Source organism: Salvia splendens, chromosome 17, assembly GCF_004379255.2.
Source record: "Salvia splendens isolate huo1 chromosome 17, SspV2, whole genome shotgun sequence".
NCBI classification, from domain to species: domain Eukaryota; kingdom Viridiplantae; phylum Streptophyta; class Magnoliopsida; order Lamiales; family Lamiaceae; genus Salvia; species Salvia splendens.
Genome location: NC_056048.1, coordinates 343,196 through 481,202, shown reverse-complemented (window position 1 = coordinate 481,202; position 138,007 = coordinate 343,196). Strand labels below are relative to the sequence as shown.

At 39.6% G+C, this 138,007-nt stretch overlaps 16 protein-coding genes, 1 long non-coding RNA gene, 2 other non-coding genes and 5 pseudogenes across 30 annotated transcripts; 8 read left to right on the top strand and 16 right to left on the bottom strand.

The window, feature by feature from the left end:
- The first annotated feature begins 5,395 nt into the window (after positions 1–5,395).
- On the top strand, positions 5,396–7,763 carry LOC121773244 (magnesium-chelatase subunit ChlI, chloroplastic-like). The gene is made up of 3 exons (XM_042170057.1): positions 5,396–5,617; positions 5,702–5,814; positions 6,554–7,763. Exons 1-3 carry the CDS (start codon positions 5,527–5,529, stop codon positions 7,607–7,609), a joined length of 1,260 nt encoding a protein of 419 aa, XP_042025991.1. The 5' UTR covers positions 5,396–5,526; the 3' UTR covers positions 7,610–7,763.
- Positions 7,764–8,185: 422 nt separating this feature from the next.
- TRNAI-UAU lies at positions 8,186–8,259 on the top strand. The gene has a single exon. It is a non-coding gene; the product is annotated as a tRNA-Ile (tRNA).
- A 9,827-nt stretch (positions 8,260–18,086) lies between these two features.
- LOC121773250 lies at positions 18,087–20,920 on the top strand. 3 transcript variants are annotated; one of them, XR_006044736.1, is made up of 5 exons: positions 18,087–18,486; positions 19,349–19,453; positions 19,577–19,708; positions 19,891–20,177; positions 20,538–20,920. It is a non-coding gene; the product is annotated as an uncharacterized LOC121773250 (long non-coding RNA). The 3 variants fall into 3 exon arrangements; XR_006044737.1 differs by having other exon boundaries at positions 20,475–20,920; XR_006044735.1 differs by having other exon boundaries at positions 19,891–20,920.
- Positions 20,921–21,387: 467 nt separating this feature from the next.
- Positions 21,388–21,894, bottom strand: LOC121775359 (transcription factor PCF5-like). The gene has a single exon (XM_042172435.1). It carries the CDS (start codon positions 21,892–21,894, stop codon positions 21,388–21,390), a length of 507 nt encoding a protein of 168 aa, XP_042028369.1.
- A 4,319-nt stretch (positions 21,895–26,213) lies between these two features.
- LOC121773248 (nudix hydrolase 15, mitochondrial-like) lies at positions 26,214–28,665 on the top strand. Its single transcript, XM_042170060.1, has 5 exons — positions 26,214–26,678; positions 26,939–27,081; positions 27,557–27,676; positions 27,772–28,236; positions 28,366–28,665. The coding sequence occupies exons 1-4, from the start codon at positions 26,249–26,251 to the stop codon at positions 27,994–27,996; spliced, it is 918 nt and encodes a 305-aa protein (XP_042025994.1). The 5' UTR covers positions 26,214–26,248; the 3' UTR covers positions 27,997–28,236; positions 28,366–28,665.
- A 394-nt stretch (positions 28,666–29,059) lies between these two features.
- LOC121775358 lies at positions 29,060–31,885 on the bottom strand (annotated as a pseudogene).
- Positions 31,886–32,028: 143 nt separating this feature from the next.
- LOC121773240 (sodium/calcium exchanger NCL-like) lies at positions 32,029–35,226 on the bottom strand. The gene is made up of 9 exons (XM_042170053.1): positions 34,823–35,226; positions 34,444–34,641; positions 34,184–34,365; positions 33,974–34,113; positions 33,614–33,875; positions 33,359–33,510; positions 33,017–33,278; positions 32,604–32,858; positions 32,029–32,410 (listed from the first exon to the last, which is right to left on the bottom strand). Exons 1-9 carry the CDS (start codon positions 35,187–35,189, stop codon positions 32,162–32,164), a joined length of 2,067 nt encoding a protein of 688 aa, XP_042025987.1. The 5' UTR covers positions 35,190–35,226; the 3' UTR covers positions 32,029–32,161.
- Positions 35,227–46,398: 11,172 nt separating this feature from the next.
- On the bottom strand, positions 46,399–50,338 carry LOC121773242 (sodium/calcium exchanger NCL2-like). Its single transcript, XM_042170056.1, has 5 exons — positions 49,859–50,338; positions 48,435–48,620; positions 48,068–48,368; positions 47,070–47,628; positions 46,399–46,860 (listed from the first exon to the last, which is right to left on the bottom strand). Exons 1-5 carry the CDS (start codon positions 50,169–50,171, stop codon positions 46,612–46,614), a joined length of 1,608 nt encoding a protein of 535 aa, XP_042025990.1. The 5' UTR covers positions 50,172–50,338; the 3' UTR covers positions 46,399–46,611.
- Positions 50,339–50,702: 364 nt separating this feature from the next.
- Positions 50,703–55,628, bottom strand: LOC121773241 (apoptosis inhibitor 5-like protein API5). Of its 2 annotated transcripts, XM_042170054.1 has the most exons (16): positions 55,410–55,628; positions 55,130–55,294; positions 54,870–54,969; positions 54,700–54,765; positions 54,246–54,343; positions 54,089–54,163; positions 53,739–53,888; positions 53,334–53,399; positions 53,186–53,251; positions 52,721–52,831; positions 52,173–52,262; positions 51,977–52,083; positions 51,680–51,794; positions 51,522–51,587; positions 51,343–51,446; positions 50,703–51,200 (listed from the first exon to the last, which is right to left on the bottom strand). In XM_042170054.1, exons 1-16 carry the CDS (start codon positions 55,494–55,496, stop codon positions 51,008–51,010), a joined length of 1,659 nt encoding a protein of 552 aa, XP_042025988.1. In that variant the 5' UTR covers positions 55,497–55,628; the 3' UTR covers positions 50,703–51,007. The 2 variants fall into 2 exon arrangements, with proteins under 2 accessions (XP_042025988.1, XP_042025989.1); XM_042170055.1 differs by lacking the exon at positions 53,739–53,888.
- A 2,590-nt stretch (positions 55,629–58,218) lies between these two features.
- LOC121773247 (peroxidase 19-like) lies at positions 58,219–60,114 on the top strand. The gene is made up of 3 exons (XM_042170059.1): positions 58,219–58,551; positions 58,717–58,917; positions 59,487–60,114. Exons 1-3 carry the CDS (start codon positions 58,339–58,341, stop codon positions 60,066–60,068), a joined length of 996 nt encoding a protein of 331 aa, XP_042025993.1. The 5' UTR covers positions 58,219–58,338; the 3' UTR covers positions 60,069–60,114.
- An 89-nt stretch (positions 60,115–60,203) lies between these two features.
- Positions 60,204–69,683, bottom strand: LOC121773243 (annotated as a pseudogene).
- TRNAE-CUC lies at positions 69,414–69,486 on the bottom strand. Its single transcript has one exon. It is a non-coding gene; the product is annotated as a tRNA-Glu (tRNA).
- Positions 69,684–69,823: 140 nt separating the features above from the next.
- LOC121773249 lies at positions 69,824–71,258 on the bottom strand (annotated as a pseudogene).
- Positions 71,259–71,687: 429 nt separating this feature from the next.
- LOC121773657 (GDSL esterase/lipase At5g45960-like) lies at positions 71,688–75,552 on the bottom strand. Its single transcript, XM_042170555.1, has 5 exons — positions 75,238–75,552; positions 74,484–74,614; positions 74,169–74,405; positions 72,333–72,600; positions 71,688–72,267 (listed from the first exon to the last, which is right to left on the bottom strand). The coding sequence occupies exons 1-5, from the start codon at positions 75,524–75,526 to the stop codon at positions 72,074–72,076; spliced, it is 1,119 nt and encodes a 372-aa protein (XP_042026489.1). The 5' UTR covers positions 75,527–75,552; the 3' UTR covers positions 71,688–72,073.
- Positions 75,553–79,264: 3,712 nt separating this feature from the next.
- Positions 79,265–80,812, top strand: LOC121775473 (rac-like GTP-binding protein RAC9). Its single transcript, XM_042172552.1, has 7 exons — positions 79,265–79,451; positions 79,568–79,655; positions 79,848–79,957; positions 80,035–80,098; positions 80,188–80,252; positions 80,377–80,442; positions 80,548–80,812. Exons 1-7 carry the CDS (start codon positions 79,353–79,355, stop codon positions 80,644–80,646), a joined length of 591 nt encoding a protein of 196 aa, XP_042028486.1. The 5' UTR covers positions 79,265–79,352; the 3' UTR covers positions 80,647–80,812.
- Positions 80,813–84,799: 3,987 nt separating this feature from the next.
- On the top strand, positions 84,800–86,573 carry LOC121773994 (WUSCHEL-related homeobox 9-like). Of its 4 annotated transcripts, XM_042170910.1 has the most exons (4): positions 84,800–84,951; positions 85,045–85,575; positions 86,061–86,286; positions 86,399–86,573. In XM_042170910.1, coding segments are annotated over exons 1-4 (849 nt in total). In that variant the 5' UTR covers positions 84,800–84,860; the 3' UTR covers positions 86,400–86,573. The 4 variants fall into 4 exon arrangements, with proteins under 4 accessions (XP_042026844.1, XP_042026846.1, XP_042026845.1 ...); XM_042170912.1 differs by lacking the exon at positions 86,399–86,573 and having other exon boundaries at positions 85,045–85,554; positions 86,061–86,379; XM_042170911.1 differs by lacking the exon at positions 86,399–86,573 and having other exon boundaries at positions 86,067–86,379.
- Positions 86,574–97,220: 10,647 nt separating this feature from the next.
- Positions 97,221–102,350, bottom strand: LOC121775357. The gene has a single exon (XM_042172434.1). The coding sequence runs from the start codon at positions 102,348–102,350 to the stop codon at positions 97,221–97,223; it is 5,130 nt and encodes a 1,709-aa protein (XP_042028368.1).
- Positions 102,351–106,008: 3,658 nt separating this feature from the next.
- On the bottom strand, positions 106,009–108,478 carry LOC121775228 (28 kDa heat- and acid-stable phosphoprotein-like). Its single transcript, XM_042172266.1, has 8 exons — positions 108,276–108,478; positions 108,010–108,047; positions 107,459–107,530; positions 107,254–107,337; positions 107,089–107,123; positions 106,650–106,735; positions 106,326–106,391; positions 106,009–106,251 (listed from the first exon to the last, which is right to left on the bottom strand). Exons 1-8 carry the CDS (start codon positions 108,340–108,342, stop codon positions 106,217–106,219), a joined length of 483 nt encoding a protein of 160 aa, XP_042028200.1. The 5' UTR covers positions 108,343–108,478; the 3' UTR covers positions 106,009–106,216.
- Positions 108,479–108,969: 491 nt separating this feature from the next.
- Positions 108,970–111,686, bottom strand: LOC121775227. Of its 2 annotated transcripts, XM_042172265.1 has the most exons (7): positions 111,392–111,686; positions 110,987–111,016; positions 110,033–110,134; positions 109,840–109,930; positions 109,381–109,633; positions 109,249–109,303; positions 108,970–109,153 (listed from the first exon to the last, which is right to left on the bottom strand). In XM_042172265.1, the coding sequence occupies exons 1-7, from the start codon at positions 111,497–111,499 to the stop codon at positions 109,079–109,081; spliced, it is 714 nt and encodes a 237-aa protein (XP_042028199.1). In that variant the 5' UTR covers positions 111,500–111,686; the 3' UTR covers positions 108,970–109,078. The 2 variants fall into 2 exon arrangements, with proteins under 2 accessions (XP_042028199.1, XP_042028198.1); XM_042172264.1 differs by having other exon boundaries at positions 108,970–109,303.
- A 697-nt stretch (positions 111,687–112,383) lies between these two features.
- Positions 112,384–114,142, bottom strand: LOC121775171 (annotated as a pseudogene).
- A 130-nt stretch (positions 114,143–114,272) lies between these two features.
- LOC121775170 (transcription factor VOZ1-like) lies at positions 114,273–117,463 on the bottom strand. Of its 5 annotated transcripts, none has more exons than XM_042172178.1 (5): positions 117,363–117,463; positions 116,594–116,846; positions 115,960–116,100; positions 115,222–115,750; positions 114,273–115,138 (listed from the first exon to the last, which is right to left on the bottom strand). In XM_042172178.1, exons 2-5 carry the CDS (start codon positions 116,810–116,812, stop codon positions 114,582–114,584), a joined length of 1,446 nt encoding a protein of 481 aa, XP_042028112.1. In that variant the 5' UTR covers positions 116,813–116,846; positions 117,363–117,463; the 3' UTR covers positions 114,273–114,581. The 5 variants fall into 5 exon arrangements, with proteins under 5 accessions (XP_042028112.1, XP_042028111.1, XP_042028110.1 ...); XM_042172177.1 differs by lacking the exon at positions 117,363–117,463 and adding an exon at positions 117,262–117,362; XM_042172176.1 differs by lacking the exon at positions 117,363–117,463 and adding an exon at positions 117,009–117,356.
- A 718-nt stretch (positions 117,464–118,181) lies between these two features.
- On the bottom strand, positions 118,182–121,129 carry LOC121773419 (OPA3-like protein). The gene is made up of 4 exons (XM_042170281.1): positions 120,795–121,129; positions 119,738–119,872; positions 118,829–118,915; positions 118,182–118,694 (listed from the first exon to the last, which is right to left on the bottom strand). The coding sequence occupies exons 1-4, from the start codon at positions 120,918–120,920 to the stop codon at positions 118,536–118,538; spliced, it is 507 nt and encodes a 168-aa protein (XP_042026215.1). The 5' UTR covers positions 120,921–121,129; the 3' UTR covers positions 118,182–118,535.
- Positions 121,130–121,569: 440 nt separating this feature from the next.
- LOC121774132 lies at positions 121,570–123,371 on the top strand. The gene is made up of 2 exons (XM_042171049.1): positions 121,570–121,962; positions 122,360–123,371. The coding sequence occupies exons 1-2, from the start codon at positions 121,694–121,696 to the stop codon at positions 123,201–123,203; spliced, it is 1,113 nt and encodes a 370-aa protein (XP_042026983.1). The 5' UTR covers positions 121,570–121,693; the 3' UTR covers positions 123,204–123,371.
- A 9,712-nt stretch (positions 123,372–133,083) lies between these two features.
- Positions 133,084–133,175, bottom strand: LOC121775619 (annotated as a pseudogene).
- Between the last annotated feature and the right edge of the window lie 4,832 nt (positions 133,176–138,007).

Sequence of the window (138,007 nt, the reverse complement as noted above, 5' to 3'; positions counted from 1 at the left end):
TTTTAGTTAAGAATATTTTCTCAGTAAAAAATAAAAGTTTATTATAATATCTTTGTTTCCTAATAAGTGTTTTATTTAGATATGATATAGGTTTTGAATAATGTAAAAGAAAGTGTGTTATAAAAATTAGCAGTGTATGAATTCTAATTTTTTTATATTAGTTTTATACTATAATGTGAACGAAATGAATTAGTTGAATATATGTCCATCACTAAAAGTAGTAAAAACGAAGTGAAAGAATTAATAAAATAAAACTTAATATTAACAAAAAATAAAACTTAATATTAATAAAATAGAAGTAAATTACAAATGATTAGATTGATTATATTTAAATTATAGAAACATATCAAATATAGGAAATAATTAATAAATTTACAAAGCAATTATATTAGATAAAATTACAACACCAAAGAATTTGATGTTTCAGATATAACAATAATGGGCTGCAAATAAAATGAAAATGTGGCCCATTCTATACACATTAATACAGGCCTGCCAAATTTCTTTGCTCCATTAAAACGACCCAAAACAAATAAAAGTACTAATAAAAATTGATAGTACAACAATTTAATGAAATCTCAATAACTTATAACCTAGACTGTTTATCTAAAATAAATCTGATAATTAAATTACATTAGAAATAATTAAACATAATAGACCTTATAAATACCAAATTCTTTCACTTGGTGCGCCGCCCATCGACAAAAGTCACAAAACCCTAATCTCTCTGCATTCACCAAATGTTCGAAACGAAGATGCGACGACTCCTCCCCACTCTCAGTCGCCGACGATGCGATCTGGAAAACTGTGGGTAAGGTGGAGACACGGTGGATGAGTCGCCGAGGCAAACCGTTTCGATTTGGTCAAACCCTAGCTCTCGATCTGCTCCATCCCACCCCGAAACAATAACTGCTGGCCGACGACTCCATCCCACTCCAAAACGGCGACAACACTACCACCTAGATAACATAACCTCGATTCCAAACCACGGCTACAACAGACGCACCTATTCAATTTCTACAAACCATACCCAAAATCGGTAAAAATTACATCGCCCCCCGGAACCGTGACTCCGTCGTCTCATGCTGCAAAGGCTGATTCGCCCCTTCGGCATTTAAAATTCCGAATCGGCTAATTAAAAACCCCCATCGAACCCACCGCCTAGCTCATCCTTACACCGTCTGCCTCCTTCACCATCTCCAACAGCAAGAAGATACAGTTAGAAACTCTTTGCCGCCACTGGCCAGCAAGAATCGGATAATGGATGCTCCATCTATGTGTAAATCCATATCTTGGCCCTTCAATCCCACACTGATTTTTTGCGTTCAGATTTCGTTGATGGGTAGTGATTTCTGCAGATTGGTGAATGAATTTATTTGATGGTATTTTTTTCATTTAAGTTCAGCCCTAGAGATGCAAGCTATATTTTTGAACTCTTCGATTCAGTTGTTTTCTTTTGCTTTGATTAGTTTGCGTTTATAAATTTGTTCCAAATATTTTTGCATGTTGCCTTATCATTTCAAGGTGAAGGCTTTTGCAGTAAAATTAACTCAGAAAGATTGATAACTTATTCAAGATAAATTTGGGGTGAAAAAGCTTGTAAAATTTCTCATAGGCTTATCCGGTTCTCTACTTTTATTATTCTAAATGCATATACATCATACTAATTTGCTTATATTCAGCTGGCTTATGAGATGCTAAAAATTGGTCAACAAAGAAAAATCTTTTGGTTGTGCTGAAAAACAAAGCGGAGGGCAATTGTTCAAAGAATTGGAGAGGGCATTAAAATTGAAAAAGAGGAACAAAGCATTCATGTCAAGGTTATAATAAAATAAGTCAAATACCTTGTCAAGCTTAATCTGTAAAAATCATTGCATAGTGTATATATATTTAAGGTTTTAGTCTGATGGTGATTATCAAATGCCAGGAAAAAACAGGTACAACTAAAGTTTTGAAAAAAACAGCTACAGATCATGAGGACAATATTAAGACCGTTGCAAGGTACATTCTTTACCTGAATTTCAAACTGTTTACAGTTGAGATGCATAACTCTTAACTATTAATGATTTCTAACTTCTTCATTGGTTCAGGAAGAATAAGTGAATCCAGAAAGTGAAAGAAGATCATGTATAAAGAATAGTAGTAGTAAATTTAAGAAACCACTGAGGACTACTTCATTATGGGAAAACTTCAAATTTTACACTTTTGAAAATTACATTAACCAAGATGACCTTTCAGTTTATACTGAGATGACTTTTCAATAAAAGTTCATAAGAGGACTTATACTGAGGTTAGGTAAGTTAGTTGGGCTTTTAACTATGATAAAACATGTTCTCCCAAGGGTCTCGAAGATGCTAAGTAACTGCACATCAATAAAAAAAGGTTAGAAATTAGGTGATATATTAATTGTCAACAATGGAATCCATATTCAATATTTGCTTCTTCAAAGGTGTGAGTTTGTGTATTACATGATTGTATTTAATTCTGTATGTGTGATTTAGCTTTGGTTGGTTGCTAAATGTACTTTAATAATGATTTACAGTGACTATTGTTGACAATGGAGAAGAACTCTGCAGTATATGGTCAAAGATGGGGAGTAAAGCTCTCTTGGATTACAGGTAAGCATTTTCTCTATGGTTCTTCCTTTGATGTGTTTAATCTTTATGAAGTTTATGCATTTTAAAATAGGAGTTCTTGAAGAAAATCTGAGACAGAAACTTAATCTAATTACTTTGTGCAAGGACTAATCTCAAAAATAGTGGTGGCAGATAATGAAAGCAAAGTTAAGACAAATATTCATGAGGTAATCAATAATCTAATTAAACTGAACTCAATACTATTTAAAAATCAATGGAACTACAGCAATAACCAACAGCACATGACGAACTTTCTCTATCAAGATATAACATAATATCCATGGTTTTTCAGGAAATGATCTCCAACAATAACAAAAAGCATCAAAGACACAAACCAATATTAAATCTTGATACTTGATGAGGTAAATAATATTACAGATTAACGGTACAAACTTTTTTTCTGAAATGCACAAAGAGTAGTAAATGAAAAAATGTACGGAGTAATTCACAGTCTATTTGCAGGAGATGAACTAAAAGAACAGACATCATGAAGGGGCCATGACAGGAAGAAAAATAAGAGATAGCAGTGGATGCGCTATGGCAGGTTAAAGGTATGAACTTTTTCAGAAATAGGAACATTAAATGAATTCTATATAAACACGTTAGTATAAACATATGAGATACAGATGATCCTCCTGCAAATATCATTTAAAGAAGGTAAATGACTTTATATTAGAGCTAATGAACATATAAATATAGTAAAAGACAGAAAAACAACGAAATGCAAGAACAATAAATGAAGAAGAATGGATGGAAGAATGTACAAAGAAACCGAAGTAATCTTTTTGGCTGATAATGTTAGAGTGATTTAGGTTGAGAGAGCTTGATAAGAGATACCGATCATCTTCCTACAAATATCATTCAAAGGCTAATGAACATTTAAAATTAGATCATCCTCCTGCAAATATCATTTAATGGTGGTAAATGACTTTATATAGGAGCTAATGAACATTAAAAAATAGTAAAAGACAGAAAACCAAAGAAATGCATTAAGAACTGTAAATGAAGAAGAATGGAGGGAAGAATGTTCAAAGGAACCGAAGTAATCTCTTTGGCTGATAATGTTTGAGTGATTTAGGTGGAGAGAGCTTGTTCAGTGATATAGGTAGAGAGAGCTTGATAAGTGATTATCAAGTGTTATAACTGGGTATTTATAGAACACACTGGAGTGCATGCTGGTTAAAAAAGTGTAGGTTCCCAAGAAAAGCACAATCATCAAAGAACTTGCCATATAAGAAATATAAATATTGGACCAGTTAATAATATTCACCAAAAGACCTCTTAGATAATATGCAAAAAAGTTAAAATTATAATTTTATAAACACACATTGTTATAGGACATTTAAATTACTGGAAAAAATTGGTAAAGCTCGGCCCATTTAATTTCATAAATTTCAAAATCATATAACTTCATATAAAGCTCATTTCTTCTATTATATTACTAACTTACACTTGTGTATACAGGTGACTCATTCACTTGTGACACAAAACAAACCCTAATATAAAGGAGTTGTCTCTCACTCTACAAAATGAGATAGAGAAAGTCCTAGAGAACTGGAACGCCACAATCACAGAGAGCACGAATGACATGGCAGGCGTGGGTGCCTAAACTCTACTCTACTTCATCAACACAAAACAGAAAAGGTATCAAATCCTTTCTTTATATATGAGTCCAAATCAGCTCAGAGATGTAGTTGTTATATATCAGTAATCACCTTAACATACGCATATTGATTATTATACATGATAAAATTAAATCACCCAATTCTGTTTTTTTCAGACCATGCATAAATGTATATTCACCTAGAGTTAAATTATTAGTATTTCAGAATTAAATTAAAGATCTTAAATATTATTATACTATTTTTCAGATTAGATACATTTCTATTTTGTGTTTTAACTGTCAGATACTAATAACTAAATTGTTTGCAGGGAAAATTATTGAATTTAATTGGGTTTCCCTTTTTGTTCAAAGAAAAAAAGTGGGGGAATATTCATATAGTTGTATTCAATAAGTCTTGCACTTTTTGCATACAGAAATTTACTATTTCACATATTATTTTGAAATTATATACTCCAAACGATATATTTTAATGATTCCTAACAGTCCTTTTGTATTTATTATCAGGGACAACATCTCATTGGAAAGAGACAAATGGATCACTGACAACTTTCTCTCCCATTTCAAAAATAGATTTTGTAATAGAATAAATAGATTTTGTAATAGAAAGTAATAAAATACTACAACATATTAATACCTGCAAGGCTGCAACGCATAGTCACATGTGCACACACCAATCAGATTCCAATAGTAGACTGGATATATTGTGTGCAAAGAGCAAATAGGCCTGCAACTTAAAAAATGAATTTTTAAAGCCTACAAAAATTAATTAAAAAAAAGAAAGAAAAGAGATAACATTTTCCCGCCAAAACTGTGCCAGGTGGCAGTCCAAAAAACTGCCACTTTAGATATTGATAGATAAGGGTATTTTTAGATTAAATTGTTTTAGAAATTGTAATTTTTGGCTAAATTCTAATTTATCTCGCAATTTTAAAAATCAGTAAAATAATCTCTTCACTAAGATAATAAATACAAACAACTCTAAAATTTATAATTTTTTAATAGAATTTATACTACCATTATTTAACATTATGAATGAAAAACATTTGACAAGTAGTTACTGCTATTGGATAATTGAGAGCTGAAGGTAATAAAAAGGGCAAAAACTTAAATCCCTATAAACGTGGATACCCTTGAATCTCGATACACTTGTAGAAAGAATCCAGATTCTTGATCAGTCGTGAGAGAATCTGATCCTCTTATCTTCACCACACGCAAGAGCCATTCCTAAATCCAACCCCAAGTAACACACTACACACTAGGTTGAACATGGCTGCGATAATGGGAGCTTCCTCCACTTTAGCAATCTTTGCTTCTCACTCATCAATAACTCCCTCTCTCTCTCTCCACCCATCTCCACGTACATTTGCTAAAACCCCTTCTGTTTCCCCTACTTGTTCTTCAAATTTATGCTAATTTTTTTTATTATTATTAATTGATGTAGGGCTGAGCTCAGGGAGAAAATTCTATGGAGGAGTTACAGTCCCCTTGAACAAAGGGAGCTCTCATTTCCATTTCTCAATTTCCAATGTTGCCACTTCTCCTGCTCAGCAAGAGGTACTGATTTTGGGTGTGCATTTGTGAGTCTGTGACCTAATTTGGCATGTGTTGATGCTGTAGATATGAGTTTCATTGAGTTTAAAGGTAATGGTTTTGGTTAAGAAGTTAATCCTATCTCATTTTTGGTAGTTGTGGATAAGTAAATAAGTAATGCAAACACATTAAAATCACTTTTTCTGTTGTTCTTCATCTCATTTGATTCTTGATTAGAATATAGAGTAGCATCTAATAGTCAAGTAAACATCTCCGGGTTTACATTATGGAGCTGCTCCCTTCGTCTCTCCGTAGTTGAGGTGTTTCTTTTGGGCACGGATATTATAAAGTGAGTGGAGCGGAAAAAGAATAAGAATGATTGAATGCGTTGATTTTTGTCATAAAAGGAAATTACTCAACTAAAAAGGAACGTCTAGAAAAGGAATACGACTCAAGTTGAGTACTATTTTTCCATGGTTCAATATGCGTTTGTTTCCATTTTGATTTCGTGTCTTGCTTCGAAGAGTGTGTATTGTGACCCAAGTTCGCGTGTGTTGATGTTGTAGATATGAGTTTTATTGAGTTTAATGGTAATGTTTGGTTAAGAAGGTAATCTTATCTTATTTTTGGTGATTGTGGATAATTCATGTCACAATACAGTAAATTCACTTGTTCTTCGTCTCATTTGTTTCTTGGTTGTATTAGAGAGTAGCATCTAATAGTTAAGTGAAGAACTCCGGGTTTACATTATGGCTATGATCAGGTTCAGAAGCTTGCTTCTTCGAGGGAGAATCAGAGGCCTGTTTATCCATTTGCAGCTATAGTTGGGCAGGATGAGATGAAACTGTGCCTTTTGCTGAATGTGATTGATCCGAAGATCGGAGGGGTGATGATCATGGGTGACAGGGGGACCGGGAAGTCTACAACCGTTAGATCTTTAGTCGATCTACTCCCTGAAATCAAAGTAGTCTACGGGGATCCATTTAACTCGGATCCAGAGGATGCTGAAGTGCAGGGGCCGGAAGTACGTGACAAAGTCATGAAAGGCGAACAGCTCCCTGTCATAGCTACAAAGATCAATATGGTTGATCTGCCTTTGGGTGCCACGGAAGATAGAGTTTGTGGCACAATCGACATTGAGAAAGCCCTTACCGAAGGTGTGAAGGCGTTCGAGCCTGGTCTCCTAGCAAAGGCCAACAGAGGGATTCTTTATGTGGACGAGGTTAATCTTTTGGATGATCATTTAGTGGACGTTCTGCTCGATTCTGCTGCCTCGGGATGGAACACTGTGGAGAGGGAGGGAATCTCGATTTCACACCCGGCCAGGTTCATACTCATCGGATCAGGTAATCCGGAAGAGGGAGAATTGAGGCCGCAGCTTCTTGATCGTTTTGGGATGCACGCCCAAGTTGGAACAGTGAAGGACGCGGAGCTCAGGGTGAAGATAGTCGAGGAGAGAGCACGATTCGACAAGAATCCTCAAGAGTTCAGGAAGTCCTACATCGCGGAGCAAGAGAAACTCCAGCAGCAAATTGACTCAGCCAGGAGTGGCCTTTCTTCCGTTACAATAGATCACGATCTTCGAGTGAAAATCTCCAAGGTATGCGCAGAGCTCAACGTGGATGGATTGAGAGGCGATATAGTTACGAATAGGGCAGCAAGAGCATTGGCTGCTCTCAAGGGAAGAGATAGAGTAACAACGGAGGATATTGCCACTGTCATCCCCAACTGCTTGAGACACCGGCTTAGAAAGGACCCTCTGGAGTCGATCGACTCGGGCTTGCTTGTGATCGAGAAATTCTATGAAGTTTTTGCCTGAGGGAGGTAAAAATTTCATATTTTTTTTCTAGTGCAAGGTTTTGGTATGACGGTTTTTTATACTTGGCTGTTCAATTTTGGAGCTGCAAAACAAACTATTAGCATTTTGTGGTTGATTTGGTGGAATGAAGTTGATTGGTTAGAATTTGTCAAAATCTTCATCTTAATTTGGAATTTTTGTAGTGTTATAAGTAGTAGCAACATTGGTCATATGATTTTCCCTTTTTTGAGTGCTACATGTTCTTAAGAAAATTTTGCTTATGGGAAAATCTTACACAAGAATTGATGAATTGCACTGTAGAAGTGGAGAATTGTACGCTAACTTTGGGAAGAATTTCAACAACTTCAAGCACAATTCGTCATATCATACCTTAACTATTCATGTATCACGTTAATATCTTATATCTTAGCACAAGCACAAGTAAGTACCAAACGATGAACAAACGTCTGACACCCCCAGTGCCCCACCCGCACTCCCGGTGCGGACCAATTCGGCACCCGTTGTGGGGTGCTCTTATAAATAGCCAGTAGACGCGAAGATAATATAAATAAACTTTCAGTAGGTTAAATAAATATCGGTCCTGTAGCTCAGTTGGTTAGAGCGTTGGTCTTATGAGCCGAAGGTCGCGGGTTCGAGCCCCGCCAGGACCACTTTTCTAAATTATTTTGTTTAGGGTTTAGGTTTGAGTTGCTGCTACCCGGATCTTTTCATCGGGTCCGAGCCCCGCTAGAACCACGTTTTTTTTTATTTTGGTGTTCTTTACTCGGTTAAAGGTTTGAGTTGCTGCTACCATGACCTTTTCATCGGGTCCGAGCCCCGCTAGAACCACGTTTTTCTAACTTTGGTTGCTTATTGGTTAGAGGTTCGAGTTGCTTGACCACAACCTTTTCACTGCGCCCGAGTTTAGCTGGAATCACGTTTTCTAAATTGTGTATTTTATTGGTCAGAGGTTTGAGCGATTAGACCGTGACCTTCTCGTCGTTATTTTATTTGCTAAAGTCTCTACTGCAAATTAAAATCATATCCTATAATAAATTATTATGCATCCACCTCTATTATATTCGTTTTGATAGGAAGGAAAGTCTTTAATAATTGATAGGAAGAATCAACAATAAAATATATAATTAAATAAAAGATAGAACAGTGTGAAGATATATCTGGACTAATGGAATAGTTTTTTGTTGGTGATGGACCAATGATATTTGTGATACTGAATCACAAGAACGGTTCACCTATATATTCCACATCAAAACCTACAACCCTTTTTTTCATAATTTATAGTAATATGTACTGAATCACCAATCTTTCTTTGTTGGTTTGACAATGTTTCTTAGTATCTTCATCTTTAAGTTGTGATTTTTGGCTCATTTCCCCATAACATAGGTGTTTTAGGTTTATACGAAACAAAATTCGTAGGATCGGATATTGTGAAAATGTTGTCACTGGCATTAGAAGGCATAAGTGGTGCGGTAGTCGTTACTTGCAATGGAAGAACGAAGGAAATTCAATCCCGAATGTTCATGAGGCTGAAGAGTCACCAGCCGCACTTTGGAATCAACAGCAGCTCAAAATATCGAATTTATCCTGACCCTCATGGATGGATCATGACACTCATATTCAGTGGCGGACGCAGAAAATCATATTAATAGGGGCTATGTTTACTACATTTTTCTTAAAAGTATATTTTTAGATTATTAATTGGGGCTTTACATAGAAATTTATATTTAATTTGGACAAATATAAAATTTTTATAAAAGAAAAGCTCCAAAAAAAATCCAAAAAAATGGTTTTAGGGAGGGCTTAAGCCCCTTGTTAGCTACACTTGTGTCCGCCAATGCTCATATTATTAAAGAAATTGGAAATAATGGAATGCCTACTTATACAATAATTTGTTTATTTTGCCACGTTTTCATATTGTGAATAAAGAAATGTACGTGACTGCATGGAACACATAATTGTTAACTATTTAATCTTATTACTAACCATTAATCGAAATAAATAAGCATTAGGATTTTGGTGATCCAGTTGTTCCAAAACTGCTAGTTGTTATAGAAAACTACGAGGCATATGCAATTCGGATTAACCTAATTAATTCAAACTCCTACATAATTAACCTAATGAGTGTCTTTATTATTATTATTATAAGAAAATCAGTCTACTTATGAGTTAATTATTCAAAATTAAGTGTGGCATTTAATACGATGATAATTGCCACTTTACAGCTTAAACACGTAACATAAGTAAAGTCTCATCTATAAATCATTGTTCACACCAAATAGACATGCCGATTTTATCTGATTTTTGAGTGTATATTTATCAGCTCAGAAAACCAATTAAATGCATGCTTGTATTTTGGGCCATTTTAATTTTTAACATTGATGTAATTCGAATTTTTAATCTTTTCAGTTATAAAATTTACAGAAGATATTGAGTTACTGAAGATTAAATTATCCCGATATGTCAAGATTTACTATACTAACATTGGCATGATTACGAAACAAACTGTAGAATTCACTCAACTGAACAACATGTCAACCCGAACAACACTAATTGCATATATAAAAACTTCCACACAATCATACATTCTGTTGCTAAAAATTAAACTTGATCTGAAATAGCCTGAGATTGAATTATCACAAGATTAGTCGAGATTAATTTTGTAAAGGCCAAGCCACCTGACCAATTCTACATAACATTGTCCTGAAATTATGTATTGAATCCTATTTATTTAATCGAAAAATATTGATTTAGTATTATGATGAATCCGCGAATTTCTGATGTTAGTGAATGCAGGAAAATACAGATCACGACACAAAGAATTTACGTGGTTCGATTTACTGAAGTAAATCTACGTCCACGGGAAGAAAAGAGGGCAGAGTTGTATTGCTTGATCTGTTTTCTACAGCTTACAAATACAAACTTGCTATATGGTGTTTTATCTCTAGAGAGCTTAACCCTTTTCTATCTGATCTAAGTTCTATTTATACATTGAACTAAGATCGTGGCTTGCATCACCACTAATGATGGTTGTGGATGTCGTGGAGGTCCTGCATGTAGCGTAGGTCATGGCCTACGATCGTGGCCTGAGCAGACACCACGTGGTAGTGGGTGTGTTGGAAGTTGTGGAAATCCTGTATGGGTCCACTAACTCCTTGTTCGGTCGAATACTGAGACCGAACTGCTTTGGTTGCCGATCTGAGAGTAGAGCTTGATGCCGACCTGAGAGCAGAGCTTGATTGGTTGGCTTTTGCCGAGCTGTAGGCTGAGGCCGAACTCTTACTGAGACCGAACTGCTTTGGTTGCCGATCTGGGAGCTTGATGCCGACTTGAGAGCAGAGCTTGATTGGTTGGCTTTTACCGAGCTGTAGGCTGAGGCCGAACTCTTTGGTAATGCCGAACTCATACTCTTCCTTGGGCTTTGGGCTGATGGGCCGTTGGTGCTGTTGGGCTTGTTTAGTCCGTACCCCATCACTACCCCCCCCGAAAGACGAAGTGAATCACTTCGGCGAAGCGAGTCACTTCGGCATTCTGGATAAAGGTACGGGGGAGGCTGACGTCAGGGGACGTGCCTTGCACGTGACTGCATTAAATGCGACAGTAAAATCCGGCCGTTGAATCCCGAAAAGGTGGGATTCGAAACGGTGCGACGATTTTGAAATCTTCGCCGAATCTGATAAATACCTCCTTTCTTCATCATTGAAGCACTTTTGCGACTGCTTCTTCTGCACTCTATCTCCTTTGCGTAAAAATTTCCTTCCGCTTTCAAGAATTTCTTCAGAATTTCTTCAGATTTTGCAAAGAGTAAGAACCATGTCTTCTTCTTCTTCTTCTTCCGAGTTAGGTAGCGGTAGGAAAGGGGGCAAGGGGTCTTCTAGCCGGAAAGAGTCCGGAGAGAAGACTGTAGAATACTTTCACAGCGTCTTGAGTAAGGACACCGTGATATCTCTACACGAAAAATATCTTCTTCCCGGGGGGAAGGCGGTGGTTCCCGACGATGATCATAGGGCTAACGACCCGCCGGAGGGTTATGCCACCGTTTACGAAGCCTGCTTAGAATGCGGGCTTCGTTTCCCTCTTCCCCCACCTTTTGTAGAGCTTCTTGATTTTTTTCAACTCCCTTTAGGTCAGGTGACTCCGAATTCTTGGAGGCACTTGTCGGCTTTTGCTGCCGAACTCCGTAGGCTAGATAAGGATCTGTCTCTGCGGGCAATCCTTAATTTTTTCCAATTTAAAAGGAAGGGATCTTGGTTTTACTTGATCCCCTTACAGCCTTTTAGGGCATTCTGCAAAACCAAGTGGCCGAAATGGCAAAACCGCTTCTTTTTTTATAATAGGACAGCGGCTCCGGGCTTCCCCTGGAGAGGGCCGAAGTCCGTGATTCCTCATCCTCGGTTAGAACCGTTGGCCGAGCTCGAGGGCGAGCTCAATAAGATTCCTATGATTAGGAAACAATACTCGGAAACTGAGCTCGTCAAGGGCGACCTCGTGTTCAATATCTCGTCTTCGGACGAAGAAACTGAGGGTGAGGATTTCTTTTTTATGCTTTACTGCTTTAGCAGCGAAAACTAACCTTGTTTCCTTGCTTTTTGGCAGTGTACATGCTGAATAAGGCTAGCCGCAAATCTTCGGAGTCCAAGGAGCCGGAGAGGCCGAAAACCACCAGCTCGGCGTCTGATGCCGAGAGGACTCCGAAAAGGCAAAAAACCTCTTCGGATCCGAAGAAGCCGGAGTCGACTTCGGCAAAGGGGAAGGGGAAGGCCCAGAAGCCCCCGAGAGCGCCAGAGAAAGACGTGGTCTTGGCGCCTCCTTCGGAACATATCTGTGAGCCGTTTTTATGGCCCACGGACTTCGCCGAGGTGAATTCTCTTCTTGATTTTCTGACCTTGCTTTTTTCCTGTATTTTTTGTGGCCCCTTTGTTGACTTTTTTCTTTATCCATTTTCAGAGGAACGATATGCTCTCCAAGCTCGTCGCCGTCGAACTCTCCAAAGCGTCCAATGACTATGCTGAGATGCAGAGGAAGTTGGCGGCTGCTTGTCATCGGGCCGAACAGGCTGAGGCTAACTTTGAGAAGGCCAGAGCTGCTAGGATTTCGGCCCAGGATGAAGCTCAGTTTGCCAAAAACCAGCTCGTCATCCAGCGAGAGCAGACGAAACGGAGGGATGCTGCCGCCGTGGCTGCCCAGGGGGAGGCTCTCCGTGTTTACACGGAGAAACTCTTTTTGAGCAGCCAGTTCTCGGCTTTTGTCGGTAGTCTGGTAAGGCTAATTACCGATAAGGGCGAGCAGGGGGCCGACGTCGTGCTGCCTCTGTACAGCCGAGAGATAGCAGCTCGGCTTCAGAATCTGCCGCTCCTTGAGGAGCTCGCTTCATCCTCGGTCCTGCTTTCTGCAGACCGAGTCCGGAGTTGTCGAGCTGATCGGGACGAGAACCTGGAGGCTATCTTTGCCTCCGTGGGACCCGTTTCACCCGCTTCGACTTACAACGGAGAGGGTGAGGCCGAGCCGCTGGAGCCGGAGGCCGAAGTCGAGCGGGCCGGGCATCCGGAGAAGGAAGCCGATCAGGAGGCGGAGGCGAGGCCGGCAGGATGCGAGGCCGAGGCTGAGGTAGCTCAGGAAAAAGGAGCTGAACCAGACCGAGGAGCCGGAGACGAAGCTGGCGGAGTATGATTTCGTCTCCCTTCTCTTAGTCTAGTTTTCTTCCTTGTAAAATGGCCTTGAAGCCCTCCTAGTGTAAAAAAATTTTCCTTGTGGATGAAAAATTCTCTACACTTGTCTTCGTATAGCTTTTCGTACTCGCCTTTATTCCTGTTGTATTTTACCATCTGCTCGGTATAGCTGCCGAACTAACATAGCTGCTTTGCACTCAAGGAGATGGAGATACTTCACTGGAAACGGCTGTACTCTTCGGCTTTAGACGAAGCTGAGAAAAGAGCTATAGCCGATCAGACGAAGAATGACGAGCTTCTGGCTCGTTTAGTGGAGCTGGAGGCCGATAATAAGGACTTAGAGTCCGATAAGAATGATCTGGAGGCCGAGCTGAATACGACCATTGCTGAGAGGACTGCGTACGAGGATTACATCCGTGTGCGCGGGGGAATGACCATATCAGATGTTCAGAGTCGAGTTGACGAACTGTGGGAGGAATATCATGTACTCCGGAGGAACAATGCGCTGGAGAGCTCGGCTTGCCAACAAGTCGTGAAATCATTGCGGCGCTGGGCTTCTCGGTACGACATAGTTCTTTCCCGGCGTCCCTCAATTGAGAGATTCCTCAGGCATTTCCCGCCAACAGATGCTAGTACTCCAGCTCAAACCTCTGATTCACTTGCTCAAAACCCTACTCCAAGTCAGCAACGAACTCAGGGACAACCGGAGACGTCAAGTCGAGGACGGACTGAAGTTCGCAGAGGAGTTGTGGTTATGAGTGAGCAAGATCGGCAAATGCTTCGTGAAGAGACTCTTCGCCGCCGAGGTGCTAGGACTTCCCGGGCTCAGAGAAGAGGTGGCAGGTCGATTAGAGCATCTCGTCGACCTGCTTATTCTGCGGCTGCCTGGAGCGCCCGAACTCAGCTTCACGAGGATTTTGTGAATAGATGGCTCAACTTTAGCAACCCTGGACAGTAGAATAGTCCTTTGTAATAGCGTAACGCCATCTCGTAGGGTAGCGGAGTTGTGTGCCGAACAAGATTTGAAAAATGAAATTTTGTTTTCGCTTCTAACACTCTGTATTTACAGCTTAGCGAAAAAATTTCATCGTACTTGTCCTCGGTCTTATGAAGTAAACTTCTTTGACCGGACTTGGTCCTTGGTCTTATGAAGTAAACTTCTTTGACCGGACTTGGTCCTTGGTCTGATGAAATAAACATCTTTGACCGGACTCGTCTTTGGTCTGATGAAATAAACATCTTTGACCGGACTCGTCTTTGGTCTGATGAAATAAACATCTTTGACCGGACTCGTCTTTGGTCTGATGAAATAAACATCTTTGACCGGACTCGTCTTTGGTCTGATGAAATAAACATCTTTGACCGGACTCGTCTTTGGTCTGATGAAATAAACATCTCTGACCGGACTTGGTTTGGGTTCTAATTTGGCGATTTTTGTCGCCGGGATCGAACTTTCCCTTGTCCTAATTCGGCGAGTTTTATCGCGTGGATCGGACTTTCCCAGTTAACCGAAGTGGTCTTATGCAGTAAACCTCTTTGACTAGACATGGTCGTCCTCGGTCTTATGAGGTAAACTTCTTTGACCGAACTTGGTCGTCCTAATTCGGCGAGGTTTATCGCGTGGATCGGACTTTCCCTTATTGCAGTTCGTTTCAGACGAAGTGCTTATTTCTTAAGCCGAATTGTGGTCTTGTATCTTCCTGAGAAGCTTGGACTCACAATCGTTGGCTTATTGCAGTTCGTTTCAGACGAAGTGCTTGTTAAGCTGAATTGTGGTCTTGTATCCTCCTTGGAAGCTTGGACTCACAGTCGTTGGCTTGTTGCAGTTCGTTTCAGACGGACTGCTTGTTAAGCTGAATTGTGGTCTTGTATCCTCTTTAGAAGCTTTGACTCACAATCGTTGGCTTATTGCAGTTCGTTTCAGACGAACTGCTTGTTTAAGCTGAATTGTGGTCGTGTATCCTCTTTAGAAGCTTTGACTCACAATCGTTGGCTCGTTGCAGTTCGTTTCAGACGAACTGCTTGTTTAAGCTGAATTGTGGTCTTGTATCCTCTTTAGAAGCTTTGACTCACAATCGTTGGCTTGTATATGTTCTAAGAAGGGGATCAGCCTTCGAAGAACAAGATACCTCAGTAACATTTGTAAGAGACGACACGCACATAGACAAAAAGACCAAGCAAACCAAAGAAAGCACATTGACCGAACAGGACTCAAGACTGACTGACTGACCGGACTGTCTCTTACAAATGGAACTTTTTGAGGTTGGAAACGTACCATGTTCGGGGTACTTGTGCTCCTGACACGCGAGTCAATTTGTAAGACCCTTTGCCGAGGACTTCTGACACCCGATATGGACCTTCCCATGTGGGTTCGAGTTCGCCCAGCTTTTCTGCTCGGCTTACTTCGTTGTTTCTCAAGACGAGATCTCCCACTTGAAATTGCAGCTTCTTCACCCTTTGGTTGTAATACCGGGCTACTTGCTCCTTGTACTTGGCTGCTTTTATGCATGCCAATTCTCTTCTTTCTTCGGCAAGATCTAGCTCGGCTCTCAGTCCGTCCTCATTCAGTTCTGCTGAGAAATTGAGTTCGGGGACTGGGTACGCCGATCTCAACCGGAATCACGGCTTCAGTGTCGTACACCATCGAGTTCGGCTCCGGTGTGACTTCGGTCATTTCGCCTGCCTCTGACTCCGGCTGCTGTGATTGCTATGCTTGATGGTGCCGAACTGATTGCTCGGCACTTTTAAGCGCAATCTGCGAACACACTTGCTCTTTTTCGATCACCTCGGATGACCGCTATCCCTCCTTTGGTGGGGAAGGTGTTCGGCGAGGAAGCCTCTGATCGCTATGATCGGGCTTCTTTTTGTCTTCTCTAGATGAGCTGTCTAAAGACCGTTTTCGACGGTCTGCCTCATCGGCACGAGAAAACTTGTCCGCAATGTCCCACATCTCTTGAGCTGTTTGCGGACTGCATTCCACGAGCTTTCTGTAGAGAGCTCCGGGCAGGATTCCATTTTGGAATGCCGAAATGACAAGTAGATCATTGAGATTATCTACTTGTAGGCATTCCTTATGGAATCTCGTCAGGAAGTCGCTGATCTTTTCGTCGCGACCTTGACGTATAGAAAGCAGCTGAGCCGAGGTAATCCGGGCTTCCGCTTTCTGAAAGAACCTCCTGCTGGCGTTCCCGATGAGCAGCTCGGGGAACAGCTTGCACATATGGACCTCATTGAGACCCTGGTTCGCCATATTATACTGATAGCGTCCCAGGAAGTCATGAGGATCCACCAACCCGTCATAAGTCATTGACGGAGTTCGGTAGTTCTGTGGCAAGGAAGTTCGGGTGATATCGGCCGAGAACGGAGTCTTCAATGCTCCGTACATGGCGAACCCGACACCTCTTCGGTATGGAGGAGATGGAGTTCTCCTGTGATTCCGGTACCGAGGAGGAACAGGAACATGTCGGGGTTGAGGATTCTTCTTCCTGGAAGACACGGCACTACTGCGGTAGCGACTTTCATGTCTGGATGAGGAAGGAGAATCCACCGTTTTCGTCTTCGGCTCTTGGCTCTTTTGCAGGAAGGCTAAGAACTCATCCTGCTTCTCAGCCAAGAACAGCTTGACAGCCTCATTCAAATCAGGCTGCTGGGAAGACTCGGTGTGTGGACCTTTTGAGCGGCTTGTTCCTTCATCGTGAAAACTGGAAGTAGCTGTATCCCGAGGCTGTTTTCCGGACCTGCGGGCTGGACTAGCTTCCTCATGGTTTTCACGAACGGTATTACGGGTAGTGTGTGATCTGGTATGCATTTTTTTGGGGTGGAAAAAGGGTCAAAAATTCGCTTATCACAAATTTGGTTCTCTGCTTCCCACAGACGGCGCCAGTGATGAATCCGCGAATTTCTGATGTTAGTGAATGCAGGAAAATACAGATCACGACACAAAGAATTTACGTGGTTCGATTTACTGAAGTAAATCTACGTCCACGGGAAGAAAAGAGGGCAGAGTTGTATTGCTTGATCTGTTTTCTACAGCTTACAAATACAAACTTGCTATATGGTGTTTTATCTCTAGAGAGCTTAACCCTTTTCTATCTGATCTAAGTTCTATTTATACATTGAACTAAGATCGTGGCTTGCATCACCACTAATGATGGTTGTGGATGTCGTGGAGGTCCTGCATGTAGCGTAGGTCATGGCCTACGATCGTGGCCTGAGCAGACACCACGTGGTAGTGGGTGTGTTGGAAGTTGTGGAAATCCTGTATGGGTCCACTAACTCCTTGTTCGGTCGAATACTGAGACCGAACTGCTTTGGTTGCCGATCTGAGAGTAGAGCTTGATGCCGACCTGAGAGCAGAGCTTGATTGGTTGGCTTTTGCCGAGCTGTAGGCTGAGGCCGAACTCTTACTGAGACCGAACTGCTTTGGTTGCCGATCTGGGAGCTTGATGCCGACTTGAGAGCAGAGCTTGATTGGTTGGCTTTTACCGAGCTGTAGGCTGAGGCCGAACTCTTTGGTAATGCCGAACTCATACTCTTCCTTGGGCTTTGGGCTGATGGGCCGTTGGTGCTGTTGGGCTTGTTTAGTCCGTACCCCATCATATTACATTTTAATCGAACAATATTTATACGTCTGAATCTTATCTATTCTATTTAATCTAGTAGTAATATTTATAAGATTGAAGATTATATATTCTATTAAATCAAATACCATTGATACACAACTCAATTAGCAAGGCAAATTAAATGAAGAATTTAGGAGGTTAGTTTGAAGTATTTTTTCCTACAAAAATGATAACGTGGCAATGCGAATAATGATTGAAGGTTGTATCAGCTTTACTTCGAGTGTCTCTATTACAATAAATTTACTTGGATTAAATTGCGAAATTCTCCCAAATTCAACCCCTTGATGGAGGAAATACATCAATTTTCTCTTCAAATAATTGTAATCTAAAGCGACAGGATAGAATTTCTTATTTGGTGATACATTTGAGTTTGATTGTCTTCAACCTCTGTTTTTGAGGTCAGCAGTCGCTGGGCCATGGCAAAAATCGGCAAAACCAACACTACCCAATTTTGTCTTCAAGCCTATGCATATAAGCCTTTGTTTTTCTTCTGTTTCACTCATACTTCCAATCTCCATCACTGCTTTTTTAGCTTTCTTGGTTTTCTTTGTCAGCTTTGAGAGAAACCCTTTTGCCTAAAAGGAGTTTGGTATGTGAGCTTCTTGACTTGCCCATGTTCTTTTATTCTTTCATTGATCTTTTCAAGAATGTTTTTTTTCATGTGTCTGTAAGCAAAATGTGGCCTTTTTTGTATTTTTCTTTTCAACTAGCACTGAAAGACACATGTGGGTTTTTGTGATTCTTGAGCAGTTTTAGTTTTACAGCATTTACTATCTATGGACTGTTGAATTGAAAAAAAAAAGAGTCTTTAATACTTGATTGAATCTGATGCTTGTTTCATTGTGAATGGATCTTTGAAATCCCAGTTCCATGCCTCATAATTCCTATGATGTATATTGTTTAGGTTTAATGATCCCTTTTGATGTCAGATTTTTGTGTTCTAAATTTCAATTCTTGTACTGTTTTATCCACAACACATTGTAAATTCTGTCTTTGAGATGGAAAAGCTTTCTTCTTTATTGAAGTTTCTTAATCCATCCTTTGCGTTTGCTTGTTTTTGAGTTCAGTAGTGGAAAACATTGAGAAATCATACTAATGGAGCAATCTATTTCATTATTCATATGATACCAACATCTTGTTGTTGCCTTATATCGATTAGCATTTCATCGGTATATAGTTGGGCGAGTGAGCAGGTGCAATGTGACACAAGCTTTCTTCTTTATAGAAGTTTCTTGCTGTCCTTTCTGGTTGCTGGTTTTTGAGCTCACTAGAGGAAAATATTGAGAATTCCTTACTAATTTGACCAATCTCTTTCATTATTCATATGATACTAACATCTTGTTTTATGCTGATGTATACATTTTGCCATTTATCCATTAGCATTTCATCGATATATCTAATTAGATGTTTCATATACTGAATGTAATTGATGGAATCTGTGATTTCTATAGGGTCATTCAGTTACCACATCCAGGCTTTAAGCCCTGATTATGGGTTCAGGAATTTGGTATAAGAATATAATCAGCAAAAGGAAAGTTAAATCACGTAAAGCGAAGGTTTTAAAGCTCAGCTCCAATCTGAATCTTTGGTTTTCTATGTTGTGTTTTGAAGATGATTCGCTCCCATCTTCTTGATTTCTGATATTACTATCTTTTTTCGATATTCATTTCAACGCATAGATGATGGCTGCAGAGAGGATCTCTGCTCTCTCAGAGGGTGTCTAGCACTAGCGAATGGCTGCAGTGTCGTTCTCTCCAGAGAATATGTTGCTGCTAGAAAGATTCAGACTGCATATATACCGTGCACATGTTGTATGTCATATTCCCTGCTAGCAATCGCTATCGTCTTAGTTTACACGGTTCATTTATTTTGCCTTTCCCCGTAACTGTGTTGGGCTTTCAAGTATGAAGATCGTTATGAACTTATGATAAGTCTTATGGATTTTTTCTCCTCGAACTCTTGAACTGACTATGCTTTTCCTCTCCTGTTTTAGGCAAGGAGAAGTGTTTGTCGAATGAGAGGAAACGCAAGGTTACAGAAGCTGGTGCAGTGTGATTCTGTTAAGAATCAAGCACATACTACCTTGGGTTGACTGCATCATTCGATTTGATGGTGTTCGATCCTGTATAGTATTTGTCAATATAATTATTGGCGGTGTTCGATTTGATGGATCAGATAAGATCAAGCCGCATCATTCGATTAGGGCTTGATACTTAATCTCGGGACATTGACACATGCAATTCATGGTCATATCATTGTTCCAAGTAACAAGTAGTACTAGTAAGTTTCCTTAATCAGTTTCAAATCAATTTATCACCATCAATTATATAGTTTCCCAGCTCTTAACTAATTGTAGACAACAAATTGACAGCTGAGTAATTATGGGATCCTTTGAACTTATATAGTGGAAAATAGCACAGCTGTTAAAGATAAATAAGTGGATAATTGATTGATTAAAATGCCTAAGGAGAATAAGAGGGATTGGTTGTGTATAATAGTAGCTTTTGAGTACTAACTACTAAATGAAGCAAAATTATTGCATCAGTACTCAGCTGCACTTGTTAATAATTATGCCAGCTTACAATATCACATGGGAGTCATTGCCTGATTGCACTTTTTGCTATTTTCACACCCCTTTAGACCTCCAAAGTAAGGGCACTCGCAACGACATCGAAAAACGGGCTAGACCTGAGGCGCTCCCGAGAAACACCTATAGCAGTGGAGCAATGTCGGCCGAGGCCATGGGTTGGACCTGAGCGGCAGACATTGCGGTCTAAGCTGCACGCGCGCCTACCTTTCACCGCCCAATCAAGCAGCACATTTGTGAGCGAGGAGAGGGAAGAAAGAGTTTTTTTTTAATTTCTTTTATTTTTTTCATTTATCCAATTTTGTTCATTTCTTTTCTTTAATTATTTATTTGTGCTAGTTTAATTAAAAACGAATTTTCTCATTTCTAATTAGGATTTTTATGTGATTTGTAATTTTTTTATATTTTCATTATGAAACTTTCATATTTCTAATTATGTAATTTTTTAATTTCAATTACATAAATTTTTTATTTTAATTTCACAAATATCACCATTTAAAAGAAAATGTAAAATTAAAGATTAATAAAATAAATAAAACCATAAAGTATAAGTCTGGTCTAATTTGTGGGCAAGGATCCCGTGCTGTGCACAGCAGGGGCAGTGCTATTATGCCATAGTAGGGGATCCAAACCCCTAATTCGTGACTATTTGACATGAAAAACTGGCGTAACACCCACTATACTTGAACAGTTCTTTCCGTATAATTGGTGTATGAGGTTTAATCATCTCCTTTCTATGTGTGTGTGAAGAGATCTATGATTTCATCATTGTTCCAGAATTTTTTTCTCAAACATGAATGTATGTATTTTAAACAGTGACTAAAAACCATCAATCAATCTTGAAATTCTCCAAACTCAGAATGATGTACATTAGCTAAGAAAAAGAAATTGAACAAATAATGCTTAATAATGCTGCAAGAACGAAGAAGACATGCTCAAAGCCGCCATCTCATCGGCGGCGTGGAAATTCGTCAGCTCCTGGTCGGAAAATCCGAAGCCTTGAAACTGAGTATAATAACTGGACTGAAGGGGTTCCCTCTCGGCATAGCCGCCGCAATCTGCACCGAACAATTCAAGAAAGAGCTGATCTTCGTTGGAGTGCTCCTCTTGGACGGCGGAGGAGGTGGGAGGGGCGGCGGCGAGAGCATCGATGGCGGATTTGGCCTGCGCCATGAGCCAATCGATGGCCTTGCTGGGGCGGTCGCAGCCGAGCCGGTCCTGCAAGTCGTAGAAGAGAATGGCGGTTTTGGGGGAGAGGCGCACGCGGCGGTCGCGGGTGCCTCCCGTCACTGTCGAGACTTTGCTGTGGCGGTCCTTTCGGCCGGTGGCTCGGACGAGGCGGCCTCGCTTTGTTGGCGAGGGATGGCTCTTGTTGATATGATGAAATGTTGCTTCTCCCGTTTTGTCCATGTTTTTTTTTGTGTAGGGGTGTGAGTGTGATTAAGTAAAGGAGAAAGCTATACTTATGCTAAAATATGGTGTGAGAGGGGGGGATGGTTTATGTACGGATCTAGAAAATAAAGCTCGCAGTGTCAGGACTTGTCGACTAAAAGGTTTTCGCCCCAAATTCACCGATAACGAGCTTAGACATTATTGTATGAGGTGCCGAGTTCGAGTCTTCTTGACTTCAGTTGTAATTTCCTCTTTTCTATAGGACTTCATTTGTAATTTCCTCCTTCATATAGGAGGTTTTTTTTTTTAAAAAAAAGAATTCACCGACAGAAGAAAGTCGTTGCTAGAAAACAGACAAACAACTATATATGAGTTGTTAAGTTTCTAGAATTATGCTTTGTAGGCAGGTATAAGTATGACTTTAAAGTGTATGTTACTGTGACTAGTGGCGGATCCAGCATACAAATTTGAAAACGACATAATCAATAGAATTAAACGAACAAGGGATAATTCAAAAAAATTTCAAAACAAATTTGTTTTACTTTGTCTACGTCTTCTTCCAAAAACAATTTGGCTGATCGAGGTAGCGATGGCAACGTTTTCGGCCAACCCTAAGATAACATTAAGCCCTCGTATCGATCTAGTGCGACTATTTCTAATAATTATACATTTCATAAATATTATAGATTTTGATAGGCTTCAAATTGAGGTTATGTTACTTTGACATTCAGTGTGATCATAGTATTTCCAGCTCGTCTCTAACCAAAATAGAAGGATTGAGATGAGGTGGATGGATCGAATTAACCTCCCACCCCCCTTTTCACTTTTTTTTTACACATACATCGGAGTTCGAGATACATTGGCAAGCGAACCAGCCTCTTCCAGCCTCTCGTGGTCACGTCCGAAGTAGCCTCCTCCTGCCCCTCGTGGCCCACGAACTAGCCGCTTAACCACCCTCAGACGGGTCCAGGCCAAGCACCGGCCTCTCCCTTTCCCTCGTGGCCCACGAACTAGCTGCTTAACCATCCTCAGACGGGTCTCGGCTCGTAAGTTGACCACCCTCAGACTGGTCCACGCCCGTATGCTTGCAAAGTCCCAAGGCAACAAGCCTTGAGCCCACAGGGAAATTAATCCCAAATTGCGCCATCCAGGATTCGAACTCAAGACCTCCTGGATGGCGCCATATCGTTGCCATCCACCCCTTTTCACTTGTAGATGAGCAGTTGATGTAACTACTGTTTGAAATTCTTTGGCAGACATCTTTTTCTTCACGTTACACGGCTGAGCTTCATTTGTGGAGATGCTACAGTGCCTTGTTTTGTTGGAATTGCGACAACTCATCACTTTCCCATATTGTTTTTGGTGGAGTTGAGTTCAAAGGGAAATGCAATAATAATTACTATTGATTTGTGGTGTGTTATAATAAGTTGTGAGATGTGTTGGTACTGTTTTGGGTACTATGTACATATTGTTTGTCTACAGAAACATGGCATGCGTCCATGTGACTTTTTCTGCCTTTCTTCTAATTTAATGCTCATAGATTCAAAAAAAAAAAATTGTGGGTTCGGATTTTGAATAAGGTCATTGTTGGCGTCGGAATGCAAATGTAGTGTGGCGGTTCTCGTTTCTAATGGATGAAGTATGAAGAAGGAAAGTAAATCCAACCTCAAAGGAATGGTATGAAGCTGTTAGGGCACCCGCAACGCGTGCCGCCGGCGTTCCGCGTGCCGTTCCGCCGGAACGGTTTCGCCGCGGAACGCGTTGCGGCGCACCGTTCCGCTCCCATTCCGTTCCGCGTGCCGACGGCACGGAACGCGGCACGGCTTGTGCCGCCACGCGCTCGGGCGACGTGGCGCTCCCCGCTTCGTGCGTGCTTCCCACTCGCCGGCCCGCGAGTGGGACAGTCAGCGATGACGCAATAATTAATTTTTTTTTTTAAAAATATATTTTTATAATTTTTTTTTAAACGGTCATATTACCGTTTTTTTAACTTTTTTTAATTTTTTTTATTTTTATTTTTATTTTCTTATTCTATAAATACACCTAATTTATTACATTTCACACACAACTACACATCTACTCTTCCTAAACCAACATCAATTCCTCTCCAATTTTCTATTTCAATCTCCTTCACAAAATGTCCGGCGGCGGGAATTACGGCTGTGGCGGCTCCGGTGGGTGGGATCTCAACGCGTTCGGCGATTGGGAGACCATGTACAACACACTAGGTGGTTCCAGGTCGGCGACGCCGGGCACCCAGGGGTCGGCGACGCCGGGTGGGTACCAACCACCCACTTTCGATGTGGATGCCTACGCTCGACCACCCGGCTCGCGGCTTTCTCAGGGTTTGTCCCAGATTCGGGAGGATATCCCCGTAGAACCCACCCAGGGAGGAAGCCGAGGCGGTGGAAGCTCTAGGGCTGCGTCTGAGGCACCCGAGGAGGAGGAGGAGGAGGAACTAGAGGATCTGGGCCGGCATCCGTACAACAACGAAGAAACTAAGGCGGTGTACACCGCCTGGCTCACCGTCTCGTACGATCCCATCGTCGGGAACCAACAAGCCGCCAAGTGCTTCTGGGAAAAGGTCCGTGATGTCTACCACCAGACTAACCCGAAAGGGGCCCGGAAGCGCAAATATACAATGCTCCGTGCTCACTTTGGCCGAGTCGACGCACATGTCAAAAAATTTTGCGGCATCTACGCGGCCGAAGCGGCGAACTACCAAAGCGGAGCTTCGGGCGCCGACATTCTGAGGGCGGCTTTGCGTGTCTTCTACCAGGACACCGGCCTACAGTTCAAATATGTTGATATTTGGCAGCTCGTCAAGGACGAGGAAAGGTGGGCCGGCGGTGTCCGCTCGAGCTCGGGCTCAACCTCAAAGCGCACGAAGCACACGGCGAGCGGCCGCTACTCGTCTGGTGACACCGGTGAGGCCAGCGAGGGTACACCGCAGGTGTTTGGGGGTACGGGGGATCCAATGCCCGACGAATACGGGGGATCCAGCCGTGGGCGCCGTCGGCCGCAAGGGACGAAGGCGGCGAAGACGGCTAGAGCGAGGAAGGGCCGAGGCGAATCAAGCCAGTCGGCCTCGGGATCGGGCTCGCTGGGAGGCTCGGACACACTTATGGTGGCGTACATGACCGCCACAATGGCGGACACTTCCCGCTTCTCGTACGCCCAATTCACGGCCTGGTGGAACGGAATTGTGTATATGGCATCACAACTTGGCCTTCCGACTCCCCCCAACCTCGACCGCCTCCGGAGGATGATTCGCCGGCGGAGTAGTTTTTTTATTTTCCCACGTTTAATTGTGTGTTTTTTATTTTTTTGTTTTTTATGTTTTTAGGATTTTAATTGTGTGTTTTTTTTTATTTTTTTAAGTTTAAGTTGAATTTTTTTTTACTGTTGTGTGTTTTTTAATAAAGTGTGTTTGTTTTTTATTAAAGTGTGTTTATTTAAATTGAATTGGGTTGGAAATAAAAAAAAATGAAATTGAATGAATAGTAATTTAAGGAACGGTTAAGGAACGAAGGGTTGCAGGTTCCGTTCCTTAGTTAAGGAATGGAGTAAAAAAGTACAGTGGGGCCCTCAAATAGTGGTTTAAGGAACGGTATAGGAACGGTATATGAACAGCGTTGTGGATGGCCTTACACAATTGATATCATGGTAGCTCCAAAATTTGAATTTAGCTGAGTTGATCAGATGAATTGATATGAGGTCCACTACCAAAAATGGTAAAAAGTAAAATGAGACAAATTTTGTAAGACGGGCGGAAATAGAAAAATGAGACAATCTTTATGGGACGAAGAGAGTAAAAAAAATAATTGATAATAGGTTGGAGAGTATGTTTGGGTTTTAAAGACAAATCCACCACCCAAAATAGAACGTAAATAACCTCAAACGGGCCCCCACAAAGGGTAGAATTGGTTGATATTTGGAAGGCCCGAAACGTGGGTGAAACTAAAAATTCGTTACACCTTCCATAGTCCATACTTACAAGCTAGGAAATCCTCAATTCTAATTGATAAATTGCCTAAAATAATATTTTTGCCTTGTGATGTACTGCGTGAAAGAGTGTAACAAAATTTATTTCTTATGCTTATACCGATTTGATAATAATTGAGTCAAACACATATAGTAGAGCTACAAAAAGAGATCGAGATCGAGATCGAGACCGATACCGATAGCCAATTCCCCATTTCATATCAACATTTTCAGTCAATTAATTATACTATAAATATTAGTAAAGATTTTATACACATAAGTAAAAATCTCTTTTTATTTGAGTATTTTTTTTGTTTTTTCTCTTTTTTCGATTAAGTAGGATTTACTACATTATTGATGAATGGAAAAATCGTAGGGACGGCCATTAATGCAGCAAGCACACATGCTTCCACTCCTCAGAAGAACCTCCTCACTACTTCCCTCAATCTTCTCATCCCTAACCCCTCATTCCTCCCCTGCACTCCCACTTTCTCTCTCTAAACTTATCATCATGGAAATCCCCAATTCGGGGCTTTCCGGGAGACTCGTGGTTTTGGCCCAACAGCTGCGCCTCTACAAGCCGCCGCCGACGACATCGGATGATGACGAGGAGGAGGAGCAGAGGATGGAGGAGAGCGCAGAGAAAGTCGTTGCGAAGGTGGGATTCCCGGAATCCGCAACTTCGGCGGCCCAAGTGCGGACTGCTGAGCGGTTCAGCCCGAAAAGGGCGGCGGTTCTGATCTGCCTCTTCGAAGGGGATGGTGGCGAGCTTAGGGTTATTCTCACTAAGCGATCGTCGCAGCTCTCTACTCATTCTGGTTTGTTTCATCACGCCTTCACTTAATTCGAGCTTAATTCAAGTGTTTTTTCAGCAATTGAGAGCTTGATCGTGGTGAATTTGGTAGAAAGGTTAGATCTTTTAGGGCATTGTGTGGAAATTAGGGTTTCTGATGGTATTTGCCGCTTTGATTGAGAAATCTGGAATAAATTTGTATGGTTGACCTTAATGAGCTACATGACGATTTTCCATCTCTTGATGCTGCGTTTGCTGGATCTTGAATGAGGTGTTTGGGGACAGGTGAAGTGTCGTTGCCTGGAGGGAAAGCGGAGGAGAAGGACGCCAATGATGCTGAGACAGCAACGAGGGAAGCAAAAGAGGAGATAGGGCTGGATCCTTCACTTGTTAATGTGGTTACTTGCCTCGAACCGTTCTTATCGAAGGTATACGTGCTTGTCCTCTCATGGAAACTCGGAGTGCTGAATCATATACTCGAATATGGTGATTTTGTTTTGATCTGTTGATTTACGTTTGAACTGGTTTTCAAGTAAAGCCCATTTGATTGTTGCTATATATCTGAGTTGGATACTTTTTTTCCTTAATCATCAGACATCGATAACAGTTTATAAGCGAGAATGTGGTCTTATTTCACTGCCTTTAGATATCTATGCTGTTGAGTACACCCTCAAAGAAAATCGTTGTGTAGAACTAATGTGTTTTCTTTCTCGTTATGTTTTGTGTTTATCAATGAATGATGGTCGATTATGGTGTTTTGAGTTGTGTGACCAATGGATGCTTCTGTAAGAGGTTGTACATAAGTGTAGCATTATGTTAATTAGATTGTTTTGTGGATTATTCTACGAAGTAGTAAGCAGACTGAGAACAACTTCAATCGTTAACCCGGTAGTATGAATGCAGCACCTCCTCAGGGTGATTCCTGTTATCGGCATACTTTCCAACAAGAAAGACTTTAATCCTTCCCCAAATGCCGCTGAAGTAGAAGCTGTTTTCGATGCTCCCTTGGAAATGTTCCTCAAGGTATTGTCTCAAGTTCTACTTTTTCCTTTTCTTTTCATCCACAGTTGTTTAGCTATTCCAGCTGCTGTACACTTGATAGCAAATTGCAATTCCAGGATGAGAATAGAAGATGTGAAGAACGAGTGTGGATGGGCGACAAGTATCTGATCCACTATTTTGATTATGAAATAGACGACAAGAAGTATGTCATTTGGGGTTTAACTGCTGGAATTTTGATTAGGGCAGCTTCGATCGTGTATCAGAAGCCACCTGCTTTTACAGAGCAAAACCCCAAATTCAAAGTTCCAAGTGGTGTGCTGAAAGACACTACCTTGCCTTAAGATAGCCAGATATGTTCATATACTACCCCCCGTTGTGAAAAAGCAATCTAGCTTGGATTCACAAACATTTCCTAATCGGTATTCTTAATTGCTCAAATAATCCTGTTTCATCATCCTAATAATAAACCTGAAACAAGCCAGACTTTGGATCATGTATTGGTGAACTGTAAACTGAGGGAATCAATGCTAGCACGGGTTAAATAAGTCTGGGAGCATACTTACCAGAATGCTTCTGATAAGGTACGTGTTTTTTGATCTTATTTTCATCTCCCCCCCCCCCCAATCCTGCCTTAGTCTCTGCGATATTTTCTCATTGGCTCACCCTATGCTGAACCTATGCAATTGTGTGAACATGATGGATCTTTGTAGAGTGACAATGGTTTTAGCTGCTGAGAAGTCGATTGGAACTATGAGGTTTGCTGTTTGCACCACTATACAAATCAGCTGATCACAGTTCTGTTGTTGAATTTGAAGAACACAGTACTTCTTACATTGATGTTAGAAGTTGAGAAATGATTAGTTTTAGGTGTTGGGGTGGGACGGCTAGTTAAAAACATCCATTTGTTAGCAAAGCTCAAATTTGATGACAAAGGTATGCATGCTTTGTTGTATTTGTGAACCCAAAACTGCTTAATTCGCGTAAAGTAATCTGTTATCGAAGTTATGTTACGAAGCACTTTTCTTGATTATTCGCAACTTTATATGGCGTTTGGATATAGACCCTCGTAATCACATTTTGTATCATTGGAAATCCACAACTTGTTGGATTCACTCATATAAGCTGGTGGAGTAGTTGTCAAAGAAATTTCTACCATTACAGTTGCGCTAATTTCAGTTTTAGGACACTTTGCTCTAACTATTACAACCGATTGTAATGAAGGAACAAAACAAATGAAATTAAAATTACAACAAAATAAATAAAACTAAATGTAAGTCCGGGGCAAAGAATCCATCTTTCCTCTAGATGAATTATGATAAAGCAGGAAACAGTGATGAACTTTATGGGGTTCCGAGAATCGAGCAAACCTCATGACACCTCATAATAAACTTGGCGATTAAGGCGAAACGAAAGGCGATAGGCCTCCTCGGATACAAAACTAGTCAATTCAACATTCAACATTCTTGACATTTTATAGCATGCTATAAACTAGCAACCTTCAATTCGCAGCAAAGTGAAAGTAGAAGAAACAGCCAATTCCAGCTAAAGGAAATTTGATCAAAATAAAACAATCCCAAAGAGAAAGGATAAAGGAGGAATGCTAGTATGCACGTCCACAGTTGGTAAGTCGTGCGAAAGAACGCGAGACTGCCTATCGTCCCACACACAACCAAAATAACCAGCACTTCTGCTGTGAAATCCCATCTCAATTCTTTCGCGTATACAATCGCCAACAACGTCGTCAACCCAACCATGTTGTTCATTATCACCCCACCATATATCTGCCACTCAAGAAAACAATCATCTATTAGCATGATGTGTGTGTTTGTGCAGAGACAGAGCCGGAGAGAGAGAGAAGGAAACCTCGGAGAATGTCCAAGAAGCAGTTTCTTCACTCTTCTTGCTGGCTGGGAGGATTGCTGCTACTGCAGATCGAGCATTCATGGCCAGTGGCACGTCGACAAAGGAGATGACGAAGGATGGGAATCCCATCGCGTTCGACAGCTGTAGAATGTTAGTGGTCAGAGGCTTTCCCAGGAAGGGTTAACATACCAATCCCTAACAACACTTGAAATACTGATCTGAAGAAATCGCGTTTCCCGTATTCTGCTCCTTTCCACATAACCTGTAAAGTTCAGCAACACATTCTTTTCAGGTGGAAATATAAAATCAAAATATTTCCTAATCCTCAATATAAACACTACTTGCCCTGTCGAAATCTTGAATAATCTTCGTCCCACCGATTTGGGACGTATGTACAGCTCGAATGGCCTTATCCAGATACTTGGTCATTCCATTTACAAACTCTGGCTCATCAATTGAATCGCTGTGATTCTGATCAAACTCTCGAAAGATCTCGCGTAACACATCGTCCTCGTTCCGTTTGTAGGATTGGAACTTGACTCTTGTTATAAGCTGCTTCAGCTCAAGGGCTGATATAGACTTGTTTCCATCAGTGTCAAATTCCTTGAACAGTCTGCCATAATCGAGACGGTTTAGTAAATCTTAGACCCGAAAAGGGAGAAAAGAAGTTGAAAGAAGTCGAAGTTTACTCCTTAATACGATCGATATTTGGCTTCCCGTTCTCTGTGATGAGTGATTCAGATTTGAGTAGGTGGCCTTCCGCATGCTTCAAAATCTGTCATTATTCTGTCCATCGTCTGCCCTCGGTTTTCTTTCTTCTCTCTGAATAGGTTTAGGACCTACAGCGAAACCCGAAACAATCAAATCCAGACAAGTATTGACCAACAATATTTGGAGGACTAGTTACCTGTTCACCCATATTTTTTGGAAAGAAAACTGTCAGAAGTAGATTTCTCGGCTTCAATAGCCCATTGCTCGAATCCTTTGATGAACTCTGCCTCGGAGATGTGGTCATCATCGTTCTTGTCTAACAAATCCATGACTTTGTCGACTGCATCATTTTTCTCTGTGCTCGTTTTCCCACCCCTAAAGATGTTGCTCACCAGTTTCCTCAGTTCTTTCACTGCAACGACTCTGTCAGCATCGTTGTCTATTGCATCAAATATTCTGTCCAAGGATAACCGCATTAGTTGGAGGTTTGAGTCATCTCAAACACAGGGTATATGAGGAACCATTATTGATCCTCTTCAGCTTTGATGAGATGGACGTTGAGTTTACTGTCTGGATTCACAAGCTGTCCTAACCGTTTCACGTGCTGCAGAAATCCGGTCCGGACAATATCAAACTCGGAGTACTTCAAGCTTCTTTCTTGCATCCAAGGATCCCAAATCTGTAGAAACAAGCAAGGATTTAGTCACAACTGACAAAAACACGAAGCCTTGTATCACGATTAGCTCACCATTAACCACCTGATAGGCGAAATACGACAGGAGAGACAAGGATGAGATAACAAAAGCTATCAACGTTATGAAGCGCTCTCCAGACAAGCTATCGATGACAAAAACCAGCTGCAGCACGACGTATGGGATCAACGACAGCAGCATAATCCCAGCGGTGTAACTAGTCCTTTTATCGATCTTCACACCAGTATCTGCACACATAAATTTTCTCAGCTAACGAGTCGAGAATAATCATTAACTGTGGGTTTGTGAAGGGCCGAACCTTTCAAGATCTTCGACGAAGAAGAATTCGGTGTCATCTTCAAGTCAATCTTGCCATATATCATACACACACCCCATTGGATTGTAAGACTGAAGACAGTGATTCCAGCGTAAATGCTGACACCGACTGCAACCTGCGATTGAGCACCCTCCTTGCTGCTGAAGATCCCGGATACTACACGAAAAACTCAAAATCAACGCGCCACAAAATGAAGAGAAGTCCAAAAAACAAAGTGATGGAATGCTTACAGATCATGAGCATCAGAAGGAAGCACCATTAGGATTCGGAAGATGATGCCACCAAACTTTCCAGCTCCGGTGATATGCAAGAGCATCTCACTCCCGCTGCTTATCAGCCTCCCTCCAACCACCAGAAGCACCTGGTACACCACTATGAGAAAAATGTAACCGGCAGCATTTTCTGCACAGGGCAGGAGGCCATACTGGTGACTGCAACCTCCTACTGATTCTTGCTTCTCGATTCCGTCTGAGATCAGCTCATTCTCAGAGGTGGACAGCTCCAGAATTCGGCCTTCGGCTATGCTGGTCAGTAAGATGAGCAAGATCAAGCGCTTCGGGACTGAATCCATTGTCGATCGACCAAGTTAATTCGAGGACATGTGAGTTCTTGAATGTTTTGCCTTATTTTTGTCTGTATCTCAGAATATACATAACTAAATACCTCTGATTTGAATAACTTTATGCATTATTAACGTTCTACTTTTTGTTTTTAAATCTGCACAAACATGATCCAGCAGATAAGCCAATGGCTGCCTTGAGTTGAATACCTTTTTATTACCCACTTGATATGGGAAGATTTTTTTTATTTAAGCACTTTCAAAAGAAGAAACTTTATTATACAATATAAAGCATGCTTCCAATAAAAATAAAAAACAAGGATACACAAAAACTGATAGAGGTGCTAATTCCAACTAAGGAAAACTTGGCAAAAATAAAACAATCCCAATGAAAGAGGATAGAGGAGTAACATTGGTATGCATGTCCAAAGATGGTAAGTTTTCTTCAAGAATGCATGCATTCCGACAATGGCGCACACCATCATTATTGTCAGCACTTCTGCTGAGAAATCCCATGTCAACTCTTTTGCATACACGATTGCCAGTAGTGTCGTTAGTCCCGATATGTTGTTCATTATCACTCCACCGTATATCTGTTACATAAGCAAACACAATAGTGTTAGACTACACTATTCTTACTAGGATTAAGGCTCGCTATAATGCTCATATTATATCGAACTGGTAAATAAAATTATGTGTTTATCTTGTTAAATTCGTGTTTACTTGTGCGTTTATTCCCTAACATCCACATCACATTTTCAAGAGTAATGAGAGGGAGAGAGAGACCTCGGAAAATGTCAAGGATGACTTTCTCTGTCTTGCGGATGGGAGGAGTGCTGTCAGTGCGACCCGGCCATTCATGGCTAATGGAACGACGACAAAGGAGATGACAAAGGAGGGGAAGTTCATTGAATTTGATAACTCCATAATGGTACCCATCAGAGGTCCTGCCAAGAAAGTAAGCATACCTATCCCGAGTATCACTTGAAGAAGAGATTTCAAGACAGCATCAACGCCATAGTCTTGTTCATTCCACACAATCTGCACGTTTTAAGATTATATATATAAAGATTGTGAAACCCCATTTTCTTGAATGCCACGGGATTTTAGGTAGAACTATTTAATGCATTAAAGTAGAGGACATCTTGATTGAGATAAAATGAGATGGATATCTTGAATGAAACAGAGCGAGTAATAACCTTCTCGAATTCTTCAAGAGCTCTAGTCTTTTGTGATGAACCAACGGCTTTCATGGCCTTGTCTAGATAGTCTTGCACTCCCTTCATGAACTCTTTGTCATCAATTGCTTCGTTCCCATCTTGATCAAAGCATTTAAACATCTCCTTTATCACATCTTCATCTTTCATTTGATACGTCCCGAATTTCACTCTGCCTATCAGTTGCTTTAGTTCTGTTGCTGTTAGGGATCCGCTTTTGTCAGTGTCGAATTCCCTGAACAGACTGCCGGAATAGAAATGTTATTAGTGCTATGCTATACGATGAATCGGTTAAGAGTTGAGACTTAAATAGGAGAAGTTTACCACTTAATGCGCTCAACGTTTGGCTCTCCATTATCTGCTATGAGTGCTTCAGACTTCAACAGTTGCCCTTCGGCTTGCTTCAAAACCTTCGCCATAATTCTGTCAATGTCGGAGGAATTGTTTTCGTTCTTCTCTTTCAGCAGCTGAGTGGCCTGCAAATATCCAAACCAACTGTAAATCATAAATAAACAACTACTAAAAGATAAATGCAGAGAACAAAAATTAAACTCAATCTCTTAACATTTCGATGCTTACCTTTTGCAACATTTCCGTTGCATTGAAATCGTCATTGGAAGATGGATTTTTGGCTTCGTGAATCCATTGTATGAATCCGTTGACGAATTCATCTTCGCTGATTCTCTTATCCTTGTTCCTGTCGAGCTTATTCAGGAGGCCGTTCATGGCTTCGGTTTGATTAACATCCGCCTTACCAGCCTTGAAGACTTTGCGCACCATAGTTTCTAATTCGTCCACCGCTATGCATTGATCATCATCTTTATCTTCTTTATCGAAGAAACTGCACAAATACGAAAGTGAAACAAACGAATGTCAGAGCAGGTCGCCGACTGTGAGCTGAAATTTTAACTGACGTGCCAACATATATAATAGTACTACCTTCTAATTAGAACAGTGTTGGGTGTTCCGTCTTCGTTCACAAGCTTCCCGAGCTGTTCCACGTGCTGTATTAAACCTCTCTCCACACTATCAATTTTCGAATAATCTAAACTTCTTTGCTGCATCCATGGATTCTTTATCTGAATAGCCAAGAAAGATTACAACCCGGAAATGCTTAACATAAACGTGAGCTATCGATGATGAATCAACCTGATAAGCGAAATACGAAAACAGAGACAAGGACGATACGACAAGAGCTATCAGAGTTATGATGCGCTTCCCAGAGGAGGTGTCGAAGGCGTAAACTAGCTGAAGAACGACGTAAGGAATCAAAGATAAGAGCATAATCTTAGCAGTTCTACACGTATCGTCGTCAACATCAACCCCGTTCTCTGCAGCAAACACAACAGCATTGTCAACGAAAAACTTCGTTTTTTATCTGTGATTTTGTATTGATTCGTATACCGAACCTATCAACTTCCTGAGCTTTATTTTCGATAGAAAACCATGTTCTTGCTCGTCCGCGTCTTTCTTCAGTGACTTGCTAGCAGATAACATGGTCATAAACCACTGAACAGTGAGGCTGAAGACGGTGATTCCAGCATATATGCCTATGACAGCGGACACTTGCGATTGGGCGTCCCTTTTATCGCCCAAAACTCCGGATACTGTTGGCAAATGAAACAAACAAATATGGAATATCAGAACTGAAACTACTGTATAAGTCTGGTGAGTTATTCCACTTTATCACTGATTAGTTTTAAGATGGAACCTCGCAAAATTCTATATTACTACTATAGTACTATTAGACTGTGGGCTGAAACTTTAACTGATGAGAAAGAATCTTACTGATCATGAACGTCATCGACGGCAGAGCTCTGAGGATACGGAATATAATGCCCCCGATTCTAGGGCCGGTGACGAATAAGAAGACATGGCTTCCACTGGCGATGAGCTTGTCTCCGACGATGAGGAGCACTTGGTACACCACTATGAGGAAAATGTAGCCGGCGGCATTTTCCGCGCACGGCAGGAAACCGTACTGGTGCCTGCAGCCGCTCAGATTCGCCGTGGTCGCAGCAGACCACGACGAATCTGGTTCGCTGATTCCATCCGAGATCAGGTGATCGTCGGAGGAATCCAGACTTAGAATCCGGGCGTCGGCTGTGCTGATCAGCAGGAGAATAAGAATCATGTAATCAGTAAAGACAGCCATTTTTGGTCAACCAGAGGCTAGGCTCCTTGAATTTATTGAACTAATCAAGATTAAGCAGCTAGGAATATATATAATAGTCAGACATTTATGATTAAAGCTAGAGCCATGTGATTATCGAAAAATGCTCACGTCAAGAACATTACATCACTATATATATTTAACTCAACTATGTGGTAATAAATCAATATTTTAAGTTTTTAACATTGGAAAGTATTCAGCTAGATAAAAGCACATGCATTATAGGGAGGATTTAAATATTTAATACAATAAAAAAAATCGAGAGTTGGCACTTAGATTGAATGGAATCTAATTAAAGTTGAATTTTTCTATATGATTAAGAAAATTCTGAGAAAAACTGTGTAGATGCCAATGTCAACTATTAGGTACAACTCCGTTTTAACTTTTAACTAATTAATTTAGCGAGATACAGATATAATATATTTGAAATTTCGAATTTGAAATCTCGATACAATAATTTACTCGAGTTGTATGAATGAAAAAATTAGTTTGGCCGAGGCTTAGAGCATCCGCAACGCGTCTCGCCCCCTTCTCAGTCTCGTCTTGGAGAGACGAGACAGCAGCGAGACGCCGATGCAGCCCTCCATCTCGCCCCGGTCTCGTCCCCTGTCTCGTCCCGGAGGGTGGGTTCACGAGACAGCTCGCCACGCGCTGGCGCTAGGCGTGACGCCCACTCGCCGGCCCGCGAGTGGGCGTCGTCATGCTGACGCAATAAATCATTTTTTTAATTTTGATTTTAATATAAATAAAAAACGGTAATATTACCGTTGAACGGTAATTTTTTTTCTTTTTTATTCTATAAATACTATTATTTCATTCTCATTATACACATCTATTCTTCTCAAATCATCTCTCTTTCCTCTCCAATTTTCATCTCACCTCTCCGATTTTCATCTCAAAATGTCCGGCGACGGAAACTCTGGCGGCTCCGGCTGCTATGACTTAAACACGTTTGGCGACTGGGGGCATGTACAATGTCTTGGGTGCTTCCGGTTCCGGTTCGTCGACGCCGGGCACCCAAGGCTCGTCGACGCCGACGGTGTACCAACCACCCTATTTTGACGTGGATGCATACTCTCGTCCCCCCGCCCCGAGGTATGGTCAATCGCAGGGATTATCCCAAATTAGGAAGGATTTTCTTGTTAAACCCACTCCGAAAGGAGGAGGAGGCGGTGGAAGCTTCGGGGTTCGCGCATTCGACGCCGTGGAGGAGGAGGAGGATGTAGGCCGTCATCCATACAGCCGCAAAGACACGATGACTCTGTTCAACGCTTAGGTCAGCGTCTCGTACGATCCCATCGTCAGCAATCAACAAACCCGCAAGTGTTTTTGGGAAAAGGTCACCGACGCATACAATGAGAGCAAGCCAAAGGGCTCACGCCGCCGCACCATGAAGATGCTCCGCAGTCATTTTGACCGAGTCGACAGAGATGTCAAAAAATTTTGCGGGATCTACAAGAATGAACCGGCGAATTACCAAAGAGGAGCCAGTGGAGCCGACATTCTGAGAGCGGCTTTGCGAGTCTTTTTTGACGACAAAAGCAAAGAATTCAAACATGTCGATGTTTGGGAGGCGGTCAAAGACGTTGAAAGGTGGGCTGGCGGTGTCCAGTCCAGCACGGGCTCGAGCTCGAAACGCACGAAGCACACGGTGGGTGGCCAATATTCGTCTAGTGAGGGCAGGTCAGACAACGCATCATTGGAGGTTGAGGGCATGTCCATCGATGCATGAGGCTCCTCCAGTGGGCGCCGTCGGCCGCAAGGGACCAAGGCGGCTAGAGGGAGGAGGGGCCGAGGCGAATCAAGCCAGGCTGGCTCGGTCTCGGGTTCGAACACCCTATTGTCCATGTACTTGACCGTCACGATGGCTGACTCTTCCCGCATGACGCCTCCCCAATATCAAGCCCATCTTGCCGGAATTGAGTATATGGCGAGACATATTGGTATTCCGCCTACAGGTGGCTTGAGTGCACCGCCACCGCATTCGGGGGATGATTCGCCGGCGGAGTAGTTTTTATAATTTATATAAAATTGTTTTTAAAATTATGTATTTTAATTTTTTTTCCACTTTTTTATTATGTGTTTTTATTTTTTTCCCACTTTTTATTTTTTTATGATTTTAAATTGTAATTTTATTTAATGAAGTGTGTTTTTATTAATTGAATTTGTTGGAAATAAAAATAAAAAATGAAATGTAATGAATAGTTAAGGGATGAGATGGTTAAGAGATGAAGGGTTGCAGGTGTTGTCTCTTAGTTAAGAGATGGGATGAAAAGTACGGTGAAGCCCATGAATAGTGAAAAGATGAGTCGGTTAAGAGACAGCGTTGCAGATGGCCTTTTGCCCGTCAATAGTTTGTGTATATTTTTATCTTGTCGTACGCGCTAGTGATGTTGCTCGTTATAAAATTGACGGTTTCAATTCTGGGGAAATTACCGTAACTGGCCCGACAAGTAAATTGACTGTGATGGTTTTTAACCGACATTCGGCAGTTTCGGTTCCAAATCAGCGATTTTGGGACGGCTTTGGACGTGTTTTACCATTTTTTTTTTCAATTTTCCTAATTGAAAAAATTGAATGGTTGTTGAATTTTAATTAGTTACGCCATAAACTGACTAATCAAATTAGGGATGTCATATTCTACATTATTGGGCTGGAATATGATTTATATGCTCGGTCAAGCATCACTAATCAGGAATGCTATTGAAAATTTTCATATTTTATTGTTTTTCATCTTTTTATTCATATTTCCTTTATTTAATGTATTTTATATTGCATATAGGATCTATTATATGTAACTAAGATATACTATCAATTTCTTCAACGCATTTAATTTCAATTGTATGAATAAGAGTAGTATACTAATTATGCTTGATTTTCAAAGAACAAGGTACTCCATATAATTGTCTCAAGCTTCAATTTTAGTGATAAATGTTAATCATGATATACTGCATAGTACTATAATTTTATGATTATAAAAATAGTATGTAATTTAATAATGGGAACTGAAATATTGTGAAAAATTATCAAAACCAGATTCAAGGCATATAAAATGAGCTCAATAGGGTTCTCAAAGTAGAAAAATACAATAAAGTTATATATCAGTGTTCAAATTAATGGTTCTGTTAATTCTAAGAGATTAATTAATCGTGTACGTTTACTTCGAATTTGGTGAAGCTTAATGATATAAATAACCACCCAGTTGCTTCAAAAGGTAATTGTTTTTGTTTAATTATTGAGTAGACGAAACAACATGTCCAAATTTATTACATACTATCTTATTTCTCCTATCCATTTCCGTTTTAATAATGTTTCGTGTTGGGTTCCTATATATTGTTTATTTACGTCTACTACGAGTTATATATTCAATGCTTAAAGATTCTAAACGAGTATATATCATTGATTGTTCTGCGAATTTCTGATGTTTGTAAATGCACAAAATAAATGCAGATCAACACACAATGGATTTACGTGGTTCGATTTACTGAAGTAAATCTACGTCCACGGGAAAAAGGAGGGGCAAGATTTGTATTGCTTGAAATGGATTTACAGCTTACAACACAAATTTGCTATTTTATCTTTTTTATCTCTCGAGAGCTATTCTAGTGAATGTAAAGAACCTTCACTCAACTTAAAAGGAACTTCCCCTCCACTATTTGATCTAGGTTCTGTTTATATACAGAACTAAGATCGTGGCTTGCGTCATCACTCTAGGTCGTGGATGTAGTGTAGGTCGTGGCCTAAGATCGTGGCCTGAGTTGACACCACTAAATAGATCGTGGGTGTATAGGAAGTTGTGGAGGTTCTGCATGGGTCCACTAACTCCTTGTTCGGTCGAATACTTTTGACCGAACTGTTGAACTATTGCCGAGCAGCTTTTGCCGATCTGAGAGTAGAGCTTGATGCCGTCCTGAGAGCAGAGTTTGATTAGTTGGCTTTTACCGAGCTGTAGGCTAGGACCGAACTCTTTGGTTGTGCCGAACTGAACTCTTGGCCGAACTGAACTCTTTCTTGGGCTTTGGGCTAGCCGAGCTGTCCCTGCTATTGGGCTTGTTTAGTTCGTACTCCATCACTACCCCCCCCGAAAAGCGAAGTGAATCACTTCGGCGAAGCGAGTCACTTCGGCACTCTGGATAAGGGTACGGGGGAGGCTGAAGTCAGGGGACGTGCCTTGCGCGTGACTGCATTAAATGCGGCATTAAATGCGACAGCAAAATCCGGCCGTCGAATCCTGAAAAGGTGGGATATGAAACGGTGCGATGATTTGAAATCTTTTCCAAATCTGATAAATACCGCCTTTCTTCATCTTTTGAACACCTTTGCTATTGGCTTCTTCTGCACTCTCTATCTTTTGCGTGAAAAATTTCCTTCCGCTTTCAAAAATTTCCTCAGATTTTGCAAAGAGTAAGGACCATGTCTGCTTCTTCTTCGTCTGAGTCTGGTAGCGGTGGAAAAGGGGGTAAGGGGTCTTCTAGCCGGAAAGAATCCGGGGAGAAGACCGTAGAGTATTTTCACAGTATCTTGAGTAAGGATACTGTGATATCCCTTCATGAAAAATACTCTTTTCCTGGGGGGAAAGCGGTGGTTCCCGACGATGATCATAGGGCTAACGACCCGCCGGAGGGTTATGCCACCGTTTACGAAGCCTGCTTAGAATGCGGGCTTCGTTTCCCTCTTCCCCCACCTTTTGTAGAGCTTCTTGATTTTTTTCAACTCCCTTTAGGTCAGGTGACTCCGAACTCTTGGAGGCACTTATCGGCTTTTGCTGCCGAACTGCGTAGGCTAGATAAGGATCTGTCTCTGAGGGCAATCCTTAATTTTTTCCAGTTTAAAAGGAAAGGATCTTGGTTTTACTTGATCCCCTTACAGCCTTTTAGGGCCTTCTGCAAAACCAAGTGGCCGAAATGGCAAAACCGTTTCTTTTTTTATAATAGGACTTCGGCTCCGGGCTTTCCTTGGAGAAGGCCGAAGTCCGTGATTCCCCATCCTCGGTTAGAACCGTTGGCCGAGCTCGAGGGCGAGCTCAATAAGATTCCTATGATTAGGAAACAGTATTCGGAAACTGAGCTCGTCAAGGGCGACCTCGTGTTCAATATCTCGTCTTCGGACGAAGAGGCCGAGGGTGAGGATTTCTCTTTATCTTTATGCTCTACTGCTTTAACGAAGAAAACTAACCTTGTTTTCTTGCTTTTTGGCAGTGTTCATGCTGAATAAGGTTAGCCGCAAATCCTCCGAGCTTAAGGAGCCGGAGAAAGAGAAGGCTACCAGCTCGGCGCCTGATGCCGAGAAGAATCCGAAGAGGCAAAAGACCTCTTCGGGTCCAAAGAAGCCGGAGTCGACTTCGGCAAGTAGGAAGGGGAAGACCCAGAAACCCCCGAGAGCGCCAGAGAAAGACATGGTCTTGGCGCCTCCTTCGGAGCATATCTGTGAGCCATTTTTATGGCCCACGGACTTTGCCGAGGTGAATTGTCTTCTTGATTCTTTGGCTTTGCTTCTGTCCTGTATTTTTGGTGCCCTCTGTTGACTTTTTTCTTTATCCATTTTCAGAGGAACGACATGCTCTCCAAGCTCGTCGCCGTCGAACTCTCCAAAGCGTCCAACGACTATGCTGAGATGCAGAGGAAATTGGCGGCTGCTTGTCACCGGGCCGAGCAGGCTGAGGCAAACTTTGAGAAAGCCAGAGCTGCTAGGATTTCGGCCCAGGATGAAGCTCAGTTTGCCAAAAACCAGCTCGTCATCCAGCGAGAGCAGACGAAACGGAGGGATGCTGCCGCCGTGGTTGCCCAAGGAGAGGGTCTCCGTGCTTTCGTGGAGAAACTCTTTCTGAGCCACCAATTCTCGGCCTTTGTCGGTGATCTGGTAAGGCTAATTACCGATAAGGGCGAGCAGGGGGCCGACGTCGTGCTGCCTCTGTACAGCCGAGAGATAGCAGCTCGGCTTCAGAATCTGCCGCTCCTTGAGGAGCTCGCTTCATCCTCGGTCCTGCTTTCTGCAGACCGAGTCCGGAGTTGTCGAGCTGATCGGGACGAGAACCTGGAGGCTATCTTTGCCTCCGTGGGACCCGTTTCACCCGCTTCGACTTACAACGGAGAGGGTGAGGCCGAGCCGCTGGAGCAGGAGGTCGGCGATAAGCAGGCCGATCAGGAGGCGCAGCAGATCGGCTACGGTGGCGCCGAGCAGGCTGGGGAGAGCAAGGAGGCAGAGGCTGAAGCTGAAGCAGATAAGGAGAAGGAAGCTGAACCTCACCGAGAAGGCGGAGACGAAGCTAGCGAAGTATGATTTCGTCTCCCTTCCCTTAGTTTAGTTTCTTCCTTTTGTAAAATGGCCTTGAAGCCCTCCTTGTATAGAAAAATTCTTTTCTTATGAATGAAAAAATTCTTCTTTCTGCTCTTGTGTCTTCGTATAGCCTTTCATACTCTCTTACTCCTGTTGTGGTTTACCACCTGCTCGGTAAGCTGGAATGCCGAACTGACGTAGCTGCTTTGTATTTTTAACTCTCAAGGAGCTGGAGGTACTTCACTGGAAGCGGCTGTACTCTTCGGCTTTAGACGAAGCTGAGAAAAGAGCTATAGCTGACCAGATGAAGAATGACGAACTCTTGGCTCGTTCAATGAAGCTGGAGGCCGATAATAGGGACTTAGAGTCCGAAAAGAAGGATCTGGAGGCCGAGCTGAATACCGCCGTGGCTGAGAGGACTGCGTATGAGGATTTCATCAGCAGGCGCGGGGGAATGACCATCTCAGAAGTTCAGGAACGAGTTGACGAACTGTGGGAGGAATATCATGTACTCCGGAGGAACAATGCGCTGGAGAGCTCGGCTTGCCAACAAGTTGTGAAATCATTGCGGCGCTGGGCTTCTCGGTACGACATCGTTCTTTCCCGGCGTCCTCCAATCGAGAGATTCCTTAGGCATTTCCCGCCAACAGATGTTCATACTCCAGCTCAGACCCTTGATCCACTTGCTCAAAACCGTACTCCAAGTCAGCAACGAACTCTGGAACAGCCGGAAACGTCAAGACGAGAACAGGCTGAAGTTCGTAGAGGAGCTGTGATTATGAGTGAGCAAGATCAACAAATGCTTCGTGAAGAGACTCTTCGCCGCCGAGGTGCTAGGGCTTCCCGGGCTCAGAGAAGAGGTGGCAGGTCGATTAGAGCATCTCGTCGACCAGCTTATTCTGCAGCTGCCTGGAACGCCCGAACTCAGCTTCACGAGGATTTTGTGAATAGATGGCTCAACTTTAGCAACCCTGGACAGTAGAATAGTCCTTTGTAATAGCGTAACGCCATCTTGTAGGGTAGCGGAGTTGTGTGCCGAACAAGATTTGAAAATGAAATTTTGTTTTCGCTTCTAACACTGTATTTACAGCTTAGCGAAAAAATTTCATCATACTTGTCCTCGGTCTTATGAAGTGAACTTCTTTGACCGGACTTGTCTTTGGTCTGATGAAATAAACATCTTTGACCGGACTCGTCTTTGGTCTGATGAAATAAACATCTTTGACCGGACTCGTCTTTGGTCTGATGAAATAAACATCTTTGACCGGACTCGTCTTTGGTCTGATGAAATAAACATCTTTGACCGGACTCGTCTTTGGTCTGATGAAATAAACATCTTTGACCGGACTCGTCTTTGGTCTGATGAAATAAACATCTTTGACCGGACTCGTCTTTGGTCTGATGAAATAAACATCTTTGACCGGACTCGTCTTTGGTCTGATGAAATAAACATCTTTGACCGGACTCGTCTTTGGTCTGATGAAATAAACATCTTTGACCGGACTCGTCTTTGGTCTGATGAAATAAACATCTTTGACCGGACTCGTCTTTGGTCTGATGAAATAAACATCTTTGACCGGACTCGTCTTTGGTCTGATGAAATAAACATCTTTGACCGGACTCGTCTTTGGTCTGATGAAATAAACATCTTTGACCGGACTCGTCTTTGGTCTGATGAAATAAACATCTTTGACCGGACTCGTCTTTGGTCTGATGAAATAAACATCTTTGACCGGACTCGTCTTTGGTCTGATGAAATAAACATCTTTGACCGGACTCGTCTTTGGTCTGATGAAATAAACATCTTTGACCGGACTCGTCTTTGGTCTGATGAAATAAACATCTTTGACCGGACTCGTCTTTGGTCTGATGAAATAAACATCTTTGACCGGACTCGTCTTTGGTCTGATGAAATAAACATCTTTGACCGGACTCGTCTTTGGTCTGATGAAATAAACATCTTTGACCGGACTCGTCTTTGGTCTGATGAAATAAACATCTTTGACCGGACTCGTCTTTGGTCTGATGAAATAAACATCTTTGACCGGACTCGTCTTTGGTCTGATGAAATAAACATCTTTGACCGGACTCGTCTTTGGTCTGATGAAATAAACATCTTTGACCGGACTCGTCTTGTGTTCTAATTTGGCGATTTTTGTCGCCGGGATCGAACTTTCCCTTGTCCTAATTCGGCGAGTTTTATCGCGTGGATCGGACTTTCCCAGTTAACCGAAGTGGTCTTATGCAGTAAACCTCTTTGACTAGACACGGTCGTCCTTGGTCTTATGAGGTAAACTTCTTTGACCGAACTTGGTCGTCCTAATTCGGCGAGTTTTATCGCGTGGATTGGACTTTCCCTTGTCCTAATTCAGGCAAGTTTTATCGCGAGAATCGGACTTTTGTTGCAGTTCGTTTCAGACGAAGTGCTTGATTCTTAAGCAGAATTGTGGTCTTGTATCCTCTTTAGAAGCTTTGACACACAATCGTGGGCTTGTTGCAGCTCGTTTCAGACGAACTGCTTGTTTAAGCTGAATTGTGGTCTTGTATCCTCTTTAGAAGCTTTGACGCACAATCGTTGGCTTGTATGTTCTAAAAAGGGGATCAGCCTTTGAAGAACGAGATACCTCAGTTATATTTGTAAGAGACGACACTCACATAGACAGACACAACGCACGTAGAGACAAGAACAAGTAAAAAACAAAGAAAACACATAAGACTGACTGAACTGTCTCTTACAAATGGAACTTTTTGAGGTTGGAAGTATGCCATGTTCGGGGCGTTTATTCTCCTGACTTGAGAGTCAATTTATAAGACCCTTTGCCGAGGACCTCTGACACCCGATATGGATCTTCCCAGGTGGGTTAGAGTTTGCCCAGCTTTTCTGCTCGGCTGACTTCGTTGTTTCTCAAGATGAGATCTCCCACTTGAAGTTACAGCTTCTTCACCCTTTGGTTGTAATACCGGGCTACTTGCTCCTTGTACTTGGCTGCTTTTATGCAGGCCAGTTCTCTTCTTTCTTCGGCAAGATCTAGCTCGGCTCTCAGTCCGTCCTCATTCAGTTCTGCTGAGAAGAAGTTTAGAGTTCGGAAACTAGGTATGCCGATCTCAACCGGAATTACGGCTTCAGGGACGATTTAGTCTTCCCGGCAGGGAAAGCATCAATAGTTAGGATTACTCCATCATATTGCGGCTCGTTGTCGTCTTCGGGATCCTGTTGCCTTTTCGGATCCTGAGGAGCGCAGTTCGCACCTCCCTGCTTTTTGTTCTTTTTCGGCTGCTTGCTTTGGTATTTTTTTAACGTCCCTGCTTTCACAAGGGCATCAATACCTGCAGCCAAATTTCGGCACTCCTCGGTATCGTGACCGTGGGTTTGATGGAAGGAGCAATATGCATCACGACTTCGGCGTGTGGCCGATTTCGTCATCCGTTTTGGTTTTTCGAACATTTCGGAATGTAGTTCGAAAATTTCCGCTCTTGACTTGTTCAATGGTACGAACTGAGCGGGTGGCGTCTCAGGATTGAGACGTGGTCCCAATCTACTTCGTACCGGTGCCCTCTGAATTCTTTCAAAAGGAGTTCGGCGAGGAAGAACAGGTCGGGGGTGAGGATTCTCTCTCCTGGAGGACACGTCACTACTGCGGTAGTGACTTTCAGGTCTGAAGGAGGAGGGAGAATCCCCCGTTTTCTTCTCCGGCTGCTGGCTTTTTTGCAGGAAGGCTAAGAACTCCTCCTGCTTCTCGGCCAAAAACAGCTTGACAACCTCATTTAAATCGGGCTGCTGGGAAGACTCTTTGCGATGACTCCTGGAGTGGCTTGCTCCTTCGTGAGAACTGGAAGTAGATGTCTCCCGAGGCCGTTTTTCAGACCTGCGAGCTAGACTTACTTCCTCACGGTTGTCACGGACAGAATTATGGGTGTTACGTGATCTGGAATGCATTTTTTTTTTTGGTGGAGGAGGATCAAAAACTCGCTTTATCACAAATTTGGTTCTGAGTTTCCCACAGACGGCGCCAGTGATTGTTCTGCGAATTTCTGATGTTTGTAAATGCACAAAATAAATGCAGATCAACACACAATGGATTTACGTGGTTCGATTTACTGAAGTAAATCTACGTCCACGGGAAAAAGGAGGGGCAAGATTTGTATTGCTTGAAATGGATTTACAGCTTACAACACAAATTTGCTATTTTATCTTTTTTATCTCTCGAGAGCTATTCTAGTGAATGTAAAGAACCTTCACTCAACTTAAAAGGAACTTCCCCTCCACTATTTGATCTAGGTTCTGTTTATATACAGAACTAAGATCGTGGCTTGCGTCATCACTCTAGGTCGTGGATGTAGTGTAGGTCGTGGCCTAAGATCGTGGCCTGAGTTGACACCACTAAATAGATCGTGGGTGTATAGGAAGTTGTGGAGGTTCTGCATGGGTCCACTAACTCCTTGTTCGGTCGAATACTTTTGACCGAACTGTTGAACTATTGCCGAGCAGCTTTTGCCGATCTGAGAGTAGAGCTTGATGCCGTCCTGAGAGCAGAGTTTGATTAGTTGGCTTTTACCGAGCTGTAGGCTAGGACCGAACTCTTTGGTTGTGCCGAACTGAACTCTTGGCCGAACTGAACTCTTTCTTGGGCTTTGGGCTAGCCGAGCTGTCCCTGCTATTGGGCTTGTTTAGTTCGTACTCCATCAATCATCAATTACAAAAGAAAATATTATAATTGAGTTCTTAGCATTGTGTAAATTAAGAATGCTTAAATCTGTTATTTGTGATTGATGATGATATTCAAAATAATCTATCTCAGTTCTAGAGAGCTTGCATAGAAAGATTACCAGTAGCATATAACTGATGTCATCAAGACGACGATGAAGCGTTGGTAACGAGATGAAGTGCAACTTTTAATTGGTTTAGACATTTCTCTTCCAGTCAATAGATTGAAGGTTTGAGTCATCATAAAAAAGCGAGAACCATTATTGATGCTTTTAAATAAGCATTGATGCTAGCCAATGCATATCAAATATAGAATGTTTTCTACTCAATGACACTAATAACATATTGCAACAATGAAGAAAGAAACTATAAAAACTAAAAGTAAATACACATCTCTTAAACATATCACTAGCCACAACCTTCCTAAGGCAATCCTAGAACATCAGTGAGTAAATAGGTCACCGCCAGAGTAACCGGATACAACAGCACGACGACATAGCCCAACCAGCGAGGGAACGAGGTCCGGAAGCCAGTGAGAGCTGCCATCCCCGTATTCATCACGATAACCACTAGAACTTCCACAAGCACATCTGTGGACAGATTCAGAGCATAAACTGGGGCGAGGAACACGATCAAGCTCACCACATTGTTCATATACACACCGCTGTAAAGCTGCACAACAAATCATAAGGAGAGATTTATAACATGTATAAAGCGAGGGTACTTATATCATGATGTTTCACCGCTCTTTCATGTTGGTACAAAAAGTCTGAAGTTTGTATAAATAAGATAGTTTCATTTGCGTTTCATTTTAAGTAAATTTTAAACTTTTTGTACCAACAGGAAACAGCGGCAAACATAGTGTGAAGAAGTGGACTTACTGCGGAGAGTGTCAAAGAAATGGAGTTCTGTGTTTTCGTAGGAGATGAAGTGAACGCTTGAACTGCGACTCGGTAGTTCATGGCTAAGGGTATCGCGAAGTACGCGACAGAGAAATTAGGCAAATTTGCAGCTGTGGCGAAGCCCACGACACTGGTGATAAGTGGCTCTGCAAAAGACAACATCAATGCGATCCCGAGAATCACCAAGGAAAGAGCTTTTAGATAGTTCAGCCAAGTGGTTAGATCACTTCGGCCCCTCCTTTCGTTCGTGTTGTCGCTGTCGCCCAACAAGCCCTGTTGTAATGGAGCATTGTCCCTACTCTTTTTTATGCGGTCTAACCTCTCTTTTGCTAGCTCGTCGAGTAATTTGGTCATCCCTTCGACGAATTCTTCCATGTTGATACGTCCATCTCCAGTGGTATCGAAGGACTCCAAGATGTTCTCGACGTCCCTGTCTGTGCTCAAGTCGCCTTCATCCATCCTCACACCTAAGAGCAGAACTCGGAGTTCTGCTGCTGATACGAACGTGCTTCTGTCCTTGTCGATTTGGGAAAATAGGCTGCAAACGACACCAAGATGGAACTAATGAGTATTGGAGATGTTGTCAAATTCATGCATTCTCAAAATATAAATGCTCCGTTTGGTAGCATGGAATTGAATTTAGAGTTTGTCGTGTACATTGTGCGTATTATGTAGTGTGTGTTGTATACAATATACTATTATGCGTGCAGTTTGTGCAGTGTGCGTATTTGTGTCTGTACGTGCAGTGTGTGCATGCAGTGTGTATTGTGTGCGAGTACGTGAAGTGTGTGTATTTGTGTGCGTGTACATGCAATGTGTGTATACGTGCAGTGCAGTGTGTGTTGTGTGTATTTGGGTATTGTGTGTGTGTACGTGCAGCGTGTGTATTGTGTGCTACCAAATACGGAGTAATAGATTTGGAACTGAAAGCTCAATTTCCGTATCCGTACTCTACCAAACGGAAATGACCTAGTTACCGTTGTATTTTTGTAGCATCGGGCCTGCCATTGCTGGATAAGAGCCGCAACAGCTTGTCCTTTGCATACTTACTCATCAAATACTCGAATCTACGGGCCTGAATCCAAGGCCGGAACGCCTGGTACAAAATGAAGCCGAAAAGCAACATGACTGTGACAATGAGTGCAATGAGAAGAAACACTCTCTTCACTGATGATGAACTGAAAGCCTCTGCTAGCAAAACGATGAGGAAAGGAATCAAGGGTATCAGCATTATCCGAGCAGTGTAGCTCGTCTCAACATCCGTTACAACACCATAACCTGTTCAAATCATTTAGATCATCAAAATAACATTTCAAGAGATCAACAAGGTTGATCAAATGTCACCTTTTGGTGTGGTTTTCTGGCTTCCGGATTTGTCGATAGTGGGAGAAACGGAGCGATCGTAGCTAGCAAGGATGACGGAGATGCCCCATATCAGCGTGAGGGTCATGACCGTTGATCCGGCAACCAATCCCATTCCAAGTGTGGCCCTTTGTTGAGCAGCCTCTTTTGATCCTGATAGCACAGTTGCTGATCCAAAAACACACATACATTTAGATTGTGTACAATTTTTAATCTCATTTTTATATTCATCAAGACTAAAGAGGATTAATATTGTAAAATTAGCTTGGGGCTTCAGCAATGATATACATGCAAAAATACTTAACCATTTATATTATTCACGTATTTTTCTGCATTGTTGTATAACCAAAAGCATTTAAATCTTAAACACTTACATTATTCAGTAACATTTATTATTTCTTCTCTTGTTCGTAGTTACTTATTACAATTAAGATTTACGAATAAACAAAATTAATAATTTCATTGAAATAAATAACAATTACATGATTCAAATTAGAGTAAATGTCAATTTTATTCCATCAAAATACGAATTTGGTCCAATACATTCCACTTTTTGAAAAACAAGTCCATAACAAATGAAATCCTGGTTGGAGTGGTCTTTTTTTACGGTTCCATAAAAAAAACTAACAGTCACGTCACTGTGCAATTAGCGTTGTCCGTTATTTTTTTATGGAATCATAAAAAATACTATTTCGTCGACATTTTCGTTTGTAATGGACTTGTTTTTCAAAAAGTGAATATTTTGGACCATTAAATTCGTATTTTAGTCATATATTTATGACCAAAAATGACGTTTACTTTATAAAAATTACATAATTAAAAAACAGAAACGAGAAAATGCACGACATGTAATTAAATTTACGTTTTGAAATAAAAAAAAATATTGCGCGTCATGTGTCACACCCCTATTTGGCCACCCGACCAGCATGCTTATGCATGGATAAGCGTGCGTTGGCCGCGGGTTTAGGGGATATGTGCGGCGAGCTTATGCTTTTCATTTCCCCTAACTACTCCGACACGATGCTCTTAGTTTAAGTAACATTAATAACCAAGATATCTATTAGTACCATTAAAACATGTGGGGTACATATAAAAATTAGGTGTGTTTGGTGAAAAAAAGAAGAAGATGGTGACTTCGCCCACTATACTACTACTTCTATTATTAAGCTCAATCAATAGCTACCGGGTTGCTATTATAGTATATTATTAAACTAATCAAGAAAATCAAATTAGCAAAGATATTTATTTTGTCTACTACTCGATGTCTGGACTTTTTTGTGTTTGATGCTAGTGCAAGACAAGGTGTAGCTGGCAAATAATGTTCAAATCCATTGTTGATGGCAAATAGTGAAGCAAACAAGAGAAAATCTGATTTAGAGAGAAGTTAATTAGAAGAAGAGACTAACCAAGAATCATGATAATCTGTGGGATTGTGCCAAGAAACTGAAACACGCTTCCCCCAATGATGCTCGGTCCGATAGTGCGGAAAAAGATGTCGGATCCCATCCCTACGTACCGGCCAGCGAAGGTAAGGAGGATCTCGAAGATGATGACCAGAAACAGCAGGCCCCACACGTTGCTGGAGCACGGCAAGAATCCATACGTCGGCTCGCACGCCTCGGTCGCGCCCACGACCTCTCTAATCAGACGGCCATCACCCACTCGCATGCTCGCGAGCAGAAGCAACGGAGAAATAATTGTGGTCACTTTCTTGGCCATTGTAGTAAAGTAAATAATATGAGCTGCAGACTCCCAACCAATTTGGATATATTATATATGGTGGCAAACAGTTAAAGAAGACTTGTTGATATGTGAGCAAGTGGTCTTAAGCCGCCGGGACAGACGAGATGAGGCCACGTTTTTATTGGAGGGGAAGACAAGAAGTTTCGTAGAAAAACTATGTTATATACAGAGACGCAACCAATCTTTAACGAGTCAACTTGGCCTCCAACCTTGTTTTTGAATATTCAGTATGATGATAGGCTATTTAGGTGTAGACAAATTTTTTATTTTTACACGTTAGCATACAATTTTTGGCAAACCAACATGACGGCTTCCATACTGGTCATCATAATTGTCTCGTTTGAGGTCGCCACGCCACGCCACTTAGAAATATGAATTAGTGAAATGCATGGTCCATTTATTTAATATAGTAAAGGTCATTAAGACATATAACGACAGACATCTAAAAATAATACTCCCTCCGTCAAGTTAAGCAATTGATTTCAGTTAAAATCTAGTCGTTAAATATTTTTAAATCGGTAAATAAATAACTTTTCGTATTCGACTGCTATTTCCATCGCGGTTCTGGGGATCGTGTAGTGTTGTACGAAACACATCAAAAATAAAAACAAACAAAAAAACTAGCACCAGCAGTCAATTCAACATGCAGACTCCTGGCTCAACCCAACACATGAATCAAGCAGACCAACAAAATCCTACAAACACCTCTTCCTCCTCTGGTCAAAATTGCTCCAACACAAAACGATGGTACACATTGTTGCCGTCAAATCATGTCATTTTCCTATCTTACACCGATAGTCGAAACAGAGGTATCAGAATCCTCGTCCCCTTCCTCTCCCCCTGCCACGTCCACCTCGTCCCCTCCCTCTGCCTCGCCCCCCTGGTGTTCTTCCTTGAAATGCTCTGTTAGATACCTGGTTTTGGTTTTGGTTTTGACTACTGCCTCCTCCACGCCCTCTTTTGGTTGGAGTATTACCTGCGCTGTTTTGTCCAGGACGCTTCCCACTGCAGGCGAATACGAGTATTTAAACGTAAGTGAATAGAAACAGAGATAAGTATGGGTAGTGTTAGTGAATTTTGAACAAGTTTGATTTGTAAACATCTCTTCTGGATTTCTATCCCTTGAAAAGTGAGCCGGAGAACATACCCAGTGGTGGTAACAGTTGAATTGCCTGAAGGCTTTGTCGCTTCCTTCCAGGATAAATTAATTCTCTTATCACCTATGAATGACGGTGTTTTCGCATGCAGCGGCTGAAAAGAATGCGAAGCAATCAACTAAAAAAACTCTTTTGAGTGTATCTCCAAAATTTTAGTACTTCCACTTACCTGTGTCATAGCCAAGATATTATTGCAAGTTCTTAAACCAGTTGAGGTGTTCTGCTTTTCTGCTTTCTGCAGATTAAATATGAAATCAAGTAAGTCCATCGTCACCGACACATTGTTCCATTTGCTTACTTGAGAACATGGTGATTCGGATAACTCACAATGCTAGCCTTCGACTCGTCAGATCCAGCAGCTACCAGTGCTTTGCTGTGCTCTGCCATTACCTGATTCAATTTTTTTGTGGTGGCACGAACTAGGTCTTCAACACAATTTAATCTGCGGAAATAAACAAAATTTAGAACCATATTTCAAGAGAGTTTAAACATAAAAGGAACTAACTACGAACGAATTTCAAATTCTTCAGTTCTTCTCGCGGAAATTATAGTACAATTTAGCATATGAACAATGGATTCCTTCTATCAGGATACAAACTTTAACAGCTCAAGATCAAGTCTCACCGCTCCAAGAAATCTTTATATTGCTCTGAGAAGTCCTCCCCCAGCCTATCTGATGGTTGTCCAGTCACAATCTTGTAACCACATAAACTATTAGTCGCATTAGGTGCCTGTTAAATAGTGAAAGAATGATGGCAATTAACATGAAATTCTGAGATTCAAGACAAATAACATGTAAAATTAAGGAAACACCGTTGACCTTTTGAGCTAGATGGTGGAATGTATATAGCAAGCACTCAACATAAGTAAAATTCATCTCTTCCCCTGATTTTCTCCGAGGCATGGTCTTCTGAAATAAGATGAATAGATTGAACAAGGCATAAGAGGTCATTGAGAATATTCACGGCCAAAGTCTAGGAATCTCTGAGACATATTTTCATTGTGAGAATATAATGAAAAGAAGAAAGAATAGGAAATTGTTTAATTTGTCTTATTAAGTTAATTGAAGATGCAGATTCAAAAACTTATGAACTAAAGTAGGAATCACTTTTATATCATCATATGGATCAGGTTATACTAAAAAACCAAATCATGGTAAATCTGCTGACCTTTCAAATATGTAAGCTTAAAGATTATCCCTAACCAGATTGTCAGCACAGTATAAAAGAACGAATTGAAATTTAGATTCTCACCTTCCTTCTAATTATTAAATCTACTCTAAAATAAGAATTAAAAGTCAACACAAAGAAGACAGAAGAAATTCAACCACATAGATTACACATTACAATATAAAGTTCAGGGAGTTGCCTTTAGGATCTGAACCACGGCGGGAAGGATTTGTCTGGAGTCCTGTGGAGAGGTGTAAGGAGAACCCTCCGCAAGGTTTTTAAGCAGGTCCACTTTTCGTTCTTCAGGAAGCTGATAAACAAAGGGATCACATACTTTAGTAAACTGCTCAGTATGCTCATCTGATAATTTTAAGTTAAGCAAAAAATTACAGTTTTCCTTGAAAAGCCAAAAATTTGTTTTAGGTAGTCCAAGAGAATTACTCAAGTACAAGAAATCCTTAAATTGACTGAAAAAACTACTACGTATATATGCATCTATAAAGTGAAATTGTGAGGACTTGCCCAGGGAATATAAAGATAAAAAAAATTATTGTTCTATAGAGATTTTGGGTGGAACACAATAATGGGTATAATCTCTAACCAGCAAAAATAGGGAAGATCTGGTCTATTACATATAATCAACAGAGAAGTGTGAAATTTGCACCTTGTCAAATACTGGAAAAATGTGCTTGTTTAGATATTTGAAAAACTTGCTATTAGATGCACCCCTCTGCAAGTAGACAAAAAGTCAGCTAAGATCAAATCAATTACTGTACAAATGAAGGAGAAAAATTCACGAGCTCATTATGAACCTCAAAAAATGGAAGTGCCATAAAAAGGCATGAAATCAGTCGATCTATATGGTCACCATCTGCATCCTGCAGTTAGACACAACACAAAATGAGATTTAATTATGGCCTTTCTCCATGAAGAAAGCAGAATGAAGGTTTAAAAAATGTACATCCTTCTTGGGAATAAACCACATTTTTGGGTTTTGAAAATTTTAAATTTCCAAAGCAGATAGCCAAGCTTATAATCTACCGAAATTCCAAGATAAACATTTAAACAGCACAATGTGAGAGATGTAACCATTTAACAAATTAACGCAGGTACATATATTTTGCTTTCTATTCCAAGATACCAACAAGTTCCTCCTCGAAATGTTGGAACCTCCACTGATAGTATCTTTTACCAGGACAATAAGAAAAGAATAATACATCGAATTGTGCATCCAGATCAGCTTGGCTTTCTATAATTTCAATCAGTTCCTGGATCCTCTCTGGAGGAGCTTTCTCACCAAACATGTTCAAGCTTTTCAAGAAATCCATGAACATATTAAATTCGGCTCCAGTGACATCTTGTAGGCTCTGCATATTTAAAGTCAAAAGAGTCGTGCATATTATAGTTTAAGTACCATATTAGCTAAACACACTGATTTTTTGGTCCAATTCTTCAAATTTTGTTTGAAACAACTGAACTCAATTACCTTGACAAGGCATGGACCATCGAAAAACTTGAATATGTCAACATCCACGAAAAGAAAAAGAAGGGGGGAATTTAGGCAAACCTTTTTTATCAAATCAGTAATGTGCCTTTCCATTTGCTCAGCAGGTCTCAGGAGCTCAGCTTTGAGTGGAAAGACCTAAATAAAAGAATGTGGAAATGATTCTTCCAAGACAACTACAAGGCATGAGCTGTAATAAAGGAATTTGAAATCTTTCTACCTTGTCTTTAATGAAAAGTAAGGTCCTTTCACGTAGATTTTCATCTGTTAGTTGCTCGTCAACACTCTCAATATGCTTAAATAGGGCTGTCAAGGAAGCTAAGCAATGCACGAAAATATAAGTCTCAACAATATATGATCAAAGCAAAGTTATAACTAGAAAAGCCGCCATCGCTAAACTGATTAATCTTCCACCCATTATTACTGCTATACTACTTCATCGTTTAACATAGCCCAGTTTCTTTTTACACTTCACGCTCTAATGAAAAAACAGACAAAGTAGCAAACTCATGTAACATGATGGAAAACAGTATAACCACTAACAGCAACTTCAGGATTTGAAACATGTGATATCATCGTTCGTTCCATATCTCAAGATAATCTCTCCTGTTTTAGATGCCAAATTGCACGTGTAGCCAGACACTCTTATACAAGTAATCTATATGCAGAATTACCTCGAACATCCTGTCTCAGTAAGGACAAAAGTGCTTTATTTACAGCATCACGCTCCACATTTTCCTCTACATAGAAAAAGAGAAATCTTTCATAAGCCATGTTAATACTTATCAGTTAACGAAATAGCATAAATTAACATTCTTGAAAGATAATCAGAGCACTTTAATACCAGCTGTAAGGAGCTGTGCAAGAATGTCAACAATTTTAGAAAGATGCTCAGGCGTGTCCTTGCAGAAAAGTGGTAGTCCACGGATTGCTTGCACCCGAATCTGAAATCATGTGCATTACCACAAGTAAACATTCCATTAGATTCTCAGTAACTCAATAGCTTCTAACATTAGATTAGACAATTCTATTAGATAATTCTACACATTGGGAACAAAATTGGGAACAAATTAGGTTGCAATCAAACAACAAAAGGTGACCTACCCCGATCTCTTCAGCTTCACACAAATCAAGATGCGCATGGACAGCATTAACCGATAGGCCGGGAAAATGCTTGAAGAACCGAGGGATCAGCTGCGCAGCTAATTGCCTGGATTTCACACTGCTGCTCTTCGCCGCTTTTATTATGTGCTCGTAATCTTCAGTGTGCTGATTGCAATTTTGCAGCCGAGAAATTAACACTTATCAATAACAAATTCACTGATCAATAGCTAAAATTAAAAAAAAAAAAAAGATGGCTACGGAAATTCATTGAATCAGTCACCTGAGACTTGTCTTTGACTTCGTTGAGGCGTTCGCCATACTCGTAGAGCTTCTCAATGCCCTTCGCCTCGTCGGAAGCTTCCGCCATTGCTGTCACTGCGGATTGTGAGTAGTTAAGAGGCTGCTTATAGATACAGTATACCTGTATGTATATGTGGATAGGTTCAACAGTAGAGGTTTGGGAAAGGAGACTGAGTTGACTCGGCGAGGAATTATAGGATTTATTATCGAGTTGTATATATTGAAAATTAAACTCATTAAATCTATTAAAGTAAGTATTTTGTTAACTTATGGGCCTAAATCAACCTATTCATGGGCCTATATTAACCCATGTAATTGATTTATGTACTTTAGTTTTAAAATTTTAATGTCATGTTTTTGGAAAGAATTGGCCTATTCCATTCATGTAACGACTTAGATTTCAAATATTATTACAGTTATTATTAATGGGCTAAAATTATCAAATGGGAAGCAAAAGGCATTATGGAGTATTTTTTGAATATTGGTTTTTAAGAATAATATAGTATTTGATATTGTAAAATAAACTTTTTTGGTGTTATTCGTAAATCAAGAAGATCAATGATTTATATCTATATATAGAAAAGCAATGTCAGTTTCTACAAATTTTTCGGGCCAAAAACTCCATTCGTATCATCATTAATAACTCAATTATAAAATGCATCAGTATGAGTATATGTATCATATGCATATGCAATTATTATTTGCTTGGTTTTTTGCATGTACTAGTATAATATGAGTGCACTACAAATGGCAAATGGAAGATGGGAGACAAAGTTCTTTATTACAAATGTACATAGAGAAGAAAGTGTGTTGCACTGCACTGCACTGCACTGCACTGCACTTGTGTGACAACTACCAAGTCAAAATTCTGCAAAACAAAGTGGAACCCCCACTACTTACAGTTCACAACCCAACAACATTAAAATCCATCTCATATTCAATCAATAAACATAAAAAATTGTCTTCACACAAGGGATTCTTTTGTATGCAATTCTCACTGTTACTAAGGTCCACACAGATCTGCAACAGACTATAAACATAACATAATCCATGGTCCACTCCACTGCTTTAACTTAGCCATATAACAAATTCAGAATGTAGCAAACACAAATTGATTAAAAGGGGCTTTTAAGGAGTGATCAATATGGTGGGGTCCTCTGGGAACCTTTTTATTTACACATAGAAATAATCATCATTAAGTGTTATCAATTTCTAGTTTGTCTTGTTATTTTAAAATTCTGCCTAATAATAATGAGTTTTGGATTTTTCGCAATTATCTCATGGCAAAAAAAATGTGATTGTCACCAAAACTATTTGCGTGGATAATTGCGAACAAATACAAACTTCGTACTTTTATTGAATGATTTCATAGATTTGCGGGACTTACCAGAATTTATATGAATTTTATGTTAAGCAACTTGCTCTCTATTTATTTATTTTGTAATATGGTGTATTATGAAATCATGTTTTTTCTATCAGGTGTTTAAATTATCGAAAACTACCACTTATCTCCAACCGATGCCGGTCTTCTTAATTCAGAAAGCCGGTTCGTATCACATGTAACAATGTCTCAATCTTATGCATTGCTCCAATAAATTGCCTAAATATATATATATATATATATATATATATATATATATTTTCTTTTGAAGACTAATAAAAAGTTGCTTCATTTGTTGAAAGATGGCTTATTATTGCATTTGCACATGCAAAGCATTTAAGGAACTTTTCTGGGTTCACGCTTTATGATTTCTCTTTTTGTAAATGCATTAATTATCTACCATCAGATACTATACTCCACAATATAAATATACTCGCATTTGTGTTTCATTCGATTTCACCAGCCAGATATCCATAACTGTTTTGTCCCACTTATTGATTTGCATGTAATTAAATTTAATAATGATAAAGGGCCACAATTTTTACCTAATAAAAATTATTTAGAGTCATGTCTCGAGTTAAGTGTTCAAGAGTAATAAAATAGTAGTAACAAATTTGAGAAGATACAATATCATAGAATGATGAAGTTAAACATACAGAGATGCATCGGTTAGTAGTTTTCAAGAAATTAATTGTAGAATGTGATGCACCAATCGACAACTATTAGATAATTTAAAAGCAAAGATGATTTAGCTGATTTACCACAACTATAAAATGATGAAAGTTTAAGTAATCGCCCTATAATTTTTGACAATGGGTGTGCGATGACATTTATTTTGAGAATAAATGCTAAAATGACTCATGTTACTTTTATGAATGTGATTAAATGATGCATTTATGAATCCCATGCACGGATTTGTCCTTGTCTATTAATTATTGCTAATCTGAAAGAGACTGACAAATTATAAATTTCACGCATCACCATAAAATGAACAATACTACTATTCCTAACTTTGTAAATTCTCCTAAATTAACTAGTTTTTGTCTTTATGGCCACTTTTTATTTTTTTTGCTACTTTGAAATTTGTCAAGAGCATTTTAGTAATTTTATTTAAAATCACAATTTTAGAAAAAATACTTGTGAATTATAAATTTATTATGCGTTGATCATTTTACGGCTAATTTATTTACCTACTATTATTCCTCTTTACTTTAACATGAACAATAAAATAGTTTTCTTTTCAAATTTCTTGAAAATTTAACAAATTTCTCGTCCCCTTATAAAATATCTGGCTCTAGAGTGCCACTCCAAATAGTAGTATATCTCATTCAACTATTGATGATGCAAATAAGGAAAGGAAATAGAGTTGGTAGGTGTTGTGTGTTTGTGTACATTGGAAGTTCTTTTATTTAGTACACTCCCTCTCCACCTTAAGACAAGAGAAATAGAATCTAACACATCTCCTCACCACCACTGTTTCCTAAATTGTCCTAACCTCTCACAAAACCACAAGTCACAACCATCTCTCATGTCTTCCTCCTCCACATTCCTCATCATCTTTCTACTCGCCTCCTCCGCCCTAAGCCGGAACCCCCGGTACCAGCTCTCGGTAGATTTCTACGCTAAGTCATGCCCGAAGCTCGATCAGCTCGTCGCCTCCGTCACCTCCCAGCACTTCAAGGAAGCCCCCGTCTCCGCCCCCGCCACCATCCGCCTCTTCTTCCACGACTGCTTCGTACAAGTAATGCCTTTTTTCCCCACAATGCCGAAAAACAGCTTAGATCAATCGTCGATATCTGTTGATATTTTCCAATGATCCAGATCATAGTTTGGAGTTTGTACAGTATTTACAGTTTGCAATTAATTACATTCCAATGCATATATATGTATCTTGTGTTGTGTGAAGGGATGCGATGCATCAGTGCTGATATCGTCGAAACCAGGAAGCAAGGAGTTGGCGGAGAGGGATGCAGATGATAACATGGAGCTGGTACAAGAGGCTTTCGACGCCGTTGATATGGCGAAGGCGCTGGTCGAGAGAAACTGCCCCGGTGTTGTCTCCTGCGCCGACATTCTCGCCATTGCGGCCCGAGATTTCGTCCATCTGGTTAGTAATCCATCTGTCTCATTCTGAGCGAAACATTTATTTTTCAACACGAGATGGAAAATAATTAAGTAGAGAGAATTCTTTTAAGGTTGCATCACTATTCACTCGAACTCGAAATCTAGTACAATTATAAGAACTATGTGTCTTGCAAACCGCCGTCTTATCTTGATGGTGACCTCTGCTTCACAAAACACAAATAAAGTGTTAATTTCCGATGCAATATTTCTCTATCATCTCACAATATTTGATTGACCATGTCAGAAATCACGGGACTTATATATATGTAATATAATCATTAGGGATTGTTGAAATCTAGAGTTAACTCATAACTGTCCACGATTAGTACCACCAGTCCAAAATTTCACTAATCTTTGTCACATTTTAAAAAACAAGAAAACAGCTCTGCAACTTTTGTCCATTACATGACCAAAACAAACCAATCAGGAATCTTATAATCATATTCGAAGGCGTAATTTGTCATTAGGGAGACAGTGACAAAAGTCTATGAAGACCAACATGATAACAAGACAAACTTTTCTTGTAATGATTGTGTTAATTTATGTGATTAGGCTGGAGGGCCATATTATCAAGTGAAGAAAGGAAGATGGGATGGGAAGATATCCTTGGCTTCAAGGGTAGCATCCAATCTCCCACGGTCGAACGCGACCGTGGACGAGCTCGTTAGGCTGTTCAGCTCGAAGGGCTTAACACTCGAAGACATGGTCATCCTGTCGGGGGCTCACACCATAGGCTTCGCGCACTGCAAGCAGTTCGTGAGCCGGTTGTATGACTACAAGGGCACGAAGCAGCCAGATCCATCGATGGACCCGAGGCTGCTGAAGGCTCTAAAGATGTCATGCCCACACTATGGAGGGAACACTGATATTGTTGCACCATTTGATGTCACAACTCCTTTTGCATTCGACAATGCTTATTATGGGAATTTGATGGCTAAATTGGGGTTGTTGGCTTCTGATCAAGCACTGTTCTTGGACCCTAGGACTAAGGTTTTGGTGCGGGAAATGGCTAAGGATAAAAACAAGTTTTTTCAAGCATTTGGTGTGGCTATGGACAAAATGGGATCTATTGGTGTCAAGAGAGGCACTAAACATGGGGAGAGAAGAAAAGTTTGCTCTTTGCATGTGGGATGACTTCTTGTTTGTTACCAACCATTTTTCTTTTGGAGAAAAATACATTCTTTTTGTATTTTGTTCATAATTCATTCACCTTTTTCATTGTTTTTTAGGCTTGTGGAGATTTGTGGGGCTAAAAACATTCATAAACTATTTGGGACATGGTATTAGTCTACTGAAATCATGAATCTTCCATAATTAGATCACATTATCAGGAAGCAGAAACAATTGATTGATTAGGGACAAAAAATAGTTGAGATCATATACTACAAGCTCAACTCATTCTTCAAGATTATGGTTCTTCGACAGACGCTAATTACGCGCTAGGGAAGCAAAACGACATACATAACTTGGATTCTTCAAATATTGTGGGATTTGAACATCAGCTGCTGCATAACTTCCTTCAAATGCTGCGCAGGTTTGAGATGGTGGCAGCAGCAGTAATTAGAGCTTGCTTGCCACAGCATAAGATCCCGGTGTTCCTGCACCGAGATATATTGTTAGTGATAATATGATACCAGTGGCTTTAGGACATTGCATATATGACAATGATTCTTATGATAGAGAGCATTATATTAGGCGAATAAATCTTACGGATCTTCACGTCTGAGACATGTAAAAGCAGAAATAAGGTCTTCGCAAACACCCACAGCTGAATTACTTTTGACATCTTCCAGCATATCAGAGAAGCCTTGAGATTCATCGTGTAATAGCATCACATATGCCTAGAAAAGAGATCGAGGTCAGACAGAAAAGCAGAGCACTTCCTCTGTTTTACAACACAGCTCTTGATATCTCATTTTTGTACACATGAGGTTGGAGGGAAAGGGTGGGATGAGTGCGTAGAGCCTAATAATATGTATATCAAGCTATAAGACAGGACACACCTGGAAACCATAGGCGAGCAGCAACTGAATAGCTTCTGTTGTGATTTTTTTAATGATACTTTTGGTCCTCTTGCTGTTGGACAGATATTTTAAAAGTCCATCAAAGTTCTCAGTGTTGATTGTACCAGTTGAACTTCTAGTTTGAAAGGAATTCTGCAACATATACTAAAAAGGATCAATAAATGATCATCTCAGGAGTATCATGCAACATGTTTACCAGCTTCTGAACTAAGATGGATTAGAATACAGCTTAAACAATGCATATTGTGTATACACGTTTTCAGAATTAGCACATTCAAAGCTCAAACCAGATTTCACACTCCAGCAGCTAAAAAGTATAAAGAAAAACCACAATATATCTTAATCGTGAACTCTCAAATAGAGGATCACATTTATAGCCACGTCTCAAACTCAATTGCTTCAAAAGGAATTTCTATCAAAACTGAGATGAGGAAGTTGCCTTTCTGATGATATCTATAATGACTATGTTCCATATACCGGTGGTGATGAGAGAATGTATATTTAAATTAGGTCAAAGCTTGCAACCTAGCCAAGTAAAAGATAGCACTAATTGATGATATTTTGGCAGAATATCAAGATGAAGGGCTTAATAAAAGATGAAGGTTGCGAACCTTTGAAATGTACTTTTGAAAATACTGTACGATAATCTCAAGCCTCCATTTTGGGTCAAACACCTGAAAGCAGTTTGAAGGTCAATCAAATAGATTCAGAAACCAGGTTATAACGCGATGTCGAAAATATTGCCAAAAAAAAAAGAATGAAAATGGCAGTTGCTAACAGTTTAAGCAATAGATAAGAATATTAAAAACACGTTTTCGATGAGATCAAGATGCTTGGCTAGAAAAATAAAGTAATTGGACAACGTAAAAATAGGATCTATAAGTAAAACAAAAGAGGACCTTAAGGAATGAAGAAAGAACATCACTATCATTAATGAGTTCATCCAAAATTATCTCCACTGCTGGTGTCCTGAAATATGAGTAATTCACAACATATCCCTCAATTCTAAATTAACAAACTTTCCATATAGATAAGCAAGAAGTACCTTACACCATCAGCCCTGGTTGTAAGGCCATGCTGATCAGCTGTCCTCTTTGAAGAATCTAGCTCCATGATCTATATGACATAAAAAATTGTTAAAATGAATCTAAGTTATAGTATAACCGAAGAAACAAGGAGCTAAATAGTTCACCATTATGAAAAATTTCTTTAGGACATTGCAAGTAGACTTTTCTACTTCTGGTAAAGCTAATGCAATGGCCCTATCAACTTCATGCAATTCCTCCCTTTGTGTTTTATCACTGCAGCTATCTTCTTCAGAAGATACAGTAGATTGAGACAAGTTGTACAAGGCAGACAAAGAACTCTTTATTAATCCTTTGTATGGTATCTTTCTTGATCCCTGCAAAAGGACTCCTAAAGTCAGGGATGCTTAAGCTTTAAATATAAGCATATCAATACACACTAAAAACATTTTAGTTATTGAAAATTGCAATTTAGGAATCCAGGGAGGCATACCAGAAGCATGCTCAGCAATGACTCCCTCAAAATGGTCCAGTCCAGATTTTCTGCAAGAACATAAGAATCAACCATGGTTTCACTAAGTCCATCACAATGAAACCGTGAAATTCTACCTTGATAAGTGCTGTTACGAGGCCGAAAACCCCCTTCAAGGACAGTGACAAGATATTGAAGCAGTAACATTTTCTTCATGAACTGCAAGAATGGCTCAGGATCATTGTTGCATGAACTAGAAGTTGAGGCTCTTCACTGTTAGCAGTCAAGCTGTCCCCAAAGAGTAGCAAGCTGTCATGACTATGCAATATTGATATTGGAAAATATGATGAGCACCAATCTCGCTGAGATTATTTGTTACCATGTTGAGTTATTTTGTTACCATATTCCCTTTCCATAGGAGGATCATAATTGATTTTGACGGCTAGGTTTTGGTCCCTTTAACCTAGCAATTCTAGCTATAAATATGAGACTTGTAATACTCCTTCATCATCGAAAATCAAAATAAATTTCAGATCATATTTTGCCTTCTTCCTTTCAATGTATGTTTACAGCTTGTCTTTCATGGTATCAGAGCGCTAGGTTCCAAACCTAGCCTCTGTTACCTCTCCTTTCTTTTTCTCCCCTGTATCTTTTTTTGCTTAGCAATGGCAGACAACAATGATATATCAAATACCACTCCTACTTCACCTATTTTCCTTCACAATCACTCTGTATCATCCAAACTTTCTGATGTAAATTATCTGTCATGGAAGCAACAGATTTTAACCACCGTTAGAGGATACGGGCTTGAGGGATTTCTCACGGGAGATTTTGTAGTTCCTCCTAAAATGATTCAAGTTGAAGGTTCCTCGCAAAGCACGCTCAACCCAATGTTTGTGACTTGGCATCGTCAAGATCAACTGTTATCTGCGTGGATTCAATCGTCTCTTTCAGAGAGCACTATGGTACTTGTTGTTGGCCTAAACTCCAGTCAAGAAGTATGGAAGGCCATAGAGACTAGCTTTGGCAGCCAATCCAAAGCTAAAATAATGCAATACAAGCTACAATTGCAGACTATGAAGAAAGATGCATTGCCGATGAGTGTGTACTTGAGCAAGGTAAAGATATGTTGTGACTTACTCGGATCTGCAGGATGTAAAATCCCTGAAGAGGACCACATTCTTCACATTCTTGGAGGTCTAGGTTCGGAGTATGATCCTGTTGTGGTGGCGATTACATCCAAACCTGATGTATGTTCAGTAGCTGATGTTGGAGCTCTACTTCTTAGCTTCAAGTCGAGGCTTGAAAATTTGAAATCTGGTACTACATTCACCAATGATGGATCTCAACCCACAGCTAATCTCCTACACTCTGGTGGGCAACCAAGAAATCAGCCAAGAGGTGGTGGACAGACTTATGCTAGAGGTGAACGAGGAAGAAGTGGATTTAGGGGAGGCAGAGGTGGCCGAGGCAGGTTTGGAGGCAATCGTTTGATCTGTCAATTATGTCAAAAGCCAGGCCACACGGCCGACAGGTGCTGGAACCGTTTTGAACACAATTTTTCTCCTCAAAGTACTTCTGTGAGACCTCAAACTCCCACTCGCAATCCAAATTATGCTAATCATAATCCAGTGGCTCACATGGCTCATATCAGGCCATACCAGAATCCTCAAACCCATTCTTCTTATCACACTCCATCCGAGTACAACTTTGACAACATGTCTTCTTCAACTTCCACTTGGTATCCAGACTCCGGGGCTTCACATCATGTCTCCAACGACATATCCAACCTCAATTCTGCGTCTGAATATCACGGAGGTAAAGCTCTCTATCTTGGAAATGGTGCAGGCATAAAAATTTCTCATATTGGCAACTCCATTATGCATCATCCTTCATCATCTAACTCTAGATCCTTCTCACTTAAGAATCTACTTCTTGTCCCTCAAATCACCAAAAATCTTTTGAGTGTCTCAAACTTCTCTAAAGATAATAAGGTCTTTTTTGAATTCCATCCTGATGTGTGCTATGTGAAGGATCAGGTTTCCAAGGCAACCCTCCTCAAGGGAATACTTGATCAAGGGTTATACAAATTCACTCTTCACAAGTCCTCGAGTTCTCCTTCAAATTTCAATCAAAGCAGCTCATTTCCTTCGGCATACTCTGTGTCTCTGCGCACTCCAACTCCAGCTTTCCCTAAAGTGCCTATTGGCAACACTACTTCTGTTAGCATAGACCTTTGGCATAAGAGATTAGGCCATTGTGCTTTTCCTACTGTAGAAAAGATCTTGCACAATTATAATGTTCCTTTTACTTCAATAAAAAAGAGCATATTGTGTCATCCCTGTTGTGTTGCTAAAAGTCACCGACTTCCTTATTCTCCGTCCTCTTCTTCTTGTACTAAACCTCTCATGCTCATTCACAGTGATTTGTGGGGACCTGCTCCTATCGCTTCCCGCAATGGCTTTTCATATTATGTTAGTTTTGTGGATCAATATAGTCGATTCACTTGGATCTATTTTTTAAAAGCCAAAAGTGAAGTCCATGATATCTTCATTAACTTCAAAAACATGGTCGAAAATCAGTTAGATCACAAAATCAAATCCTTACAAACTGATTGGGGAGGAGAGTATAGAAGTCTAACTACCTTTCTCCAAAATTCTGGTATTCACCATCGTGTATCATGTCCATACACACCCCAACAAAACGGACTTGTCGAACGTAAGCACCATCACATTGTTGAGATGGGCTTAGCTCTTTTGGCCCAAGCTAGTCTCCCCACCAACTTCTGGGATGATGCCTTTGCAACCTCTGTTTATATCATCAATCGCCTGCCTTCTAACACCATCCAACATCTCTCTCCTTTTGAAAAGCTTTTTCACACTAAACCTTCCTATCATGATCTTAGAGTTTTTGGGTGTCTATGTTATCCACATCTCAGACCATATACTAAGCACAAACTTCAACCTCGTTCAGAGTCGGCAACTTTCCTTGGTTATAGTCTTTCCCACAAAGGATACAAAGCCCTCTTGTCATCTGGAAAAGTTGTCATCACTCGCGACATTCTTTTTGATGAGTCTATTTTCCCTTTCCGTGAATCTCCCATGAATAATGTTTCACCCATGGTCTCTTCTCATGTTTCCGGTCCAATCTATGTTGCTCCTCCTCCTACCTATTCTACATCTCCCACTCCCGTAGACCCTCCCACTCCTTTAAATCCTCCAACTCCATCAAGCTCGAGTGGTACCAGCTCTCCCTCTCAGGCTATTGAAGTGCCTTCTCCTATCCCTCTCACTACCGTTCCTTCCCCTCAATCTACTCACTCTACTTCTTCTGAATCATCATCATCATCATCTTCTCCTAGCATGTCATCTCCTCCTACTGTTTCCACTCACCACATGACGACGAGAAGTAAAGCAGGCATATTCAAGCCTCGTGCTCTCACTTTTTCTTGCAGCAATGATCCATCTCTCACCATTCCGAAATCAGTCATTGTTGCACTGGCCATTAAATGTTGGAGGCTGGCAATGGATGCCGAGTATCTTGCTCTTTTACTCAACAAGACTTGGATTCTTACTTTTCTACCTCCGGGAAAGAACTTGATAGGTTGCACATGGGTATTCCGAATTAAGAAGGATTCAAGTGGCGAGATTGCTCAACATAAAGCTCGTCTCGTCGCCCAAGGTTTTTCGCAAGAGGCCGGGTTTGATTTCCATGAGACCTTTAGTCCTGTGGTAAAGCCCAACACTATTCGTGTGATTCTCACTTTGGCTGTATCTTTCGGATGGTCTGTTGTTCACTTGGATGTGAACAATGCTTTTCTACACAGTGATCTACGTGAAGACATTTACATGCGCCAACCACCTGGCTTTGAAAAGGGCCCTCCTGGTATGGTTTGTAAGCTAAATAAGTCTATATACGGTCTCAAGCAAGCCTCCCGGTCGTGGTTTCTCGCTGTGCAGAAAGTCCTTCTCGGGTTTGGGTTCTCTCAATCACGAGCTGATACTTCTTTGTTCTACAGAATTCGTGGCAAGGAAGTTCTCTACCTATTGATTTATGTCGATGACATGCTCATTACCGGTAATGATGCCACTGCTGTTAAGAATGTCATCTCCGACCTCAGCTCTCACTTTTCTCTCAAGAATCTTGGTGAAGTTTCACATTTTCTAGGCATTGAGGTCACCAAAACTGCTGATGGTTTGCTTCTTAGTCAGTCTGCATATATAAAAGATATTCTTGTCAAGTCTCAAATGCAGGATGCTAAAGGTGCTGCTACCCCCATGATTTCTAGCTCTCAACTCAGTAAAGTTGATGGTAGTCCTTTGATTGATGGCAAACTCTATCGCAGCGCTGTCGGAAGCTTGCAATATGCTACCATCACACGCCCAGAGATCAGCTTCGCTGTCAATAAAGTCAGCCAATATATGGCTTGTCCTCTAGATACTCATTGGAAGGCGGTGAAACGTATCTTGAGATACCTTGCAGGCACCATTGATCTTGGACTCCATATTCGGAAATCTGCCTTGGAGCTTACTGCCTTTTGTGATTCAGATTGGGCGGCTGATCTTGATGATCGACGCTCAGTTTCTGGTTACTGCGTCTATTTTGGGAAGAGTCTTATTTCTTGGTGCTCGAAGAAGCAATCCGTCGTTTCCCGCTCAAGCACCGAAGCTGAATACCGTAGTTTGGCCCAAGTAGTTTCTGAAGTAACCTGGTTGAATTCTCTTCTACATGAACTCAGGATTCAGCTTCCTGCTCCTCCTATTGTTTGGGTTGACAATCTCAGTACCATTTCCCTCGCATCAAATCCTGTTCTTCATGCTCGGACTAAGCATATTGAGCTTGATATTCACTTTGTTCGGGACAAAGTTGCAGCTGGTGCTGTTGATCTTCGACATGTTCCATCCATTGATCAAATTGCCGACATCTTCACAAAACCTTTATCGTTCCAATTCTTCTCCCGGCTTCGTAACAGACTTGGGGTCTGTTCTACATCCGCGATCGAATTGCGGGGGAGTGTTAGCAGTCAAGCTGTCGCCAAAGAGTAGCAAGCTGTCATGACTATGCAATATTGATATTGGAAAATATGATGAGCACCAATCTCGCTGAGATTATTTGTTACCATGTTGAGTTATTTTGTTACCATATTCCCTTTCCATAGGAGGATCATAATTGATTTTGACGGCTAGGTTTTGGTCCCTTTAACCTAGCAATTCTAGCTATAAATATGAGACTTGTAATACTCCTTCATCATCGAAAATCAAAATAAATTTCAGATCATATTTTGCCTTCTTCCTTTCAATGTATGTTTACAGCTTGTCTTTCATTCACTCATGCGTAAAGTATTGAAATATATGAAACATACAGTGTACATTAGTTGCCTATTAGAAAGATGAAATAACTGCCAAATATCATCCAAAATTGGGAGTATCAAGTTTGCATTGTCAAAGAAGACAGGAGAAACAATCTTAAAGTCAATTTGTAAACAAAAGACTTACCCCTATATCTACTGCTTCAGACTTCATTTCCACAGACACATCTGCTGTTTCTTTTATAAGAGTGTGGAATCCCTAAAAACATAAGTTTGGACTTTAAAAAATAAGCTACTATCAGCAGATAGCAATTAAGTGAATCATCAAGGAAAAGGTTTTCTTCCCTGACTATCTATTATCTAATACTTGTAAACGAAAGAAACAACATAAGTAGTCTGATGACAGACCGAGGAGTCCACTAAACTTCTTGAATGTTTTGTAGCATCCCACTTCTTGTCGGAACCATCCATCGTAAAAGTAAAAGGTGACCATGCCTGGCATACAGCAGCTAATTGACATGAAAAATTGAAATCCCACAAAAAGGAGGGTAATGGAATAGTATGAGATAACTTAATCACCTCTTCAACCATAATAAAAGGGGAGACTTACGTGAGGATGAATCTGATTGTTCTCCTTCGGATAGGTACAGTTGAGGAAACCGCTGTATATCAAATATATAATGCTCAGAGGTAAAGCATAACTTGAATATGTGAAAACAGTGAATTGCACATAATCAAAATTAACATGGGAAAAAAGAAGAAGCAAGTACCTTGTCTAGCTCAACAAGAAGCTGGTAACTTTGAATCACCAAATCAAGCGAATCCGCATCAATCAGGATATGAAAAATGGCCTCAAGCATTTTGCTGCAGATTTCAAATTGCAATAAAAACAATACTTGAGCTCACACAGCAGGGTATTTAGGCCAATTGAACTCGTAAACACAAACAGAACAGCACGAGAGCTGCAGGAGGTACCGTGTAGGTGCGTTTCCATCATCGGTTTTAAGAGAAGTAGTTCGCACAGCCTCAAGGAAAGCAAGCCCTGAACCAAAACGATTGATCAAAATGTGAAAAGCCTTGCAAGTATCAAAGTAAATAGACGGTTCAGGGCTAATTTACTCACGATCGTCGTCGAGGTGGTGAGAAACTTTGGAAGCATTGAAACCAGAGGTGTCGAGAAGTGCCAACGTTTTCTCTTCCAATCCTTGGTTGCCGGCATCGCCTCCGATTCTCGTCCGCTTCTTCATGTTCTTCCTAATCTTGATTTTTATCTTACTCCGAACTTAGCCAAATTTTGTAACCCTAACCTAATAAGGATTGGAATTTACTCCGTAACGAACTAACACTACATTTTCCCGCCATTACACTATCATCTCAACATGAATCATTTAACAATTTAATTAAGAAATGGTTAATTAATTATTAATGATAGATGGTTTTTCAATACATAAAACTTTTCATATATTTGAACTTCATACATCATCATTTATCATTAATACATTATTTTAAGTTTCATACATAATTATTTATGGTTAAAAAATTTACATTAGCTAAAATTATATCCCAAACTTTGGACATATTCCAAAACTATCCCAAACTCCCGTAATGGTTTAAAATAAACCCCAACTATCATAAAAAAATTAAAAAAAATTCCGTTGCCGGGACTTGAACCCGGGTCTCTCGGGTGAGAGCCGAGTATCCTAACCAACTAGACTACAACGGAAGATATGCCTATGTTTTCATGTTTATCTATATACATTATTACCATTAATTGAACCAAAAGTTTAATAACTAGACCGGTTGGTTATTTATTTTGTATAATAGTAATGTCTAGTTTTGTATCAACTGTTCAAATTTAAGAATAACAAGAAAAGGTTACATGACTACTACCGAAGGCAACGATCGATATAAGAGCATCATCAGCCCGTTCCAGTGGTGAATGGCGAAGCTAGTTAAGGGACACCAATCTCGACTAATTTATGACCTAAAGTCATCTCCTCGAGTGGAGCATAAGCATCCAAATAAGCAATTCTAGCTCCCGAGGAGCTCCTTCCGCAGAATCTTGTTGTAGTCTCGAGCTACGGAGGAGAAGTTGTCGTTGCAGCCGCAGTCAAGCTAAGGATGGGGTGATTGGTGAAGAGGGTTATCACCAACGGTAGACAACCCATCGGCGGCAGCCCCACCACTCCCATCCGTCGAGCTCCTTCATCCAATAACTCCTGCAAATATATATATATATGCCAAAAAAATGAAAGACATTTTAATTGTTTATAATATGTGAAAACTAATTAACCTGCAAAAACTGAGTAGCTCCGTTGCTGACGAATTCTATGTAGCTTGGGAGTGTGTAACTTCTTCTTCGAATGGGTAAGGCGAAGTAGTTGACGACAAAGTCGTTTGTGCTCGCGCTTAATAGGAAAAGGGCGTTGCTTATCACCTCCTTTGCCTTCGCCTCCCCCGACCGCCGCCTCCACTTTTCGTCGGTATTCTTTCAGGTGGTTCAGCTGATCCGACAGGAGGATCACATTCCGAGATCATATCACATCCGTTAAGGGCAGAGGCGGAGACAGGATTTTATTGGAGAAGGGGCGAAAATATAATAGTACATAGGAAAAGTATATGTATTTGAGAAGGGGCATTTAGTGTGGTTGAAGTATATAATAAAATGTATAAATATATAAGAAAATGAGTGGATGTGGAGGGGCATTTGCCCGGTGACTATGCCCTGGCTAAGGGCTCGGTTTGTTTCCAGATAGGATATAGCAAAATATGTAACTCGACATAGCTAACATGGGGTCCACTTAGCCAAAATGAGAAAAAGTACTGTAAATGAGGCTTTAAATCATGGACGATCCAAAATGACAAATGCATACATTATTTGGTGGGTGTAGGGAGTAGAAATTAAGTGAAAAGACACAAATGCCCTTATTTCATAATGACAAGATAACAAGGCTTATCTCACTGTATCTTACATAATAAAAACTTAATAAACCCTAATAAGTGAGGGAGAAATAGGGAGAGACGCTCATGGATGGAGTAAGAGGATCAAATCCAGATCCAGCAGAAGCAAAACTGACTCCACTTATCAGTTCATCAAAGGTGAGAGAGGGATCAAGATATGCGCACCATCTCTTTCAATCCAATGTACTTAGCTAGTTAGCTGCATGCATGGGTTCATTACCATTAACACTTTTTCAAATCAATTAAACACGTGCACAAAACTACACTATACAATACAATTAACTGACCAATAAAATCATTAGCAAGGCGTCCATTAGAAAACCTCCCTGTTGCTGTGTGGTTAAAGAAATCGCTCTTAAACGGAGTGTGGATGTATTTATTGTTCCCGGGGTCCGCCGTCGAATCGCCAAAGATCAGAATCGATGAAACCGACGCCCAACTCTCCGGCTTCTCCTCACCAAACTCTCGAGCTGAAATGGCTTTGTGTTCGATCAAAAGAAAGGGAAAGAAGAAATTCCAAAATTTTGTTGTCATCTTAGAACACAAAAATGTATAATGGAGTTTAAGTTGTACAAAAAAAGTGTCTTTAATAAAGGCGATAATATGTCACATGTAAATAAGTAAGGAGTTTAAGTTGTTGGTGTCTTAGTTTGTTTGGTTGTTTGAATTTTCGTGTGGGTTTAATAAATGAGATTGGTATGGTTGGAAAACCAAACTTTATCTCAAGTCTCAACTACCTTTTTTCTAAATCTAGGTGCTTCTAAACTGAACCATGAAATTTTTCTAGAGAACTAGTATTTTTTTTAGGGTAGGTGATGATGAGAGCCAACTTTTGAATATTCGTTTGTAGTGTATAGTGGTTTAAGCTCTAAGCTTTTTATACTATAAATAGTTACAATTCACATCAAAACACCAAATTAGGTTTAATCAAGCTTTTGAGTCATCTCTTCTTGTTCAAATATGTAAGAACATGTTACTAGCTAAAGTCTCATTTATCTATTTTTTTTTACATTTTGGACATGTGACCAAACACTCCATTGTTACATAAATACATATGTTAATCATCTTGAACATGCCTACATATTAAACATGAAGCTAGTAATACGAGTGGAAGTGTTTCCGAGCAGAGCTAACTTATCCTACCTATAGTGAGAAAACAAACAAACTGTACTATTCGTGTGTCAAATCAGCTTTTTAGGCACCCATATGGGCAAGGCCGCGTGGTCCAACCACTCCACCCCCATGCGATCGCCCTTACGCATAAAGAATAACGAAATCCCAATACATAAACAGAGAGAAATTAAGTGATTTATTATTCGTATGAAACAAAATGTTAGAAAAAGTTATGGCTAATCCTTCATGAAGCGATCAATAACCGGACGAAGGCCGAGATAAACAGAATAATAAGCAGCTTGAGTCGGGTGTATGGAATCCCAGAAAAGATACTTGGAATCATCCGAACAAACCGAAGAGTATGAATTACACAACACCGAAAATTCCACCATTCCACTCCCGCAGCATCCCAGGTTCACAATTTCAAATCCTGCAATTTTTGTATTGCTTTGATTTTGCACCATTAATAAAACAAGGTAGAGCTGAGATGATTACCGAATTGTTGGGGGTTTCGAACCATGCGATCGATGGGGTTATATATGTCGATGTAGAGCACGTTGGCGGAGGGAGTGATCTGCTTTTGTAGAGCTGCTAGTTTGATTTGGAGAAGGGTGTTGTAGCGGCGGGCGACGTCAGAGAAGCGCTGGATGCAGGCGCGGTGAGTGAGAGCGTTGTCGGAGTTGAGCGTGATGACAGCTGGCACGCATCCGATTGGCGGTAATCCCACGAAGGCAATCTTCTTCGACCCCATCTTCAGTAGCGCCTGCAACCAATAGTCCATAATACGAGTAGTAGCGAATCATCGGTTCTGGTTCTGGTTCCGGTCTTATATAATTTGAATGAGACATGTAATGGCCAATATCTTTAAATTAAAAAAATGAAATAGTTAATAGCGGACTGAGCGCAAAAGTATAGTTTTTTTGTATATTTAATTATCAACTGTGAACCACTGGTTAACTTGGAATTGACTGTTCATGGTTCAAGTTTTTGGAATGGGAACCGGACCACCTATGTGTTCGATTCTGGTTACAGTTTGGCCCATAACCATGGTCAATGGTCTTGAACCGGCAGTCAACGGGCTGTTGCGGTTGAGGACCAAATGGCATCACTAACTACTTCACTTACCATTATCTCAGATAATTATAGTAATTGGGGCAAATATAAAAAGCATTCACTTGATATTAGGAGATAAATATACTAATTAACAATCATAGCTGCATATGACTATTGCAAAATACTCCCTTCATCCCTCAAATATTGTCCCACTTTGACCCTGGACGAGTTTTAAGAAATATAATGAAAAAGTGAGTTGAAAAAGTTAGTGGAATTTAAGTCATACTTTTATATATTAGTTTTATAATAAAATGTGAATAGGAATGAGTTAGTGAAATATGAGATTCACTACAAAAAATAGTAAAAAGTGAAATGAGACAGAATGAAATAGAAAAATAGGACAAACTTTCAGAGGGATGGAGGGAGTATCTACTACTACTACTACCCGTATACTTAATTTTTCCCCACCTAACTCATCTTGAATGCGTTAACATGATAGGTTGTGTTTATAATATATCGACATAATTAATACTATGTTACTAATAAATTATGGTTATTGCTGAGGTATTTTTATATATTATTTTTATTATGAGTATACAGTGGTTTCATTATTTCAATAGAATATTATTTCTCATTTTATAGCAACATTTTTCTCTCTCTTTAACAAATTGGGTATAGAAAGCCCGTAAAACTAGGGTACTATCATTTGGTATACAAAAATAGTCAAAGAAAATGTAGCAATTTTTTTAATTTAAGTGGCAAAAAGATATCTTTTCCTTTACCCAAAATGTATAGTGTCATTTAAAACTTTCTCTGATTTAATGCATTGGTTGTATCCTTTTCCTGAATCTGATTTGTTTCCACATAGTTGGTATTTATTCTTTTCTTCCGTTTATATTCATTTCATTTGATTTAATACACACCCTAGATTATGGTCATTAAAATTTTCATAACTTTGAAGAAAAAAAATATACCACAGTTTTCGGCAGAGTATTTTATGTATGCCATATATCATAAATTTCTCTCAAATCTGATTATGGAACAAGAAAATGACCAAACATTATAATTTTTCTGGCAGCAAGTTTGCCTTCTTAAAATTATTTACCAAGTTTATTCAAGTGGCCCACCTCATAAATATGAATATTAATCTACCCAACGGGCAACAGATAATAGTACACACTCTTTAATCGAGTAATATGCTGCCATATTGACAGTCTTTTTGTATCTAAAATTTTAATTTTTTGGTAGCTAAAATAAAATTTAAAAATATATATGTACCTGAGTGAGTTCAAGGGCTTGGTGTAATATGAAATCTTGATAGCTTGAAATGTTGTAGGTTCTGCTTCGAGTTTGCATGGGCCCATAATAATTAACCATAAAATCATTTGTGCCTGCACTTATTACAAACAAAGCCTTATTTATCAACCTTCTTGTTTTCTCCTTTCCAATCTCCACTTCCATTCTTGATTTGTATTCTTTGAAATATTTCAGTTGATTTTGAATAGGAATTACAACCTGCATGCATTCACAAATCCACCAAATTAAGTTAAAGTCTTTAAAAAGTGTTTGCGAGTGAGGGAGAAAGAGATAGACATTGATTTGGGCAGTGAGGGGGTCGAAGCCAGTGCCGGCAGAAGCGAAACAAACTCCGGTTTTGAGGTCGTCGACGGTAAGAGTGGGGTCTAAGTAGGGTGGTATCATGTCTTTGATCCCAGCATAAGAGGCTGCGTTTGAACAAATTATCGTGAATTATTAGCGAAAAAATTTAGATTGTATCATAATGAAAATATGGAAAATGACATAATTAGCTTATTTATTGATATTTTAATAAAAATAATAATATGATGTCACGTGTAAAAATGGTTTCCGCAAGATCTTGAATTTCAATGAATAAATACTTAGTGTTAGACTTTTAGTTTTGCAATAAAGATGTGTTCGGATCTGGACACACTCCTATAGCTTGCCACAAATATAAAAATTTCTAGCAAAAATAAGATGAAAAGGACTTTACATGTACTTAGATAGAGTGTATCTAAAACAATTAAAGGTAATGTGTGTTCGATTGTGTAAAATTAAAACCCATGGTAATAATTTAGTCACTCGTGAGCACATTCTGATTAACTACTTTTAAATTTTTATTTTCACAACTAAATTTTAATTTTCTAGACAATTTCTAAAGTCTATTATTAGTTACAAGTATAAAAAAACTGAATAGGAGTATATACTAATAGTAATTAAGAACCTAGTATATCTTAGTTACACCATCTGAATAGGGTTATACCACCAAAATATATGCAATTTGGCATATTAATGGGAGAGGAAATGTCTTACCAACTGTAATACTTACACAAAAAGTCGGTGACGAGCTTGCCGTTGGTAAACCTTCCGGTGGCAATGTGGTCGGGAAGATCCTTTCCGTAGGGCGGGAAGTTGCTCCGGCTAATGGTTTGAATGTAATTGTTGTTGCCGGCATCGACAGTAGAGTCACCAAACACAAAAAACGCAGAGATCGAACTGTTTTTCTTACTTATCTCATTCTCAGCCAACCTCTTTGCTTCAGCAGTTTGTTGTGCGAACACGATTAGAGCCAGGAAATGGAGAAGGAAGAGTAGTGAAACATTTTGGGATGGAGACATGCTGTGAAAAGGAAACAAAACGGCTTTTTCCGAGTTATGTCTATTTATAAAACCCTAAATAACTGCTGCAGGCCAATAGTAATTATATATAATCTTTCATTTTACTTTTATTTGGGTAAACTGCGGTAAAAATTATTGATTTTGGTCAAATTGTGGTCTATCCCAACTACTTTAAAAATCAGTTAGAAAAACGATGTTGTCTATGGTAAGTTTGGATTTGTTCTCAATTTTTTTTGTGATATGACAACTGAAAAATCATATATGGACGTCATCACGGATGAATTAAAAATGTTGTCTATCATAAAGAGATTTTCATTGTCGATTAGAATTTTTCACCACACAATAATTGAGAATAAATCCAAATTTCGTGGATTTTTTAGCTTGTTTTCGAAGTTGAATTTAACCCAGTTTCATGCTACTTTTTTTATAATTTGCCCCTTTTATTTTGAATAGAAAATGGGATATATCATATGTATGGAATAAGGTAGAAGATGAATTTTTAGAGAGAAATATACTATATACATATATTGGAAAACGACCATAGGCTCAACTGCATCGATAATTAATTTGTTTGACTGAAGGGGCACGTGGTAGATTTCAACACATATTTTACTACTATCGTGTATATAATGTCATATCATATATACTAGATTTAATGAAAAAATGTACATTTGCATGAAATATGTTATATGCCTAGTTAGGGGCCATTTTTCTATGTAGAATTGACAACATTATTCAAATCCTACCTACAAATACCCAGTGATCCCCATCGATCCTTAGAAGAAAGATTATGAGGAATTGAAACGATTCATATTTATTTGAATTCGAAGAGTATCAATTGGTATACATAATACATCTCGTATATATTTCAGTCTTCGATTACTCTTGATTTCTAAAAAAGAGACATTGTGCATCATGAATTCTAGTTTTATCATCACAAAAGAAGAAACAAGCAAAACAGTTAATTGAAAAGCAAACATTCTCAATTCATGTAAATAGTGAAGAACCTAGCTACCATATTCAATACTATCCTAGCAATCATTACATTCTTGCTTTTGTCATACTCTTCATATTTCTTTTACCTCCAAAATGTTATTTTAATTTATAGTAAATTATTTACAAAACTAAATTTGGAGTGCTTTTCTGGATTGCTAATGACATTAAATTTATTAAATTAATTATTTTTTACTGGTATACTACAATACTAAAAATACTACTAATTAAAAACGCATTAATTAGTGAATCAAATATTTTTAATAGAGTATTTCATAACATGTGTCTTTATTGTATTATATCACAGCCTATAACGTATATTTATTGTCAAATCTGTGTATGGAGCTATAAAATCAAAATTTAATGATTGCTAAATAGTGTGATTTATCTGCCTCACCTTATAAGTATGACATAAATAAAAGGAAATATTTTAACAAGGCCACCTATCCAATTCATACACGTATAATATTATTCAATAAATGAAGGGCCACATGACTTGTTAGTTGTTACAATGCTTCAACACCACTGCAATAAAATTTAAATTTCACACAGAAATATGGTCCCATTTCATTTATCAGCAAGTCAGATTGGCTATAAGTTTTGAACAAGATCCACCTTTTTTTTAAAGCTATTTACCTCCTTTTTGTTTTCCTATTACTCCATTAATTAGGAAATGCCGCATTTCTTAAAGGGATAATAGCACATAAAATCATGGAATTTGGTAAATTTTGATTTTTTTCCTTAGAAATTAAAAATATATTATTAAAAAATTCAACTTATGTCAATATCTTTCCGTATAAAAATGATTTCTTTGATTATTGCCAAAACGATGTTTTTTTTTTACTTTGAATATGGATGAAAATGATCAATAATAAATTTTATCAGTAGACACCGTAATAGTTTACTCATAATTAATAGATTATTTAATTATTCAATAAATTCATGCCCGCCCGAACAATAATTACTCTTTATATTTCTAATATCGTGCAAGAACATATGCATGTGGCAAATGTATATTATTTATTTTCCAATCATACTAAGGAGTATATGTTTCTGTAATTCAAACGAAGATAAATGCGACAGCGGAAAACAGCTGGAAGTAGTTAAACTATTTATAAGATACTATATATTATTCTAATAAATAAGATTAGTGTTACTAATATTTTTTGAATAGTTGGATATGGCCAACAATACATGTAGATTCTTTTTCTTAGTACAAAATTAACTTCACATAGTTTCAGATTGATTTAATATTGGAACAAATTAATTTTTAGTAACCGAATAAAGCTGATTTATTGTATGAATTACACAGCGTATATAAGCACTGCCTCTTTTGAGGGATCATATTTTTATTGTATGGGTCCCAGCCCGGCCCATTTTCTATTTGAACGTGAAATTAAAATGAGTTAGTCCTGTGTAGTTATGCCTTTTGGAAGCTTCAATGCCAGTATATACAATTGTAATTTGTCTAATTCAATAACTAGTTGATTTGCCAAGTCTCTTAAACCATGGATTTAGGTAGAGACACATTGTAAATTAAGGCAAAAAATTGTCTGACTTTGTTGATGTGAGCCCATATTAGGACCAAGAAAGTTATTCCTTCTAGAAATTGTACGTGGACTATGTACGATCTCATTAATCAAAAGTGTACCTAATATGTAAAGACGCTACCAACAAACTATTAACGACTATTTTATACCCCAATTAACAAATCAAAATTACCATTCACTATAAATGAATGTTTTTAGTTTGTTATTAACAACCAAAAATATAATCTTAACTGGGAATGATAGACTGATAGTTATCATGTATTACTCACATCTTGAATAGTCATTAACGTGAATGAGAGTTTTTTCACTATCATTCACAACTCGAAATCATACCTTATTGTGAATGAGAGTTTTTGGTATTATGATAGACTGATAGCAATCAGGTATTACTCACATCAGGGGTGGATCTACTAGGAGGGGATAAGGGGCATTAGCCCCTCCTCAATATATTTTATATAGTATTATTTCATGGAGTAATTTAAAAAAAAATTGATTTCCTTTATAAATGTCCCACCTCAAACTTTTAAAATTTCTTCTTAGATATATTTTTGCCCTCGTCGAATTGAAATCTTGTCTCCGCCCCTGACTCACACCACGATATACTCTTATATTGATTGAAGGTTTTTATCATACATAACTCGGAATATCATTGGTTATGAATGTGGGTTTTAAAAGTAACTAAAATAAAAAGGGGAAAAAAATACATTGGACCTTAGAATAAAGAACTAGCTACTAATGGGCTTGTAAAAGCCCAAACTGGGCCCATTAAGACAACAAGATCTAATAAAGCATGGGCTTTGCTCCCTTGATGAGCCCAAGAATCTTCCAACCACTTCTAGTTGATTGGCAACAAAACAATCTTTGAAATTTAGGTGTCATCAATCATCATGACTCACCCAAAAAGATGATAATAGATAAGTCACAAGTAGAAAATCTTGAATCTTTGTTAAAAATCATAAAAAATAACAATGATGGCATATTAGTTATAGTGTAAGCAAGCCTCCACTTTTGATCACCTTTCTATCTTTCCTCATTTATTTCTTCCTCCATCGCTTCTTACACACTTAACCAACGAACTCTCACTCACCACCACACCTAATTTCGTTACACCCAAGCTGTCTCTCTCTGTCCTTAAACTCAAAGAAACCGAAAAGTCATGTCACAAATCATTATCCCTTTATACGTAAAAACAAACCGGCTGTGATATATAAACAAGGAGGAAGTTATACAGTTAGATGGATAAGCAAGTAAGAAAGAAAATAAATTCAGAAAAAATTTAAAAAATGACAACCGCTAGATTCATCAAGTGTGTGACGGTCGGCGATGGCGCCGTCGGGAAGACGTGCATGCTCATTTCTTACACTAGCAATACTTTTCCAACGGTAGTGCTACTTCTGTTATGAGTCGAGATATGTTTCATGTCTGCAATTTCTGCTGCATATCATTAGATGACGACAGAAATTCCTAACAATTGATCTTTTCTTGATTTTTGTTCTAGGACTATGTTCCGACGGTGTTTGACAACTTCAGTGCCAATGTCGTCGTCGATGGAAACACTGTGAATATCGGCCTCTGGGATACCGCAGGTTGGTTAGTGATACGTATGAATATAGAAAAGGTGGACATCAAGAAATAAATTAGAGAGAGGCAGAGAAAAAAAGTAGTTAAAAGTATATTAACGGGGAAGAAATAGAGAAGAATTATATTGTAAAATATAAAAATAAGACAAACTAAGAAGGAAAGTGAGCATAACATAGTTATACGTTTGATTCATATAGGGCAAGAAGATTACAACAGGCTGCGCCCACTAAGTTATAGAGGAGCTGATGTGTTTCTACTGGCATTCTCTCTCATCAGCAAAGCTAGCTATGAAAACATCTACAAGAAGGTTAAAGAACTTTTCTTGATTCCGTTTGGACTTTGGTTGTATATTTCAAGTGTGTGATGATTTTGTTTTGATCACAGTGGATTCCAGAGTTGAGACACTATTCCCCAAATGTGCCGATTGTGCTTGTCGGAACCAAAATGGGTAAGATATAAATTTGCTTTTTCGGAAATGCGAGTGTAGACTCTTTGAGACAATTCGACAAACACATAATCTGCGAAATGGTGAAACAGATTTGAGAGAAGATAAGCAGTTTCTAAGCGATCATCCATCTGCAGTTCCTATAACAAACTCTCAGGTATAGTACTCCTACTAGTTACTTAATCTCATCTGCTTTCTGCATAAATTTTATCATAAAAATTGTATAAAATGAGTATTTTTTAAAAAAAATTATACTAAGTATTTTGTGAAATTTTAAACAGGGAGAAGAATTGAAGAAGATGATTGGGGGAGTAGCTTACATAGAGTGTAGTGCCAAAACTCAGCAGGTGATTAATAAAATATTAGTAATTTAATTTTCCATTTATTAAATTGTAAATTTGTGATTAATCAAATTTTTTCTATTTTGGATTTTTGGTGTAATTTTGTGGCAGAATGTGAAGGCTGTGTTTGACACAGCAATAAAGGTAGTTTTGCGACCTCCGAAAATGAAGAAAAAGGCAATCAAGTCCAGAAGATGCAATTTCCTTTGAATTAATTTTATACATCTCATTAATAATAGTCACAAGATTTATTCTATTTCTTTATTTTTTGCCTTTGGAGAATCAAGATATCCTAGATTTACTCATTTGTTGCAATATTAGTCCACTTAGTTTTCTTCAGATTCAATTCAATCAAATCTTTTATATTATGCTGAAATTTTACCTTCCATTGGAGTACTCCTCTTGCTTTTCCAAGGTCCCACTATAAACCTTTTTAATTTATTATTTTTCATTAATGTTTATGTTTATACAGTTATTCAATTTGTGATATATTAAATTTAATATAAATAATTAAATTTTAGAAAATTACATAATGAAAATAAACTCCCTTAATTACTCGTTCATTCAAATAGAGTTAAAATACAATAAAAATAATACTATTAAACCTAAAAATGGAAAAGTAAGAAGAAGAAATAAAGGAAACTGGAATTGCGTTCGGGCATGTTATTTTATGCGCACCAAAAACCTACTCTGTTTGATGGAGAATTATAGTCTATTAAGGAATAATTAATTAACAAATTCATATCGCAACTTACTTATTTCATTGTACATGCCATGTTATGTTACAAATATTCCAATCAATAGGTATATTTGCTAAGAAACTGATTACAATGGTTTATAACTAACATTTGTTATTACCAATATACACACATACCTTGATGGTCGTTAATATTTAAACACTCACATCACAGGTCACTTAAATTATATGGGCATCTTATCCCAGTTGCAGCAGATTAATAAAGTTATGGGAATAAAATATTCAAACCTCAATTTCCTAGACAAAAATTAGAAAAATACTATATGAAGATCAAACAAAGGTAGTATCCGTGTTTTTCGGATCATAGCAGCTCATTAATAAATTCCTAAAATATTTATATGTTGGAAGTATGAATTCCAAAGAGGGATAGGATAAAGTGAATGTGAAGATGTCCATGTAATAGTTATACAATTAAATTCTAGGAAAATGGCTCAAAATATAAAATTTAGGACCAATCAAGGGCATTACGGCTCACTATCTTATTGTTCCGTCGAGACGAGACAGCATTGCAAGGGTTTACGGCAAGACGGGCGGTTTAGATTAGAGGTAATGTGAGCAAAATGGTACACATGTCTGTTTGTGTTTGTTTCGTCTCTTGGGCTTGTGTGTTGCCTAATTTCTTTTATTATTTTATTTTTTATTGTATGATTTTACATTTTGTTTCATTTTTTATTCTTTATTGTAATATTTTTATTGCATTCTTCTTCCACATAATATATTTTAAATTTGGATAAATTTTTTATTTTCAACTTATTTACATAGCAATTATTTAAATTGTATGATAAATATATGCCATTGTAAATTATTTTAAAAGGAAAAAATTAATAATGTAATTTATTATTTTAAAATAATTTTAATTTCAATTATATAAGTTTTTCAAGTTTAATTATATTTATATTTTTAAATAAATCAAATACTAGTATTAATTAAATTAGAATCGGATGTGAAAAATTGGATATGAAAAAGTACATCATTTAAAACAAAATTAATTAAGTGTCGTACTAAAGTTTCTTCAGTCCTGATAATTAAGAGAAGCACAATTAAATTTCAAAATTTATTGTACGAATTTAAATCATTAATTTGCTGTTATCGTTTAAGCTTGGACTGGAGTAGAAAACGATGGACTTTTGGTCCTCTATACTTGGTAAACAAAAGACAAAGGTTAGGTTGGACTCGTCAATTCATTTTCTCATTATGTTTCTTTTTTTGTAAATTAAGTTCCATTTTTTAAAGATTTAAATGTGGCATTTGCGTAGATACACTAACACTACTTCTTCTGCCATAAATATTTTTTTAATAATTTCGTCAGTCCACAATAATTTTAGTACTTACTGCATTAAAAATTTAAATAGAATTAAGACAAAATCTTTGTAAATAAATGTTTTGAATGTAGAAGATGAAATCGATGAAAACAGAATTGATTGAAGACTGACAAGTTCTGTCACATAAAATCGCAGAAAAATTTAACAAAAATGGATGATCCTTGTTTCTCGCTAACAATATTTTCAGTGCCACAGCTTAATTTGATCAAACTAATGTGAACTTGGTGTTTCAACAGATGAACAAGAACAAATATATACTACTCCTATAAATTAATAATAAACTAAAGAAGCTACATATATTTTTCTGAGTTGCATGTGCAGCAAATTCAAGCCTTAAATCAGACCTGTTTCAGCATTTACTAACACCACGTTTGCATTTAGTGAAGGCTGTTGCCGCATTTCGCGCTTTCAACACACGATTTCATCTCACTTCAATAATCCAATTAAATTAATCAATTATCATTACCAATTCTTGTGTTTCTCCTATTGAGTTTCTTTCTTTTTTGTCTCTATCATTTTTTCATTGGTTTTTTGTAGCCATTTCTGTTAAAAATCGCTTTAGTAGGACTACTTTGTTGGTGCTTGTCATTTTTTTTGGCTTAAGCGTTTTATAAAATATCAAGAGGGATTCATTAGAGATGGTGAATTCTCTAATCCGGCATCTTCTTATAATTACTTTATAGGGGTAATTGTCACTTAAATCATAATTTTTCATTAACTTTGGGTCAGTCTTTTAATTTTTGAAACTGGAATATAAAATTATAACTTTTCAATTTTTTGCAATTATCCCATGATGGTCAATATTGACATTAATGTGGCAACAAAATTACCCCATCTTGGATAAATAAGCGTTGTTTTAATTGATATTCGAAATAGAATGACATTATTTTGTCCAATACAATATCATCTTATTGTCACGTCATATTTTATTTTGTCATATTAATTTCAATTTTGATTATTTGACAAAAATTAACAAAAAACAGAATGATTCAAATGATCGTGATCTGTATTTGTTGCATTAAGAAGGGTAGGGAAGGGACATAGGCACTAGCATACCATATCTACAAAAGAACAAAAGTAAAACTTTTTTTTACTCGAATCCACACGTTAATGTTGAATACTAGTAGTATAAATTATTTCAGACTCTATTTTTGTAGCAGACAACTTGGAGTAATAGGAAGAAGCAATCCTTGTGAAAGAGGAAAAACTGGTACAAATATTGAATATATGAATATCCCAGCATCCATTTATAATTCATACTAATAGTATCATTTTGAAGCATGTTATACTATATACTTTAATCTCAAGCTAAGTAACACAAAAATATATAAGAAGCATACAACACATCAAAGTAACATAAAATGTAACCAAAAAGTCACATTTGCATAGGACTAATGTTAATTTGAACGAATATTTGAATTAGATTGGCACCAAATTGACCCGAAAAAATTGTATCCTTAACTTTAATAGTTTCACATTCATAGGGAATTGAAAAGTGCAAACAAATATCTGGAAAATTAAAACGCACACACATTCACATATATCGTCACAACAAAATCCAACCAATCACTATGAAGTCAAAAGTGTAAAAAGGCCTTCCAACTTTCTTTGGCAAATTATATAAATGCACTTTCTCTTAAGTCAAAATATGCAATTATTTGCATTCAATTCCAACTAATAACCAATTTTCAAAAAATAATTGAAAAGAAAAGGTTAGAGTAATCTATCCCTATATTACACCAATCCATGCATATAACCAACTCAATGTAACCATGAGATAAGGTTAAATTAAATCTATATGATCTCTAATTGTCAACGTTGTCAAATAATACTATTGTAATCAAATTCCAAAAGGCACCACCAAAAACCTCTCTATATTACAATAATATTCTTACACACATACAATTAATCTTATAAAAACTATTCATTTCTTCCTCTATTTATCTCCTCAAAATTCAAAACTCTCTCTCTCTCTCGATGAATGTTTGAATATAAGCCCTAGCATGTGCTTCTTTCAATGTTCTCTTTGCATTATTAGTAGAGAACAAGCATTGTAGATTTAAGTATGGGCCTCTACTCTTTTTCTATCACTTTTTATTTAATTCCCTTTCCGTTTTTGCTTCAATTCTTGCAGGCGATTCTTGTTGCTGTTTTGTCTCTTTTAATTATTCATTAATCCCATTTCTTCAGTTGATATTTAATGCTGAGCAATTGATCACACAGGAGTAGGTGATGATGCAAAGAGGAACAATGCTAGTATAAGACAGGATGTTGTGTTAGAACACTTCCATACCAAATCTTTGCATCTCTCTCTAAAAAAAACCTTCACTTACTTTTCCCCAATCATGACTTCATCAAACAAACACTGGCCTAGCATGTTCAAATCCAAGCCCACTCATGACATGATCAACTCTTCCCTAACTCAATCAAACAAAGGTAGTACTACTACTAATTTACTACATACAATCTATATATAATTTTTATATGTTTCCAAAATCAATTAATTATGTCAATTTTAATTTTTGTTAGGGCATGGATGTGATGAGAGGACCCCCGAGCCAAAAGCTCGGTGGAACCCTCGGCCGGAGCAAATCCGGATCCTGGAAACAATCTTCAACTCGGGGATGGTGAACCCTCCCCGAGATGAGATACGCAGAATTAGGGCTCGGCTGCAGGAATACGGCCAAGTCGGAGACGCCAACGTCTTCTACTGGTTCCAAAACCGGAAATCGAGAAGCAAACACAAGCAGCGCCGCCTCCAAACCTCCTCCGCTCCATCTCCGTCGTCTTCCTCCTCTGACAAGTCATCCGGTGAGAAATCCATCTCCGTCTCTGTGACTGACTTGATCAACTCGCCAACTGCTTCGGTGAACCAACCGATCCTCGCGGAGCCCTTCCATTTTCCGGCCGGTCAAGGGGTTTGCTTCCCTGCGGCGGAGCAGAATTCGAGCTTCCTCCTAAATGAGCTGATGATGATGAGCAAGCACACCCAAACCATGCCACCAAACCCTTCTACGTCTTTCTTCGTCCCTTCTCCTAGTAATGATCATCTTCTTCAAGGTTTTTATTCCAAAAATCTCATCTTTTTTCTAGGGTTTTCTTTGTTTGATATAATTCAAAATTAGTGAGAGATGTCCATTCATTCCACTTGATCTCCGAGAGATGAGAAACTCATGTCATTCATGGAAGTGACTAATATGGTTTCCATTTATATATATCTAATTACACTCTTTTTGGCATGTGTTAGAATGTTGGATACTGTGTTGATGGACAATAATGTCCTATATAGAAAGGGGCAAGGATATATTTGTCTATGTTTGCATGAATTGACTTGTTTATGCTTTGTTCTAATCTAAAAAAGAATGGAATTAATTAGTGTTAATTTGCTCTCTCTAGTCTTAGGGTTAAGTCATTATTATCGTTATTGCTATTATCTCTTTATGAAGGATTCTTTAGTGCATATTTTGGTTGCCTTTGTGTGTGCTCACTTGTTTTTTTTCCTATACTGGGTTTTGCACGTAAAATCTTGGTGTTATTTGTATAAGGTGCAGGTGTGGAGGAACGTGGGCCCACAAAATCGACGGTGTTCATTAACGATGTGTGCTTCGAGGTTGCAGTTGAGCCATTCAATGTGCGGGCGGTGTTTGGAGATGATGCGGTGCTCTTCCACTCCTCCGGCCAGCCTGTTCTGACCGACGGCTGGGGGGTGACGCTCCACCCCCTTCATCACGGCGGCGTCTACTATCTCCTCCGCCCCTTCATGAAAATATGGTAGCTCCATTTTTCATATTTTTCACTCAATTAAACTAACACAGACATAGGGTCTTTTTATATATGGAAAAGAAAACTATAAGTCATGTGATTTATTTGTGGTATGTGACAGATTTGGGAGTGACTGAGGAAGGCTGTGGCAGAAGAATTTCTAGTTTTGTTATGTTTTACTTATCATTTTCTTCATAATGTAAGATGGATCTTCAATGTTGGGAACAATCTCCACATGATTTTAGGAACGAAACTACAGTTACTAAGTTGTTCTATTTGTTTCTATTCATCACTAAGTATTATTGTGTACTGTCTTTTCAAATCAAAATATCTGAAAATGGGACAGTTGCTTGGTCAAGAATGTCTTGACTCTCTTGATCATATCATGTGTTAGATATAAATACTCACTCTATAAATGTGTGTGTGGTTCGTATTTGGTTTAATTTGAATGGGACAATTCTATGTTCTTTTTACTGTTTGATAATTGTTAAATGTACAACCTGATGGAACTATTCATTTCAATAGTGAATTTATTGTTTTAACATGCAATGTGTTGTCACACAAAATTTAGTTTTTCTTGCTGTCAACAGTCTTTTTACCTTCTCCACTAATCAATTATGAATTATTCTTCCCCCCTCCCCCTCGAATTAATAATGATTGATTATTGGTTAATTGGCTTAATGGATGGTACTGTCATTTCTTATTAACAGAACTAGCTAGCTAGGGGGAGCATACATATCTATATTGTGTAAAATTCAAGTAAACTTTACTAGGGTTTTCTACCATATGAAAGAAGAGTGTTTAAATTTGTAGGATAGGGGTTGAGTGGTGCAGAATGATTACGTGCAATGTTGTCATGGCAACGGTGTATTTGCACACACAGATACGAGTCGAATACATTTCTGTGATTGATTGATGAGTTTGATGCATCAATGAGAGCTGAAAATTTCCTTTTTCTTGGTCAGTAGAAGTGTTGGGGTTTTTAATCAAGTGCGACTATGATAGGCTAGTTTTCGTCACTCGGATTTGATCACTTTTCGTACTTATTAGTTGAGTATTTGCATGAGAAGATGCTATTTTGGCAGGGAATGGATCATTAAGTTCGGAAGCTACTTAATGAAGGCACAAAGAGGAAAACATGCAAGAAAGAGGGCAAAATGTGAAAAAATGGAAGAAAGTGTAGGAAGAAGGCAAAGAAGACTCAAACTGCCCAAGCTGTTGGACTGGTCAGTTTGAACCTGACGGGAAAATGACTAAAGCCACTTCCACACAATTATGAAGGATGTATCCCACTTGCTACACACGCTCATTTCTTCCCTTGGAAAGTAAAAAAGAAAGGAAATATCTTTTATTGGATATATGTATTAAAAATACTTAACTTTCCAAGGACAAGAACCACTACCCACTTTATCACTTTCTTTAGTTTAGTTTTCTTTCTCTCTCTAGGAACTTTTCTCTCTTCCTTAAGAAGAGAGATTTCAAGCTCAAGGCTGCCAAGATCTTTGTTCACCATGGGTTGAAGTAGTAGTAATTTAGTTGTAGTGTTTATTTTCTCTAGTAGCTTGTTCTTAACTTTTGGAGTTCTTTTGCATCAATCTCACTCTTAGTTATTGTTGTTGTTCTTGTTTTAAAAGTTCATTTCAAGTAGTAATTTCTTTAAGTGTTTGTGTTTAATGTGCTTTAAGTTTAGCTCTTGTTTGAATTTCGGTTTTAGCTTGTTGTTTAGTTTTAGTGTTGGTTATGCTCTTGTTTAGTTAAAACTTCTTTCAAGCTTTTAAAATCAGTTTCTCAAGCATTTTCTTTTCACCATGTTTAAGTGTTCTTGAAGCTTCTTTCATCATGTTTAAGTGCTTTAGTTTTCAGCTTTTCATTTGGTGTTTTCAATGCATGTTTAGGTAGTTTAATTGATGATTTGGTGTTTCTCTTGCTTGGTTAGTTGTGTAGCAGCCATTTAGTCTTTTATTTACTCTTATTTTCGTGCCTTTAGTGTAGGATTAGTAGTTAAAATCAGCTTTTAGAAGTCAAGTGAAAGAACCATTAGTTGTAGGCTTTTATCCAATGGTTTTACACTTTTGGGTAATAGGAGTTAGGAGACAAGATGTACACCTTTTCCATCACTTAGCTTTCACTTTAGAAAGCCTTTTAGCTTAGTTTATCACTGCACTCAACCACCATTTAAATCTAATTTAGTTTAGCTTGCTTTAGACAACATTTTGCATGTCACTATCTTAGTTTCTAGATTTCTTTAGTAGTTAACACTTAGTTTATTTTCCTTAGCCTTTTAACTTAGTTTCTTTTGCTTTCTAATCTTAGGAATGTTCATGCATGTAGCTGCTCTGTTTTTATTTCCGAATGGTCTTATTTTCGCTAAGTGTTGTAATTTTCTAGCTACTGCTTTTATTTTCTCTGCCAAACTGCCCAGTTTATCAACTTGCCCAGTCCGCGTTCCAGTTTAAATGCTTTCTTTTACTTGCATATTATTTTCACTTTTAGTTCCCAATCTTTGCTTAAGTTTTATTTACATTTCGTAGTTTAGTTCCCACCCCCAATTTAGAGCGTGGCGGCATCGCCAAAACCTTTCTAAGTGTGGAAATACATAATGGATGCTACCGTTCCTCGTGGGTTCGACACCCTAACTTACCATATGCTAATTAATAGTATTTTGGAAAGTGGGAACTTATAAATCTTGTTGAATAGGAAGGGACACGTGCCTACGACACGCGTGCAAAATCCCATCCTTTCAAATGGCGCCGTTGCCGGGGAACGGTGTTGTTGTCTCGTTATGTATTCCTACATTTATTGTATATAGTTTTTGACTTGTTTTTTTTTTGTTGTTTTCTTTTTTTCTCTTTATTTTATTTTTTGTTTATGAGCAGGTCCTCTTCTCCAAGGCTGCTGTTCGATATTGAAATCGAGAAAAGGCGAAGAGGTTGCACAAGGACTCACGTTTGACAAAACAAGCTGAAGCTAGGCTTTCTGGCCTGGGCAGTCCATGTACATGCCCAGTTCACCAGACTGTCCAGTTTGAAGAGTCAGAAGGTTCGGAGTGAACCGAAGAGGAAACCAATTCAAGCGGCAATGACAAGAGCGGTGCGCCATTAAAGGGAAATCATGGATCATTTCACAGATCCTTACGATCATGGATGGGATGATTACTCCTATTTTGAATGGACCAACCCGAACCAACAATATCAAGATCCACCACCACAAGTACACCACCAAGCTTTCCAAGGGTCAGACGAAAATCATGTTTGTTGGCCTCCCGATCAAGAAGAATTCCCTCCGTGTTTCCAGCCACAAGAATTCGGCCAATATCAATCAAATCATTCGTCAATGCCGCCCATGTGCTTAGAAGATATGATGGAGGATCTAATCACTTCCCAACAACTCATGCAAAACAATTTGCAAACCAATTACAACGTGGTGCATGAGATGCATGACGAACAATATGAGCAAATGATTAGTCTTGATCATCTTGCACGCCAAATGACACAATTGGTGACTTGCATCAATGATATGCGTGGGAATGATGGAGGAATTCCGGCTCAAGTACAACTACCAAGAGAGGAGAATCTTGATCAGATTACCCTTAGGTCCGGGAAAGAGTGGAAAACTTCATTCGACAACAACTCAAACAACAGACCGAGGGAATCATTGGAACAGGGTCCCGGACTGCCCAGTGCAACACACTGCCCAAGTCAGGTGATTGCTTGGTTTGAAGATGAAGAGGATAGCGATGAGGAGATTGAAGAGAAAATCATCATTCAATCCGATGGGCCTATACCCATACCTTTGAGACCAGAAGAGGCTATCACGAAGTGGTGCAACAAAATGGAGCATGCAAAATCTGCCAGTAACCTGCCCAATCCAGACGAACTGCCCAGTCAGTGCAACCTGCCCAGTCTTAGGGCAGAAGAGGAATTGGTGTCGTCGGAAGCTCGGCCTCCAAAATTGGAATTGAAGTCGCTGCCTACTAACCTCAAGCATGTCTGCTTTGGGGAAAATGACACTCTCCCCGTTAGCATTAATAGTGATATGGAAAATGGCCAAGGTGAAAAGTTGATCAAAGAGTTGAAAGGTCCCGACTTTCTTGATGCCGAGTTTTTGCAAGATATGTATCCATTGCCCTCCATTGAAGAAAACGTTGAGCTCAAAGAATTTAGTGAATGCAAGTTATTCAACACTCAAGGGCTTAGTGATGAGGAGATAGAGGCTGAAATAATGACTTGGTGCAAGAAGAGGAATCACACAAACCCACCTGAGAGATGTAAATTGTCTGATCCTAAGGAACTGCCCAGTCAGAATAAACTGCCCAGTCCAAGAGTGGAAGAAGAGTTGCGATCATTGGAGATTCATCCACCTAAATTGGAGCCGATTGCATTTCCTTCCAAACTCAAATCTTTGGAAAAAAATGACACCATTTCCATGATCATCAATAGTATCTTACACAAGAGTCAAGAAAAAGAGCCGATCAAGGTTTTGAAGAGGCATAAGGAGGTGACCGGTTGGACTTCGACCGACGACATCATGTGTATAAGCCCCGATGTTTGTGTGGTTTACATGAGTTCAGAGAAGGGTTCTAAACTCTATAGGGACCCTAAAAGGAAGTTGAATGCGTCTACTTGGAAGGATTGGAAAGCAAGATTTGATGATGTTTTTTTTGGAAGAACACATGTATCCTGCCCAGTTTGTTGAACAGGGCAGTCTGGATGCCAAAGTGGATAAAGTAGCTGAATCTGAAGGAGCCGCCAACCCAGCACATGAGGCTGGGATCGAAACCCAAGGAGGCAGCTGCACCAGCTCCGCCACCATCTGCCGCAACATCCCGTACCCCCCGCAAATGGCGGGGGAGGTGATTTCTATCCAACCCTCTCTTTTATTTGTTGTGTATATATGTTATGTGTGTGATGTATGTGTTTACTTAAAGTTTTTTGGTGTTGGCCTTGTCGGCCTTGTTTTGCATGTTTTGTGGCCTTGCCGGCCTTTGTAATTGTATTTCGTGTTGTTAGTAATCTCTCTCTAAACACTTGGTCTACTTGCTCTCGAGCAAGCAATGCCCAAGTGTGAGAAGGCGGGATTCTTGTGTGTTGTTCTTGGCTTTCTAAGTTTTATGTGATGTGTTTCCTTTTCCAACATTTTAACCAAACTTGCTTGAGGGAAAGCGAGGTCTAAGTGTGAGGAGGGGGTTTGTTTTGTTGTTCGGTCGTGTTGGTGTTGTGTCGTTTTTGTAAAGAGTTGTGTTTTATCTTTTTTTCAAGCCTTGATGCATGATTTGGTAATGATCCCCCTATTGAATCGTAGCAAAAAAAATCATGACTTGCTTTGTTTTGAAAAATCTACTCAAGAACTTGTGGTTTTGATTGAATGAAGTTGAGTACGATGGAAATGTGAAGCACTATCACTTGCATAAAAACCCATAAATGGTAAGGTTCAAGCCTCAAAGTAGAACACTTTCTACTTGTTTTCGAGCGTGGAATGACATTGCATTGCATGATAGTTGATATCGCTTGGTCACTATGGCATAGATAGAGGGCACTAGGAAAAGCCAATTTGAGCCTTATTCTTTGTGATTACATCAACCAAAAATAGCTATCCCTAGTTGCCACTTTGAAACCTTGAGCCTACATTTCTTTTCAAGTTAGAAAATGGTTTCCCTCTTGTGCAAAATAAATGTGTTTAGTTGCTCCTACACGATCACCACCTTTTAGGAAAGAGATAGCAATTATGGACATCAAAAAAAAAAAAATCTGCCTCCCTCTATCCAAAAAAAGAAGAAAACAGTCCCTCCACCCAAAAAAGAAGAAAACTCATGCAAAAGAAGAAGGAAAAAAACAGAAAAGAGAAGGAAAAAAAAGGGGAAGGAAGAAAAACAAAGAGAAAATGGCAAGACAAAAGTGGGGAGGTAGATCGAAAAAGAAAAGAAAGAGAAGAAGAAAAAAAGAAAAAAAAAAGAAAAAAAAAATGAAGTGCATCTCTAGTGTTGGTTTGATCGTGGGTGATTATGTTTGTAGTTTCTAAGTATCCCTTTGGAGAATAAGCACAAGTTTTTTGTTGTATTACACTCACTAGCTTAGGACCCCTAGGATCTAACCGACAATATTTAAATGGTCCCAAGCCCCATTACATCCCGTGCAAGACCCCCTTGAGCTACATGTGATAAAGTGATATCTCCTTGATTGCATCTTCGTCATTATTATTGAGAGAATTGTCCTTACATTTTGAGAGGGTCAGGGAGTGAATCTTTTGCTTGTGATATGTGCTTAACTATCTTGATGAGACCGACGGTTGGAACCACATTGTTCGATGAAGAAAATTATGTTTCAAAAATTGTGTTGTAGAAATCTGTTTTGAGCTTGGCTCTTGGGGGTATCATTACGCTTTTCATACAACTTGCTTGGTTTGTCTTTCGTGTGTTTCTTGATTAGTTGTGTGTTTTTTACTTGTAAATGTGTTTGTGTCTTGTGTTTGTTTAATTTAGTGTGTGTGTGTAGAAAGTAGAGTGTAGTGACTTAAACTAGCAATTGAGTGAAAAGTCCAACCACATACTTGGGACAAGTATGATCCAAGTGTGAGGAGGTTTGATAGGCTAGTTTTCATCACTCGGATTTGATCACTTTTCGTACTTATTAGTTGAGTATTTGCATGAGAAGATGCTATTTTGGCAGGGAATGGATCATTAAGTTCGGAAGCTACTTAATGAAGGCACAAAGAGGAAAACATGCAAGAAAGAGGGCAAAATGTGAAAAAATGGAAGAAAGTGTAGGAAGAAGGCAAAGAAGACTCAAACTGCCCAAGCTGTTGGACTGGCCAGTTTGAACCTGACGGGAAAATGACTAAAGCCACTTCCACACAATTATGAAGGATGTATCCCACTTGCTACACACGCTCATTTCTTCCCTTGGAAAGTAAAAAAGAAAGGAAATATCTTTTATTGGATATATGTATTAAAAATACTTAACTTTCCAAGGACAAGAACCACTACCCACTTTATCACTTTCTTTAGTTTAGTTTTCTTTCTCTCTCTAGGAACTTTTCTCTCTTCCTTAAGAAGAGAGATTTCAAGCTCAAGGCTGCCAAGATCTTTGTTCACCATGGGTTGAAGTAGTAGTAATTTAGTTGTAGTGTTTATTTTCTCTAGTAGCTTGTTCTTAACTTTTGGAGTTCTTTTGCATCAATCTCACTCTTAGTTATTGTTGTTGTTCTTGTTTTAAAAGTTCATTTCAAGTAGTAATTTCTTTAAGTGTTTGTGTTTAATGTGCTTTAAGTTTAGCTCTTGTTTGAATTTCGGTTTTAGCTTGTTGTTTAGTTTTAGTGTTGGTTATGCTCTTGTTTAGTTAAAACTTCTTTCAAGCTTTTAAAATCAGTTTCTCAAGCATTTTCTTTTCACCATGTTTAAGTGTTCTTGAAGCTTCTTTCATCATGTTTAAGTGCTTTAGTTTTCAGCTTTTCATTTGGTGTTTTCAATGCATGTTTAGGTAGTTTAATTGATGATTTGGTGTTTCTCTTGCTTGGTTAGTTGTGTAGCAGCCATTTAGTCTTTTATTTACTCTTATTTTCGTGCCTTTAGTGTAGGATTAGTAGTTAAAATCAGCTTTTAGAAGTCAAGTGAAAGAACCATTAGTTGTAGGCTTTTATCCAATGGTTTTACACTTTTGGGTAATAGGAGTTAGGAGACAAGATGTACACCTTTTCCATCACTTAGCTTTCACTTTAGAAAGCCTTTTAGCTTAGTTTATCACTGCACTCAACCACCATTTAAATCTAATTTAGTTTAGCTTGCTTTAGACAACATTTTGCATGTCACTATCTTAGTTTCTAGATTTCTTTAGTAGTTAACACTTAGTTTATTTTCCTTAGCCTTTTAACTTAGTTTCTTTTGCTTTCTAATCTTAGGAATGTTCATGCATGTAGCTGCTCTGTTTTTATTTCCGAATGGTCTTATTTTCGCTAAGTGTTGTAATTTTCTAGCTACTGCTTTTATTTTCTCTGCCAAACTGCCCAGTTTATCAACTTGCCCAGTCCGCGTTCCAGTTTAAATGCTTTCTTTTACTTGCATATTATTTTCACTTTTAGTTCCCAATCTTTGCTTAAGTTTTATTTATATTTCGTAGTTTAGTTCCCACCCCCAATTTAGAGCGTGGCGGCATCGCCAAAACCTTTCTAAGTGTGGAAATACATAATGGATGCTACCGTTCCTCGTGGGTTCGACACCCTAACTTACCATATGCTAATTAATAGTATTTTGGAAAGTGGGAACTTATAAATCTTGTTGAATAGGAAGGGACACGTGCCTACGACACGCGTGCAAAATCCCGTCCTTTCAGACTACAATTAATAAAAGTACGTATTGAATAGTCGGTACATTATAGTGAAGTTTGGATTCAAGAATTTGTGAAGTCGATTTCATACAAGTAATTTGTTACAAAAATTTAAAACCCCTATGATTAAGAGTGTATTCACACAAATATAATAGTCAATACACTAATTTTGTACTTTACCTTAATAATGCTAGTATAATTCGAAAAATTGATATGACATAGACAAGTGTACGAGAGAAGAAGTGGGATGTCTGTGTGGACAGCTATGGGTTGGAATATGGATAATTTAAGGTGTGACATATGGTTTCGATTTTCCCAATGTGAGTAAATGGGGACAATTCTGAAAGCTACTTTCTCAGAGATTTTGAATCTACATATGAGTATTGACTTGTGTTTACGGATTTGATTAAAGGAACAACTCCCCTCACCCTGCCATTGCAAGAATTTGTTTCTAATGATTTATTGTCTTTTTCATTCAACTCTTCATGCATCAAATCTTACGTAGAACATTGATTGTTAAATTTTACTGGAGTTCGGTGATCTAATTCATGCATCCAATCTTATCTGGTATGTAACGAGAAAATCAATCATGCCCTAGTAGGATTCCGACTCAAAACTCTAATAAGGTTCAAATCTTCGTAAATGTTAACGTTTTAGTTGGATCACCCATGCCCATCTCTTGTGACTGCACATTCAGCCTAAGCGTAATCGTTAATATCTTAACATGATCACTTATATATGTCATGTCACCTCCAATGGCACATTCGGCTTAAGTATGATATCTGCTCAGATATCATGTCAAATTTTATTGGGACTATGTACGATCCCATTCATTGAGTGGTACATATTCAGGAGATCTAGATCCTTAATACTAATTCCCTAAGTATTTAAATTTATTTATTTTTTATATCACTTTGTTCAACATGGAATAATATATACTCCCACGTTCCACTCAAGATATCCAAATTCTTAAATGGCACAGGATTTTAGTGAGATTTATTTTCAAATATAGAAAGTGAACATCAAGACAAACTAAAAAAAAAGCTGGAGATCTTGAGTGGGACGGAGGAGTAAATGTATATAACAACATCAATTACACAAATATCTTAGTTTAATTTTAATATTAATATATACAAAAAACTATACTAGTTTTTTATAAACAAAGAATTTATAGGTTATAATCTTAGGATGTATATATGTTTTAACTTCGACTTCTTTTTCAAAAAACAAATTAATGACATTATTATCAAAGGGCTCATAGTTCAATTCAACATCTGAACTTTAATAGCACATTAAGATCATAAGTCTTTATCAGCTCGGGCCGTAGCTTATGCCCAATTCATCCGCCCAAGTCTATCTAGTATTTTAGTTCTCCTCTACTTAAAGCCCAGATTCCGAAATCCATTTTACCGTGTGGAGGTGAAACTTTTTCCCCCAAAAGTCTTCTCTACATTATTCTGTCTCTTACTTTACTCTTTCTCCACTTTAAATATTTATTATGATTTTCTCAAAACGAAGAGTACAAAATAGAAGTGATTCAGCTATGAAGGAATAGAGGTATTACTATATAGAAGAGGTTGAACACCATTCAATGGGGTTTTTACTTTTTATTACAGAAACAAAGGATTTTTATTCAGGCGCTGGTAAAAGAAGTTTCAGCAGGAAAGTGATGAACAGCAAATGCATCTCTGGATCAAACTTAACCTTTTCCTCAAATTACAGATATACACAGAAAAAGGAAGCAAACCTTACATTCTGTCTATGGGAAAGTGGAACTATCTTACTTAAGAGATGTTAAGTTATCAGCATCATCAAAACACCTAGTTTCTTGTTCTCAAGGTTGAACAAGAACATGGATCATACACTCTCCTGGTGCCTTCGTTCCGCAAGATCAAACAAGCTGAAAACCATGATATAAACCACCCGCACAGGTACATTTTCAATATGCAATTCCTCAGCTGAACAACCACAACCATTTACAGTATGAGTCAATAGCAGCAGTTTAAGCAATTGAAAAAACAGCCTAATCATTATACACAGCATAATAGACATTGTTACAGACTTGTATCCATTACAAAAATGCAAGAACAAAGTGGAACAACCATAACCATAAACATCTACAGTAGCCGTTTAACAACAATTCCTCAGCTGAACAACCTGTTAAGAACCCTCTTAACCTTACGTCGAAACCCCTGTCTCACGATTGTACAACGACCGTGCCGGCGTCCTAATTCTAGGATCGGCGGCGATCAAACGATAGGCTGGCGCGGAATTCCTCCGTCGGCAGCAAGTAGGTTTGATGTAGTATTGCACAAGTAAAGTGGGCAAGTTATTTCTTCATTCATAAGTTTCGAAAAATATGAAGATGCCCTATTTATAATATTCTAGACCCTAGGGTTGGTTCGACCTAATCCTATACATCGGGAAAGAACCAACAAAGAAAACCCGACGGAGCTTATAAAACGCTCGACCCAATAAGAAATTAAATAACAAAAGAGAAATACTTAAACAAAATATAATAAAACGTAAAATAATAAAACACTATTCTATTCTCCTCCAAGTCGTCCGCCGAGCTGCTGCCGAGCTGCTGCCGCTACTTGCCGAGCTGCTGCCGAGCTGCTGCCGCTACTTGGTGACGAAGTCGTGGTAGCGCTCCGGCTGCCTGATCTCCTTCCTCGGCCTCAACTTCCTCACTGTGTCAACGTTCACGGCTTGCCTCTCCGGCACTCCGACGTCGACCTCTCCTTCCCTTGTTTCGTCCTCACTCCCCGGCACAGCCGAGGATGTTGTTGTCGTATCCCCCGCCCTCTGTGGGTCAGTGGCGCTCGTAACAACTCCCCCGGTCTTAGAGACTTCCTTGTCCTCAAGGGAGAGGGTAGGAAACCGCTGACGTATCTCCGCCAATGGCTCCCACGAGGGCGAATCGGACCCGTCGGACCACCGCACTAAGACATGCTCCATTGCCGCTCCTTTGTGCCATAATATCTTCGAGTCTAGAATGGCCACGGGCTGGACTACGGGTCTATTCCCCACGAACAACTCCGGCAGAGTGGTGACCGGATCGTCCTTTACGAAGGCGCGCAAAAGGCTGACGTGGAATACATCATGAACCCGACTCCCCTCTGGCAACCGCAATTTATATGCCACTGGACCGATCCTCTGAACTATTTCGAAAGGGCCATAGAAACGCCTAGCTAGCTTTGCCGAAATGGGCCTCGCTACAGAATGTTGCCTATACGGCTGTAATTTCAGCCACACAAAATCCCCAACATCGAATTCCACATGACGGCGATGCCGGTTCGCCGTCGCCGTCATCCGTTGCTGCGCCCTGGACAGATTGTCGCGTAGTTGGACGAGCAGTTCCCCCCTCTCCTTGATGAGTTCCGCAACGCTAGGGGGCGTTTTGGCTGATGGGACCGAGGCTACCAACAACGGAGGCTCCCGACCATACAGCGCTCTAAAGGGGGAAGTGCCTAAGCCCGCATGGTGGAAGCAATTTAATGCCAATTCGGCCCACGGCAAAAAATTCGACCAAGTCGATGGCTTGTCTGCTGTGAAGGCTCGTAAGTACTGCTCTAGCCCCTTGTTGCGTATCTCAGTTTGGCCGTCGGATTGCGGATGATATGCCGTCGTGAAGTTCAGTTTGGTCCCACTTAAACGAAGTATTTCCTCCCATACCGCGTTGAGGAACACAGAGTCCCTGTCCGACACCAAAGTCTTAGGAAACCCGTGATGACGGACCACTGTATTAACGAAAAGGTGGGCCACCCGCAAGGCGTCGAAACGAGTCGGCAGCGCCGCGAAGTGGGCATACTTCGAGAGTCTATCGATCACCACCATAATAGTGGTGTACCCGCGGGACTGAGGTAGGCCCGTGATAAAGTCCATAGATACGTCGTCCCAGACCTGCGTCGGTACCGGCAAGGGCTGCAGAAGGCCCGCCGGTTTCTGCGTCGAATACTTGGTGGCTTGGCATATTGCACACGCGTCAACGAAGGTCCGTACGTCCTTCCTCATCTTAGGCCAATAAAACCCTGCTGCTAACAAGCGAAACGTTCGCTCGTGGCCCGGATGGCCCGCCATTGGAGTATTATGATGTTCCTCCAACAATAATCTCTTCACGTTGGACAACTGACTCACCATTATCCGCCTATTGAAGTAAACTAGGCCGTCCGCCAGGCTAAACTGAGGGGGTGCGTCCCCTGATCGTATACGGGCCGCGAGCTCCACCAGGTCCGACCGCGACTCTGTCTCCTGGCGCAAGGTGTCCAGCAGGCTCGGGATCGGGTGCGCCACAGCCGTAAGACAGGTGGCGTCGGCCCCTTGTGCTGCCTGGTCGATCTCTGGAGCTGGCTCCGTCTCCCCCGGCAAGGCCGTGTCCTCCCTTCTCGACAGAGCATCCGCAGCCCGATTCAATGCTCCCTTCTTATACTCAATGCGGAAGGTGAAACCCATCAACTTCCGGACATAAAGCTGCTGGTCTGGGGTTTGAACAACCTGCTGCAGCAACTCCTTCAAACTCTTTTGGTCGCTACGGATGACAAATTCCCGGCCCAACAGGTACTGACGCCATTTCTGGACTGCCTCAACGATGGCGTATAGCTCCTTGTGGTAAGTTGAGGCGACCCTACGGCGCGGACCGAGCTTGCGACTAAAGTAGGCAATGGGATGGCCCTCCTGAATCAATACCGCTCCTATCCCGGTGTCCGAAGCATCCGTTTCCACATAGAATGTTTTGTTGAAATCTGGTAGGCGCAGCACTGGGGTCGACGACATAGCTAATTTCAATGCCTCAAACGCGGTGGTCGCGGCCGGGGTCCAGACAAACGACTCCTTTTTTAGTAGGTCCGTTAACGGGCCCGCGATGACTGCGTAGTGGGCGACAAATCGTCTGTAATAGCCTGTCAGGCCCAAAAACCCGCGAAGTTGCTTAACATTTCGCGGTACGGGCCACGCCGTCATTGCTTCTATTTTGCGGGGATCTGCCTTCAACGTGCCATCTGCAATTAAGTGGCCCAAATACTCAACACTGGTGCAGCAAAATGAACATTTGGAAAGCTTTACATAAAATTGGTTGGCGCCCAGGAGCGATAGTACCTCTGATAAATGCTCGCAGTGTGCCTCCAACGTCGGGCTGTACACCAAGATGTCATCGAAAAAAACGATGACGTGCCGGCGCAGGAGGGGCTGGAAAATAGTGTTCATCGCTGCTTGAAAGGTGGATGGGGCGTTGGTCAGGCCAAAAGGCATCACCAAAAATTCGAAATGCCCGTCATGTGTGCGGAAAGCCGTCTTAAAAATATCTGATTCGTGCATCCTGATTTGATGGTACCCGGAGCGCAAGTCGAGTTTTGTGAAAAACTTCGCCCTACCCAATTCATCGAACAGCTCATCCGCCGTGGGGATGGGGAAGTGATCCGGCACCGTTGCTAAATTCAAGGCACGATAGTCGATGCAGAAACGAAAAGTCCCGTCCTTTTTTCGAATCAGTAGGACCGGGGATGAGAAAGGACTTTGACTTCGTTGAATTATGCCCTGCAACAACATCTCCTTAACCTGTCGTTCAATCTCGGTTTTCTGAAAGTATGGGTAGCGGTATGGCCTGACATTGACCGGTTTCGAGCCCGGGAGTAAATGAATCCTGTGATCGAACGCCCGCGGTGGGGGGATTCTGCATGGCACATCAAACACCCCTTTGTGAGCCCCGAGGATCCGTTGGCATGCCTCCGGCAGGTCTGCCGGGAAGTCCAGCTCAGCGGCTGCGCCAGGCGCTGCCTCTTCGTCCGCTGGCAGTGCGACGATCTCATAAAACTCGTGAGATGTCGAGGACGACGCCAGTAAGGAGAGCGAGTGCAGCGAAATGGCCTGAGGGCCCGGCCGCCTTCCCTGTATCGTCACCGGATGGCCATCCCTCCGAAACTCCAACGTTTTCCCCACGAAATCTGCCGAGATCCGGCCTAAAGACTCCAGCCAGTCCATGCCGAGTATCACATCCCATCCGTGCACATCGAGGATGTGCAAATCTGGCAAAAACTCTGTTCCTTGTATCGAAAGTTTAGTCCGCCTCGAAATGTGGGAGCATATGATCGATGCCCCATTCCCGACGTACACCCGGAAGGGTCGAATGCGGTATAACTGCAACCGTAATGTCTCCGCGAACCGGGAATGGAGGAAATTGTGTGTACTGCCTGTATCAATCAAAATTCGCACCTTGGTGACCCCTATTTCCCCTACCACCTGAAAAGGTACCGAGCGATTTCCTCCCGTAAGCGAGTGGAGGTGAGAAATATCCTCCGTAATCAACTCCTCGTCGGGAGATAGAACATCCGGGGTCTGGCCCGATTCCTCCCACTCGGGATCCCCCACATAACATAACAACCTCGTTGTACACACGTGGCCCGGCGTGTATTTCTCGGGGCAATGCCAGCAAAGGCCCTTCCGCGAGCGTTCCGATTTCTCGGCATTGGACACTCGAATCGGCGTTACGCGAGGGCGTTCCAGCTCTGGGGCTGGCTGGTTCGGCTTCGCTCCGTGGGCAGGGCCGCTCGGCGGCGGAGCAGGAAAGTTCTGCTGGCGGCTGTCCTTCGGGGGCCACTGTCGCTTTTGCGACGACGCCGAAGCTTGCTGGTACCGATGGTCTTGGTTGGCCGCTAGCCGTAAGGCCAATGCTATAGCTTCGGCCAATGTCTGCGGCTGTTGCAGCTCCACCTTCTCCTGAATAGGCATTTTAAGGCCTTCGATGAATACCGGGATTAATATGTAGTCCGGTACACCTTCAACCCGATTTAGATACTTCTCGAACGTGTCATGATACTCCGCCACAGACCCCGTCTGAACCAATTTGGCTAGAGGACCGATATAATTTCTGAAGCTCTGCGGATCAAATCTGTGTCGCACATCCTCCAGAAACTCAGGCCACGTGACGTATTGGTTGTTATTTCGGTAATTAAATATCCATTCTGCGGCCGGGGAATCAAAGAGCATTACCGCATAGTGTAAACGGTCTTCCTCCGGCATCATAATATGATCAAAGTAGTACTCCACCCGTGAAATCCAGTTCGTCGTGTCTGACCCGTCGAAGTGGGGGGCCCGCATTTTGACCCCGTGATGCGCGTCCGACCCATATGAGTATTGGGCCCTATCCCTTACGGTTGGCGGGTCCCAGCACGATGCGAGGCGGCGGTGATCACGCCCTCCCCGCTGCCTTGCCGCTGGCGGGTCCCAACTCGAAAGGCGGCGAGGCTGATACGGCACCATTCTGGTATCGTACCCACCATCCGGCTGCCAGTGACCCCTTCTCCAAGGCTCGTCGCGGCCCCCAAAGCCACCGCGGCGGCCGCCTCTCGCGCCTCTCATGTCGCGGCGCCCTAGGAAACGTTGGCGAGGGTTCGCGGCCCGTTGTACCCCGTCGAAGTCCCTATATTCCGCATACTCGCGATCCTCCGAATCCCAACCATCATCCGCGGGATCCACATCCCGGTTGTGCGGCAACTCCAAGTTATCCACCCGTACCTCCAACTGATCAAAACGGGCCATAATCCGATCAAAACCCTTGGTGATCGGGTCGACCCCACTCGTCTCCGGCCATGGGCGCCCCGAGACCGACGGTTCACCCCTGGTCGGCTGCTGGGATTGCCCCCCTACATCGCGGTGGTTCCCTAGCGGAGGGCGACGTGCCGATCCGAGAACCAATTCTTGCGCGTTCCCCCCAGTCAACACCGGCGGAGATCGCTGTAATTCCTCTACCGTATTCATAAGTTCAACAATGAAAGCACCAGTTTGTTAAGAACCCTCTTAACCTTACGTCGAAACCCCTGTCTCACGATTGTACAACGACCGTGCCGGCGTCCTAATTCTAGGATCGGCGGCGATCAAACGATAGGCTGGCGCGGAATTCCTCCGTCGGCAGCAAGTAGGTTTGATGTAGTATTGCACAAGTAAAGTGGGCAAGTTATTTCTTCATTCATAAGTTTCGAAAAATATGAAGATGCCCTATTTATAATATTCTAGACCCTAGGGTTGGTTCGACCTAATCCTATACATCGGGAAAGAACCAACAAAGAAAACCCGACGGAGCTTATAAAACGCTCGACCCAATAAGAAATTAAATAACAAAAGAGAAATACTTAAACAAAATATAATAAAACGTAAAATAATAAAACACTATTCTATTCTCCTCCAAGTCGTCCGCCGAGCTGCTGCCGAGCTGCTGCCGCTACTTGCCGAGCTGCTGCCGAGCTGCTGCCGCTACTTGGTGACGAAGTCGTGGTAGCGCTCCGGCTGCCTGATCTCCTTCCTCGGCCTCAACTTCCTCATTGTGTCAACGTTCACGGCTTGCCTCTCCGGCACTCCGACGTCGACCTCTCCTTCCCTTGTTTCGTCCTCACTCCCCGGCACAGCCGAGGATGTTGTTGTCGTATCCCCCGCCCTCTGTGGGTCAGTGGCGCTCGTAACACAACCATAACCATTTACAATATGAGTCATTAGTAGCAGTATAAGCTATTGAAAAATAGCCAAATCATTATACACACTGCATAGTGGACATTGTTATAGACTTGTATCCGTTACGAAATGCAAGAACAAAGTGGAACAACCATAGGAATTTACAGTATGAGTCAATAAAAACAGTTTAACAACAATTCCTCAGCTGAACAACCATATGCATTTACAGTATGAGTCAATAGCAGCAGTTTAAGCAATTGATAAACAGCCAAATCATTATACACACAGCATAACAGACATTTTTATAGACTTGTATCCATTGAGAAATACAAGAACAAGTTGGAACAGGAAGCCAGAGAGAGAAGTCCTTCTGAAGCAACGTTTTACATATGCAATCGGCAAAGATAGAAATCCTAAATTCGAGGAATTACAGGCAATCAATTGGTCAATCAAATTTCGAGGAAAGAAACAAAAAAAAGTTAGAATTGAAGATTAGTAGATTACCTATTATAGTCAATCAGCGAGGTTGCTTCAAGGGTTCATCTTTATTGGCGGCGGCGGGTGGGGAAGAGTTAGTGTGATCGGATTGTAAGGAAGGGAGTGGATTGGAGCCTTTGAGAGCATCCACAACCGTGCTCTTGCCAGCGGCACGGTTGTGGGCCCGGGCGGTACTATTCATGCCTGCTCTCTGGCAAGAGCACAACACCCACAACTGTGCTCTTCCGCAAGGACGAGCACAATTAATATAAAATTCAATTACACAAAAACATTTCCATAATATTAAAATTCATTTAAAACCCACAATAAATATTACAAATGACAAATAAAATTAAACATTGCATAATTAAAATCGTAAGCGGCACGATGTTGTTCGTAGTATTCTTGTTCTTCGCGTTCCGCTTCCGCCATAATATAGGTGAAATCCATTTGAGATTTTGAGTGGGGGATGAATGTGTTGATAGTTTGTATGAGAATTATGAATGAGAGATGAATGAGAGATGATTTGATGTGATAAATGGATGATGAATGTGTGTATTTATAGATGATTTTGGGGAAAAAAAAATCAAAAAAAAATCAAAAAAATTCAGAAAAAACGGGAAAAAAACGGCCATATTTTTGGGATTTGGAAAATATTTTTTTTTTATTTTTTAGCATTATTTATAATTAAATACCGATTTTTAAAAAAAAAATAAAAAAAAGTTTAAACACAACGGCTATGCCGTTGACGAATGGGAGCGCGCCACGTGTGCGTCCGCTGGCACGGACGTGCTCGATACATTGAGCAGCGCCGTGCCAGCGGCGCGGCTGCAGCGGCGGCGGTCCTGCGCCTTGCCAACGGCGCGGACGGCGGTGGCGTCTTTCGCCACCGCTGCGGATGCTCTGATGATCCAACCTAGGGCGAAAAAAGAGGCGCCGGCGAGTATAGCGGTTCCCCAGGCCTGAGAGTACCACCTGCTGTACTGTCTAATTGCGAAGCGCCATTGGTCTTTGAGGGTGGCGGCGTCCGGGATACCCGTCTCCCGGGGATTGGGATAGCTCCCTCCGCCGCCATTGTTGCTGATTTTAGGCGGCGGGATTGAGGGTTTCTGATTGCGGTGAATTTGGGAATCGCTCTCGCTCATGTTTTCCTCTGCTTTACCGGAGTGTGGCTACTAACTATAATAATCACAAACACTTTGTAGCGAAATATAGCAATATTGATTTCTATTTAAGGGCACCCGCAACGCTGTGCAGTTGCGGTTCCTATGCCGTTCCGGCGGAACGGTTCCGCGGCGGCACGCGTTGCAGGCTTCGTTCCGTCGCCATTCCGTGCCCATGCCGTTCCTATGCCGTGCCGCGTTCCGTTCCGGAGGAACGCGGAACGAAACGTTCCGCCACGCGCCGAGGCGACGTGGCGGCCTCCCATTCGACGCGTGAAGCCCACTCGCTGCCCCGCGAGTGGGCTTCGTCCAGGTGACGCAATAATTCAATTTTTTTTAAAAAAAATTTGAATTTAATAAAAAAAAAAAACATGATTGTCCAAGACGAAGGACCCGAGGCGGGAAATTGGTTCGACGACGAATCCCCCGGAAGCTCAACCGCAAGTAGTCCGCCTCGAAGTGGAGCGCATCCGTCTATACAAGAACGGTTATCTCGTGCAAGAACACGCGACTCTAGTGCCCACACCCAACTCCAACAGGATCTAATTGAGCACATTTGGGTAAATTTTGGCGGATGAAATTATTAAAATTGTGTACTTTTATTTTTTTAGGATTTTAATTGTGTGCTTTTTATTTTTTTAGGATTTTAATTGTGTGCTTTTTATTTTTCTAAAAGTTTAAATTTTTTTTAATGTTGTGTGTTTTTTAATAAAGTGTGTTTGTTTTTTAATAAAGTGTGTTTATTTAAATTGAATTGGGCTGGAAATAAAAAAAATGAAATTGAATGAATAGTAATTTAAGGAACGGTTAAGGAACGGTTAAGGAACGGAGAGTTGCAGGTTCCGTTCCTTAGTTAAGGAATGGAGTAAAAAAGTACAGCGGGGCCCTCAAATAGTGGTTTAAGGAACGGTATAGGAACAGCGTTGTGGATGGCCTAAAGAAACAAATAGTAATATTGTATAAAATTAGTTTTTTTTTATTTTCTAAAATATAATTTTCTTTTATTTCATCTTATTAAATTAAGATAGCCTCTACAACGCATATCCAATGTTCAGTTAAAAAGGTTATAGTATAATTTAACTTTCCTAAGTATTTTCAATAGGGTAAACCAAAATCGGTATTTGAGCATGGGAGGGACGAAGCTATATAAATTTACTCTTGGCTTATGAATTTTAAGGATATATCATGTGATCTCTGGTTAATTTAATGATGAAAAACTAGAGTCTGGGAAAACTTGTTATAATACTATGATTTAGTACCCAAAACTCATGAAACGAAGACTTGTTCTAACAAGATTTAGAAAGTAATAGTTGTAATAAGTCATAAACAAATGAACTGAAATTGTCACTAGAGAATATTACTATAAATAAAGAGTAGCACCAAGATTTAGAGTGTACTTTGCAGATGATGTGAGTGAATTTAACAAAAGAGAAACAGCAGAATACATACTGCTTCAATCAAAGTTGATAACTGTTTTCATATACTACCAAACTAGTACTTGAATCATATCATTTACGAATTACGAATGCAGCAGCAAAATTATTTGCGTCCTTCAACCTTCTTTTGTTCTTTGGCTGCACAAACAAACCGTTAGTAGCTACAGGTAAAACTATGACGAAAGCACACGAAAATCGGAATAATGAGTTACCAGCTTTCTCCTCTTCACGTTTTTTAGCAGCATCTGCTCTTTGCTGTCGTATAAGAGCCAAACGTTCTGTATATTCGGGAAAGAAGAAGATATCAACTTGAGAAAAAATTCAAAATCAACACCAAATTAATTCAGCCCGGCTCAACTAAGCTTGAATTACTTTGACGATTTTCACATGGAAACATAGATTTTAAAATTTAGGTTATATGCAGCCGATAAGAAATCAAGTTAAGAGTTTAGTGGAGCTCGAACTTGCCCCATCTATAAGAAGGTGTAACAGCAAGCAATGAATAAAACATATTCTTGATGAGAAGTAAACATTACCCAAATCCTTCTTTGCTTGATCGGTCTTCCCTTGTTCTTGCAGCTTCATATATCTTTCGTGAGCTTTCTGTTTCTCAATCTCCTCCCTAAAACAATAGAGAAAGAACAAATCTTAATTCGTGTAAAGAGAATCACAATTCCAACCCATCAATAAGAGCTGAATTAGGAGTGGTAGGGAGGCCACAAAGGAATAATAGTGTGATATACTTTTAAATGCCCAATCATCAAATTTTTAACCCCATGGGTAGCTCAAAGTGGCTCTCGAGCAACATAACTTCTAATTGTATAAATACCTGCGCACACTCCATATATATAATACACATACACATAATACTCAAACAAAATGCCAAAATGGGGATGGAACTGGTTGGAATAAGATTTAGAAGTCATCTGTAAGAAATGGAATTCAAGAAAGTAACAGCAGTAAGCACACACTAACCTTTCACGCCTTGAAAGCTCTGTTGTTTTCTCCAACTGAGCAAGCACAAAGCAAAACCAGTTTCAAGGGTTGATGGGGAAGTAATAATACCCGAAGAGAAAAAAATAATAAGAGAAACAGATTTCATAAGTACATCCCAGAAAATAGCTTTCCCGGGTAACTTACATCAGCATCGCGTGCTTTCATGTTCTTTGGCTTCACCATGTTGGGATTCTCAATCTGAATGACCCCCTCGGCACCTTTCACTTTCTGTTAGAAGCATTTAACAGAGACGGGGTGAGCATGCTTATTTGTCAACTCATTCATTGAAATCAATAGGGCTACATAAATAAATGGCTTTGCAGGAAAGGAGAGGCATAATTATACTCACTTCAGGTTCACTATCAGATTCCTCTTCCGACTCTACATCAGACGTCTCATCCTCCACAATATCAGCTACTTCCTGGTAGCGAGGAAACACTTATTATACAATGAGAAAATATTGAAACCCTTACTAAAATACCAATTGTATAACAAAGTAGGAACTAGACTCCAAGTTGCAACATAGTGGCCACCAATAATTCAAAATCTAAGCTGGAATATATTAAACAGAAAAATCTACGAATATCGGTTTAACTCATAAGGATGCATGATCTAATTCACAGCAATCCAATTATACGACAACTATATGTTCACAAAAATTCCCAAATTAAGGAGTATATTAAAACCAATTAGAGCCACCGTATCAGCTTTTTTACAACATTATGCACACATATTAATCGGAAACATTACAAATCATTCAACCGATGCTATTATAATATCCATTCCCTTCTCTACAGACATGCTTCCTGTGCACATAAATTTCATAATACAACTCCAAATCTACAAGATTGCACATTTACAGAAGTGAAGCTCAGATACTAACAAACTTGTGAAAACTACCTTTCTGAAAGTGCGAGGACGAGCAGAGCTACCAGCAACTGCACAATTGAAGAGAGTCAGAACAAAGGAGTGGTGAAATTTTCATAGATCGGCAAAACGTGGAAACACAGAAAATTCCGAAACAGAAATCATATTAAATTTCTACAGGAATTCACAGACAAAATAGCAAACGAAACACGGATCAAAATCAAGTTTTTTCCCTCAAGGAATATACGAACACCGCTAGTCAAAATCAAATCGTATATGCGTCGCGCTAGAAAGCTTACTCATCTCTTCGGGGGTGGAAAACTGGCGGCGGCCAGTCGGCTTGCCCTTGAACTTCCCTCTACCCATGTTTCCGTATCTTTCTCTCTGCAGCCGTCTTCTGCTTATAATAATCGGAGATGGAATCAGACTCGATCAATTTGATTTTTGAGGGACTGCTTGTCTGAATCGGATTCTGGCCCTTTTTCATAAACCCTAATTGAGTATGTATATTCTTAAATTAATTAAATCACCAATAATTGCTAAAATATTCGATGTATAATAGTATATAATTCGAATTAAATGTATAATATCCCTATTATATGATTAATAGCAATTTAAAAAACGAAATTTAGTAAATTATGATATGTCTCGTAATTTTAAAAATTACTAGTAGAAAAATTATAAATTTACTATGTTCTCAATTTTCCAATGACAAAAAAATAGGTGAAATTATATTTGATATGACGGTTAATAAATTGTACGCGTCACTGTCAATGAGTTAAATGGTATCATCAAATATTAAATAAAACGGTGTTATTTAATTTAAAAAAATACCATCAATTTATTAGGAAGACAATTTGCTATTTTTTTTATATTTTGCCAAACTCGTTCTACATAAGTATATACTATCATACTTATATTCAATTTTGGCAAAAGTTCTATTATTTTGGTTGTGCTGTTTCCCTCAAGTTTCTGTTTAGACACATTTGGCAATTATGACGGTCACAAAGATAAATCAAGAATCATTAATCATCAACGTTCAATTACAAAATAAGTAGAAATACACTAAATTAAGTGGCTCGTAGACCAACAAATTCTGTGTCTAGCGCGATGAGACACTCGCGCATAGTGATTTATATGCATCGACACAGTGCTTAAACTGTTCTTGAGCAGCGGCCTGTGAAATCAAGAATCCTTGTCATCATCTAATAATAATACGTATACAGATGAAATAGCAAAAGTAAAGCGGACGGGAGATGAAAATTTAGTTACTCGTGAAGACGGTTGATGCCTGTCGGGATGCCACTTCAAAGCAGACGACCGAAATCTGCATAACAACAGACAACTCTCACAATTTCAAGCCAACACAACATGCTTGAGAAATGTGACAATTGAAGTGCTTACGCAGTTTTGACATCTTCGATTTTCAGAGGACCAGTTTCTGGCAAACCAAGGATTTTCCGATCAGCGTATGTCACGCTTTTAGCTGCATGTTCGCTGAATCTACTGTTACTCTGGTTGGAGTATTCTGTCCACTCGGATCTCTGCTCCCGGCATCTGAAGTTCCAGCTTGAGCCGTCTCTTCCGAAAGCAGCAAAAAATGCTTTTGCAGGGTCGTCATCACAATCATCGAACGTGTTTTCTCTCTGATGCTTCCCTAAATATAGAAACAAGTAAATGAATTAGACGATTGTTTACTCAGTAATCTATAGACATATTTAGGAAGAAAATTCTAATATAATCAGTTGCATTACAAGAATGTAAAGAATATCTTTATATCACTTCGGAAAAAGATTAAACCTCTCATATTTTAGCACATTTTGAAAGAAAATTCAAATAGAAGAACTGCGAGGTGAAACTTACGTTTCAACTTTCTTTGAGCAGCTCTCTTAGAATGATGAGCAGCCTTTATTCGAGATTTCTTGTTTAATCGATCTGCATAGTCTCCCGCTACCTTTGAAAATGAGAGAATTATAAAAAAAAGGACCGGAAACTATAATTGCATATGAGGCCAGCCATGTATGTATCCAGATATATGCGAATGAGAAATGCAGACCTGGTATCTTGATGTTGAGCACCCCCCATTATAGAGAATACTTTTAAGATCTTTCTTAGTTGTGTTGGGCCGTTTCTGCCGTACTGTATATCTTATATAAGTCTGAAAAGAAAGAGCAGTAAAGTAGTATATGTTAATACATGAAAAAAATACTTGTTAGCTGATAAAAGGCATCCGTCAGTCGTCCAAACGAAGGAATGAGACTTCCCCTGACATTGACAGGATGAATTTAAGTTAGATATGATGCTGAGGTTAGCGTTGTAGAGAAACCTCCGGTATCCAGCAAAGTGTCAGCAATTATGAAGGAGGTGGTTGGAAAAGATGGAAATGCACTTTAATTACACAAGTGCCAGGAAAAACATTAAAACTGTCCGTCTCTAAATGCGTCATTATCTTTACTACTCCCCCCACTACGAAGATATCAAGCTACGGGTAATGGTTTGTAAGATGAAACTTTGTGAGCTGTTGACAGAGAGAACTTAGAACAAGAGCAGGTTTTACATTCATGCATACGGTAATGATAATGAAGCATCAAACTGTCAGAAAGACTAGGCCTTCCATAATCTGCAAAGGATGCTCTGTTGGATAAATCCAGAAGAAAAAAGTTTTCAAATTGAAATTCTATTTAGAAAAATACTTGAACTTGTAGGAGCTAGAACGAGCATATCAAGACTCTTTTCCACTTGAATACACACACACACACACATAAGAGAGCTGGGATTAGGATTTAGGCATGGTAAATTGATGATTAGTTATAGTCGTAAATGAAAAACTTCACAGACAAGGGTGGTGATGGTCACATCATGGTCATTAGAAAGTATAAATCAAACATGCTAACAAATGATACAGCGCGGTGTAGGTGGATTTATGTAGACGGCCTTATATAAGACGCATTACAAAATGTTTTGACTGAATGCAATATCTTTAACAAGAAATGGGATAGAACTTCTCTACCTTTGATTGGTCTTCATCTCTTGTTACACCCTGCAACACATTCCAATTATCAAAACACAGCATTTCAGTATATAAATCTATGACAGCTAGAACTAGCAAATAATCACATAAATGAAAAGGCAAGAACATTTCATTGAAATCACAACGTTACAGACCATTTCCAGGAAGAAGAAAAACACAAATTGTGATCTGAAGGATGATGGTTGAGAAAATCAGGACAAACACTCTGCTTCAAATATATTTGAGCCCTAATTTATTCAAACATAATTAAGCCCTAAATCTACCCAAAGTATCCAACAGAAGCAATAAATTCAGAAAAATAGGAGTTAAAAAAGAGTAAGCATATGCTAATGAAGCCAAACTTAACTAAAACAAAAGCCCAGAAGGAGAAATGAAGAATCTTACAGCGGAATGAAATGAAGCCAAATGTGTTGCTGCCGCAGCTAATCTCGTCGATTGAGTAAAGGTGTTGCTGAGAATCAACAGGCTTCGCCATCTCTGTAAAATTTGCATGATAAAAATCTTTCGAATGCTGATTAAATAACAAATTAGCAACACGAATTCGATGAATTCCGCAATTGAAATTGATAGCTACGTAGTTTGATTTCCATTTGGCTGCTTCGGTTGTGCGAGAATCGCTTTTTTACTTATTTTCTAGTAAAAATTAAGAATATCAAGACAGAATTTATACTAGTACTCCATCTTATAAAAATCTAATCTTGAATTTTGCTTTCTCAGCAAGTTTTTCTATTTTAATTTGATTATTGTACACCGTCCGTGCAATCGGTTAAAATTTACTTACAACTTTTTTTAGGGCTATTTTTTTTATTAAACAAATTTAAATTTAAAGGCCGCGTTATTGACGGATTCCACCGCATATATGCAGCCCCATACTCCATAAACCCAACTGATTCCACCGCATGTCGCGCCATACTCCAAAAGCCCAAGGTTTATTTTTTTAGGAAATTCAATTCCACAAATGTTACCTCGGTCAACAGTGTCTAAGGTCCTTACTGCTATGCAAAAGGCTCCATGTAGGGCTATTAATTATTAATATTATGATTGTAGTTGAATTACGGATTTTCTATAGTGGACAATTCTGACAAAATCGAATCATATGTAGCTCGATCGATAATCTAAATAATGTTGTTCGCACTACGTTTAAACCTCAGTCAAATAAATACAGGGTTGAGCGTTCAGTGCCCAAATTTGTCAATTTGAAATTCATCATCTTCTTCGATTTGGTAAATCTCAAAACTATAAAAAATCATGATTTTTAGGATCAAATTTTGAATTCGTGAAATATTACAGAATTCTACAATAATATTAGTCATAAAACCATTTTTATTTGTAATTAACAATATTGAACTAATTAATGACACATTAATACATAAAGTCATAAAGAGTACTCGAGATTAGCTTGATAAGCTTGTTCCATGATTGCTGAAGAAATTAGCCGCAACTCATAAACCAAAAGACATTATCCTAAGATTAAGGAAGGTAGGCAGTCCACCCAACAAACCAACATTCATAAGACTCGGTAATTATTTAGTCCATCAAACCGAACATGAGCACTAAGCAATTAGTGCAGAAGAAGAAACAGATTCCTAACGAAGGCATCCATGTAAGATTCCTCAAACCCTTGTCCCAACAACTCCCTCAACTTGGCATGATTCTCCCTCACTTCCCTCCCATCTCCCATCACCAACCTCACCGCCTCCGCCACCCCTTCCTTGGTCAACACTCCATCTCCATCTCTCTCAACCTCAGCTCCCCCGCCGCCACTCTCGCATTGATCACCTGATCCCCCGCATGCGGCGCCGCCACCATCACACACTCACTCACCATCGCCTCCGACAACGACCCCCACCCGCAGGGATGCTTCAAGATCAACTGCTGCTGCACCCAATCATCCACCACCACACCTTAACTCTCTCCCACCCTTTCCGGCAGAGCTTCCTCCGCCGTCTCCGCCCCCAGCGGCGGCTTCAGCGCCGCCAGAAACGGGAGCCCTGTCCGCTCCAGACCAAGGACCACTTCTTGAAACTGATCCTTTGTTAATCTAGCTTCACTGCCGAATGCACAGTACACAACGGATTTCGTTTCAAACTGATCCAACCATTCCCTCCATTTATGGTCTAGTCGTGGCGAAGGTTCTGGTACGACAAAACCGGCTAGATTAACCGGTTTCTTGAACCTCGTCTCGAGAAAATTGCAGTATGGCCCCTCGATCTCCCGACAAGATCGGAATCCTAATCTGTCACATTTTTCGAAACACGTCAGCATCCTCTGCACGAATGTGGTGGCGCCGTCGTATTCCCTGCGTCCGCCACCAGAAAAAAATGTTGATAGAGGCTCAACCAGTTTTATAATTAAGGCCAAATAGTCGCTAATATCACGAACTTAGTGTACTTTCTGCAAAGTTAAAAATAGTCAATAATATCGTAAATTATTATGAATTGTGTCAGTTTCACGATCAAGTCTTATGTGTGGTTTTGAAACCCGCGTGACACAATAATTTTAGCAACCAATATTAAAGTTAATTTATGGAGCACATGCCTGCTGTTGTTCACTTGAAGAAGAGCACGTGCCTCGTGCGCGTGGAGCTTGATCGCCGAGGGTGGGAACCCGGCCGGGGGCTCCAAGAAGGCCTCGGTCGAGGGCTCGTCGCGGATCATGTACGCCACCGCAGCCGGGCTGATGGTGCAGTAGTGAACAGACTTCACCTTGTAGCGCCGCGCTAAGGCAGGGAGCCACGGGGTGAAGTCGAAGAAGATGAACTCGGGTTTGAGTTCGTCGAGCAGCTGCTCGATGGCAGGCTGCGTGAGGTCCATCGCGCGCCTCAGGAGGCTGTGGAGATGGAACGGGACGTCGGCGGTGGTCTGGGCGCCGTGAGGCAGGCCTTGGAGATGGGGGATGGTGAGAGGGAGGAAGGTTATGAGATGAGGGTGGAGATTGAATTGTTGTAATTTTGGTAGGGTTTTGGGAGGGAGGAGGAAGAAGATTTTGTGGCCTCTTTCTGCTAGTTTGTTGGAGATGTGAAGGAATGAGGTGAGATGCCCCATTGCCAGCCATGGATACATGATGATTTTCAAGCTTTCCATTTCTTTTTGTATCATGGAAATAGTTTGAAACCATTATATAAGTTTGAATTGGTAGACATGCATGACAAGATGGTAACAGAATTCATGTCTGAAATTGGTTAGTTTCATAAGTTTTTACGAAAGAGTCTGCTTGTCTGACCCAAAAAGGCAAAGGTTGGAACAAGAACTGTGAATCCACAATATCTTTTAAACCATGTGAACATATATTGAAGAAAATGCATTGGAAAGGTGGAAAGAGGTTGGGTAGTTACAGGTTGTCAGGCTTGAACAAATTCTCCCTACAAAGTTGCACAAGAAGTGCAATTAGTATTTTCACCATAACAAAGACAAAATGAACCAACTCATTTGTATGTGTCATCAGTAATCCCTATCAACATAACTTGACCATTCAGGAAAAAAAAAATATAAGGTGAAAACAACTTCACCACTTTGCCTGGAGAGTGGAGGCCAGAGTGAACAAAGAGCAATTATATATACTTTGGATATAAAGCCTATTCTTTTTTCCCAGAACCATCATCATGTATGTAGTACCCATTGATATCTTCCACAAGATAATCAATCCCTGCACCTGGTGTAGCCGCCAACGAGTTCGAACCAGAGTGAATTCTTGCACTTCCCTCCTTTGCAGTGCCCTTCCCCCTTCCTTTGACAACACGTTGCTTCTCATTTGGGACCTCAGCACTCAGCCTTCCCATCTGCTTTTGCAGATCAGCAAGAGAATCGTTGCCCAACTTCCCTTTCGGACTCTTCTTGGCATCAGCACGCTTGACTTCCAGTCTGTATAACGCAAACGCGTTATACTTGTTGATCTCATATTCATAAAGGTGCCACTCAAAATTCTCCATCGGCTGAGGATCCATGTAGTACGATTTCTTCAACCCTCCAAATTCATTGATCACTTGTTTCCGGGACTCATGCCAACCCCTCCCATTGTAATCTGGAAGTGACCGTTGCTTCCTGTTACCACTCTCAAAGGCTCTGCGCGGCTTATCAAAAAACAGCCACTCCCTGATTGTTTCGCCATCCAGGACAGTGAGATCAAAGAGCTCTGCCCAACAGTACAAGTAAAACATTCATATATGTAATAAACATAAACACAAAGAGGGTACACGATCAAAACAACCCACTTACCAGGTGCATTCCAAGGTGATTTTGCTGTAGCAGCACCCTCACATTCAGGAATACCTACATCTTTTCCTTGTGCCTTTGAACCAAGAGCAGCAAAAAGTAGATTGTCCTTTAAGCCAATGCCTCTCGGTCGTACAACAGGAGGACTACCAGGATAGCCTTCACTAGGTGCAAGCCCAGCATGATAGATACTGCAATAGTCATCAGACTTTTGACACCATTCTAACCCCAATGCTGGTCTGGTGCAATCCCAAAGGGCACACTTTGGCCCTAAGAAAGCAGAAGGTGGGGGGCTGATATTTGGCAGATACCCAGGAATCTGAGGCATAACACCCTCCCCGGTGAACCCGGTGCCATCAAAGCCTATTATATACTGTTGTTCGAAATCCTGGTGAAAATCAAATGAATGATATTCTAGCTGTGAAGGAACATTCATATTATTCATTTCCATGTTAACTCCCACGGCAGTATTTTTGCATTGCTCCTCCAACTGGAAGCCTTGTTCTTCAGGGCCATTGGGGACATCAAAATTCTGCAAGAAAGAACAAACAAGTTGGGATGAGAAGGACAGCCAGTTCACCATAAGGGAAAGTTGAAGAAAAATCACAGCAACTCAGGGCACAGGTGCATCTTAGGTGTATTTTACTCCAAATTACAAAAAAAATCATTGAGACTAAATATTATTACAAAGGCATCAGAACCAAACATCTAACACCAAAAATATAACAGTTATTTGCTAACCTCTTGAGAAGTATATTGATCCACAGCCTTCTGTGCATCAGGATCCGGTTTCGGTGCAGCTAACACACTGGTAGCATCATCTTCCTCCTCACAAAGCTGCAGCAGCCGGTAAATATCCGTTGAAATACCCAGGCTTCCCCCCTGTACAATAATCGTCCATCAATTCAAACTCAAAGTTCTCAATTATTGTAGGGGTGATGGATGCATATATTTAATCATTTGCATGATAAACAACCAAGACGGCAAGACCACATTTAAATTGTTCTGCATATACACCATATTTGGAGGATGAAAAGCAGAAGAAAGAACCTTCTTAATACTTACCAACACAAACCATGGTATGCTAATCAGAAGGCCAAAGTTTATGTGACAATATACATGATATCCAAATGCACATAAAAGCAGAAAATTGAAAGAATCAATAAAGGGATCGATATGGATCGCCATATGCCATCCCAAGTACTACAAAGAAAGAAATGCATAACTTACTATCCTCAAGGTGGCATGATTCGAACTCAGCTGTCCAAATCCAGGATATATATATATCACAGAGCTCAAAAGGAGATGATTTCACGGAATGACGATGCATGTATAACCATAAATGATAAATCTAGGCCAGCTTGCCAAGGAATACCTGCTGGAGAGAAGAAGCTGGGGATGACTCACTAAGCTCGGATTTCCACTCACGAAGTATCTGGCTAACTTGCTCTTCAAGCATGGCCACATCAACCGAACGGCTCTCCTTCCTAGCTGATTGGAGATCACTAAAGACCCCCTGCAGATCATCCACCCGATTCTTCGCCTTGTCCTTGAAGAGCTGGTGTGATGCACCGCTCTTGGAACCCTTCCCCATCCAAGTAATACTACCAGAAAATGTCAGCAGCAGTCTGAAGACGTCACTAACGGATCAGAACAAGTATAAAGATCCATCCAGATAAACTAGTAAAAGTGAAGGCAAAATCCCCAACCCCATCTCAGCAAATCAAAATTCTGTACATTTCAATTCTAACAACGAACAATTTAAACAAGCAAACCACAAAATTCTCTACCTACACGATATAGAAGAATCAAATTGCAAATCAGATCACAAAAATTAGGGCGGTAATGTTCAACTCTTGAAGGGGTACCCAATTTAGATTAAAAAGGGCAGCCAGCAATGAACAAAAACCGAAGCCACAAACCCTAAATTGCACGCCAATCACGCAATGGTACCGAGAAAACTAGCGAAATTGAGAAACACAAAAGGTAAGACTTGGATCTTGGAAAATCTTATGCACAAAAGTAAAGCAAAATATGCCATACAGCTAAAAGGGCATCCCTTGTGAAGCACCATAATGTAAACCTGCCTATGTGCGTGTGTGTCGGATAGATAGAGAGAGAGAGAAGAGAGGGGTCGAATTTACCGGTTCGAAGTGGAGAGAGAGAAGAGTGGGCTCCTTCGTAAATCGTAATGACTGAATCGAAGATGGTGAAATTCAGAGTAATGTTTTTATTTTCCTCTTTTATACCTTTGATTTTTTGTTTTATGGAATTTTTTGTTAAATTCACTGCATATTTGTGATAGATTGCAATGCCATAGCCCATACCTTCCGAATTTATCTCTTTATTTTATTTACCATTATTGTAAATTCAACTTTCGTCATTTTAAAATCACTCAGTTAATATTAAATTACTTATTGATTAAATCTGATATTGCAATTAATCAAATGCTTTATTAAATTATTGATGTATTCTGATTTTGCAATTATCCTAAACTTAGATTATAATATAACTTGATAATTTTTTTTATATACATCTATAGAACGTCAATAAATATTTTATATAGATCTATTGAACGTCAATATAAACAACATATTGTAGACAGTAAATAACCATTGTGATATATACTGAATAAATAATTTTATTTGTTAAATTAGAGTTTTATATTAAAATAAATGAGATGGAAGAGATGAAACAATATAGAAAGAATATAACAAATGAAAGTGTTTAATTTAGTACTACTATAAATAATTTAGTAAAGTATATCGTTTTTTTGGTTGATGTTCGATTAGAGTATATGACATCGTTTTGGTTAAGGTTTGATAGAGTATATGACATCAGTAATTTGGTAATTTACAATAGATTTTGAAGTCGCAAAAATCTCAGAATTCACAAACTATGCGATCAATATAAAGCGTAGATTCACTATCAGAATTTGACAAAGGTTTATGAACTAAGAGACATACAAGAGAATTTCATGGGATAGATATTTTTTGAATCATATGGTTCAATGCACCATATGATCTTTCAAACAACAAAGCACCTTCAAAAGGCTTTTTATCCTGTTTTACACATCAAATATCACTAAGCAAATGAATGGAATCACATTCCATCATCAACACTAAACAAGATCAATTCTTCAAATATTTTTCAAGATTCCTTCAACTAAAAACCCATGCCAAAAATATGACAACAAATTGATTTATCTTATTTTTTTACATCTTTCTTTTAAAAAATGGGTAAAAGAATAGGATGAGGTGAATCAGGGTCAAGCTGATTCATCCAATGCTAGATTAATTATTAGTGATTCCAGCAGATCAAGCTGCAGGTGTTGGCCTGGCTTCTTCAGCTTGAGCCTGCCTGAAGTTAAACACTCCGGCAAGGCCTCGTGCGTTGGCCATTTTCTCGATCTCTGCTAGCTTTTGCTTCAGAAGCTCTACCTCCTGAGCTAACTCTTCATCCCGTTGTCTCATTCCCTGGAAACCGTTCAGTTTTGAATTTTGTGTCGGCAGCAACTCCGGGTTTAGTCCAATTAACAGAAACTCAATGCACATATAATGGATGCAAACTCAGGTAGGGTATAAAGAAGCTATAAGTTGAAGTAATTTACCTCCATTTCCTGCCTGCGAATTTCCTCCTTTTTTGCTTCTGATCGAGCACTTCTCTGTACCTCGAAAAACAAAGCAGCCACTGCCACCTGATCACGTAATTTGGAACATCATCAGAAAACAAGAATGAGTCAGGTAGTATGAATTATTGCCTTTTAAAAAGATGGGTACAAAGCTAGTCATGAGGTAGAAACTGAAAATGTTTTTCAATTCCAGAGTTATCAAAATAATGAAACTAGTACTCTGAAACTACAGTAAGGGAATGTAGAGAAGAGTCATTTGTAGTGAATGGCTTCTTGCCAGTATAAATCATTTACACTACGAACAATTTTGCAATTTACCAATCTTTGGAGATTTTTGAGGTACTATATATCCACTCAAATAAGGCCACCAGCACTGATTTCATAGAAGAAGTTCAACCGGTAACTCCTTTGAATGAGTAAAAGTTTCTAGAGCATGACTCAATCCATTTACAATTTAGAAAGGAAAAAGACCTTTTTTCCAAAGCATGACTCAATCCATTTACTTACTTGATAGAATATCAAGTCAGTAGAACATCAAATATTAAGAGCTAAAAAGGATACAGCTCCAAATATGACAAAGGGTGCTTCATGCTAAAGGGATTTGGTGGTTTTCCGTGGAAATCAAGAATTTCACGACTTGACCAAGTAAATACAGGCTGGAAATCAAAATGTTACAGGCAATATCAGTGGCAAATATGTGTTCTTTTTATAGTAGTTTTCATGAACAAGTCTGTTACAGTTGAATTACCAAATGTTCTTGCACGGTCGGGGGATGTTACAGTTGAATTACGAAATGTTCATGTCCCAACATAACAAAGAAGTGCAATAATTCAAGAAAATTCAACACAAAAAGTAGCTGAAGGAAACTTGAAGCAGGAAGAAAAATACCGAGAAGACAAAAAGTTCCCCCATGAGATCAACTGCAGCTTGAACAGCCTTTTCTTCATTCAGAGGTCGGATTTCCACATCTGTTGCATGACCATATATGCGCCTTTGCATGGTTGTTGTGATCCTGTGATTAGCCTGGTTCAAGCAAGAAATGGAATAAGGCAGTTAAAAATCAGTGATGGTCAAACACATCGGGCAACTGCCAAACCAATCAGTGCTAGCTTGCTAAGATAGGTCAACTACTAGAGAGATTCAAGACTATAATTCAACAGATACAAGAGATCACAAAGAAGGAAATTTGGAAAAAAGGCGAAACCAAAAGAGAAGATGATATGAGCGAAACAAAAGTCACAAGATTACACATCCCATAATATCACTGAGAAAATACATAAAGTTAAGGAATTAAAAACCTACACCAATCTGATGCAACAACTAAGGTATCCAGCATAAGAATACCACTGACGAGCCAAGTGACGTCTGTTAAAGAAAATTTTACAGATTCCTAGAGCTAAACGAAAACCACATTACAATAGGAATATGAACATCAAAGAGACACAGCTCTGCCTCATTCAATCCTCAGTGATCAATGCACCAATAAATCCAAACAATATAGCTGGAATAAATTGCTCTATACAGAAACTGATAACTAGATATCATCATATCAATTTCATATAATTCCACATCTTAATTAAAAAAAAATGAGCTAAACCTTAAAATGACGGCTCAATAAAGTTTTCATAACACACTACTCAGATTGCACCAAATCAATCCCCTCATTACAATCACATTCCACTCCTTTTCACTTTCATAGAGGCATTAAATATGCAGGATAAATGTAAAGGCTCCCAGCAATGACCTAAAAAATTCTAAATCATGGGGTTTAGAGGTCAAATCACCTAATGCCAAAAAATCGAATCAAGGCAGAAGTCTTAATCAATAGAGAAACAAAATCTCAAAATTAGACAAACGATTTCACCCTCGATTTCAATCGACGTATAAGTAAAGAAGGATCAATTTGAACAAAATCAGAAATCCCAGAAGGAAGAATGTAGAATACCTGAGCTACGCTAACTATCATATTTCTGAATTTGGGGTGAATCCCAGCCTGCTTCTTGAGTCTAGCGGCAATGGGTTTGCTCAGAGTTTTTAGGGCAAGCGTTCCTAGCTTCAATAGAGGGAGCATTACTACTGATCGCTATTCCTCACGAAAACAGAACTCCAGCCTTTTTGAGTTTATAACAACATAAACAGAATCTAAATCTTCTGGATATATTGACGGAGGGGAAATGGTTGACTGGTTCAGAGTTTCTAGAAAAGCAAGGCAATAATGAGAAATTCAAGCTAGAGTGAGGAAGATTGCAGAGCAATGGCAAAGATGGCGATGCTCTCGAAACGCGTTTTTACTTTTCTACTATTATAAATCGTTGTTTGTTATAGAACGATTATTTGTGTAATATTCGAAAATACAGACACATTCAAACTTTTCTGTTCTTTTTTATTAAATACAGTGCTTAATGCTTATAAAATTCTACCAAGCTAGTACTTATTTGTTTGTGAATTTCAGCTAACACTTCATATAAGGTGGAGTTGCAATTTTCTTAAAATTAATTTTAAGTAGAAACAAAACACTATATTCGTGGAGAATCATCAACTAAATAATAGGTAGACGAAGCTCATCCCCTAAAAATAGAAGTAAAAAAAAAAACCAATGGTGGTAGTTCCTAAATAAGGATTTACCATCATTTTCCAACCGAATCTAGATCCTATTCTTGTCTATATTTCTCCTCCGAATCCTTGAGTTTCAAGTTTTGTTTTGATCAACCGCACACAGATGGCCACCACCATGCTAGGCTGGCTCATATCCTAGTCTTTGGCAGATGCTAAAACATCCAAAGACTGTGCGATTGCGATTGCGATTTCGATTTCTTGTCCACATTTGCTCGTGTTTCTCCGTCCATGGCGGCTGGGGATGTATACCTCCGCACCAACCGTTTCGAGGTGAAGCTTGAAGGCATCACCTTCAAGAAGAAGGTCTTCGAATCTTTATGTGAAATCGACTTCCTTTTCCCCGAGGGAAAGACGTGGGATCAGCCCCCGGTTGTCGGCCTCGATGTCATGCCCCACCCCCGCGACCCGTCCATCATCCTTCTCTTCCTCAACTTTGGCGTCGGTTGCGTCATCCTCCGCTTCTCCGCCGGGGAATCACTCCCCGCCCCCATCCACAGGTTCTCAAACACCTCTTATATTTTTATTAAATTTTGTTAAATTCTAGTTTATCTCATAACTTTAAAAAATCAACTGATTGTTTCTCAATCATAACATGGTAAAAAAAATTGGTCACTTCCTTGCAATGTATTGTTTATATTGTTTCAACCAAATCATAGTATTATTTTCTTCACGACTAAACAACATCGTTTAGCTCATTATGACATCAACATCTAATTTCACGGGTGTTATATCAGATTCAGTTTTATCTAAAAATTACATATGTGATAATTGCAAAGAAATCCAAACTTTATGTTTTTCTGCCTAATTTTTAAAGTTGTGAGATCGACCAAAATTTGATTAAAGCAATTCACCCCGTTATATAATATTTGACTGAAAATTGAATAATTGGACCAGGTTCCTCGCCGACAAACGGATCCGCTTCGTCGGCTTCGGCATCACCGAGAAAATCGAGCTCCTCCCCTTCAACAAATTAGGTCTCAAAAGGGCGAAAATCGACATCGGCCACATCGCGGCTAGGGTTTACAAGGACCCGAAATACAAGCGGTACGATCTCGGCGACCTCGCCCGCAAGGTCGTCGGGATCAAGAGGATGACCGGGCTCACCGACTCCGCCTCCTTTGACCGCCACGCGCAGATCAAGCGCGTCATCTGCCAGTTGTTCGTCACCAGCCTCGTGGCCACGCGAATGTTCGACAAAAAGCGGATCATCAACAAAGAGAAGAAAACCACTTCCTCTTTCCTAAAAAATCTCAATTCTCTACAACTCCTCGCCGAGGGATGGTTAAAGCTCCCCGGGAGAAAAAAGCGCCAAACCGGAGACGAGGACGACATTGAAATCCGGGCCCGGATGGAGGATCTCCTCGGCAGCAAGCGCCGAGAGGATCCTTTCCCCGACTACCTTGCGGAGGTCAACGACTTTGACCTCCCGAGCGGGGACGATTCGCCGATATTCAAATTCGACGGAGACTCCCCAAGGTCTTCGTCGGGAGGAGACAACGAGAAAAGCGGGAACTCTAGCGACGACGAGGACGATGAGTCATCATCGTCGTCGGGAGGCGGGACGAAGAAGCCTATCAAGGGGATCTTGAAGTGTCCGTCGACGACGTTGAATCGGAGCGGGTCGTGTCGATCGCCCGGGGTGTTAACACCGTTGTCGCCGTCGCCAGCGCCGTCGCCGCTGAGTGAGAAACTGAGAAGGGCGAACTCGAAAGGGTGCAATGTAAAGTTTAATATGTAATAGGTGGGCAGTTGAGTGATTACTGCATTAGCTGTTAGGGATATTTACTCAAATGTGAACAATAGGATATTCTGAAAGGCGTGAACAACACTTTCAGATCAAATCAATTTGGCGGTTCTACCAATATTTGATCGGATACAATTCAGGTTTAAAAGTTTCGTATGTTGATTCTGCGATCACCACTTTGAACCGAAAATGATCAATAAGAAGAGGCCTGAAATGAAACGTCGCGTCTTTTCACAAAACGTTGCGTCTCTTCGTTTCTTAATCGATTTTAACTGTTTTTCCAAAGGGTTTAAAAATTACAAATTAGTCCTTCGACTATCAGAAATTATATTTCTGGATGAATTTTCTATACAGCTCGACCCCAGCTATTGGACCCCGCCAGGGGCTGCCGCCCCATGGACCACGCTACTCGGGGGCGCTGTCCCCCGAACCCCTTCTAATCATAATGAATTCAAACAAGCGTGCACTCCACACTTTCCAAACTTGTATGATGTCTCATTATAAAAATATTGATCAATCAAGTTAATCCAATTACACTAAAATAACCAACAATCCTCCCCTATTTTAGTGCAATCCTTGATTAACTAAAAACAAGTCATCTCAAAATTCAAACTTTTGCATAAATGAAATATCGTAACGATTTAATTGCACATTAGTACATTACACATTCCATACATTCGAATACCCAGGGTGTCTCTAAGGATTGAACCCTGGGAACTCACATTGAATACATGAAAATAATGTACACAAAAGTTTACATACAAATATTTTCTATCTTGACACTATATTTACTAGCATATGTCCTTATCCTTCATAAACATGTCGAAACCAAGTCCTAGTTTCTTGAAGCGACTAATCTTCATGCTTATATAGGTAGTTCTTTTATTCTTGCACCTACATATGCAATTTTTCAAAAGAACTATTAAGAATATATACATTCAACCTCTTTAACTTGTACGTCTGAACACATACCTTGTGATGATTCTTCAATGTGTTCCAATCTCTAAACATTAAGCCTTCCACATTGAATTCAACATCTAGTATCATACTAAATGGGAATTGGGTATCTTAATATCAGAGATTTATAGTGGACTTTAATCTCATCCCTATAGCCGACTTGTGCACAAGATCTCTACTTAACCCTTTGGTTAAATGATCGGCTAAATTGTTATGAGTTCTCACAAACTCCACAGATATCACTCCATCCGTAATAAGTTCACGAATCATGCTATGTCTAACACCTAAGTGTCTTGACTTTCCATTATACACTTGACTATATGCCTTAGCCAAGGTAGCTGCACTATCACATCTGATAGATATAGGTGATATCGGTTTAGGCTATAATGGAATTTCATAAATTAAATTTTTTAGTCATTCAGCCTCTTTACCAGCTGCTGCTAATGCCACAAACTCGGATTTCATTGTTGAATTAGTGATACAAGTTTGTTTCTTTGATGCCCAACATATAGCACCACCTCCAAGACGGAATACCCAACCACTTATGGAAGAATGAACTTCCATATTGATAATTTAACTTGCATCTGAATATCCTTCAAGAACAGAAGGAAATCCAGAATAAGACAAACTATAATCCATGGTTCCTTTTAAGTATCTAAATACTCGATTCATTGCTTGCCAATGAATTAAACTTGGATTGTGAGTATATCGACTCAATTTTTCAACTGCAAAGGCTATATCGGGTTTAGTACTAATCATAGCATACATGAGTGATCCAATAGCCTTTGAATATTCAAGCTGATTCACAACAACTCCTTTATTAGGCACAAGTTTTGCACTACGATAAAAAAGAGTCTTAACTGGAGAACAATCTTTGAAATTAAATTTTTCCAACACCTTCTCAATATAATGTGATTGAGAAATGGAAACTTCTTGTTCTCCATGTGTGATCTTAATTAATAAGAATCACATCAGTCTTCCCCATGTCTTTCATCTCAAACTTAGATGACAAAAATTCATTTGTTTTATCAACTTGATCTTGGTCAGTACCAAAGATCAACATGTCATCTATAGGCAAATGATCACCCATTTACCAGTAGTATCAAATTTGCTATAAACACACTTATCTGCTTGATTTAATACAAAACCATTAGACAACACCACGTCATCAAACTTTTGATGTCATTGCTTGGGGGCTGGCTTTAGTCCATAAAGAGATTTTACCAATTTACATACCTTATGTTCATTACCAGGCATGACAAAGCCTTCTGGTTGTTTCATGTAAATCTCTTCATCTAATTCACCATTCAAAAAGGCAGTCTTAACATCCATCTGGTGAATTATAAGATTATGTATAGCAGCAAGTGCTAACAATAATCTAATGGTGGAAATCCTAGCAATAGGAGCATAAGTATCAAAGAAATCAATTCCTTCCTTTTGTCTAAATCCTTGGATAACCAATCTGGCTTTATATTTGTCTATGCTTCTATCCACCTTCATCTTCGTTTTGAAGATCCATTTACAATCCAAAGGTTCACACCCAGATGGTAAATCAGTCAGTTTCCAAGTATTATTTTGGATTATAGAATCCATCTCATCTTGGATTGCCTCTTTTCAAAATGCAGCATCCCTCGATGCCATAGCTTCTTTGTAGGTCCTTGGATCATCACCAATATTAAAACAATATTGATATTGAAAGTTAATTTCATTCCTTGATCCTTCTACCAAGTACAATTGGAAATCATCACCAAAAGACTTAGCTTTTCTTGCTCTACCACTTCTCCTAGCCTCATGAGGTGTATTAGTCACTTTGTTAGTTACATCACAGTTACTAGAACTTGCAATCATGCCTCCAAGTTTAGGTAAAGACTCCTCATTGCCAAAATCAGCATCTTTTGACTCAATAATAGAGTGTACGGATAATTAGTCATTAGGTTCTATGACATAGAACCTATAGCAAACAGAATTTTCAGGATAGCCAAGAAATACACAATCAATACCTCTTTGACCTATGGTTTTAATTTTAGGGTCAGTTAGTCTTACCACAGCCCGACAACCCCAAACTCTGAGATAACTCAGTTTTGGTGGTTTCTTATGCCAAAGTTCATAAGGGGTTATCTTGTTCCTTTTATTAGGAACTCTGTTCAATAAATAACAGGCTGTTAACATAACCTCACCTCAAAATCCTTCACTTAGGCCAGAATAGCACAACATTGAAATAACCATTTCTTTCAATGTTTTATTCTTTCTTTCTGCTACACCATTTTGTTGTGGTGTATATGGAGCAGTGGTCTGATGTACTATACCTGTAGATTCGAAATATGCTGGATCATAATACTCACATCCCCTATCAGTGCGAAGAACTTTAATCTTCACACCATGATGGAGCTCTACACTTTCTTTGAAGATTTTAAATTTATCAAGAGCTTCATCTTTTGAATGGCATAGATAGACATTGCAATATCTAGAAGCATCATCAATAAAAGTAACTACATACTTTTTATTACCAAGTGATGGAGTCGAATGAAAGTCACACAAATCACTGTGTATAAGTTCTAATACCTTAGTATCTTTACTGATATGTTTATTGAAAGGTAGTCGAGTAATCTTAGTTAACATGCAAGTTTTACACCTTTCAACATTCAATTCAAAAGCTGGTATTAAACTCATTTTCGACATATCTTTCAATCTCTTGTAATGTACATGACCTAATCTAGCATGCCATAATTCTGATTTGCTAACATGATTACTAGAACTAGTAGAAGTCATGCAAACAGAATTTTCAACAAAAGAAACATCTAGATTCAACTTAAACATACCACAAAGATAACCGAATCCAATAAAAGTACCATGTCTTGATAGAATGTATTTGTCACTTTCTAAAACTTGTTTATATCCACAATTATTTAATACAAACCAGATACTAAGTTTTTACAAATTCCAGGTACATACACAACATTTTCTAAAACTAAAGAGTTTCCTTTAATTGGTTCAGTTGCAACATTGCCCATCTTCTATGAAGATCCATCTTCAATTGGTTTGAAATCTTTGAACCATTGACGATCCTTGCACACATGACATGTTGCACCCGAATCAACCCACCATGAGAGATCATCATCCTGCACATAAAGTGCTTAAGAAATTATTGATGCATAATAGTTCTCTACAGAATGATCATTAGGTACAGAAAACGAACCTGGTTGTTTTCCCGGATCCTTGGATCCACTTGTACCAACCTCGTTCTTTCATTTACTTACACCGTTTCCAGACTTGCAATCCCTCTTGAAGTGCCCGGATTTACCGCACTTCCAGTACATCAGTTTAGGCTTCTTATTCCCAGCCTTACTATTGTTTCCTTGAAACTTTCATTTCCCTTGAAATGTTCATTTCTCTTTAACAGACTTGGAGGATTCACCCTCTTCCACCATGTTCACAGAAGAACCAACCATTGTTTTATCATTACCAACAGAGCCTTTTTCCATATCACGTATGGACTGTTCGATTTAGAAGTCACTTCCAAGTTCGACCAGATTCAACTCTTCCATCTTATGTTTCAGATTATTTTTAAAATCTTTCCAGGAGGATGGCAGTTTATATATAATGCTAGAAACAGAAATGGATTCATCCATTTTCATATCATATTGGGAAAACTGTCCCAATATCCTCTACAATTTGTTGTATTGTTCCATGACAGGCCTCGAATTCACCATTTTATAGTTAATAAAATTCCCAACAAGAAATTTCTTGCTAGAGGCATCTTCTGCCATATATTTGGCTTCGAGGGAATCTCACAACTCTTTAGCAGACTCTATGTTTTGATACACATCAAATAAGGAATCAGACATACCGTTTAAGATGTGACCACGACATATGTAGTCGTCGTTCTCCCACTTCATCCGCCTCCTTGTTTGTTCCAGAGTTTCATTTTCAACAACCTCGGGCATGGGAGTACTCAGGACATACACGACATTTAGATTCGTCAACATGAAATGCATCTTCTTTTGCCAGCGTCTGAAATCCTGGCCAGCAAACTTGTCCAACTTCGCGAAACCTTTCGTTGCTTCCTTCGTCGTTTCCTTGTTCAACATCTTCAGAGAATTGATTTGATCTTTGTTAGGGATATTTACTCAAATGTGAACAATAGGATATTCTGAAAGGCGTGAACAACACTTTCAGATCAAATCAATTTGGCGGTTCTACCAATATTTGATCGGATACAATTCAGGTTTAGAAGTTTCGTATGTTGGTTCTGCGATCACCACTTTGAACCGAAAATGATCAATAAGTCGCGTCTTTTCACGAAACGTTGCGTCTCTTCGTTTCTTAATCGATTTTAACTGTTTTTCCAAAGGGTTTCGAAAATTGTAAATTAGTCCTTCGACTATCAGAAATTATATTTCCGGATGAATTTTCTATACAGCTTGACCCCAGCCAGGGGCTGCGGCCCCTTGGACCCCGCTACTCGGGGGCGCTGCCCCCGAACCCCCGTCTAATCATAATGAATTCAAACAAGTGTGCACTCCGCACTTTCCAAACTTGTATGATGTCTCATTATAACAATATTGATAAATCAAGTTAATTCAATTACACTAAAATAACCAACATTAGCCATGAGTTTTTTGGTTTAAATTAGGGTAGAGTGTATTGGTGCATGCTTTATCCTTTTCTTTTCTTTAGTGAGAAGACAGATTAATGTATCTACCTAAGACAAAGTTTAGTAACGTGTATATTCATTTTGTATACGTTTATAATCATATACTATTAATTACTCAATTTTAATTTTTTTGTTAATTTTGTTGAAGTTAAAGATAAAAATGAACAAATTAAATCCAACTTTAAATTTAATTCATTTATGGAATTAATTATGTCAATAATATTTTCGGAAGTATTAAAATCGTACAACATGTACATAATGGTGGTGTTCGGTTTCCTAGATAAAATAATATCAAGATATAATCTAGGATTGAGTTGTGAGATTATTTTAGTCATATGAGGTTAGCTATAACTAATTATCTCATGATTATTCATCTAGGATTGAGTTGTGGGATTAAATCTAATGAACCAAACACACTATTAATTTAATCCCGGGATACAATCTTGCAAACCGAACACGCTAAATGTAAATTAAATAATACTCCGTATTTATATAGACTAAACGAAAAGTGTTCCTTATATAAAGTATGCAGCATAAATCAATTAATTAATTAGTTGTGCTGCATAGCATAAAGTAATTATTTACATAAACTATGTAGGTATATGCTATTACATAGTATAAATGTTAGGGATATTGACCCCTAAAATCACAAAACATTTTATAAGTTGTTTTTTTCCACAAATTTTAAACTTGACATATAATATCACGAACTTAAATAATTGTTAGTTTTTTTTTCCACCGGCGACACAATTAAGCTACATTTCATTTATTATTACATCACATAAGCCATATAAGGTTATCCATCTGTAACGTAGTTGAATTTTGTCGCTGGTGCAAAAATTCAACAACTATTTTAAGTTCATGTTGTTATACGTCAAGTTCAAACTTATATAGTAAAAAAAAATGAAAAGTTCAGTAATATTATATGACAATATCCCTAAACGTTAGGTTTACTCGTGTGTGATAAAAAATGTGAGGAAAAAATAAGTGGATGATATTTCAGGAAAATTAGAATTGAAGCTATAAGCCTACAAGATTGGAATTAGAGTATATATGGTTAAAATTATAATTTTTCTTAGTACTCCCCCGTCCCCAAAGAATATGGACTTTGAGTTTGGCACGAGTTTTAATGCAAAATTGGTAAAGTAAGAGAGATAGAGAGAAAAAGTAATTAAAGTATTGTTAGTAGGAAATTGGTCCCACCTTATTAGGGAGAAAAGGTTTTTTAGAATTGGAAATTATATATTCTTGTGGGTGGACTAAAAAGGAAAGAGTGCATATTTTTGTGGGACGGAGGGAGTATTTATTTTAAATAGAGACCTATAATAGCGAAGAAAATGGATTCTACTTATAGAATGACCTCATCAATTCCAAATTTCACTATTAATTGGGATGCTTTGTATAGAGGCCCATTATCTTCAAACTTGGCCCAAAGAAGTGAAGTAGTATAAAAATATCAACGTCCTTAACAATGATTATCTATTTTTAAACTTTATTTTTATCATTTTCAATTCACAAAAATCATGTTCTCTTCTGGCCTATAAACACTTCGATTATTCACAAACAATTTTTAAAATAAAAATAACAAGTCCGTAAATTTATTATTTGTGGTAACAATTTCATTTCTGTAGTACTAGGAGTACTTTTTTTACTTATGAACCTAGTAATCTAAATTACTCCTAATAACTGAGAACAGTCAATATAGCTACCTAAAAATAGTTGTGATTTTTGTTTCTTGAGTTGACTAGTTGTGAAGTTGTCATATCTTTCTCTGTCGTAACAATATCAGTACTGGAAAAGTACTACTTATAATAAATACAATTCTAGTTGTACAATTTACAACATCAGAATCTTAATTCTTTTAACTAACTCGGTAAGTTTAGAACTTTCCATCTCGGCGGCGAACTGTAAAAAAATCAACCGCTAAATTTAGTGTGAAGAAAATATCCAATTACATGTCTGCACTTATATACATGACCAAATTTTTTACCATGTACTCACTGAGAACGAAATCAAACTCTGTCGATTTTCTAACTGCACTTTTAAAATCTAAATGATACTCCTCACGTCCGTGAAATATTGTCCAGTTTTGTTTTTTATCCATTTTTTGTAAATAAACTCACTTTCCACTAACTCATTATACTCACATTTTATTATAAAACTAATATATAAATGTGAGACCTATATTCCACTAACTTTTTCTACTCACTTTTTTTCACATTTCTTAAACTCGTGCCGAGTCAAATTTGGACAATATTTTGCGAATGGAGGGAGTATAAGTATGCATATTCATAACATTTTGCGCCACTTAAAACTCTCCAAAATATCATTACTAAAACAAAATGCATGTCATTAATCATTAGACAAAGGGTGAATTGCCTGTAAAGTCATAAACTTTCAATATAGTTTGGTTTTTTTCGTGAACTTTAAATGTTGCATGAAAAGTCATGAACTTCACCGAACCGTGTAAATTTTCCATCCAACTCGACCCGATAGATTTCCGACACAAATTTATCCTACATGACGCGTCGGAGGCGTGATTTGGCGAATGACAAATTTAGGGTTCAATTCGAATTATTGAATTAATGCTACTTTTATGTTGAATTCAATTTGTGGAACTCGATTTGTATATTTATGACGATTTTTCTGTCGAATTCGATTTGTATGTTTTCTTTTGTTCTACTTATATTTTTGTGATAAGTTTAGGGTTAGAGATTGCAAAGATGGAAAAGAAATCATCAGAATTAGTGGAGTTTTGTCAAGTCACGCCTCCGGCGCGCAACATAGGATAAGTAATTGTGTCGTAAATCTATCGGGTCGGGTCAAATTGGAAGTTTATATAGTCCGATAAAGTTTATAACTTTTCATGCAACATTTAAAGTTGACGTGAAAAAACAAATTATTTTGAAAATTCATGACTTACAATTGATCCTTAGACAAAAGGACTAAAGAAGTGACAAATATAGCCATGTACGAAAAAAATGATTAATTAGATAATGGGGCCAATCTAAAAGTGTACAAAATAGCACCAGCTACACTATAGTTGTAGCCAATATGGTCAATGCTCCTCTGTTATAAACCAGGTTTTCAATTTTCGTGTCAAATCTGACATCACACATATAATCTCAGCTCCTTTAAAAAAAATTCAGAAAAAAAAATGAGGTGAATTTTCTGTTGGATAAATACATAATTCCGACAGTTTCACTATTTACATATTATTTGGGGGAAAATTCAACTCAAAATTGCCCTTTTAAGCAATTGGTAAGGTCGAGGTTGTCGTGCTTTTATCACTTTGGAAAATCTTAGGCCATCCAAATTCTATATCTCAATACCATATCATCTCTTAACTATTCATGATTGCACTACACTTTTTACACCATCTTTTAATTAAAAGACAGCATTTACAACCCTCCATCTCTTAACCATCTCATCCCTTAACTATTTATTCAATTTCATTTTTTATTTTTATTTCCAACAAATTCAATTAATATTTCATTGAAATATTAAATTAATACTAATAATTCATAAAATCATTAAAAACCACGAAAATCACAACATCCGAAAATACGAAAAATACATAATTGAAATCCTAATATTACAATTTATTGAAATCCGCATAATCATGGAAAGTGATGCTATAAAAAATTTGGGAGAAGAATAATGTTTTGAGATGAAGAATGTAGAGTGTTTGAGTAAGAACAGAGAGTTTTTTATGGTGGATAATTTGTGGGAATGATTTGATATTTATAGAAGTGATTTGGGGCTTAAAAATAGAAAAAAAGGCTAGTTTTTTTGGGGAAATTTATTTTTTTTTTCAATTTTTTCGAAATTTTTAAAAATAACAAAAAAAATATTTTTTTCAACGGATATAAATGACACTCACTCGCGGGCCGGCGAGTGGGAGTCACGGCCGCACGGGAGCTCGCCACGTGGCCAATGAGGGTGGCCGCATCGCTGGCTCGCCAACATGCTCTCGGCGGAGGGATACGGGATGAGACGGAGTGGCCGCATCGCTGGCTCGATGCTGTCTCGTCTCACCGAGACGAGACCGAGCTGGCAACGAGCTAGCGTTGTGGATGCCCTTAGGTCTATACCTATAAATATATATTTACTATTATGTCCATATGCATTTTCATTTTCGTAATTGTATAACTATGGAGATTGGAGATGTATTTTGCATAATAATTTAGATGAGTTTATAGTCTCAGGTGGCTTTTGCTCAATTTTCTCTTCTGTTTGATTCATGTATGTTATTATTGCGCAGGGATCATGCTAATCTTCTCTATATCATTGCGCAGGGGTCTTGCTAATCTTCTTTGTATCGTTCCAGTTTTATAAGATGTCCTCGAAGGGACGGATCTCTCTTCTAGTTGTTGGTGTGAAATGTGTATGCTTCATTGTCTTGTGATGTTAACTACTTTTGTGATAGGGCTAGAGAGTCGTGGATGATAGCAAATCGACAAAAGGACATTAGAAATGCTCGATATTTAGGATTTCGAAAGAAATGGGAGAAAAGATAGGGTAAGTGTTTCAGAAAAAAAAAATTATCATTCTATTTCAACACTTAGTAAAAAAAAGACAACATATGTCTATATGTTTCTAACATCTCATATATGTGATTCGACTCTCTTATGCGAATCGAAAAAGAACCGACAAAGAGAAGTCGTAAATGAGATTATAATCTAATCGGCTTGATTACAAGATATTTTAACTATTGTTTACTAAAATCAAAGGGCAAAGTTAAATTAAATAACTAAACATAATCACGAAATCTTTGAAAAGGGTTAACCTCGCGATGTGGAAAGTTTCTAGCCGTTGGGACGTTGGTTGCGCCGTAAGATGGTAGTGGGCTTGTGTGTGTTGTACTCGTATAAATTTGTTTGGCCGTTTGGTCTCGCTTACACCATTGTGATGGATTGGAGTGTAGACATTTTTTCCTGTGTTTTGTCATGTTGTAGTCGATTTGGTTATTTCGCTGCTCTTATCTGTTGCATTCTTGGCTCGCCAACTACTATGGCTTGAGCGTTTGTTTTGTATCAATTTTTTTTCATGATAAGACTTTTTGGATATATTAAGACTGAAATTAAACTCTAAATTTATGTGAATATATACAACAGAAGCAATTTCTATGAACATAAACTTCGTTACTTCTACCAAACCTCCAACCTAATTTCAATCGATATAGAGGGGACAATTATAATTAATATTCTGAATAAGTTCATTGAAAGTTAGGTCCTATTTTAGCGACACCACATTAATAAATCAACTTTTCAACAGGCAAAAGCCGTTTGTATTTTTCAGTTTCTTTTTCTTCTAGTATATAATTGTTTATTAATATATCTGATGGAGTACGTACTAAACAAGCCCATCAGCCTAAAGCCCAAGAAAGAGTATCAGTCCGGCATGACTAAAGAGTTCAGTTCGGCACAACCAAAGAGTTCGGCCCCAGCCTACAGCTCGGTAAAAGCCAACCAATCAAACTCTGCTCTCAGGTCGGCATCAAGCTCTACTCTCAGATCGGCAAAAGCTGCTCGGCAATAATTCAGCAGTTCGGTCTCAGTATTCGACCGAACTGGGAGATAGCGGACTCATGCATGACCTCCACGACATCCACGACATAATTACTGATGATGTAAGCCACTGCCTAGTTAGTGGCCACGCAGGATCTCATGACCTCCACGACATCCACGACATAATTACTGATGATGTAAGCCACTGCCTAGTTAGTGGCCACGCAGGATCTCATGACCTCCATGACCTCCACGACTTAGGGTGGTGATGCAAGCCACAATCTCAGTTCAATATATAAATAGAACTTAGATCTGACAGAGGAGGACTCTCACTCTTTCGTTCTCTAGAGACAGAATAGATTATATAGCAAGTGTGTATTGTAAGCTGTAATCCCAGATCAAGCAATACAACTCTGCCCTCTTTTCTTCCCGTGGACGTAGATTTACTTCAGTAAATCGAACCACGTAAATTCATTGTGTCGCGATCTTTATTCTCTACCAACATTTACAAACATCAGAAATTCGCGGCTTCATCACTGGCGCCGTCTGTGGGAAACAGAGAACCAAATCTGTGATAAAGCGAATTTTTGACCCTTTTTCCACCACAAAAAAAAAATGCATGCCAGATCACATAATTCCCGTGCCTCCGTCCGTGATGACCATGAGGAAGCTAATCCAGCAGCCCATAGGCCTGGAAAGCAGCCTCGTGAGAAGTCTGTCTCCAGTTCTCACGGTGAAGGAACAAGCCGCTCAAAAGGTCCACACACCGAGTCTTCCCAGCAGCCTGATTTGAATGAGGCTGTCAAGCTGTTCTTGGCTGAGAAGCAAGAGGAGTTTTTAGCCTTCCTGCAAAAGAGCCAACAGCCGAAGACGAAAACGGTAGATTCTCCTTCCTCATCCAGACATGAAAGTCACTACCGCAGTAGTGCCGTGTCCTCCAGGAAGAAGAATCCTCAACCCCGACATGTTCCTGTTTCTCCTCGGCACCGGAATCACAGGAGAACTCCTTCTCCTCCGTACCGAAGAGATGTCGGGTTCGCCATGTACGGAGCATTAAAGACTCCGTTCTCGGACGATATCATCCGAACTCCTTTGCCGCGGAACTACCGGACACCGTCAATGACTTATGACGGGCTAGTGGATCCTCATGACTTCTTGGGATGCTATCAATATAATATGGCGAACCAGGGTCTCAATGAGGTCCATATGTGCAAGCTGTTCCCCGAGCTGCTCATCGGGAACGCCAGAAGGTGGTTCGACAGCCTTCCTCAAGACAGCATTCGATCCTACCGAGATCTAATGGATGCTTTCCATAGGAGGTTCTTTCAGAAAGCGGAAGCCCGAATTACCTCGGCTCAGCTGCTTTCTATACGTCAAGGTCGCGACGAAAAGATCAGCGACTTCCTGACGAGATTCCATAAGGAATGCCTACAAGTAGATAATCTCAATGATCTACTTGTCATTTCGGCATTCCAAAATGGAATCCTGCCCGGAGCTCTCTACAGAAAGCTCGTGGAGTGCGGCCCGCAAACAGTTCAAGAAATGTGGGACATTGCGGACCAGTTTTCCCGTGCGGATGAGGCAGACCGTCGAAAACGGTCTTTAGACAGCTCATCCCAAGAAGAGAAAAAGAAGCCCGATCAAAGCGGCCAGGTGCTTCCTCGCCGAACTCCTTTTGAAAGAATTCAAAGGGCACCGGTACAAGGCAGATTGGGGCCACGGCTCAATCCTGAGAAGCCGCCCGCTCAGTTCGTACCATTAAACAAGTCTAGGACGGAAATTTTCGAACTACATTCCGATATGTTCGAAAAACCAAAGCGGATGACGAAATCAGCCGCGCGGCGACCTCAGGATCAATATTGCTCCTTCCATCAAGCCCACGGTCATGATACCGAGGAGTGCCGAAATTTGGCTGCAGGTATTGATGTTCTTGTGAAAACAGGAACGTTAAAAAAATACCAAAGCAAGCAGCCGAAAAAGAACAAAAAGCAGAGAGGTGCGAACTGCAATCCTCAGGATCCGAAAAGGCATGAAGATCCCGAAGACGACGACGAGCCGCAATATGATGGAGTAATCCAGACTATTGATGCTCTCCCTGCCGGGAAGACTAAGTCGTCCCTAAAAGCAGAACGCAGAGGTTCCAATCAAGAGGAGCCGACACATAAAAGGCTGAAGAAAGACGAAGTGATTACATTTTCAGATGCCGATCCCGTCCCAGCCATCTCTCCTCACCAAGACGCTATTGTCATTCAAGCCGGAGTGGCAAACAAACTGATCCACAGAGTATTTGTGGATACAGGAGCGTCAGTCAGCGTTCTTTTTAAAGAATGTTTTGATAAAATGGAAGTGGATCCAGCTCGGCTCAGTCCGGCTCCACTTCCTCTGAAAAGTTTCGCCCAGGAGGACACCCGCCCTGAAGGTATTATCAGCCTTCCGATCACGGTGGGGAAAGCGCCTACAAGCTCCAATACGATGATCGAGTTCTTTGTGGTAAGAGCTCGGTCCCCGTACAACATCATCCTGGGGAGAGACTGGCTCAACACAGTTCGGGCCGTTTGCTCTACTTATCACCTCACCATCAAGATCCCCACTAAAGGTGGGATAGCGGTCATCCGAGGTGATCAAAAGAGAGCAAAAGAATGTCTGCAGATTGCGCTTAAAAGTGCCGAGCAATCAGTTCGGCACCATCAAGCATAGCAATCACAGCAACCGGAGTCACAGGCAAGCGAGATGACCGAAGTCACTTCAGAGCCGAACTCAATGACCGTTCGGTTATGCGAAGACGATCCATCCAGAACGGTCAAGATCGGCTTCGCAGGAACGCCTCTACTCCGAGAAAAGACCATTCAGCTCCTCAAGGAGTACAAAGATGTCTTTGCATGGTCTTTGTTGGACATGACCGGAGTGCCCCCCGAGGTAATCACTCATCGGTTAAATATTGATCCTTCAATCCGGCCAGTAAAACAGAAGCAAAGACTCTTTGCGGCAGAAAGAAGCCAAGTCATTCATGACGAAGTCCGCCAATTACTAAAAGCGGATGTACTATTCGAGGTGAAATATCCTTCTTGGGTGGCCAATCCTGTGATGATCAAGAAAAAAGGAGGAGGATGGCGGATGTGCATAGATTTTACCGATCTAAACAAGCACTGTCCTAAAGATTGCTATCCCCTTCCGAATATAGATAAAAAAGTAGAAGCTTTGATCGGCTTCGAAATTTTCTGTTTTCTTGATTTATACAAAGGATATCACCAAGTGTTGATGGATGAGAGTGACGCTCCGAAAACAGCTTTCATTACCGATTTCGGCATTTTCGCTTATAAAAAGATGCCATTCGGTTTAAAGAATGCCGGAGCCACTTATCAAAGGATGGTAGACAAGCTTTTTCGGCACCTAATCGGAAAACAGGTTGAAGTGTATGTCGACGACATAGTTGTCAAAAGCAAAAGCACTTCGGAGTACGAAGACAACCTCAAATCCACTCTCGACGTGCTCCGAAAAGCCAACCTCAAACTCAACCCCCAAAAATGTACCTTTTTGGTAGATTCGGGAAAATTTCTGGGTTGTTGGGTTTCAAAGGACGGACTCAAGGCAAACCCTTCAAAAGTTCAAGTTATTCAGAACATGGCGATGCCGAAGTCCATACACGATGTGCAAAGACTAACTGGATGTCTAGCCGC

Bases quoted from the DNA above. Each gene is read 5' to 3' on its own strand.
- LOC121773240 (XM_042170053.1), bottom strand. From the start codon at position 35,189: ATGGCTGTCTTTACTGATTACATGATTCTTATTCTCCTGCTGATCAGC. The intron at 34,642-34,822 runs GTAAGATTCTTT...ATTTGCCAACAG, and splicing joins GTCGATGACGTTCATGATCA to TATCCGGAGTTTTGGGCGAT. The intron at 32,859-33,016 runs GTTATTACTCGC...TAAAACGTGCAG, and splicing joins CTCTTGAAGAATTCGAGAAG to ATTGTGTGGAATGAACAAGA.
- LOC121775227 (XM_042172264.1), bottom strand. From the start codon at position 111,499: ATGCAAATTTTACAGAGATGGCGAAGCCTGTTGATTCTCAGCAACACC. The intron at 111,017-111,391 runs GTAAGATTCTTC...AATGTGTTGCAG, and splicing joins TGGCTTCATTTCATTCCGCT to GGTGTAACAAGAGATGAAGA. The intron at 109,634-109,839 runs GTAAGTTTCACC...TTCTATATTTAG, and splicing joins TGCTCAAAGAAAGTTGAAAC to GGAAGCATCAGAGAGAAAAC.
- LOC121775473 (XM_042172552.1), top strand. From the start codon at position 79,353: ATGACAACCGCTAGATTCATCAAGTGTGTGACGGTCGGCGATGGCGCC. The intron at 79,452-79,567 runs GTAGTGCTACTT...TTTTTGTTCTAG, and splicing joins CTAGCAATACTTTTCCAACG to GACTATGTTCCGACGGTGTT. The intron at 80,099-80,187 runs GTAAGATATAAA...ATGGTGAAACAG, and splicing joins GCTTGTCGGAACCAAAATGG to ATTTGAGAGAAGATAAGCAG.
- LOC121773241 (XM_042170054.1), bottom strand. From the start codon at position 55,496: ATGGCGGAAGCTTCCGACGAGGCGAAGGGCATTGAGAAGCTCTACGAG. The intron at 54,344-54,699 runs GTAATTCTGCAT...TGCATTGCTTAG, and splicing joins ACTGAGACAGGATGTTCGAG to CTTCCTTGACAGCCCTATTT. The intron at 51,588-51,679 runs GTGAGTTATCCG...TTTAATCTGCAG, and splicing joins ACGAGTCGAAGGCTAGCATT to AAAGCAGAAAAGCAGAACAC.
- LOC121773248 (XM_042170060.1), top strand. From the start codon at position 26,249: ATGCAGCAAGCACACATGCTTCCACTCCTCAGAAGAACCTCCTCACTA. The intron at 26,679-26,938 runs GTTTGTTTCATC...GTTTGGGGACAG, and splicing joins GCAGCTCTCTACTCATTCTG to GTGAAGTGTCGTTGCCTGGA. The intron at 27,082-27,556 runs GTATACGTGCTT...GTATGAATGCAG, and splicing joins TCGAACCGTTCTTATCGAAG to CACCTCCTCAGGGTGATTCC.
- LOC121773242 (XM_042170056.1), bottom strand. From the start codon at position 50,171: ATGGCCAAGAAAGTGACCACAATTATTTCTCCGTTGCTTCTGCTCGCG. The intron at 47,629-48,067 runs GTAACTAGGTCA...TGTCGTTTGCAG, and splicing joins GATGCTACAAAAATACAACG to CCTATTTTCCCAAATCGACA. The intron at 46,861-47,069 runs GTAAGTCCACTT...TTTGTTGTGCAG, and splicing joins TTTCTTTGACACTCTCCGCA to CTTTACAGCGGTGTGTATAT.
- LOC121773657 (XM_042170555.1), bottom strand. From the start codon at position 75,526: ATGTCTCCATCCCAAAATGTTTCACTACTCTTCCTTCTCCATTTCCTG. The intron at 74,615-75,237 runs GTAAGTATTACA...GTTCAAACGCAG, and splicing joins GCTCGTCACCGACTTTTTGT to CCTCTTATGCTGGGATCAAA. The intron at 72,268-72,332 runs GTAATCATCTCA...CAAAAATTGCAG, and splicing joins TCGAAACCCCCAACAATTCG to GATTTGAAATTGTGAACCTG.
- LOC121775357 (XM_042172434.1), bottom strand. From the start codon at position 102,350: ATGAATACGGTAGAGGAATTACAGCGATCTCCGCCGGTGTTGACTGGG.
- LOC121773247 (XM_042170059.1), top strand. From the start codon at position 58,339: ATGTCTTCCTCCTCCACATTCCTCATCATCTTTCTACTCGCCTCCTCC. The intron at 58,552-58,716 runs GTAATGCCTTTT...TGTTGTGTGAAG, and splicing joins TCCACGACTGCTTCGTACAA to GGATGCGATGCATCAGTGCT. The intron at 58,918-59,486 runs GTTAGTAATCCA...TTATGTGATTAG, and splicing joins CCCGAGATTTCGTCCATCTG to GCTGGAGGGCCATATTATCA.
- LOC121775170 (XM_042172178.1), bottom strand. From the start codon at position 116,812: ATGGGGAAGGGTTCCAAGAGCGGTGCATCACACCAGCTCTTCAAGGAC. The intron at 116,101-116,593 runs GTATTCCTTGGC...ATTATTGTACAG, and splicing joins CAGCTTCTTCTCTCCAGCAG to GGGGGAAGCCTGGGTATTTC. The intron at 115,751-115,959 runs GTTAGCAAATAA...TCTTTCTTGCAG, and splicing joins ATCAATATACTTCTCAAGAG to AATTTTGATGTCCCCAATGG.
- LOC121774132 (XM_042171049.1), top strand. From the start codon at position 121,694: ATGGCGGCTGGGGATGTATACCTCCGCACCAACCGTTTCGAGGTGAAG. The intron at 121,963-122,359 runs GTTCTCAAACAC...TAATTGGACCAG, and splicing joins CTCCCCGCCCCCATCCACAG to GTTCCTCGCCGACAAACGGA.
- LOC121773244 (XM_042170057.1), top strand. From the start codon at position 5,527: ATGGCTGCGATAATGGGAGCTTCCTCCACTTTAGCAATCTTTGCTTCT. The intron at 5,618-5,701 runs GTACATTTGCTA...TAATTGATGTAG, and splicing joins CTCTCTCCACCCATCTCCAC to GGCTGAGCTCAGGGAGAAAA. The intron at 5,815-6,553 runs GTACTGATTTTG...GGCTATGATCAG, and splicing joins CTTCTCCTGCTCAGCAAGAG to GTTCAGAAGCTTGCTTCTTC.
- LOC121773994 (XM_042170909.1), top strand. From the start codon at position 84,861: ATGACTTCATCAAACAAACACTGGCCTAGCATGTTCAAATCCAAGCCC. The intron at 84,952-85,044 runs GTAGTACTACTA...AATTTTTGTTAG, and splicing joins CCTAACTCAATCAAACAAAG to GGCATGGATGTGATGAGAGG. The intron at 85,576-86,060 runs GTTTTTATTCCA...TATTTGTATAAG, and splicing joins TAATGATCATCTTCTTCAAG to GTGCAGGTGTGGAGGAACGT.
- LOC121775359 (XM_042172435.1), bottom strand. From the start codon at position 21,894: ATGGACAAAACGGGAGAAGCAACATTTCATCATATCAACAAGAGCCAT.
- LOC121773419 (XM_042170281.1), bottom strand. From the start codon at position 120,920: ATGCTCCCTCTATTGAAGCTAGGAACGCTTGCCCTAAAAACTCTGAGC. The intron at 119,873-120,794 runs GTATTCTACATT...TGCTTGAACCAG, and splicing joins TGATAGTTAGCGTAGCTCAG to GCTAATCACAGGATCACAAC. The intron at 118,695-118,828 runs GTAAATTACTTC...AACGGTTTCCAG, and splicing joins TTCGCAGGCAGGAAATGGAG to GGAATGAGACAACGGGATGA.
- LOC121775228 (XM_042172266.1), bottom strand. From the start codon at position 108,342: ATGGGTAGAGGGAAGTTCAAGGGCAAGCCGACTGGCCGCCGCCAGTTT. The intron at 108,048-108,275 runs GTAAGCTTTCTA...TCAATTGTGCAG, and splicing joins TTCCACCCCCGAAGAGATGA to TTGCTGGTAGCTCTGCTCGT. The intron at 107,124-107,253 runs GTAAGTTACCCG...GTGCTTGCTCAG, and splicing joins TGAAAGCACGCGATGCTGAT to TTGGAGAAAACAACAGAGCT.